At 42.7% G+C, this 144179-nt stretch overlaps 3 protein-coding genes across 8 annotated transcripts in view; 2 read left to right on the forward strand and 1 right to left on the reverse strand.

Moving 5' to 3' along the window:
- The window catches only part of LOC139751019 (uncharacterized), a 20401-nt gene extending 12326 nt beyond the window's left edge, over positions 1–8075 (forward strand). For both annotated transcript variants that reach the window (XM_071666098.1, XM_071666099.1), the window contains exons 2-5: positions 1405–1710; positions 1939–2164; positions 2295–2513; positions 5008–8075. In XM_071666098.1, the coding sequence (XP_071522199.1) occupies positions 1405–1710; positions 1939–2164; positions 2295–2513; positions 5008–5015 (759 nt within the window). In that variant the 3' untranslated portion in view covers positions 5016–8075. The remainder of the gene's footprint in view (positions 1–1404; positions 1711–1938; positions 2165–2294; positions 2514–5007) is intronic.
- A 5381-nt stretch (positions 8076–13456) lies between these two features.
- Positions 13457–109856, forward strand: SCaMC (Short Calcium-binding Mitochondrial Carrier). Of its 4 annotated transcripts, XM_071666095.1 has the most exons (8): positions 13457–13746; positions 26175–26301; positions 37952–38039; positions 96277–96388; positions 98059–98217; positions 99589–99858; positions 101617–101932; positions 102852–109856. In XM_071666095.1, the coding sequence occupies exons 1-8, from the start codon at positions 13555–13557 to the stop codon at positions 103043–103045; spliced, it is 1458 nt and encodes a 485-aa protein (XP_071522196.1). In that variant the 5' UTR covers positions 13457–13554; the 3' UTR covers positions 103046–109856. The 4 variants fall into 4 exon arrangements, with proteins under 4 accessions (XP_071522196.1, XP_071522194.1, XP_071522195.1 ...); XM_071666093.1 differs by lacking the exons at positions 13457–13746; positions 26175–26301; positions 37952–38039 and adding an exon at positions 72523–73281; XM_071666094.1 differs by lacking the exons at positions 13457–13746; positions 26175–26301; positions 37952–38039 and adding an exon at positions 88762–89776.
- A 9120-nt stretch (positions 109857–118976) lies between these two features.
- On the reverse strand, positions 118977–138996 carry LOC139751020 (transient receptor potential cation channel subfamily A member 1 homolog). Of its 2 annotated transcripts, none has more exons than XM_071666101.1 (4): positions 138855–138996; positions 123936–124188; positions 123000–123158; positions 118977–122818 (listed from the first exon to the last, which is right to left on the reverse strand). In XM_071666101.1, exons 1-4 carry the CDS (start codon positions 138875–138877, stop codon positions 119774–119776), a joined length of 3480 nt encoding a protein of 1159 aa, XP_071522202.1. In that variant the 5' UTR covers positions 138878–138996; the 3' UTR covers positions 118977–119773. The 2 variants fall into 2 exon arrangements, with proteins under 2 accessions (XP_071522202.1, XP_071522201.1); XM_071666100.1 differs by lacking the exon at positions 138855–138996 and adding an exon at positions 126245–126699.
- Between the last annotated feature and the right edge of the window lie 5183 nt (positions 138997–144179).

Genomic DNA, 144179 nt, shown 5'->3' on the forward strand with positions numbered 1-144179 from the left:
TAATGGCAGGAGCTTCGTATGTCTGATGGAGGGGTGAGGGTGAGGTGTAATGTTGGGGTGGTGTTCCTGCCCCACCGTCCCTTCCCTTCCCTTCTCCTCAACAGTGACATCGTCGACAGACGACCTCTCACTCGGCTGTCACTCACCCTCACACACACACACACCAGCTTCCTGACGACCTCACACATACACACACACACACACACACACACACACACACACACACCAGCTTCCTAAACCACTGACCCTCTTCACAGATGGTCTTCTGTCAACTTCTCTCCTATCATTCTGGAAGGAGAGAGGACATTGTCGGTGTGGGGCAAAGATGGGTTTTAATGTCTGATGGTACAGCGACTCCGACGGTGTGGTATGGATGAAGGGGCGTGGGATCTGGATGACAATAGTACGGATAATGTTGGATGTGTTGGATATGAAATGTTTGAGGACATTACGTAGTGTGAGGATGTTGGTTTGATCGAATGAGAACAATATGAGGTGGGGGCAGGGGGTTGATCGAATGAGAACAGTATGAGGTGGGGGCAGGGGGTTGATCGAATGAGAACAATATGAGGTGGGGGCTGGGGGTTGATCGAATGAGGAATAATAGGGTATGAGAAAGACGTGCGATAGTTAAGGGAGTACGTAATGAGAGAAACGAGGAGGGTGTCCTGAACTAGTATCTGGCAATTAGATAAGAGAAATGAGCGAGGTTTTCTCTCATCATTTCCCTATAGAATTTCCACTCCAGTGTACTTTTTCTACACGGCGCTCCATAATTACTTCCGTGCTAGCCTGATGTGACGGAGGGAGCGGTGGATGGGTGGGTGTGTTAGCCGTCTTCATCATCCCACCTTCATTTATACAGACGATGACTCTAGGTTACCAATTACTATCCTCAGGCAGATAACCACGTCACAAGATCATTAGGTCTCTTGTTATCACCAGGTTGTTATCACCAGGTCTCTTGTTACCACCAGGTCTCTTGTTATCACCAGGTCTCTTTTTATCACCAGGTCTCTTGTTATCGTCAGGTCTCTTGTTATCGCCAAGTCTCTTGTTATCGCCAGGTCTCTTATTATCACCAGGTCTCTTGTTATCACCAGGTCTCTTGTTACCACCAGGTCTCTTGTTGTCACCAGGTCTCTTGTTATTTGTCTTCCTCATCTTCTGTTCACATGTTGAAATATTCTTGTTCTCTGACATGAAAAAAGAAAGGACGGAGAGGGTACAGAGACAGTGACAGATCGCCATACAGACAGAGAGACACAGAGACAGAGAGAGAAACAGAGAGACACAGAGACAGAGACATAGAAAGACAGAGAGACAGATTGATAAGGGGAAGTGCGGACCATCTCCTGGCGTAGGAATGTCTCCTGTATAACTTCACGTTACTCTCTCCCGCAGGTCTTCGTGGTGTTCCTACTGGTCCTCTGTGGCCTGGCTTTGGCGGACCACCCAGCCCCCGCATCGAGCTACGGTCCGCCGCCGGAACCCCACTACGGTCCACCGCCGAAGGCCCACTACGGTCCACCGCCAAAAGCACACTATGGTCCGCCGCCGAAGGCCCACTACGGTCCACCGCCAAAAGCACACTATGGTCCGCCGCCGAAGGCCCACTACGGTCCACCTCCAAAGGCCCACTATGGTCCGCCGCCGAAGGCCCACTACGGTCCACCAATTCACTACGGCAAAGGGAAAGGCAAAGGCAAGGTAGGTTCTGTAGAACACTCACTCTTACCACATCTGCTCCAGCCTAAACTTAGCCTCACCTTTACCTGGTCTCACCTCCCCTGTCAAATGGAAATAGATTGATGATAACCATAATCAAATTATCTTTACTCTTTTGTCATATGTGTGTGTGTGTGTGTGTGTGTGTGTGTGTGTGTGTGTGTGTGTGTGTGTTCTCAAGGGCGCATGTCTCATATCTGTACATGACAGGGCTTCAACCTCGGGTCCATCTGGAAGTACAAGGTGGACGCCATCAAGAGCCTGAAGGAGAAGATCCTGAGTGGCATCGGGGCCGTCAAGGGCTCCCTCCTGGCGTGGAAGGGCGGCCTCCTCCACGCTAAGGGCAACCTGCTCGCCAACAAAGGCCAGGCTCTGATCGACCTAGGCCACGGCTACAAGAAAGGCGGCAAGGGCAAGGGTGGATATTACGTCCACGGTATGATAAGCACAATCTCTCTTATCTAATCTCATTTTCTTGATAGTGATGATATGACGTGTTACAGTTTTTTGAAAAGCCCAAGACCTAGTCGTGTGATTTAGCTGTTTGTTATTTATCTCCCGTACAGTGCCGGTGTACGCGCCTCCTCCCGTGAGCTACGGTCCTCCTCCTCCTCCTCCTCCCACCTCCTACGGCCCTCCGCCCAAGGGTGGCCACGTCGTCACGGAGTACGGCGCCCCGAAGCCGGACGACATCGTGCCGGCACCGCACGGTCACGGCCATGGTGGAGGCGGCGCTGCTCCGGTCCCCGCCCCGTCGCACAGCTACGGTCCTCCCCCAGCCACAGGTTCGCACCACCACCATCACTCGTACGGCAGAGGTCGCTATGTTCGGCCGACGCCTCGCTGGAGGCGGCCCATCCCCGTGCCCCAAGTGGTGCCAGGGACACATCAGAGACCCCATCACCCCCCATCCATAGTACACAGCGCCCCCCAGCCCTCACCAGGGGGTAAGGGCGTGTTTGTCCCTCCACCCACCCCTCATGGTCAGTTCTCTCCCCCAGGCGTTCCCCCCGCATCTCCTCCCGTCGTCCACTCCTCCTATACGTCCATCGGACCCTATGGGCGCCATCAGTTGTCCTGGCACTACCACGATGAGCCAAGCCCCTGTGTGGCGCACCATGGTGGGTCAGGTGTCAAACCCACACTTCAACCACCCACCACATTACCCACCATCACAACAACAACCCCACCTACAACCCCTGAACACGCGTTCTTTCTACCCCCTGCAACCCGCGGCTATACGCCCGTCACAACTACTCCGTTTTGGATCATTTCGTCCTACACAGATGTACCCACGACTGTCTATACCGGACTCCCGACCACAACAACGCACCGGCCTGGCACCATAGTCATCAACCCTCCTCCTCCCGTGCCTAACCCCTGTCCCCTGCCTGACTCTACAATCAGGAATGTCTTCGGCACCGCGTCCCCTTGCGTCGACCTATACCCCACCACGCCTAGCCCTATCTATACCCTTCGACCTGACGTCTCAGACGAGTCCTCCTCTACTGAAGACACGCTTTTCAACTTTATAAACAGTGGTGTTAGAGGAGGTGGTAGAGGTCAGGGTAATACCATCAGTGGAGGCGACACTGACGGACTGCCTGGGGAATCTAGGAACCCCAGAGTGGATGATTCCCCTGTGGATAACCTGAGCTTCAACTTCCCGCCTACTTACATAAGCTCTGAGGAAGGAACCAGTAGTTTCGTCGACTCTTACAGCACCCTCCCTAACTACCGCGACACCACTGATCCCAATAGCTTCGGTGACAGTGGTTGGCTGATAAGCAATTTTACAGCCGATGTATTCCCCACCACCACACCGACGCCTCCTACCACAAGTGGTAGACTAGACCTGGATTTTGGTCCTACCACCACGACACCTCCTGGTGACAGTGTGGAAACCCTGACCAGACCGCCAGGCCTCAATGTGTTCCACTCAGGTGGGTCAGACACCCCGGACCATCACGGACCCAACTTGCTATGGCAGCTACAGGGCCTGAAGAGGCATATCGCTCGCCAGGCACCACCTCCTCCTCCTCCTCCTCCTCCTCCTGCCCCGTTCTACACTGCTAACCACACTCCCAGCGTATTCCCAGACAGGCCACTCCTTCGATTTCATAGCACGACCCAAGACGCTTTCTCTGGTGGTGCGAAAGATCATATTAACAGTCGCAGGGCCTTTGAGACGATTGTCACCCACCAGAACTCCAGCACTGACCTCCCACAGCCTCCAGAGACCTTGAAGCACCTGACGGCGACGGTGCCGAAGGCACACACACCAGGTCTTGACACGTTTCTTGCGCCTGCAGGAGAGAACCAACCGAGGGAGTTGTTGGGGACGTTACCGACGTCTCCTGCTGTAGAACAGCCATCCTCACCTTCTTCCCTCTTCTCTACCTCAAATTACTCCATATACTTTAAACCTTCCGAGCTCCCTCCAACCTCCCTCCCCTCAGGTGAGGCCAAGACCTCGCCTCTGAGGCTAAACCTCAAGGCCAACCTTAATTCCGGAGTCGCAGAGTCCTCTTCAAGTTCGAGTATCGGTACCACATCCTCTGAAACCAACCAGAGTTAATGATACATCAAAGTTTTACGTGTGTGTTTTCTTTAAGAAAAAGAAAAAAAGAAAGGACTTAAAAGGCGTTGTACACTAGTCCTGCTTGTTTATAGTTATATTTCTTTATGTATTTTCTAAGATTATCTTTCACACGAGTTCTAAAAGCGAGAGGGAAGGCAGTGAACACCGAGTGACTGGCATTTGTTAATATACCTCACGGGACTACGATGAAGAGCAGGCCACAAGGGAGAGGAGGTATGACTATTTATGCTGAACGTAACGCACCGAAGACGCACACGCTCACTCTCTCACACACACGCGCGTTAGTTACCCACTTTTAGAGATCACCTTCGGCACGACGTTATCACCTAGAAACTAGACCTGTGTTATGATCTGTTAGTTAGATGTAGCATTTATTAGTCAGTAGAGAAGATGATGAAAGAATACGTGGAGTAGAAATGCATTTATGACGTGATAATGTGTCGTGCATTACTCCCATTGCCAATTATAATCTCATATTACTCCCATTGCCCATTATGATCTCATATTTCTCCCATTGCCCATTATAATCCCTTGTATGACTCCCATTATCCTTTATGATCTCTTATATCACTCCCTCTGCCCATTATCACCCATTATATTACTCCCATTACTCATTATGATCCCTTGTATTACCCACATTACCCATGATAGTCTAATCTCGTCTCTCCACTTTGCAGGTCACTAGGCCACGGAGCAGTGCAGGTGTGCGCGTGCGGCAGGAGTGAGCAAGTTTGCTCCACGAGCCAGGCAAGCAGCGGCGTCCCACCTCCGCCCTGGCGGCAGACCTCTCACGCGCCCGGGATTGCCACGGCCAAACGCTTCGGCATCACTACTCGACCAGCTCTTGTGATCATTGAAGTGGTACCAGAATTCACGTTTATTCTATGACAGTGTACAAACGTCTGTGCTCTATATATATACAGGTCTGTGCACTGTATATACAGGTCTGTGCACTGTATGTATAGGTCTGTGCCTTGTATATACAGGTCTGTGCCTTGTACATAGGTCTGTGCTTTGTATATACAGGTCTATACACTGTATATACAGGTCTGTGCTTTGTATATACAGATCTGTGCACTGTATATATAGGTCTGTGCACTTTATATCCGGATATATCACTGTATGTACGGATATATGTTCTGTATATACAGGACTGTGCCCTGTTTATACGGATATGTCACTGTATATACAGGTCTCTGCACTGTACGTATACAGGCTTGTGCACTGTCTACAGGAGTGAGTTCTCAAAGCTTTGCTTCACAACAACTGGTTATTTTTAATGTAACTCTGTACATACCCGCCGGAGAGAGACACTCACAACTCCATACGTTGGGTTGTTGCTCGCTGTTGTTGTTGTTCGCTGGGACGTCCCTCCCTCCTTTCTCCCCCGAAAGTCTGACCTTCCTGAAGAGGAAGAGGAAGACAAGAAGGAGGGCAACTCCAGAGAGGCCTGTAGGATGAGGAGGAGTGGGGACCATCACCTCCAGTGAGCTGTCGGCCCGTGAGACATTGTGTTCGCTGGAGTTCGAGAGGTCGAACGTTTCTTTGTGTGTGAGTTCGAGTCTCGGGGCCGAATCGGCTGCTCCTTCAATTTTACCTCCTTCAAGTGTTACGCCACCTAGGTCCTCCTTGAAGCCTTTTGTTCAGACCTAGAAAATATAATTGTTTTCCATGTCCTCTTGGTCCTCTTGGAGAAGACACTGGGAAAAGTATATGTATATATTATTGTTGATTTTAACTAATGCTTTTTTTTGTTTTTTGTCAATCTGTTGATGTTTAGGTTTAGGAATTACGAGAAACTGAATAGAGAAGAAATTTGTCCCCGTACTTCAAGGCTCAAAGCAATTTTATTTTTTTTTTTTTTCAAATCTCGAATCACATCCCGATAGTGAAGCTCTATTCACTTGGCATTGTTGTAGGTATAGTAGCACAACCAGTATTACATTTAAGATCTGAAACACAATTAATGCTTCTCATAACTATTTTCACACAAAACGCTGTAAATATACTTTGCCAGAACCATCACCCTCCCTTCTAAACTTGAGTCTGTTGCATCTAGTTCAAGGTGCCGTTACAAGGGATGTATTTGGAAGTGTTACTGCCGGTCAGTAGGAGAGTTTGAGCTGAATACGGGTTGACAGTTTGGACAAATGGAGAGGATGAGCGAGGAGAGATTGATTGAGAGGATCTCCGTGTGAGAAAAGGATGGAGCAAGACACAGTCTAGGAAAGAGTTTGGGTGTTAACCATTCTGTCTCTGTAGGGTCATGCAGCCCCAAGACTTTGCTACTTCCAGTAGCAGGGAAGTGTTGACCCTTTACAGTGATAAGTTCTTTGAAGGGATTGGAAGAGACAGTTAATATAAGAAGGTTGAAGGGAAGAAATTGTATGGACTGCAAGAGGAAAGAGCAAGGGTTTTCATAATGTGTAAGATCCAGTTTACCTTACTCATCCTCTGAGCATCCCCACTTGTAACAGCTGAACTACCTAGAACAACCGTCGTCGTTCGCGGCACATGACGCACTCTCCGTAACTCACATATCTGCTGTACCAAAGAGGAAATGAAAAACGGAGAATTTCATGTTTCTTCATGGACTCCCGACCCTTCAAGACTTCGCACCATGACGACCTGGGGGTCAACACACCTTGATGACCTGGGTTCACCACTCTGTGACGACCTGGGGTCAACACACTGTGACGACCTGAGGTCAACACAATGTCACGACCTGGGGTCCACACAGTGTGACGACCCGGGGTCAACACACTGTGACGACCTGTGAGTCACCACACCTTGGCGACCTGAGAGTCACCAATCCTTGACGACCTGTGAGTCGCCAATCCTTGGCGACCCGGGGTCATTCCACCTCTGCCTGGCTACTATGATGATTCCTGTCTGGCTCAGACTAAACTGTATGAACTGGCAAAGTAGATCATGAATTTCAGTTTGAAAATCTCAGGGAAAGAGCATCTGGTATCATGAGGCAGGAGATGATGTGTTGGGCCTTCCTGTTCGTCGTTAAGTAGAAGTGTTGCCTCTCTGTCTCTCTTCCCCGTACCCATCCATTGTTCCTCCTGTGATACACGCATGAAGCACAATAATCTTTATCTCCCAACACTCCTGAATGATCTCTGGTCCAAGAACTATAACTCGTATGCTCATGTGTACACGCCTCTTTCTTCTCCTCGCAATGTGTGTAAATGTTGATCCGTAGCTCAGACTCATTTTTTTTTTTCAGTAAATTAAACTTACATTTTCACCCTTCATAGAATGCACGACGTAACTCTAAATCTATTTCTAAGTAGAACAGTTATTTTTTTTTCATTTGACTTCGTCGATGTCATCTTTTGTACAGTCTCGGATAGGCTCCTAAGTCTTTGGCGACTTTGACATCATGAAGAGGACGTCAGGAAGTCGTGATGTCTCTTTCATGATGTCAGGTTGGGTTGTTTTCACGTTCTCCGCTGCACTCCAGTCAGAAGCAGGGAAGTGATGACTCTTCAGAGTGAAAAGTCCCTTACTGAGGCTGTACTCCTTTTCGCCCAGCTGGCGATGACAGTCTCCCCCAAAGGCGACTCTTCACTCTCACTTTATGCCAGTGGAGTCCTCTACTATCAAAGACAAGGTGCCCAGTTCTTCTGTAGATAATATGATTAAGTTGTACCCGCTGCTCCACCTCTGGTCTACAGTGTGGAACAGAGACCTGTCTATGTGCGCCCACTTCAGAATAAAAAAAATGTGACACTGATCATATGTAATGTTTCCCCTTCAGTGTCTACAACGTCTTAAGTTTAGGATTTCACCTAAGGTGTGTTTATGGTGTCGTGTGGCTCAAGGAACCGTTTTGATGGGGCACACAAGGTATTTGAGGAATCTTCAGCCGATGGTGATTGGTTGAGTGGCTATAACACTTACTATGAGTTGGGATGATGGAAATTTACCTTTCTGGGAAAGATCACATCATTGCCTGCTGGTGTCTAACAGTATGATGTTTTGGATTGGGAAAAATCTGGATAGTTTGAAGATTTAGATGAAGAATATTGGTGGAATTATGATCTCGAAAGACTGATCAAACAAGACAGAGGATGAGATTATGAGCAACAATTTACAAGAAGTGAGAAGAATAAATCTTAAATTTTTACTGACTACTCCCACAGTTGCAACCGTGTGTTACCACAATCCTATTACCACAATATTATTTGAATGATATACGAAGGAAAGTCGGAAAGTTTTTCCAAGTGTGAAATAAAAGTCTGACAAGCAATTTGACAAGCAATTTTAGTTCTTTTTTGGACAATATTCCTTGTAGAGGATTGGGGCATTGTCATGCAGCATTACTTTGGTCAACATTAATTTCTCTCCGTTTGTCCTTGATGACATTGCGCAATGGACGACTGAAGTCAGTGTGACAATACCTGTGGTCGTTATTGTCTCTCGTGGGGATAGAGTCGGTAAGGTGAATCTCTTTTCACATCCCAGGAAAGTCAGTGTCATTAACCTTACTTAGACGAAGGTTACCCTGTGAACTACTTGGGCCAAGATGGAGGGCCTAAGACTTTGTTTTCTCTGCATGGGTTACAACTTCGACACTGGGTCCTTGGTGACATATTCAAATTTGATCTCCATTAACCACATAGGAGAGAGAAAATTAGGTCAGTATTACCTTCAGAGAAAATTAGGTCAGTATTACCTTCATGTAGTTGAGGCAGCTCACGACTTGAAGCAAATCATCTGGTGTCGTTACAGAGAATTGAAGAGTGTCTGGCAACCCAACCTGCCGACACCTCAGACATGGCCAAATGCTTATAGATGATGGTTACAACAGTTCCACATATAAAATCTAAACTTTGGTGTTTATTTCGTCAATTTTAGTGCGACAGTCTGCCCAAATTAATTCCTCTACTTGGGCCTCAGTCGTCTCATCTGTAGCATCTTAAAAGTCCCGTCCTGACACTAGTTCTCCAGTTCCTAAAGACTCTCTCTCATCCGAGTTTTTGAAGTCTTTGACATATTTTGTTACTGTAGCATAAAATTAGGCTCAGCTATCGTGCTTGACCAGCAGACGTTGGCAGGTATACATCACAAAGACAGCCTTTGGTTAATAATTTTATGACTCAGTGACGCTCAAGTTGCGAATATTCATAATGTATAATTACGGACGAGTAACATTAAAGTTCTTAAAGAAATGCACAGAGGAGGCGAGATATTTTTACTCTGTATTTCATACAACGAATAACCCATTCCCTTGTAAATCACCTATAGATCCCTGAGTACTACTGGGAGTAAGGAAATAGAAGAGTCTCGGCGGTGGGCGTTGACATTTTCTGTCACGATACAACATAGAAAACGGCTCTTTTAGGTAGCTTCACTAAAATATCACCCGGAGGACTGTGTTAAGCGGTGAAGCTTTCGATTTAAAATACGTGATTGGATCGATAAATATGTTTAAAAAAAGATAATTGTGTATTAAAGCTGGCGAAATGACGTGTGTATTTAACAGAATTACTCGGAAGCGCGTTTAGCGGTGTCTTGTCGATTCCTTTCTGACACCTTGGGGGGTAGTCATCCCAAAAAAATATATGTACTTCCCATCCATCCCTTTGAAGCTCCCGCAGCACTCAGGAAGCTGGTTTCGTCCATCTATCGGGACCAAAGTGTTGGGATGTATGTGCGTCTGTGTACAGAGAGAGCAGGGCATCTGAGTATTCAGTGTTCGGTGTCTTCTTTATAACAGTTGCTTTATGGCTATGAAGTTTCTTGGAATATGCTGATGACATGTTTGTAATGTTTTTATTTCTCACCCAAATCTGGCCAATGAGCTCGGTTCTACCCTATCTGCAGTTATGATGAGTGATATTCTAACATTAATCTCCACCCCGATACATCTCAAATACTCGTCACCTAAGGCACAGTTCTCAACAGGGTAGATTCAAACTTTAGTTGAGTCTGTCTACCAGAGGGTCTTCTAAATGGAGTCTAAAGTCTTCTAAGTAGACTTAAGTAAATGTACAACAGTTGTTTTAAGCCGACGTCTCAAAATCATTAGAATTCACTCAACTCTTAAGAAATTGGTTCTCTAAACAAGCTGTTGATTTCTTCAGTTTTGATAGTAGAACTCAGAGTGAGATATCTAAATGTCCTCAGATATCTTTTTTTCCAGTTCTTACTGGGGAATCGACAGAAAATCTATAGTAATGTTGAATAGGATGCTGCTGATCACACCTTGTTAACGAACAGCTCCCAGCTGGGATGTTTCAGTGGGCGATGCAACCCTGAGGAGGCTAAAAGGAGTTCGGGGTAAATATTTATATCTTGGAGGCCAAACAATCATGCACCAGAGCTGAAGCTATGGAAGCAGAGGTAAAAAAAAAAATAATCTATCTTTCCATCGTCTGCTATGAGGAAACTTAACATATAAGGGATATTGAAGTAGAAATCAGGCGTAAACAAGAATATCAAATATCAATATTATATCAAATCCTCTTACCCATTGGCCGTCTGACTCTATATTTCCTCTGGGAAGATCATGGTATATCAGTTGGCAAGGTGGCGCCGTGATATCACGCCTAAGTTTATATCAATACCGATTTGACTCTGGGCAAGCAGAGTGTGCTGGAGGTAGAAGTCCACCGACGACTAAGACACTATGGCTCGGAAGGAGTAATTTCATAAGGTTTCTGTATCTCCATTAAGGAGAAACTGATGCAGGTATCACAGGTACAATTTCAGAGTCCCATTATTACGAAATCACATCTTAACTTATAAATCTCCCATCTTGAAATAGGCGTCAGATTTTACAGCAATTAATTGCTTAAGTATATAAACTATAAACTGTATAGTATGTATTTCTATATAGAATTATACAAACGTTACACAGCTCCAACTTTCTGATAATTTGAATATGAATGTGAAATATATTTAGGAATTGATGATATATTCCTAAAGAACAATAAGATATTCCGTCAATCTCAAGGGGTACAAAGTTTCTTTCGGGCCTCTTCCCTTCTCTATAAGTCATCCTGTTTTTATCCCCTGTGGTTTTATGCCATGTACTTTAAGAATATCTTAACTACGTAGGCTTACACAAAATGTGAATCCTAGTCTTCAATATATGCAAACATTTTCTGAGATCCCAGGAAATTCCCGGGCCCTCTTTTGGACCCCCGGCCCGGGTACTACGCACCTCCGTGCACCCCACCTCTCATTGACCGTGCAGGCTAAACATAACACATTTCACCTCAATTCCTCACCATCTCGTTCATCAGTTCTCTGCACCTTCGTTATTCCGTTCTCTGTGAGGATTATTATTGCTCATTTCGCTCCTATTGTAACACCTTACCGTCTGTTTCCCTTTTTCTTCCTCTCTGCTCCAATATCAATAGACGTGTATGTTTTACCTTACATTTCAATTTGTTGTTAAAATAATCTCTACATCTCTCTTTTTCTAACTTCATCCCTTGTAATGCTTTCCCTCTGACATGTGCAATAAACATTCTCACTCATGGGCGTCGCCCGACTTTACTGAAGAAATTTTAAGACATTATTCGTAATAAAACAAATAGATAGATATATTTTCTCCAAGTATGTGCTCATGTTTGAGAGTGTTTCAATCGAAACACATTTCTTATATCATTTACTTGTCAGTAATGATATAATTCGCCATATATCACTTCAAGTTTAATATTCTTTGCTTCTTCGAAATATATCGCATATTCCACTCAGTTCATATTCTCTGTTCTTTGTCCTCCATTTTATACCATCTCAAGGTCTACCTCCTTTCCTTCACTGCCACACACCTCCATGGCAGCTGCTAATAATACACCTCATCCTTCCGCTGGACTTTTCAGACTGCTTCTTGGTATGAAATATACGACAAAAATAACATTTTATCACCCACCCACACCAGACGGAGGGTGGTGGGTGGAAGCGTCGCTCCACACCGCAAATGTCATCACCCACACACACTGGACGGAGTGGATGTAGCAGTCATTCCAGAAAGCACACGTCATCACCCACCCACACAGGAGGGAGGGGTGTGCAACATTTGCCCCAGACCACACCCGTCATCACCCCACCCACCCACACTGGAGGGAGGGGTGTGCAACAGTCGCCCCAGACCACACCCGTCATCACCCCACCCACCCACACTGGAGGGAGGGGTGTGCAACAGTTGCCCCAGACCACACCCGTCATCACCCCACCCACCCACACGATTGTGGTGCAACAGTCACCCCAGACCACACCCGTCATCACCCCACCCACCCACACGATTGTGGTGCAACAGTCACCCCAGACCACACCCGTCATCACCCCACCCACCCACACGATTGTGGTGCAACAGTCACCCCAGACCACACCCGTCATCACCCCACCCACCCACACGATTGTGTTGCAACAGTCGCCCCAAACCACACCCGTTATCACCCACACCCACTGGTTCAAAGGGTGCAGCAGTCACTCTACACTGCACCCGTTATCACCCGCTCCTACTGCGTGAAGGGGTGCAACAGTCACTGTACACCGCACCCGTCATTACCCACCCCAGGTGGACGGAGATAAGTGACAGGTGCAATTGTCACTCCAGCCCAAACCTGTCATACCAACCCACACCACACGAAAAGGGTGTAGCAGGCACTCCTGACCACATCTGTCATCATTTATCCACCTTGGATGGATGTGATACAACCGTCACCCTAACAGACCACACTGTTGAATAGACGACCTAGTAATAAAAACAAGTCCTCATCCTCCCAAACCTTACTATCATCAATGCCCAGACTATCTCCAAACTCCCGGGGGTAGACGCGCTTCACCATAATTTGATAAAGTGTCCTCCATTCACTCGCATTATACCTGAAAATAGCTTGACGCGCTATTTCCACCTGATGACGAAAAGAGCGTACTCCGCAATACTCGCCCAATGAAAATAGTCAAGTTCTAATGTTAAACTAAGGTTAGACACATTGACTACAGTTTTCAACAACTTGGAAAATTGTGTCTATACAGAGAAATATAGATGTCGCGAGGATACCTAAAGGCTTTTACGTCCAGTGCTTTAGTGAGAGCAGACGATCGGGGTGGGATGAGAGAGAGATCCGAGTGCCTTAAGTCTCACGGTCTCGGGATCTATGATAACCGCTTTAGTCTGCTCTGAACAGTGGCATGGGAAGGACGTATAGATAAGAATATTGGTATTTAAACCCCCGTGGTTCAAATATCATCTCGTCATGCAAGACAACAAGGGTGGCTACTCCAGCCCCCACATTCATCATGTGTATGAGGCTCCCAGTGATGAGGAGGAGAGGCTTGGGTCGCTGTTTAATCAATTGGACCTGGATGGTGACGGAAGGATTGACGTGAACGACTTGTCAGAAGGCTTGAAGAAGTTGAATGTTCCTCAAGTTCCCGGGTATGCTGAGGTGTGTACACTCACAAAGCAGTTGTGATGGATGATTTTCTTTTTATGAAACACTTGTAGCTTTCGTCTTGCGGAGGTGGGAGGAATTAGAATGTCAATTTCCCTACTGTTAATCGTCGACGTTGTTACTTGTGTTTAAGTGTTCCAATTTGTTTAACATTAATGATCTGTAATGACTTTATGCTTTCTGAAAGGCAAATGGAAGTTAGATTCACCATCTCATGTGGATAGTTATATCATCCTTTTTATACTAGTGTATTTTAACAAAGGTTAAGCTAAGGTTATTTAGAAAATGTTGCATATTATTGATATACAGTGATTGCTATATTATATTATATATTACGTATGAACCTTTGACAATACTTCGAATTGAGGGAGAGTCAATGAAGGTAGATTTTTCAGATTTTAAAAGTTTATTCTCGAAGGAAAAGTTTCAAATAAATGAAAGGTTGTTCTGGTATGACCTCGTAACCTTGAACTTGGATCCGGGTTTGGAACTGTTTAACTATCATTGCGGCTGTTACTTGGTTATATTACAGCAGGTTGTTTGTGATTGGACTACAGGTTGGTCCTATTACAATAGGTTGTATGTAACTGGACGGCAGGTTAGATTCATTGTGATTGGAAGCAGTAGGTTTTTCAAAATTGTTTTTATATATTTATTTGAAGCAGTTGGTAAGTTTAGTGACATTTGAAAGATATTTATGGTTGTTTTACATTTTGGTTGTAAACGTTTAATTTAAACATAGATGTGAACGAGACATAACTCTAAAATTAGTATACTTATATATGTGAAACCATATGAATTGCTTCACTTTGGTTGTATGGTATAATGTAAGTGGGTAGAATGTTGAAACTGGGAAAATATGAGATAAAATCACAGTAAATAGATGAACAAACCTGACCAGGAAAGTAACATATTGAAGAGAACAAACCTGACCAGGAAAGTAACATATTGAAGAAATGTTTCCGTAAAATTTAAGGACAACATGAGTCTTAACATACAGAAGTGAAAGAAAGTCACATTGTTGAATCAGAGGGAAGTTGTGGATAAAGCTTATTTTCATTAAGCATATGAATGACAAAATGAATTCATGATCTAAGCAGAGATTAACCTTGCCCATAATATTAAACGTAAACCCAAGATGCTTACCTTTGAACTCTTACACTACATACATGATGATTTGCCAGTTTACATATGCATTGCAACTTGCTTTGGAAATTTTATTTTGTGTTTGGCAATATTTAACACATAAAGAAAATAATGGGGCATTATATGGAACATTATATTATACAGCATTTTATAGTATTCAATAAGGCTTACGTACACGTAGATGAAATACATACAAAAGATTGAGAGAACTTATGAAAACCATACTATAACCCTTCCTGTGGCTGAGATATTCATAGTTTTTCAAAGATATGGTCAAATTATTCCAGATATGCACAACTCTGGTACTGTATGGAATATTTTTTAATATACATTGGGGCTCATGCCCTCTAGGATTTTCCGCGTGTAATTAATGATACAGCTAAAGAAGATACACAAGATCCCATTAGGTCCTAGTATTGAATTCTCTTGGAGTTGGTCATTTGCTTTATGTCTTTTTCTTTTCCTTTATTATGTCAAAAGTCATTCCAACTCATTGTGAGCAGAAATTTAGGTTTTGCGTAGTACTTGCACTTTGCTTGAATATCTTCTCTCTCTGTCCTCTTTGTATTTTCTACCTCTCTCAAATGTAAAAGCTTTCCTTCATTATTCCACTGATGTCCAATCATTATATTAAAAACTGTTAGATTTCCTCTCAGTCTTCATCTAAGCAGTGAGCAAAGCTTTAGTTCTTCAACCACCCTTCATATTCTAACCTCCTATCCTGTTACCATCAGTTGCTCTTCTCAGCACTCTTTCCAGAATATCAATATAACCTCCCGCATGAGGTGACTACACATGATCTGGTCTTCATGTGGAATTTCACATACCCCGGGTATGCTTTGAGAAAATACTTTTTATTATACTTGATATTTTTTTCCTGTGTCAGCAAGGTAGCTCCAGGAAATAGACGAAGAACGATCCATCCACTCATACACATACACGCCCATACACACACATATGCATACATATCAACATATACAATATACATACATATACATACACAGCCATATACATTTATACACATGTAAATATTCATACTCGCCTGCCTTCATCCATTTCCAACACCACCCACCCCACAATAAACAGCATTGCCACCCCCTGCGTCAGGGAGGTAGCGCCAGGAAAACAGAAAAAAAAGGCCACATTCATTCACTCATTCTCTAACTATCATATGTAATGCACCGTAACCACAACACCCTATCCACATCCAGGCCTTGCAGACCTTTCCATGGTTTACCCCAGACGTTTCACATGCCCTGGTTCAGTCCATTGACAGCACAATGAACCCAGTATACCACATCGTTCCAATCCACCCTATTCCTTATACGTCTCTCACCCTCCAGCATGTTCATGCCCTGTTCGCTACAATTTGGTGTCCCGCTTCTCCATGTTCCCTCCACCTCTGACACATATATCCTATTTATCAACCTTTCCTCTCTCATTCTTTCCAGTGTCCAAACCATTTCAACACCCTCTTCTGCTCTCTCAAACACATTGTTATCACCACACATCTCTCTTACCCTTTCATTACTTATTCAATCAAACCATCTCACACCACATATTGCCCTCATACATTTCATTTCCAACATATCCACCCTCCTCAGTACAACCCCATCTGTAGCTCATGCCCTACAATCATATATTATTATTGGAATTTGCAACCATAGATTATTGTTGGAACTACTATACCTATTTTCTTTTTCTGAGATAATGTATTCTCTTTCCACACATTCTTCGTTGCTTTCAGAACCTTCGCATTTTACAAAATACTTACATGCAAATATTTAAAGCAATTTTTCAATCACTTCATGGTTCCTGTAACTTTACCAGCAGATTTCCTGCTCCAATTGGTTTATTTAAGACATTTTGATATACACACTGAGGTCTTTTTCTGTATCTGGTACTAATTCACTGAACGCCCATAATGCACATGAAGAATTTGTAAAGTTTGCTCTAACTTTACTTTTGTAAGTTCAATCTTTGTAGCTGTGTCTGGCACCAGACTGTATCACTTCTAATTAATTAGGCTGTATTAGACCATAGCTTGCAGGCCTATGTACTCACTGTAGCATTACTGATTTGTTACATTTCATTTTTAAGTTGAGTTAGTGCCCTTCTACCCTTTTCCTTTGTAAATTTACTCTTCCATGTGTATTCTCCACTCATCCTCTAGATCTCTTGACTCAGTACCCCTTATTTTATGTTGAATATGGATGCATCTATCTGTTTCTAAAGTACTAGACCATGCAGTTATTTCACCCCTTCCCCATCAATGTTTTAAGCACTGTCTTGCATAAGATTTTGCCAGTCATAGGTTTTAAGAAAGAAAATGGGCTGTCATTGTCAAGTACTGGAGATGTAGCTTTGAAGATAAGTATGATAGTAGGCTAAAATTTCAGAATAAGTAGATTGGTTTGCAAGTTTCATTTACACTTTTGCATTTATTAAAGTATTGGTGAAGAAGTATAGTACATATCTATTGTAGTTTAGCATTTACCTTTGTATTTTAATCTGAGAAGTGGTTAAGAATACCTAGCACAAAACGTTAGTAATGTAAAGAGGTTGAGACTTGTCCTTGTATGCAGGTGATATGTGATGTGGTCCCATACATATGAATATGCATTGCACGGAGCTTAATCACCTTTTACCACTTATTTGATGAAGACTGTTTCATGGTTTGGAGGTACTTCAGGAAAAAGAGAAATTGTCTTTACAAGTATCAGCAGATTGAAGAATGTATTTAGAAGCTCTTAGTATAACCCTGCAAAACATTGTTGATCATAAAAGTTTTCTGTAATTCTTTGTGAATAGAACAGACTTAGGCTATGAAAATATATCTCACAGAGCAAGCTTTGCATGTTCCACATTACCTGTCAGCAATTTTTTCTTTAGTTTAAATTTTTTTAACAATATGATAACTGTCTTATTTATTTGGTGCAGACACATCTGGATTTGTAAATCTTTCATAATATCAGTATAAGGTAAGTATATTTATCCTATACTCGTTATCTAACTTACCTTTTGACACGGTTCTTTTTATATTCATTATTTGGGATACCTTGCCAACATGCGACACCAAGATGAAAGAAAAACACCAGGAAAGGTGAATGCTTTGATGCTGTACTTTATTGTACCTGGACTAAGGGGACACTTAGATTTTATACTCTTACTCTTTATATGCATGTTGGTACAGTTGAATAATTTTAACTTGCTGTCTTTGACTCATGAGCTTCCTTTTTCCAAGCAAAACACTCATGCACTCAATTTAAAGATTTAGCTCCTCAGAATACTTTGTAGATGAGTGTATTTTGAGACCTGTTTTGTTAAGTTTATTAAGGTGCCACATTTTGTAATGCATGTATTATCAAGTAATTATTTTATTGACTTGTGATGCTTGGGATTTATCATATGGCAACAGTATTGCAGTTTCCTTCAAGGGTTAGATCATCCCATTATTCCTGTGTGAATATCTTGGATCTCCATGGGTTAGAAACCTCTTAACTCTCTACCTTTATGAGGCTAATCCCTTTTACCCCTTTGCTAACCACCTGTTTGCTTCTAGTGGCCTACTGGCTCTTTCCATCAACCAACAAACAATCTTTAAATGGCAATGATGTCCTCATCTTCAAGAGATGGTTACTGACCTGCTTCATAATTGGAGACGTATGGACGTTCTTCTGTAATAATTTGCCTGACTACAGAAATAGATTTTATAATCATCAGATAATCCCATTGTTATTCTCTCATACATTTTGGATAAGTAGGAGTCTAAGCACATATACATGTGTGTGTACTGTAGATAAGACTGGTGCAATAGAGTAGAACCGAAGCTTCTTAGTATGTTCATGGTTACTGGGATAACATTTCAGGAAAATTTGACATGTAATAAGTTTTTAAAGGCTTTAAGTCAGTATTCTTCATTACTAAAACAAGATTGAGTACAATTTACATTAAAGAACTTATGAACAGGTTATTGTTAAAAAATAGGACTGAGATACCAGAAGTTACAAAGTATTATGCCCCTTTGACATAGGACATACTTTAGTTAAGCTTCCTGAGTAGTGTTTTCATTATCTTATATGGGCAAGAGAAAGGTTTTTTGCTGCGTGAATGATTGTTGGAGGTTTATATACAGACACTACCTCTCTAATGCAGAAGTTTTTGTATCCAGGCCTTAATCTTTTCACTGCAGACATCCTGATATCCACTATACACAGTGTGTGCAGGATTTTCTCAAATGTTGTAAAAATAAAAAAGAGCTCCATAAGCTCAATATTACAGCTAAGACATATCTTTCTGGACTAAGAGACTTGTTTTGTTGGTTTTCCATGTCAGAGATAATTGTTTTTTAAAGGTATCCTCCACTGTGTCCTTTTGAAGGAACGATGAACAGTAGAGGTCTGTGGCGATCCTGGGTTTCCCATCTTTGGGGCATATGGACCCTTGTATGCCACATGATGACATTTAAGCATTAAATTGAATGTGATTATCTTTATTTTTTAATTCTTTTTCCACTCTTTTTTTTCTTCTTTTAAAAAAGTTTATCTTCAAACACTCACCATCCATGTTGGTATTCTCATTAGGCTGACATGACAGTTCAACTGTTGAAAGTGATATAAGTTTTGAACTGTGAAGAACTAATTCCTTCTAGCACAGCTTCTTGTGAGCATTAGCTCCAGTTGTTTTTACTATCCCTAAACTTCTCTTTTCCTTGATAAACCTTTCTTTGAACCAGTGATAAACACCAGTGAGTTGATGTCCAAGATCAAGAAATTATGTGGCAGGTTGTTACCAATGGCTAGTGGATTATGACATTGTTGAATGGCATTTGCCGAGTGGTTAGTGGGTAGATTCAGATCAAGCCAGTCGTAAGGAAGGATCAACTAAGTGACTAGCATATGATGAGAGGCATTTACATCAGCAGAAGGTAGGAAGTTCAGAGGTTTCCAAACCATAGGGATCCCAAAGATTCTCTCAAGGCTCACAAAATGCCCAAGAGAGAATCATTTTTTTGTGCTTCAAAACTTACATTTTTCAACATTAGCTACTTTTGTTGTACATGTAATGCAATTTATTGCTAATATAGTTTGGGAGTTAGCCTTAAAGATTTTGAAATACTTAACTGTATCAACATGAGATATTATTCTGCAACAAAGAATTTCTGTATTATTAACTTTCATTTGTCCTCTGTGAAACAAAGTTGATATGCTGGTAGTGCTTAAAACGTGGCTAGAATTTTTTTTTTTTTTTTTTTTTTTTTTTCACTGTCTCCCGCGTTTGCGAGGTAGCGCAAGGAAACAGACGAAAGAAATGGCCCAACCCACCCCCATACACATGTATATACATACGTCCACACACGCAAATATACATACCTACACAGCTTTCCATGGTTTACCCCAGACGCTTCACATGCCTTGATTCAATCCACTGACAGCACGTCAACCTCGGTATACCACATCGCTCCAATTCACTCTATTCCTTGCCCTCCTTTCACCCTCCTGCATGTTCAGGCCCCGATCACACAAAATCTTTTTCACTCCATCTTTCCACCTCCAATTTGGTCTCCCTCTTCTCCTCGTTCCCTCCACCTCCGACACATATATCCTCTTGGTCAATCTTTCCTCACTCATTCTCTCCATGTGCCCGAACCATTTCAAAACACCCTCTTCTGCTCTCTCAACCATGCTCTTTTTATTTCCACACATCTCTCTTACCCTTACGTTACTTACTCGATCAAACCACCTCACACCACACATTGTCCTCAAACATCTCATTTCCAGCACATCCATCCTCCTGCGCACAACTCTATCCATAGCCCACGCCTCGCAACCATACAACATTGTTGGAACCACTATTCTTTCAAACATACCCATTTTTGCTTTCCGAGATAATGTTCTCGACTTCCACACATTCTTCAAGGCTCCCAGAATTTTCGCCCCCTCCCCCACCCTATGATCCACTTCCGCTTCCATGGTTCCATCCGCTGCCAGATCCACTCCCAGATATCTAAAACACTTCACTTCCTCCAGTTTTTCTCCATTCAAACTCACCTCCCAATTGACTTGACCCTCAACCCTACTGTACCTAATAACCTTGCTCTTATTCACATTTACTCTCAACTTTCTTCTTTCACACACTTTACCAAACTCAGTCACCAGCTTCTGCAGTTTCTCACATGAATCAGCCACCAGCGCTGTATCATCAGCGAACAACAACTGACTCACTTCCCAAGCTCTCTCATCCCCAACAGACTTCATACTTGCCCCTCTTTCCAAAACTCTTGCATTCACCTCCTTAACAACCCCATCCATAAACAAATTAAACAACCATGGAGACAACACACACCCCTGCCGCAAACCTACATTCACTGAGAACCAATCACTTTCCTCTCTTCCTACACGTACACATGCCTTACATCCTCGATAAAAACTTTTCACTGCTTCTAACAACTTGCCTCCCACACCATATATTCTTAATACCTTCCACAGAGCATCTCTATCAACTCTATCATATGCCTTCTCCAGATCCATAAATGCTACATACAAATCCAATTGCTTTTCTAAGTATTTCTCACATACATTCTTCAAAGCAAACACCTGATCCACACATCCTCTACCACTTCTGAAACCACACTGCTCTTCCCCAATCTGATGCTCTGTACATGCCTTCACCCTCTCAATCAATATCCTCCCATATAATTTACCAGGAATACACAACAAACTTATACCTCTGTAATTTGAGCACTCACTCTTATCCCCTTTGCCTTTGTACAATGGCACTATGCACGCATTCCGCCAATCCTCAGGCACCTCACCATGAGTCATACATACATTAAATAACCTTACCAACCAGTCAACAATACAGTCACCCCCTTTTTTAATAAATTCCACTGCAATACCATCCAAACCTGCTGCCTTGCCGGCTTTCATCTTCCGCAAAGCTTTTACTACCTCTTCTCTGTTTACCAAATCATTTTCCCTAACCCTCTCACTTTGCACACCACCTCGACCAAAACACCCTATATCCTATATCTAGAAATTACTATACTCAAATGATTTCAAGACTTGACATTGATTTGTAGACCAAGATCTTTTGATTTATATATTAGGAAGACCCACATTTGTGGGCATTGGCACTTGAGTCGTAATTCAAGAAAATAATGAGGATGTACAGGTAAAAGAATTATGGCTGTAGCTTGCAGTAACTATTTTGTCTTGTTTTTGTTTTTTGACTAAAGGTATTCAAAGACCAACATTTAGTTAACTAACACAGCAAAAAATCCAACTTTCAAATAAAGTGACCAGTAAATATTAAGCTGTAATATCTTAAGAAATAAAATAAAGCTTTCTTTTTTTATACATACATTTTGCATTTTAAAATGATTTTCTGTCACTTTGCTTTTATATGTGTTCATATAGAGTAGAATAGAATAGAATAGAGTGTTTCTCCAGATCATGAGGAGTAAACTTGATACAAATGTCTCACGGCTCATCGGTGCAAGTCTTGAGGGTGGATCCGACTTCTTCCTTGTCTTCCTCCTCAGGCTGTGCTTCAGCTGTACACATTGGCTGCCACAAACTCTTCGTGGACTACAAGGTTGATTCTCAGTGTCAACAGTGTGTGGCATTCCAAGGATCACTCATATTTCTAGCATCATTGCCATTTCCTGCTTTATGCTTGTAAGGAACCAGTGGCTTCGCATCACTTACGTGTAATGCTTATGAATGTATTTGCTATAGAAATAGTGTAGGAAAGTACAAGCTGTTTTCTTTAAATTCTCCATATTTTGTAACTAGTGTTATCATAGTAACTTCTCTTTTACGCATTGTTGCATGATTTGAATTAACCAGTAACATAACATAGGTATGTGATAACATAGAATCATATGTTCTCAGTACTGTCTTCATGTCTTTGCTTCCAATATTTGAAACCTTCCAGAATGCTGTGTTAAACTTATATGGTTTAAAACTGTATTAAATGTTCATTTTTATTTATACAGTGGATTTCCATTTTTTCAGATTGCATATTATAAATCTGAAATATAGTCCTGTATGTCCCATTGACAGGCTGATTGTATGTATTATGCTGTTAAAGATTTTTGAAATGTAACTGGCATTGCTGAACCACTTTAATGTAATAATCAAAATGATTGAGGGATAGGGGGTTGACCACATTTTGTTTTTCTTATTTGGGCAAGATGTGGAATAACCACAAAGCAGACAAGATGAAATGTATGCAACATTTATGGGTATAGAAAATGCATGTTAGAAAAACTATTGAAAAGTTATAAGTCCTTTCTTGTAACTTTATATATATGTATGCAGACTCCTGAGAGAAATTATACAAGCTGATGACAGAGTGTAGGAGACTATGTTAAAGAATTTAAGAGTAAATATAAACTAGAATAAGATAGTAGGTGCAGTAGGGGGATCAGATAGGGTGGTTTGAGTGTGGATGGGGAGGACCTTGAAGAAGTGGAATACTTTAGGTATCTGGAAGTGGACATAGCGGCAGATGAGGCTGAATGAGTCACTGAGTGGGAGGGGGGCAGGTCTTTGGTGCAGTAAGGAGTGTGGAGGAGAGGTCATTGTCTGTTTGGGCAAAGATGAATATTTCTGAAGGTATAGTAGTAATGATGATGTTGTTTAGATGTGAATCATGGGAATTGATCACAAAGGAAGATGGTGGGCAACATGAAATACCTTAGGCTGATATGTGGTGTGAAGTGGGTTGATCATGTAAAGGATAAGTGTAAGAGAAAGGGATGTTTGATAAAGAAAGTTGGCCAGGCTTTGCTGAAATGGTTTTGCATATTGAGTCATTGAGCAGAGATTGAGTTAAAGCATTTACATCTCAGAAATGAAGGGGGAAAACAAATAATGAGATAGTGATTGGGGATGATGAAGGCTTTGGGGATATTAAGGTCTGAACGTTTCAGGAGGGTGAGAAGCCTTCATGGAACAATGATGTGGATGAATATGGTACATGTGGGCAAGACATGCTGTCAGTAGGCTGAACCAGGGTGTATAAAGCATTCAAGATGGAGTACTCTTTGGGGCATGGCTGTGGAGTTAGGCTCTGTTTTCAGGATGTTATACATGAAAGCTAAGGAGTGGATGTGTGCAGTTGAGGTTGTTGTTTGTTTGTTCCTAATGCTACCTCACAAAGGCAGAACAGTGGAATATAACAAGCTGCAAGCAACATCTGCATGCAATCTAGGACCAGCAGAATGAAGGAAAGCTGCCTGCAACTCCCAGCTGCGCACATCCTTGAAGTGTCCCTATTTTCACTACCAGACCACTCAAAATAATCCACTCAGAGCAGTCTCTGGCTGCTTAGCTACCACAAACACTCAACACCTGCACAGTAAAACAAACATGCTAGGCCATAAGTTCTTTTCTGCAACACTAGACCCACCACATCCAAACCTCTTTATTAATAACCACCAATCTCTGTACAGAAATAGAAAGTTTTTCCATGCCTCACGCTTCAACAACCTTTTTTGTCAGATCCCCTGACCCCCCAGCAAAAATGATACTGACAAAATGCATACACATTGAAATGACCCAACAAGCACTAAACAACCACCCTCCTCACTCAGTCATAAACACCACCCCAAGAGACATACATCCATCTCAAACGATGTTTCTTAGGCAAACATGAGTTACACTATCCCATTTAGGCTTTGGACATCACAACAAAGCAAACACCAATTCAGCATACCCCAGATTCTACAACTGCAATGAAGACACTGACACTTACTGCCCAATTTCCTAAGACTCTCCCCACATAGACACACACTCACATCACTGCACTTTATGATACTTTGCAAAGGCATTTATTTCATGAAAGCCGCCTAAATAAAAGTAATAGAGTGGCTGTTTAATTATGTAGAAGCATAGGACTGTTCAGAGAAGGGAATTTTGTATAATTGACTTACTGTGTTCCCTGAGTATACTTTATCCCTGTTTGGCATTTTTTATATTTTCATATTGCAGTCCAGTCCAATGATACATAAAGTCTTAACCCATTTCTTTCAGTGTTTTCTCCTTTTTCCCATTTTTGTCCCATGTCTTTAGCAACATTTAAGCTTGAGATTAGTGTCGGAAACATTTATAGACTTATCACTGTCCCTCCAAGATTGTATTCGTCTATGTTTGATTGTTTCCATGTAGATTTATCTTGCAGATTCTCAACATTCCCTCTGCTTCCCTTGTTATTTACCAGAAGACTTTATAAGGCAGATCTCATGTCGATTAACTTTTCCTGAATGAAAGCAAATGACAATTTTACATAATTATTTTCCATGCAGTATTTAGATCCATTGATTGGTGTTGTGCTATACATGTAACAGTACCTCTCTGGCCGATGAATGTGAGTGTGCCACATACGGTCTGTGGCATTTAAAAGTCCTGGGTGCAGTAAATTGCATAGTACCTGTAGTGAGTCAGGTGATGTCAACTCACTTGATATTTCCATATCCTTTGTCCATATTTTTTCAACTTAGCAGGTCAATATCCAACTGAATGAGGTGGAGGATAGTGCATGAATTTTGCACTCTCAGGCAGCAAATAACATGTATGTAGATAATGTATTTAGATTTTATTTGCATCATTTGCATAGATGTATATGAATAATGGGACATATGATATTGAAAAATACGACTTGGTTGCATAGTGAGACATGTATTATTATGGCATTAGGAGGGTACATTGTATGGCTGACAGTGTTGCAGTGTGAACATTTTTTCATTTGATAAGCTTGCTCGAAAGATTATGCTTGTGCCAGTAGCCACCCTACTTTGAATGCAGGAAAAAGCAACATTATGTTGTTTGATGAATATTGTGAACTGTAGGCAGGAGGATAACAAGCTTACAACAAGCTAGATAGGTTGTCCTTTTAGCCAGTCAGGAAGGTTAGGGCAGAGGACTCCTGTTCTGCAAAACTGATTCCCACATCTGTGCATATATGTATGACTCACCTCATGTAAGTGGGGTGAGTCGTAGACATTGATAGATGCTTTTATTGTCATTATCTGTTAATCAGCCTTGTTATGTTTATCATATTTGAAGATCAGGGATACTTTGTGATATTTCAGGTCAGCTGAAATTGAGATCCTAACACAAGTCAAGTTTTGAAGTTTTTTTTTTTTTTTTTTTTTTTTTTTTTTTTTTTTTTTTAAATGCCAAAGCTGCTAACTATTGCAGTAATTTTCTTGCTTATAATTGTGTCAGCAAAGAATCAGATATACAAATCTTGATTTACCCTTTCCACAGATGCTGATCCAGCGAGCAGACATCAACAAGAGTAATGACCTGTCATTTGCAGAATTTGTCAACTATGTTCAAGAACATGAGAAAAAACTCTTGTTGGTGTTTCACACCTTGGATGCTAATAGTGATGGTATGTTTACTATCAGTACATATTGACTTGGGTAATCAATTCATCTTTTATTCTTTAAAATGAGAATATGCACTTTTGATCTTTCCCTGTAACCAACAAATTTTACATAGATATGAGTTTACATAATGTGTTTGGGCATGGTTAGATACAAACAGTACATGAATTTTATTTTAATTGAGTAATGTTTCAGAACATGATTTTAGGTTGTTTTGGAGTAGATTTCTTAATGTGCTGTTGTAGACTTTCTCAAGAAGGCAAATGAGTGTTGTAGACTGCTTATTTAGGATTTTCTCTCTATGTATGGGTGATGTTAAGGTGCCTTAGGATTGATAGAATGCCTATATGGTGCGATTGTATGGAGATAAGGGGAACAAAAGTGAGCGCTTAAATTATTGAGGTATTATTTTATTGAGTATATGTGTTGCTTTGCATGGGGGAGTGGTAGCATACACTGAACAACATTCTGGGGAAAAAAAGCATGGCTAAAATGGTAGAGCATATGTAGATCAGGTGTTTGCTTTGAAGAGAATTCATATTTGATAATTATTGATACATACTTCTACAGTGAGAAGAATTTATAGGTGGCATTTTTGGATTTTGAGAAAGCATATGATAGGGGTGATAGAGATGCTTTGTGGAAGAAATTACAAATAATGGTGTGGGAGAAATATTACTAGAAACAGTGAGGAGTTTTTTATCTCAAAAGAAAGGCATTCGTGTAAGTAGGAAGAGAGCCTGATGAGTGTTTCTGAGTGAAGATAGATTGTTAACAGGGGAGTGTGATGTCACCAATGGCTGTTTAGTCCATTTATGGGTAGGGTGTTGAGGGAGGTGAATGAAAGGCTTAGCAAATCTGGAGGAGGCAAAGAAAAGAGTTAGTTACTGCTTGCTGATAACACAGCACTGGTGGCAGACTCAAATGAGAAACTAAAGAAGCTGGTTTCTGAGTTTGCAAGAGTGTGTGAAAGGAGAAAGTTAAGTGTAAATATGAATTGAAATAAGGCCATTGGGTTTTGCAGAGGAGAAAGATAAGTTACGTAAGGTATGAATTTGAATGGAGAGAACCTATAGGAAGTGCAGTGTTTAAGATACTTGTTGTGGATGTTTTGGAGTTATGAAATGCTTAGGGGAAAGTGTTTGGTTGAGTGTCCATTTATCTTCTTATCTGTATCTCTTACACCCATTCTCTTTAGAAACTTCCTCAAGGGGGGTGGCCACAGCAAAAGAGTCTCAGGAACTAGTAAAGTCCAGTGCTGCTTCTTAGCCTTTAGTTCCTCACCCATAAGAGGTTACTGGCAAAGGGCAGCTCTAGTGCAGTTTCCAGAGGCTTTAACCTAATGCCCCTACCAACCACTACTGTCTTACGTGTCTACCAAATGTTCCAACCTATTACTTCTTCCTAATATTCCCACATAATGTTCCTTCCTGCTATTCTTACCTACTGTGCTTACGTAATACTTCTATCTAATGTTCCTACCTATCACTAGGAACAGATGAAGGATAGCCTCATTTCATCGGATCCAATCTCTCTCCGCTGTGTATAGCACACGGAAACAAGAGCCCTCAGTTCACAGCCAAGTCCTCTCAGACCTCTTTGTGGTTTCCCATGACTGCATGATATACCCTGGTTTGGCCCATTGACAGTACATTGCCTAGTGTATAGCACATCACTCCAGCTCACTCTATCCCATGCATACCTGACAACCTTTTGCATATTCAGCCCCTACTATCCCAAAGCCTCTTTCACTCCATCCTTCCCTCTTCTTCTTGGTCTTTCTCTCCCCCTTCCTCCCTCCACGTGTCACCTAACCTAACCTGGACATGTAGTAGAGTCAAGCACGTGGTACTGCTCCATATGTCCCCTCTTGTTCACTTGTGGTTGTTATCTGTTCTTGTTGCATCTTTCGTTGCTGCTTTACAGAGTTAGACAGTTATATCCGTCCAGAATATGGAGGATATTTATTCTTAGGTAATTTCAAGCCTTCATCAGAATAGTCCAGATTGTGTATATATCACAAAAAAGTAAGTACAAAGTTGCAATAGACCAGGCTAGATTAGGTTTTGTTAAGACAAATTTTGACACCATCTGCTAAAAGATCACACCAAAACCATGTTAAACAACTTTTTTCACCACCGTTACTTTCCATTTGTAGATATGCATCCCAAATCTTAAGAAAATTTCATGTCTAGACTTTTGGTAGTTAATTTGTGAGTTAGCAGAATATTATAACAGTTGAGCAGTATGCACAATGATAAATGCAAGTTCCTTATCACCTTGGTATTTTCAAATATTAAGCATGCTCATGTTTTCAGTATATTTTAAACTTAAATGATCAGGGGGTCAGTGACAACTGCGTAGTGAGCCAGCATTTCACAGGTTGTTCAATCATGCTCCTTTGACCCAGGTAGCTGTCTTTTCCTTCTGCTGCATCCATATGTGGACTGCTGGCATTATGTCCATGGACATACAGTTTCTCCTTGTCAGACGTAACATTTGACAATACTTAACTCATACAGCTCATTCTTTCTAACTCTAGATTTTCCTGCATTAATTGCTATGTGCTAGCCCTGCCTTTCGGTGAAATGGTAGGAGCAATAGGTAGAAGTAATAGGTCGGAATATTAGATAAGAGCATTAGATAGAAACATTAGGTCACAGTAGTAGGTAGGAACATTAGCTAGAAGCAGTAGGTTGGAATATTGGATAGACTTATTAGATATTAGTAGTTGATGTGAACACTCAGAAAACACTGCATTAGTTTCCCTTTGCCAGTGGCCTTTGAAGGATGAGGCACTGAAGTCTAAGAAGCAGCAGTGGAGTTTATCGATTATGGAGACTTTTATTGTGGCCATCCTTTCGAAGGATTTCACAAAAGGAACAGGCATCAGAGATATGGATAGATAGATACACAATCTTTTCAAGTCCCAGTTGCCTTGCAGAGGAGAAACTACATATAAGTTTTATATATTGTTTACAGTCTGTATGATCCTTCAGTTCTGTATTTGTTTTGATTAGAATGCATTCATCGGTAGCAGACTAGTAGATATAATCTAAGTATCTCATTACAGGCAAATCTTACCACACATATAGTAATCTTCTGACATCCATATGGCTGCCAGGTGGATGACATGTCAATAAAAATCACATTTACTATCCTTTGATTCAAATGGGAAAATAGCTGAAATAGCACATTACATTACATAGTCTTATATTTGTATGTCATATACTCTTTTGTTTAGAAATAACTTTGTCTCTGTTTTCACTCAAAAAAAGTTTGTATCACCATAAGAGCAGTAAGTGTAAAGGCATGGCACAACTTGACGAGTGTGAGTTTCAACTTTCTGATATGAATTTAATGTTCGTATCTACGTGTTTCATGAAATGTGAGTGAGCCACTCAACTAGAGTAAGCTTAAAATATATAACTATTCTCCAACGAAGAATATGGTGAAGAGAGACACTTGTACATGTTGGATCCTTAGTGATCATCTGCTGTATGCTCCTCCTTGGATGCCAATCCCTGAAGGTCAGTAAGCACCATAAGATACTACTGTGTTGAATAATGTTTCTGATGTCCATATCCATGACTTTGCAGATTATCTCACAGCCATCTTTATTGGGCATATGAGAATATGAAGTGGTAATTAATGCTCATGAAAATCAAGTGATTACATTACCAATTTTACATTTTCCCATGTATGAGCATTGACATATTTGACAATGTATTAATTGGGAACCTGAGTCTATGAGTGGTAAAGTGGAAAGATAATGACTGCTGATGGAGGAAAGGTGGATAGTAGTATCCACTTACAGGGAAACTTTTTTCTTAGCTCTTGCTCTGGCTGGAATGAGAAATTTTGTTTCCAGTGCATCCATGATATATGTGTCATCCTCCTGCTTCATTGTTCTTCCTAATTTCAGTGCCACTTGTTTTTCAGCTAAATCTACCAGTGTTGATTCACCTGCCTCCGTATCTGTTTGTATCAGAAATCATCTATTTTGCAAACAGGCATTGATCCTCTATTCTCTTAATTTTTTCTGTCCTTGCATGTACTGGACCATAAATATTCATGACTGATCTGTCTCTAACAGTGCATGTTATTATCTCTACAGCTTCACATATTTCTTGTGTCTGTATGTTTCGGTTTCCTTATGTCTCTTTTTCACCAGTTTTTATGCTCTGGTGTTGTTTGAGTTTAGAAAGTGCTTACCACTCCTCACCCATTGTTACTGATAGTCTGTGTATTCTGTGTTATGGGAATTTCTTCTTATTGAATGGTCTCTAGAAGATCCAGAAAAGATACTTCTGATTTCTTTTATATTTCTTAGTGGTTATATGTCTGAATATCTTCAAAATTTGCATATGTATCTATACCCTTTGACTGTGTTTTTTACCTCTCTGGCCCCTCTAGTCTTTCCAATTTGTTGTCTAAGAATTAGATCACTTTCATTGCTGTGGATCTTTCAAAACTATGGAGATGGTTTCTGGGGTGAAAAATATATCATGCAACTGAATGTCCATTTCATACTGAATTCTACTTTGGGAAATTTCCAAAGATTACCCATAAGCAAGGTACCCAGAGATTCTGGATATCATCATTGGTGAAACGCCTCATTTTTTCTTGATATATTTGCTCCTGAACAGCACACATCTTCATTTGTGTATGAATTTATGGTATCAAATGAATTATTATGATGTGTTTTGTTTGGTATGTCACACTTATTGATAGGTGAACTATTTGTAAGCGTGTGACCCTGTTTTGTGATGCTTTTTATTTTGAATAACAACATTCAAACACGTTTCCCTGTGCACAGTACTGTAGTTATATTTATGGTTTACTGTTATAACTATATATTGTTTTTTATTTTGAGAGTGTTGATTCACTACCACGTGAATCTTGAGAATGCAGACAACACATGTTGTTTTAGGTCAGACGTTGGAATCAAGGGCATTCCCTGAGCAATTCTTGTGGTGCCACAAATGGCTGTGGTCATAACCATGGGATAGACTGTGAATATAGCTACACCTGTGTGTCTCACTGGTATAACTTCATTCACGCTGCGTGAAACTGCATGAAAGCTTTGGATGGTCACTAGAGCAGTTTGTAGTTTAATCATCTGCAATTTCCTGAGCAAAGAAGGTATTTTCTTCCTTGAAGACATCATAGAGGACCTGAGACTCTACAGAATACCAAAGTACAAAGATGTTTTTTAAAAACATAACAAGGATAAAGTTGACGATTAATCTTTTGCTGGTAGATGGAGAGGAGAAGTTGCATCCTCTTACCTTTGGATAGAAAGTTGATGACAAAATAAAGGACTACATATTGATTTACATCATTAAAGGAGAGGCATGATCTGCTGAATACTGGGACGTCTTTTATTACCATTCATTCTAAGTTTGAGAAACCAGTCAAGAGATTCAGGATGAAGAACTTTGCATCAGCTGCATTGAGAACAAAAGCTTGAACATAAACGAAGTTGGATGATGTACAAAAAACCAGAGACCTTTTTAATAAACTCATTTGTACCTTGAAGAAGATTGATCTTCAGAAAATCCTTGTATATCTACTAACACTGTTGCTTTTGTCCTGTGCTTATAACTTATAGCAGTTTGAAGCTGCACATAAATCCAAGTTAAAATGCAGGTTTGAAAACATGGTGTCTCATGACCCCGTGTTCTGCATTATCAGATAAATCTGATGTCCCCATTGTTAATGCAACTTTATCTTTGCACATAAAACAGAATCTTCCACCAACACATGGCAGCATTCCCTGGGTTCTTCTTATGTTTGATGGCATCCTGGGTGCACATTGTTTGTGACTGCTATGTTTGCCATTTGATTGAGGATTCAGAGTGACAGAGGTGGTTTCACAAGACGGGTCATACAGCATCACAGGTCATGGTCAGCATTGCCCAAAAAGATTGGCAATCGTCCTTGAGATCATCAACTTTCAAGATAGTGTTCTGTTGGTACTTGGTTGTTAAGTAGCTCAAGGACATCTAAAATGATTTGCTAGTCAGTCATAAAGAGTACCTTGACCTGAACAACAAGTGTTACTGCTTTAATGCAGATTTTGCAATCCTAGGATTAATACCTCCCCTGAATCCTGTCGTGAGGAAGCTGACACCAGGATGGTTTGTCGTCTGAGTAGTGTCATTAAGAATCAGCCAGTAGCCAACATTACCATCAGGTGTAATGATGCTAATGCTCTAGTGATATTCCTGTATTATGTGGCTGAGAGGGAAGTGAATGTCAGCATTTAGTTAGATGCAAGCCTTTGCACTAACAGCACATGATGCCTCATCATAATAAAGCACTTGTTTTATTCTTTATGTAAAGCAACTTTGGATGCCTTGTCTAGTATTCACACATGGACTTGTAGCTGTTACATGACATCTTTCCTGAACAAAGGGAAGGTGAAGCTGCAGGAGCTTACGAAAGAGGATGAGGAATACCTGACATTATTTGGAGCCGTAAGATTATTGGATTCAGTGTTTACTGAAGATATATCTGTATGTGAGAAGTTTAGGTATCATCTGTATGGAAAACGAAAGCTGGAAGGAGTTGATGATACTTGCTACTTAGTTTCATATGCATGTATATCCCCATAGCACTGGAAGATCAGCTGACTTTGATGAAAGATGTCAACCCAAGTTTCTCACCACTGTATGCGAAGGTTCTCAGAGACAAGTTCAAAATGAATAATGTTGAAACAATTTCAGAAAAAGCATCTGTGCAGAAGCCTTTTGTACCTGAACCAGAGGGAAATGAGTGCATAAAAGTAAATCATAGATACATGATCGATTGGTATGAGGGTGATCAGCTACTTACATGCATCTTCCAAAAGTACTTGGTGTAGAAAGACACTTTTTATGGAATGAGGAGGCAGAAGATAAAGAGGTAACCTTCGTTGATTCAGTGTATGGATCTGATGACTGGGAGATGGATGATGACTACCTAGATCATGCCTGAGCATAGAATGATGATGGTATATCCTACCCACATATGAACTTCCTATTGTGATGGGTAATCATAGTGCATGGTTATTGTGTTTGAACATTCCTGTCGCAGAGCTGCCAACCATTACATTTTTGCTGTTTTTATTACTTTTGTAATTTAGATTTTTCTTTGTGAAGTGCATTTTTTGAAAATCTGGTTGTATAGTCATTTATTGTACATGTATTGTTTATGTAATGTATGGCAAGATCACAGTCGTGTGTTGTTCAATATAAAGTGTACGTTCTCACAGTGCACACAGGTACTAATGCAGTGTACAAAATAACAGTTGGGCATCGGCCAATTTACGAGCATTTCGCGGAAACGACCACACAAATTGTTGGACGATTGGTCTTACCATCCGATCACAACTTTAGCTTGTGTATCCAGGCTAATCCTACTCCTAGGCGAGGCCATCCTGAAGCTTAAAAATGCACACAAAATTATCATGTATGGAAGTGGATAAGAAATTGCTAGTTCCTTTCCATCTATTGCTGTTCTTCAATGTAGTAAAATTTGATTTACTAAGATTTCCTAGCAGTGACATGATGAGTAACTGAAAATTTTACCCAAAGAATTAAATCCTCAGCACATAAGTTACATCATCACATGAGTTTATTTGGGCATCAACCATTAATTAACGGGGATTAAATGAACTAATATTTATAAACCCAATCCTTTCCTGCCAACTTTAGTGTGGCTAATCTCAAACAAACCAGTGAAAATGTTCACATTACCATTACAAGTGCCTAATCATGAATGTGTAGGACAACTTTTCCCCCAAACAGTGCTGTGTCGCAGTTAGATGATTTATCCTTTGTAGAAAGTCACCTATTTTCTTTCTGATAATCTTTTCCAGAACCTTACAATACCACATTCAACAGTGAGACTGGTTTGTAGTTCAGTGCCAGCATGTGTGATTACTGTTTATGTTCTGGGGAGAGTTTGACTCTCTTGTTGTCTCATTTCTTAACCTTGCATATGTGTACCATGTCTTTACCTGTCACACACACACACACACACACACACACACACACCAAGGATAAACAAGATACCCATTTACTGAACAGCCCCAAAAGATGAACACCTTAGTTGGGTGTGTGCCAACTGCCAAGCCCAGGATTCAAACCAATGCGAAAATGTGTCACTGTGAGTTTTATTTTTTGCTGTGTATTTGCATGAATGGATGTCCGCATGTGTAAAGTTTCTGTCTGTACTAAAATCTGAGGGAGCATGGAGAACTGTATGGTAGCAGTTCTGTATATTTGTTGTTTTGCATTTATGAGCTAGTGGCTATATAGGTATGTGGCTATGTGTAATGGTAGTTTAGGGAGGAAGGAGATAATAGGATGGTTATAGTGGGGAGGTTGGAGATCATGCGATGGTTGTAGTGGGGAGTTTTAAGAGCTGTACGTTTAAGGGTGTCGTAGTTATTGAGGGACGTGTGTATTGCACCGCGGGCTAGAGTGTGGTGGTGGGTGTGGCTTGTCGGCGGATCAATATCCCGAGTGCCCAAGATGCATCATGGTGAAATTAAGAGTAGCTTCATCCCACCTGTCTGTGTAGCAAAACTCAGTATGTCGCTTTTGCCCCAGAACTTCATATTCCATGAGCGTGTAAACATATACATATTCTTGCCCATCATCGATATCAGTAAATACATCTGTTGAACGAAAATTAGAAGTGTGTCGGTAAAGAATGTTAACCAGGGTTCGACCTGATGGTATGTGACCACCTACTTATGATTTCTAAGATGACCAGTATATATGTATTGCTGCCATTACTCAGCTGACTGGTGTGTGTGTGTGTGTGTGTGTTCGTTATTGCCATCCTGTAGCCGACGGTTATGAATTCATTTTTGCCATTTCTCAGTTGATGGTTATGTATATATTCATTATTGCCATCTTATGTCGCGCTATTTAGGGGTTTTTGTACCTTAGATATTGTGCTTCATATACGTAGTGCGAAGGTATTGTTTCGTAAGAAAAGAGATGACATGTAAAGCAGTGAAGAAAATTCCTAAATGGCAATTTTTTTCTTTCACCAGAAGTTATACGAAATGTATTATTCGTGTTAGCTGTGGATTTTACATGTTTAGAGACTTTAGTTAATGGATTCTGTATATTTTGAAACTATCTAGTGATCATTGGACCTTATAGTGTCCTTAGATTTTATCTGAAAAATAAGGGAATTTTTTTTTTTCGTTTTTCCAGGTAGAATTACTAGTTAGAAGGCACTTTCTTCCTGAACTGTTCTCTTGAACGTATGTTGTTTAGAATGTTTTAAGTATACCAGCCTGTTACGTGCACTGCCCATAGACTTTTTCTCAACCGATGGGAGGCATACCACTGATGAGAAGCGAAATTTCACAAATGATCGCAAAATTATCCAAATTAAGTTAGTTTTGCCGCGTTGAATCGTGTGTGTGTGTGGAAATTTGAATATGGCTTCTTGGTATTTTTTAACCATGGCCATGGATATGTAACTTTTGTCGGCATCTACTCTTGAAAACACAATTCTTGTAGCTGCAGTCTCATTTCTTTATTAAACGGAAGTCTCATTTCTTTATTAAACGGATTGGGATAAATTGATACGTCAAGTCCAAGTAAGTCACATCTGAAAAGAGTGAAAAAGAAAGCTAGAAATGTAATAGGTGGTTGGAAACCTTTGTTCTGTCTTTTCAACTTCAAGTGAGAAAGTTCTACAAGATTGGATTTTAGCCAGTACATGGAAATTACCGCCAGTTTAGCTTGACCATGGCAACTCATTCTAGACAAGATATTTGGTGTTGACGCAACATTGCAAATAGTCTTGTAAATAATCAGTCACCCGGGATCATAGATTGTTTGGTAAGGACCAGTGTATTAATCAACGAATCGTGAACGTTTTCGACGCTGGCGTTCACCTCCGACAAATATGCATGGATACTGTTTTGAAACGATCAACATACACAATGAAAATACAGCAGTTGCTTGTTCAGTTAAAGATTTTTGGAAGGCATAAATGAGTTCCAACGAAATGATTGAAAGTAACGCTATTAATGGCAAAACCGGAAGGATATAGTTTATATGAAGCGAGTATTACAGTAGGTGTTATTGTGTACAGACTTGAGTATTTGACATCCCCTTTGATTAAGTTTTTATAAGTGTGCTGAACCAGGCTGGCTGCGATGGATGCTCAAGGCTAGCGTGCCCTAACAGCCTGGCAGATCAGCTCGTATCATAAAGGTCCACGATGGTAAACTGCCCCACAGAGTAGTTGAAATATATTTCAAGTAATAATGAAGCTTGGGAGTATGTAGATTATACCTACAGTCATACCTTGTGGTTGTTTCTAAAAGTGTTTGTGGAACAGGATTGGATTAGGAAGATGGGGATTAGTACGAGTTTAATACTTTTTGCAATTCGTCAAGCACCATAACTGAATATATGATCAGCCGTTATATAACACGAGGGGTGGGGGAATATTTATCCGATTGCTTGAAAAAATTTTATGGAGAATGATAAATTTGACGGTACCGTAGCCATTACAGGATAATTGGATAAGTTAAATTGATTATTGACTGGGAACAGCTGGTGAGTGGGTGAGGTGGGACGTGCGGGAGGCCAGACACGAGCCCCGCCAGCCGCACGTGTGTGACCTTGAGTACCGCCGACTCCCGCCCACCACGACGGGTAGTCTCGCCAAAAACTTCTCCGGGCGCCATTACCGCTGTACCGCATTCCTGCAAATGTCTGGCCTAAGGAAGTTCCTGGAAATATGATCGGCTACGCTGTCTGCTCTCCTGGATACGAGTTCCAACTGCACTATAGTGTAACTAATACATCCCCCCTGGCGGTGTATGAATCATACGAAAATGCACTTGTGACATGTCGTGTTTCATTTTGTCTCGTGGTTGTCAGCAAATACTAAATCATGGGCATTGTGACCTACTGCAGCATATATATATAGTATTAGAATAATGTATGTTAGTGCTTAGTAAATTACATGGCAGAAAAGACTTTTTTCCACTCTAATGATCGCTGAGCCAACTCGACCCAGCGTGAAAGCGAAATGGTGATCTCTCACCCAAACATTTTCTCCACTTTTAAGTTTCTCTTTAAAGTGTTAAGTCTGTGGTAATTCGTAGAGACCATTTGCTATATTTCACAAGCATATACGTAAAAGTTACTATTGTAGTTTTCTTGGATAACTTTATGTAAAGCACTAAACCTTATGTAAAGCACTTTTTCGTGAAATGTATGTAAAGTTTTCATCGTATTTTGGATTTGTGTGATGGTGTTTATATGATACAGGGAAACTTAGAATTGAAAAAAAAAAAAGATGTTTTCACAAATGTGGATGAAACTCGCTGATACACCATTAGGTGCAGCCAGTCAACGTGTCTTGTGTACTCTAACGCTTATGATATTGCAGGTTTTCAGGTCAATTTTGTGAGAATGTAATGCTTCACTTTCACCCAGGGATCACTCATGTCTACCCCACTTTCAACTAGCCTGTGGACTCCCATTAGTGCCGCAGCCCGTCCTTTCTCGATTTCTACACCACTGGTGCTGCCCCTTACACCCGTATCCAGATCTAGCATTGCCATCTTAGGGACACGGCTTCCCTTCCATGTTCTCATACCGCTTTTCCGCTTCCTCTCCGCAGGCCGCGTGGATGAGCGGGAGCTGAGGACCTCTTTCAAGCGGTTGGGCATCCATATTGACGACGTCGAAGCCAAGCGGCTCCTCAAACGGTCAGTACCCGTGTTTTCTCCCTCCCGGCCATTGTAGTTGATGATGATGATCGCCATTGATGTACCTGGTGGTGGGGGTTGAGTTGATGATCAGACAGGCCTCCTCTGCCCTACTGACTGCACTGGTTCCCCAACCGGTGGCTACGCGTAGTCATAATGGTGCGCCAGAGCCGTCCAAACAAAAGGATTGTGAATATTTTTATTTTGATAAAAAGTTGGACAATATTTTTTTTTTACACGTGTAAGTGTTGATGTAAGGATGAGACTTATTCAGATTTCGAGAGTACCTATGTTGTGAAACTGTGGCTTACTTAGTAGGAGCTGTGCAAGAAACGAAGGGAAGACTTGTTAATGGAAAGTCTGGTTTAGTGATATACGACTTAAATAGGGCTGGGTACCGGTGTTCTGTAGTATTTGAATGATTACGAACTTTGGTCTGTCTCTAATCATTATTATTAATTATGGTAATTTGTACCTGCAACCTTCGTTTGTGCTCCGAGTGCACGGGAGTGCACACATCCGTTCGGGCTAGGAGTGCACGGGAGTGCACACAACCGTTCGGGCTAGAAATGCACGTCTCAGCTCGGCTAGGGCGGGCCAGCGCGTGTGGCTGTTGGTTGATTGTGACTTGTCCTGGAACGGAGAGGGTTTTAGTCCTCCTCCACTGACGAGCCTTTGTGAAAAAAGAGAGTGTGCATTCCCGTCATTCCTTCAGGTGTTGGCATCTTTCTTGTGGTAATTCGTTCCTCGTTTCTTGTTCCCCCCGAGACGTCTTGGTTTATATAAGACCGGCTGGAGATTTTCCTGCCCTCAGTTATGGGTTCCAGCGTTAGATGTTTTTGTATTATTGTCTCTAATCTCCATAAAGATCCAACATAATGTAAGACAAGTTTTGATATCTATATACAACTGTTTCACTCACGAGGCTGTTTGGATTCCAACACACAAATAACGGTCTCATCATTTGCATACTTCAGCTGTTATGTCTAGTAATGCACCGAAACCAGAGGTCGCTATCTGTAACCAAACCTCACACACTGTTCTAATCATTGGCCTTGACCGCTTTCGCATGCCTTGGTTCGGGGTCATTAAGAGCACGCTGACCCTCCTATGCAACATCGATCCAATGTATTCCATCTCTTGCACTTGATTGTTCGTTCATGCCTCTATAAAGCCTTTCTTTACCCCCCCCCCCCCATCCTTCTTTGGTATTTCCTTCCTTCTTCCTTCTCTCCCTCCACTCCAGACACACGGGTCCTCTTTTATCTTTCTTATCTCATTCAACAGAATTTTTTTCTCTCTCTTTTCAAGGAAGTTTAGTTTTACTGTTATGACCCTGAGTTACAGCGGTGATGGCTTCGCGCTGACGACTTCCTGTTCCAGCGTACAAGAGCACACGCTCAGGAAGAGGACGTACCTCCCTTACGTTTTCTTTTGTGTTAGAAAATGTACGTTGGTAGTGGTTATTACCGACGCGCTGTGCCGGTGCATTCGGTAATGGCGTCCATTTTCGCATTGTAGATTTCTTTTTTTTTTTTAATCGTAGTCGAAGGTGCTGAGATTGGTGATGTTAATGTCTGCCGGTTGTGTAAGCCGGTGCCTCAGCAACAGTGTTTGGTACCTGGACGCAATGCCGGTCGTAGAGCTAGGCCGTGGCAGCCCTTGTTGATGTGTGGTGTGACCAGCAACGTCACACGCACACACACACACACACACACACACGCGCGCGCGCGCGCGCGCCTTCAAGGGCCGCCTGTTGTGCATTGAGGCCTGTCCCCTGGGACGGACAGATAGAGGGACGTTGGGGGGGGGTGCTCCTGTGTGGGGCTAGGCTTGGCTTCAAGACGATGTACCACATCGGATCCCTGGCCCTGGGCGGTTGACAGCAGCAACAGTGTGGCAAAGGTCAGATCCTGCCTGCCAGCCAGCTTGCCTGACTACTCCATGACCTCTGTTCAGTCTCCCTCGTTTGAACAGGTTCAATCTGTGACCAACCACCCAGGCTTCCAGTCGTTATTCTTTTGTCTTGTTGCCTAGAGTCGAGTTGCATTCCATTTTCCACCTGATGCGTTACGTTTTGAACTCATGCATCCTCGCCCACTGGGCTTTCCATTCGGTCCGTTCCTCCTGCCCCCGAACCTCATGGATTTACAGTACTCTCCTTTGTTGACGTTTCCTGGCACAGTCATCTCGGCTGATGACTTCAAGAATTCGGTGATGATGTATGTTGATGAAGCGGGCGAGGCGGGGCGGGGCGGGGCGTCTCAGGAAACTGTGTCAAGTTTCAAAATCTTACCCGCTTCCCTTTCGTCCTTTTTTTCCCCCGTTGGTGTTGACGTGTGCAAGTTTCATCCTTTTTTCTTCTTTTTTTTTTTTTTTTTTTTTTACTGCTGTGTCACGAGTAGGTCAGTATATCCTTGTTAGTTTTTTTCACGGGGTTAATCGCTGCGCGTCGGGAAAGGTCACCGCCTTGGGCAGAGGTTTATCATCGTCGTGACTAGAGGAGAAAGTGTTTGAGTTCGAAACCTCGTCTAGTTAGAACGTCTCATTTCCCCAACTGCTGGATGTAGCGCAGCAAAAAAAGAAGAAGAAAGGGGGTGGGGACTGGGGTTCCTGGAATTTATATATGGTTATATCGTGCCTGCCCTACACAGTGTGTTGGTGCTAGTGGTAATCGTCGAGGGGAAATAAAGGGAGGTGAGGGGTGTCAGCCATGATCCTCCTCCTCCTCTTTGTCTCAAAGCCGCCGTTGCCACCAGCCAACTTACCCCCTCATGCACCTGCTTTCACAGTCGGGACAGAAATACCTCTTGCGTCTCTGCCTTTAGGGGAAATGTTATAAAAGGAGCCCACGGTTTAAGCAGGGGGTTTTCCCCTGCATGTTATCACTCTTGCGCAGCAGGGAAATCTTCACATCATTGTCATAGACGTGTGTGTTACGTAAGTGTAGGTTTGGTATTATGCGAGGTTTCCCGTAATTGATGCGTCCTGTGACTGAAGCCATCATGCAAATGATGCGATCAAGGTTAAGCCACGGAAAGGTCTGTCAGGGGGCGCTGGTTGTGGATAGGGAACGTGTGTGGTTTCGGTGCAGTACACATGACAGCTAGAGAAGGTATGTGGGGCGATAAAAGCCATTTTTCGTCAGTTCTTGGCACTGCCTCGCTAAAGCAGGATATTTATTATATTTATAATTACCTCAGGACCACTTGCAAAGAGCCCTAGTGACACCCAGGGTATCTTCTAGGAGGCTTCTTCAGCAGAAGCTGCGCAAGTAGCAGTACCAGGGAAGTTTGAACACCTTTTGAGTGTGAAGTTCTTTGACGAGACTGTAATGAGTAAGGAGAGGTGGACAAAGAGGATGTATGTGTCAGAAGTGTAGGAGACGATAAGGGGTAGAATGAATTGGAAATAAGGTTGTAAGTGCCCAGGGCTGAACATGCAGGAGGGTGTAAGGCGTGCACGGTATAGAATGAATTGGAGCAATGTCGTATCTAGTGGGTGTCGTGCTGTCAGTGGGCAGAACCAGGGCATATGAAGCGTTCATGGGAAACTACAGAAAGGTCTCTAGGCCATTGATAGTGCGTCACCCCCTGTATATCACATCGCTCCATTTTATTTGTTCCATGCATGCCCTACACTGTCCTGCATGTTCAGGCTCCCAAGCTCTCAAAGACCTTTTCCGTTCCATCTTTCCTCCTTGTGACCTCCACTTTTGACATATGTATCCTCTTTGTCTAGCTCTCCATGCTCATCCCCTCCGCATGTCCAAACAATTTCAGTCCACCCGCTTTAACTCTCAGCCATACTCTTTTTACCATTCTCTCTCTCTCTCTCTCTCTCTCTCTCTCTCTCTCTCTCTCTCTCTCTCTCTCTCTCTCTCTCTCTCTCTCTCTCTCTCTCACCGTATCATTTTCTTATTCGGTCAACACCTCTCACACCGCATGTTGTCCTCAGGCATTTCATTTCCAACGCTTTCACCCTCTTCCTCACTTTGTGGACGTGGCTGGCTTCCTGAACGCTGCTGCAGATCAACCCCCCCCCCCCCCCCCCCCCCTAGGAGGATGTCCTGGGACACGATGGTGAAATTAATTTTTTCTTCTGTATCGATCAAACCTGATAACTTTGTTTTATGTATTTTATTTAGTTTTATTTCATTTTTATTTAGTTTTATTTCATTTTTATTTTCATTTAATTTTTATTTATTTATTTTTATTTTATTGAAGTGATGCATGTCAGCCTAGACCCCGTGTAATTCAAGTGTATCAGTTACCGTTCCTGACCGTGACTCATTCACGGGCCGCCCAGAGTCGAGCGCATAGGTTCGAATTATGGGTTGCGGCAGTCGGTACACAGTCAACCCATATGTTCATCCACACCTTGAGTGTTGGTCGATAAAATGGACACCTGGCTCAGGCTAGGGTATATATATATATATATATATATATATATATATATATATATATATATATATAACGGTAATGGGATGGCCTTGATTAGGGCATCAATTAACATCATAAAAATTGTGTGTGTATGTGTGTGTGTGTCAGGGTAGCGCAATGTGCCCTTGCAAGTAAGCAAGGCCCAGCGCTTGGCACAGATTTGGCTTATGTTACTCTCTATTTGTTTGTGCCTCCCCCCCCCCCCCCCTCTCTCTCTCTCTCTCTCTCTCTCTCTCTCTCTCTCTCTCTCTCCCGTCGTGTACGCCTTCCCTGGCTGGCTGGGTAGCATGGTGCTTCGTTTCCCTCCCCCCTCCCGTGTTCGTCTCCCGTTCGGCTGCTGCAAGAGCCGGGGGGTGGAACCCATCAGATGGCGGTAACGGTGCGTCTGACGTCACGGGTGGTAACGGATGACGTCACTGCCACTGGTGACGCGGGGACGTTACACGTCTTGGATCACGTAGTGTGTGTGTGTGTGTGTGTCACTGGTGTCGTGGGTGGTGGGGGGAGGGGAGGACGCGGCGCCTTCAGTTAGTCATTTTGTAACCCCACCCTTGAGTCACCCGGATACCCCCCACCCCCTTTCCACACACACACACACACACACACACACACACACACACACACACATACTTCACTCCCACCGCACCCTCCCTCTGTCACCTGGCACTCGTCCCCCTCCCTCTTCCTCCTTCCCTGAGGGTGTCTGTTGTACACACACACACACACACACACACACACACACACACACACACACACACACACACACACATACACACACGCGCGCACTTGGGTCTGGCACATGACGAGAGAGGAACATGTCAGGGAGGTCGTTTTCCTAATTTTTTTTTTAGGGGGGGATGTGTGTGTGTGTGTGTGTGTGTACAACAGACACCCTCAGGGAAGGAGGAAGAGGGAGGGGGACGAGTGCCAGGTGACAGAGGGAGGGTGCGGTGGAAGTGAAGTGTGTGTGTGTGTGTGTGTGTGTGTGTGTGTGTGATTGTATTTGCATACCCCTCACGTAGAACGCTTTCCTCCCCCTTCGACGTTTGCAAGGATATGAGATCGGCTGCTCAAGAATTATGCTCACGACCTTTTAAACACTCACTACAGACCAAACTTGTAACATAGGTTAATGATAGAGACGTTTGCCATACATGTATGAAAGATATGTGTCATGATTTTTTATTCAAAATGATGTTTTGTGCTTACTTGAACAAGTATCCCATCTCTGACCTCTGTGACTACTTCACTCTTGTGATTTTATCATTTATACACGATTCAGTCATTGTGGCACAGTGCACGGACGTGCTGTGCATCGTCCTCCTCTGCCACCGTCCACCTGGTACGAGTGTAGAACGTAAATTCGACATTTTTTGTTTCTTTTTGTGGCAAAATTCCAGAACCATCAGCACAGCCGGGGTTCCTCGGAGTCTTTCACCGCTACCCGCCCTCCTGGGCATTACCTGTTTTACAGTTTGTTTGTTTTTATTTTCAGTCCCTCGTTTTTTATTTTTCCTCCCTCTTTTTATGTGTGTGTGTGTGTGTGTGTGTCGGTAATTAATCCCTAGTGGTAGCTTGTCCCTGTCTCATCCCACTGTGACATTGTCTTTCCATCGCCTCTCATATTATATATATATATATATATATATATATATATATATATATATATATATATATATATATATATATATACTTCTCGTATCCCTGCCTACACAACATTCCCTCCCCTCTCTCTCCGACCCCCTGCCAGTGTTGGCAGCGGTGGCTGCACCGCCGGGTTTCGGGACCTTGAGACTTTTATACAAGCCGGGCCGTGAATTGCGGGTTCGCACACCACCGGTCACCACCACCTGGACCCCAACAGCCTCCTTGCGGATGAAACAAGAGCGAGCTAGCGAGTACAGCGATTTCAGGAGCGAGTATCATGGCTAACCACAGCTGGCGGCACAGCCCTGCTGATGAAAGAGAAGTGTGTTAGCGAGTATGGTGATTACAGGAGCGAGTTTCATCGTTACCAAAGCCCTGCGGGTGAGAGAGAGGGAGCGAGGGAGCGAGTATGGTATTTTTTCCCGGAGTGAGCAAGTGATCCGAGAACACATGGATCTCTGTATGAATTCGTATGATGTCTTTGTTTGCTTTTTTTATGTAATGTGTTTGTGTGTGTGTGTGCGAGCGTGCCTAAAGATAAAGAAAGGATAAGAGATCGTGACTTCTGAGTTTGGTTTATGCCTGGGGGTCTGTTTCGAGGCGAACCTGCGGTCTCTCCAAGGACATTAAATAGCAGTTAGCTAGCTAGCTAGCTGGCTGGACACACGGTCTCCAAGGACATAAGCAGGTAGCTTGCTGGCTGGCTGGACACACTGCAGAATATATATAGTTTATTGTTTTTGTTTTTTTTTGACCGTGCTTTTCCATTACAGAGTCAGGTGTGAGGCCGCGTAGATTTGAGAAACAAAAGACTAACAAGACAGACCTTCCCATTGATATATGTAAATATTTTGTATTTTGTAGTTGTGTAGAAACTTGTTGTACGAGTTGCGCTTAGAATACTTGAAATATCGACTTCAGAAGTTTAAGGTTTGGGGATGCAGGGAGAGAGGGAGGGGGTGGAAGTTAATGCAGATGCCAAATTGTTATATATATATATATATATATATATATATATATATATATATATATATATATATATATATATATATATATATATCAGCCGTCATAGGTTAACGTTGGATGTTAATGTTAACCAGGTTAGTAATATACAGAGTGACGACTGGTGTTGCCCTTGTTGTCGTTGGCTTGCCACACGCCATTCTCGAGGTCGGAGGAGCAAAGTGTGTAGCGTCTCGTGATGATGTGCTGGCCCCCTACCGACGTACCCCCGCCCGCCTCACACACACACACACACACACACACCCTCCCTCCCTCCAGCATCCTCACGTCGAGTGTTGGCAACCGTGAGAGCGTTTACTGTTCGGTACCACCACGTACCACTGCCATCATCCCCACCACCCCCAGTACATGCTTGCATTTTCACACTCCCCATCCTCCTCCCCCTCCTCGACACGCGTGTGTTTGGCACCGGGGCATCCCTCCCCCCGATCCTTGGCAGACGAGGGGGACTCTCCTGGCTGCTGCAGCCACCGCCCTTGGCCGGATGCCATGAACTTGCAGAGCTCCCGCGCCGTCCCCGCTGGGAGTTTCGTCATTGGGCATCAATGTGCGTCGAGGAGTAGAGTGGAGTTTTGCCGGATAGTATTTCTGAATGGATGGGCACCATTATATCCCACCCCCACCCACCGTTCCTCTTTCTCTGTTTGTACCCCACGTCAGTTTGCTTGCGAGGTGGTTGTGTGTTTGCATGCATGGCTGTAAACAGGGTGTCGAGGGAGAGACATTGCTTGCGTGCTGGATAGAACGCACCATAGACCCAGTGGCCTGGTAGGCACGGAGGGTCGAGGAGCGCGGTCGTGGAGGAGTGTGGGCTGTACTTTTCAAGGCTGCGTGTCTCCGGATTTCTGACCTCCAGCGTGCGGGAGATGGACCGAAAGGCTAGCCGTAACGAAGAGGGTTTATGCATCCCCCTCTCCGTGTCTCGTGCACCGAGCGTCGCCCAAGGTCGTCACCACCCATCAGGTGTCGTGGAGAGGGGTGGGCTAAGGGGGGGTCGCCGGCTCTTAGGTAGCTTGGGTGTTGGTGAGAAGTTGTGGACATCGGAGGCAAAAGAAGGAGAAAAAAAGAAAGGTGGAAAAGTGTGTTGTGAGGGTGGTTCACCAGGAATGGGGTGGGGATTGTCCTACACGGGTGGTGGGCCTAGTTGAGGAGGAGGGGGAGTGTTACCATCCTCATGCCGTGGTCACCTCATAATATTTTTCAGCTCACGTTGCCAACGCCTACCCCGTTTTTCTTGGTACATATTCCTGGTGACCTTCACCTCATCATCCCACGACCTCCAGTTTTCCCTCATTTGACTGCGGAAATCGACTTGGGAGACCGATAAAGGGGGGTAATTATCAAATTAAGTTGCAATTTCCCCCATACTTCATGGAGTTCCTTCGAATTCCTGTTATGTTTTCGTTGCACGACTCCACACTTAGTTGAGGGTGTGTTCTTTCTAGAGACGCCGAGAAAGTTACTTGGCTCACGACAGTAACTCCTATACTCTGTTTCCAAAATAATTGACCAATATCCTTGGCAAGACAGAAATTGCTGACAGCTGAGGTGATATATTTTCGGGAAGATATTATATTGAGCGTGAAGATTTTGCCGGCTGTATGGTAGGTATGAAGAAAAATGTTGGGGATGAGTGGTTATACCTCTGAACAATACCATTCCACCGTTCAGGCTGTGATGGTTGCCAGGGAGGATGTTGTCGTCAACGATGGAGGGAGTTTTAATGGTAAGGGAGGACATGGAATCGTGGAGGAAGTGTGTGGTAACCATGGAGCTGGCGGTGTCTGGAGGGAATGGTGTCTGTGTGGGAGGGTGTGGCAGCTGAGGAGGGAGGGAATGATGGTGATACGAGCTTGTTGTCGGAGCGTTTGCTCAGTGTAAGTCCTACGTAGTGTCCAGGGGTTAGTGGCCAGCCGGTCAGTGGCACCCAGCACTCCGCAGGCGCAAGCAGAAAGGGGTTCGATTGTACAAGTAAATTAAAAAGAGATATATGTTACCGAGGGACTAAAAGTCATTCATAGACTTAATGCAAGAGCTTATTTAATCAAGCGCAGCACCGGTGACTGAATCGTCCAACAGTTGCCGAGGCATATATATATATATCCATTTAGAATTTTTATGAATTAAAAGTTACATTGGTATATTTGGTACTTTAAGATTTGTTTGAATGCTTATGTGGTAGCACCCTTATCGTATATATCTTTTTGTACAATTATTATTGTTACCAGCAAGTGATCAGACCTTTGGTGTGTGTAGGGCAAACTTCAGCGAAAGTTTTGTGACTTATCATTATAGATTTGATTATCTATGTCCCGCTGCACTGTGCTTGCATGACCCTAGTCTTGTATTTTAGTTCGTTTCAAATAGGATAACTTTTAAACCCCCTGTATTATATTAAGCTTGACCTAAGCTGTCAAGTTAACTTGATAGCTTGACTTTAAATGACCTCCCCTGTTGCCTTGACATCTTTCCTTGAATGTATATGACCTCAACTGCCAAGTGGTTATCTTGACAGTATATGACTTCAAATATCAAGTTACCGTTGATATCTTAGCTTGAATGTATATGATAACTGTCAGGTTGAAGATTACACCACTGAATCTTGATGCCCTAAATGTATAGAATGGTTTTGAGAACATGGGGGTGATCTAGGTTAGATTAAATTGATTTCAGGCAACATACGTAAGGTGTTAGTTGCTGAAACAGGTGAACACTATTGTCGCCAATATTGATACACAAAGGTTCCCCCTCTTAAACCACACATACGATGTCATTATTGACCTCAAACAACCTTTTGTGTTAAGGTTGACTTAATAGTATTTTAACATTAAAAGTAAATGAGTCTGAATACTTAGGTTTTCTGTTCTGCAAGCCTCGGAGAAGCATTCACATAACCTAAATTACTTTTATGTAAATTTAGTAAGGGATTTCGTTCTATTTTTCTTCTTCAAGTGTCCAGTTTGAAAAAAGGAGAAATTGGGGCTTTGAATTTATTTGCCGTTGATGTTTTGGTAACGAGGTTTTCCTTATAAAGTCATCAGCTTGCCATTTTCCTGGGCGAGATGGGCAGGAAATAACTCGGTAGCTGACTGGCTGGCTGGTGGCTGCCGCCGCTTGGGGCGCCTACGATTTCTCTCTATTTTAGAGAAAGTTTTGTTAATATTTGCTGCATTCGGTAATAAAGGTTTACGTGAAGGCCGAATGTGATCAGAGGAGTATGGTGTGGCCGTAGCCGCTCTCACACCTCGCTTTGTTCACAGTTGTAAATATGTTGTTACATATGCCCCGTGCGGTATCCGCAGAATGTGTCAGTTTGTGGAGGCGATGAACGAGTGGTCGGCCGGGAGGGAGGGAGGTAGCGCCAGACGCCTCCCTCATTCCCCCATTCCTCCTCCTCCTCCTCTTCATCTCTCTCTCTCCTGTAATTATCCTCCATGCAAGCAACGGTAATAGTTAATACCAGAATATCATAGTAGTGTTTTTGACGTGTTGTTTGTAATACACCTCGTCGTAAACTGTCACACTTGAAACTAACATATTAACACGAAAATGCTGTGCTCAATATTGATTCTGTGCATAACCTCGACCCAATCCGCCGCTCTGAGAAAGTAAATTATGATAAGGTGTGTGTCTGTAATATATGCGTCAACAAAAGTACAGGCGAATCCTGTATACTTGTACCTTGCCTTGGCCTTTCCAGCGCCGAAATGCATCTTCCTCGGTGTTTACAGACGCCCGCCATGTTGGATATGACAACTGCCAGGTCTAACGTAGCTGCCAGGAGTCATTAAGTCCGTCAGACGCCATGTTACATCCACCAACTCAAAGATATCTTACAACACCTTCTTCAGGTGGTAAGGATATTTCTAAGACCACTTACACCCTCACTGTGCCAGTAGCCAGTGACGGGTCACGACTCTACGGACGCAAAGCTGCAACTGTGTAACATTTGTTACAAATTGTGTTATTTGGTTGTTGTTTACAACACAGGCAGTTCCATATGATAAAAGAGAGGTTGGTAAAACAGTGATTTGTTCTATTGATGACATTATTCTTAATGTTTAGGAACACATGAATATTACTCGTCATTTCTTTATTTATAATATTAAAGTTTTAAGCTCTTTGAGAATATAACTCAACAGATTTTTGTAAAATACTCTTCTTTAAGTCCTTGACCCCAACCCACCCACCCCTACTCTGTTTATAGATCCGGGACATTTCTTAGTAAGCAGAATTGATTACTTTGGTACAGTTATCGGACAACAGAGTTAAGTAATATTTCCGGAAACAACAATGGCCACCGCTGGACACAAGAAGCATGGGTCTTCAGAGTGTCTTAATTAGTATCCCCTCGCTCACTCTCGCTTGGAATTCTTCAGAATTTTTTACAGAAAACTAGACCAGTTATTATTCTGTTAGCTGTATTGCGTCACAGAAGAATCCTCTTACACTCTCCTTGTCCTCTTCCTTAACTTTCATGGAAACGGAGATTTAGGGTTAGTTGGTTGATTAAAGATGGTATTTAGGCCAGCTCAACTGCCAGGGTAATTAAGATCGTCAGCGCATGTTTATAACTACAAACTTGAGGTCGTTTATAGCATCATCAGGTGTTTAAAGATAATTCCAACACCAAATACTCTTTCACTGTGCAAGTATTTGGCCCTTGCCAAGAGTTAGTCACATCTTTCCTCAATGCTTTATGCTCCTGTTCTCTTATAGGCTCCCCTATTGCAAAACAGAGGGGCAATATATTGGTCTTGCCTCCTTGCGTGAGGTGCAGGCGGGCGGGCACGCACACACACACACGAACGACCCGCACATATGTAGACGACGTCTCGAGAAGTACTGAGGGATGATTGCCTCACGGACCAGTCCTGTACCGCGGACGCCCGCCGCGCACCAAGTTCTGCACCCGATGAAGTTTTCGCAGCTGGATGATCAAAGGTCAACAGGGGTTACTCTAAACAGTTGTAGCTTCTGACTGGGAGATGGTTTTTAAGGCCAAGCTTGTGCCATAGGAAAACTGCATCCATTACTCTACGCCTGATTATATTTTCAAGGTCGAGGGGTTATAGGTCAAGGTCATAAAAGTTATGTTAATGAAACCGGTATTAGACACTTGTTTACAAATTTTGAGTGACTGGATGGGAATCAGACAAGCTTGAGCGTGGAGGTCGGGGGTCAAAAGTCTGCTGCAAACAGGGTTAAACAAAAATGTATCTGATTAATGATGTACACCATAGCTTTTAACTGTGTGATTAGATATTGACCACAATTCTCGTAAGCTCTAGATCTGATCAGGTTTTCGAGGTCAAAAATCAAGGTCACAAGGTCATGTGTACACGGTGGTTGAACATCTGCTTGTATAAATGTCGCTTGTTCTTTTTAACAGCATGAAAACAGGTTTTATTGAAAGTAATTAGAATTTAATACTCAGGGACTGAGTAATACTTGTATTAGAGTGAGGTGTGGGAACCTACAGTGTGTGGGAAGAGAAGGCAGGCAGGCGTGTGGGGTTTTGATTGTCAGGTTAAAACTGGGAGTCAGCGGATTTGAGTTTACCCCAAAATAGAAGGAAGATGAAAGAGAAAGAGGCTAGAGTAAATACTTTAAAGCATTTAGAAGGATTAGGAGAAGCGGTGCGCGGGGTCACAGGTCAAAGTTCACCGGATTACCTTTTGCGAAATGCTACTGTTTTATATGTACACAGTATCTGAAGACTTTGTGGATGGATATGAATAAGAAATGCACCATAGATGCTACCTCAAACTGTGTGTGTCATCATAAAGTTAAGGGTCAAAGATTAAGGTCATGTGTGTTACAGTGCAACTAAATATTTGTGTACACGAGTTTTTTTAATGAGTGGGTTTAAGACACGTAGACCAAAAAATGTACGTGCCATACTCTGTAAAGTTCTGCGTATCCCCTAAGCGTTTGGCGTCGCGGCGGTCAAAGGTTATAGGTCGTGTACTGGAATACCAACAGATACTCATGCATGGTGTCTCCTAGGATCGGGGTGTTTCTCGGTGAAGTTCGGGGTCGCTGTATATTTTTAAGTAGCTTTCAGAACGGCCGAAATGTACCCCCAACAGAAATATGTCCTCTGGGGTAAATTGGATTCTCTTCCGCCTCTGTTTCAGTCATATTTGGCTGAGATATTTTTGCGAACTATATATATATATATATATATATATATATATATATATATATATATATATGTGTGTGTGTGTGTGTGTGTATTTATGTATATTTATATACGGCTTTTTTCTATATTGTATTCAGAAGATTTTGTCTCGTTGTTGTTGTTGCTGTAATCCTGCTCACTTCTGAGCACGACGATACGACCCTTGAGCAGAGTAGGACGACCCAGGGGAAGAGGGGGGACGACCATCCTAGAAGGGGGGAGGAGGTGGTCGTATGCCGTCGTGCTTAAAGGTTAGAGTCAGGAAGTGACAGGAGTCGCATGACACAGCAGCAGCGGCGGCGGCGGAACCTTGGGCTGGCATTGATCGCGAGGGTTAGGCTGGAGGTGCGATGTTCGCTTGATAGTGATTCTAGCACAGAGACCCCCCTCCCATCCTCCTCCTCCTCCTCCTCCTCCTCCTCCTCCTCCCACGGATGCACTGACGCTCCCTTGGTGCTGTGAATGGGGCGAGGAATGGCGCTCACGCTCTCCCTATGTCGATGGACGAGGAATGACATACTCTCCCTCTTTGCCGAGGAACCCAAGCTTAATGAGAGTTATGGTTATTCAAACGAGACGTAGCGATTAAAAGCCTGTGAAAATAGCATGTCGGTGAAGCGCAGGAAATCGCCCCTGTTTTCATTAGCCAATTATCGGACGATTATCATGTCATGCATGGACGGTCAGGGAGTGGCTATCCTCCCAGGGCGAAGGCGTCCCGTGCTGTAGTGAAGTTAACAGTCACGTGACGACCATCGTTCCCAGGGTGTATTTGTGCCTTGTGGTGGTGAAGGTAACGGTCACGGGACGGCTACCGTCTCAGGGTGCAGGTGTCTAGCGTGGTGGTGAAGATAACGGTCACGGAACGGCTATCGCCCTATGGGTATAGGCGTCCATTGCGGTGGTGAAGATAACGGTCACGGAACGGCTATCGCCCTATGGGTATAGGCGTCCATTGCGTGGTGAAGTTAACGGTCACGGGACGGCTATCGCCTCAGGATGTAGGTGTCCAGTGCGGTGGTGAAGTTAACGGTCACGGGACGGCTATCGTTCCCAGGGTACAGGTGCTATCGTCCTAAGGGAGCGCAGTCTCTCCAGAAGGCTAATTGTGTGTATCTTCAAGACCCAGCAGTATTTATACATTAAGTGTATACGATATTCGTATTTGTATTCAACCCAGGCTCCCATGGTAGTCGTAATTCCTTCTTTATGTCACAAGTAAGAGAGAAGCTTGCGTCATTATTGTGGTCGCCGAACCCTTCATCAAGGCTAGCAGGTCTGCTGCAAAGGGGTGGATGGAGCGGCCCTGCTGTCCTTTACCCACTTGCTGTGGCTCAAGTGGGATCCGGGTCTTGAAACATTTATTCCACCAAAATGCCAGGTAGCGCACTTGGTTGTAGGTGATTTGATTACATCATATAGCAAGACGTTTTTCTTTGATGCAGGCGCTTGAGACGTGTGTGTGTGTGTGTGTGTGTGTGTATATATATATATATATATATATATATATATATATATATATATATATATATATTTTTCTTTTCTTTTAAACTAGTCGCCATTTCCCGCGTTAGCGAGGTAGCGTTAAGAACAGGACTGGGCCTTTTTTGGAATATCCTCACCTGGCCCCCTCTGTTTCTTCTTTTGGAAAATTTAAAAAAAAAAAAAAAAAAAACGAGAGGGGAGGATTTCCAGCCCCCCGCTCCCTCCCCTTTTAGTCGCCTTCAACGACACGCAGGGAATACGTGGGAAGTATTCTTAATCCCCTATCCCCAGGGATAATATATATATATATATCGGTGTCACCGAACTTTGCCTTCTCGAGGTTACATAGGGAGTGAAAAATCTCCTTTGTTGAGGCTGTATCATTAGTCTCTCATCAGAGAACGTCTCGCTCCAAAGGAGTTTGGATTTACTTGCTACAGTGCAACCTTGGGCCGCAGCGACCTTTAGAAAGAAAAGGTCGTGTGCAACACCTCGATTCTTTCATGAAGATTTAGGCCCGGGGTAATATTTGCAAATAAACGAAATGTGAGAGTATATATTTACATGTGTGCTTCACACACACACATGCCAATTAACACAGCCAAAAGAAAGTTGGCATGGGAGGATGTTTTTTTCATGTGGCCAGAGATCTTCAACCCAACCTCGGGTCCGAGACCCGCCAACACCACTATCAGCTCTGCTACCACCAGGGACACATCAAGTGTACCCGTGTATTTAGGTGGTGGTAAAACCGTCGGCATGGGCTTCCGTGATAAGAATTGATATCGTAAATATTTATAGTCTGAATTGACTTTACAGTTGTACAAATTAAGGACTGCAGAAAGATATGAAATGTAGCGAAGAAACGCACAAAAGGACGATATATATATATATATATATATATATATATATATATATATATATATATATATATATATATATATATCATCATCAGGAAAGTAGTATGGAATTTCAGACATGTCTCAGAATGCTCAAGACGCAACTGTAGGACGAAAGAATCACCACCAGGGGGTAGAACAGACGTCTCATTTGCCTCCTCCCCCAGAATCGTGCCTCCGTTGGGGTGTGGGCGAAGCCAGCTCGTCATAGATATCAGATATATACGTATCGACTTCATGTAATTGAGCCACAGATGATATATTTTTCATCAGGATTTACTGATGAGGGGTTATTAGAAGCAAACGTGAATTGATTATAGGTTTTAGTTCGCATTACTTTCCTGTTAAGGTGACTCACTGGTGTCATTAATGTGGTGGAATACTTTTTCTCTTTCGTGGAATTGCAAGTATTGCTTGGTGAGACGCGAGGTTGAGCAAGTGCTGTCTGGTAAGACAGTGGGTTTAAGTACAAGTGTTGGCAGGTAGAGTCACTGGGTTGTTTAAGCAAGCGTCGGATAGAGAGAAAGCGTCAGACAGGGTTGGTAGGTGAGACTGTGGGTTGAGGAAGTAGTTGTTGGCATGTTAAGCCCAGTGTTGTCCAAGGGTTGGCAGGCGAGACATTGGTTTGACGACGAGGCGTGGCGTGGACTACAGACACTGTTTGGCGGTCGACCTTGAGCACTTGTGTAACGGACTCCGCTCGGACCGCCGAAAGAATATCATATGTTAGTAGTTATGACGGAAAGAATGCCCCTTCAAGGTTTATTCCCGAGAGGCATCATTCCTTGAGAAATTAATTTTAGGTTTGGACACTCGATTGTTTCGTGAAGGATTTTGCTGTAGGAAAGACTAGCATGTATGTGGTTGGGTTAGGGTAGGTCGTCCACTTGCTTGCGATGTCGTAGCCTAGTATTATTGCTTCTGACCGAAAAGCATTCTAATGTGCGGGAATTATCCTGCATTAGCGACTGAATGGACTAGAGCATCATTACTTATGTAAGTTTAATGTCGCCGCGGAAGGTTGTTGTTGACATCTTGATTTTTTATTGTATTGAGATGAAATGTCGCTATACTTAACAAATTCAACGTCAGGTTCAATACCTTTCGTCTCTTTCATCAGCGTGTACAAAAATAAGTCATTTCCACGATGCGTCCCGTAGTTATAATTACTTGCGGATGTATTTTCTCTAAAGTGTGGTGTGTGTGTGTGTATGTTTAAGCTGGTTGTGTATATCAAAGCTCGTCTGGTTTCTAGTTATGAGCGCATACTCCGGAAGCTTAAGCGAGCTATCAGCTGCAGGCGTCCATATGTCTGTGTGGCTGCCTGCCCATGGCCGACATGGCTGTCTGCATTATCCTTGGTGCTTATTCCGAAATTGGTCAAGGAGGTCTATTCAGGCCACATTTTATTTATTTTTTGTTACACTCTATGAAGGCCTTATGATGATAGTTTACGTTTTTGGGTCCTGTTTTAAAGGAGGTAACGTTGAATGTTATGGTATGAGTCCTTTGCCACGAGCCATTCTTGTATAACCCTAGGATCCACTGCTACAGTAGACGCCAAATCCTGGCCCTAGGATCCTGGATTTAAACTTTAGGCGAGGAGTTGAATCGTTAAGACTTAATTATGTTCGTGTGTGTCTGTGTGTACCAGTTGGTGGGCAAAGCCGACACTAACAGTTTCCTGTTACTCGTCTTGTCTCCTGGTCCAGAACTCGTCAACTTGGTGCAAGGCCATTCAGTATCGTCTTTCGTCCAGCTCCCACACTGACGTCTAACGGGAGAACGTTGCTGACTATGGCATTAGTTAGACTAAGTCTAGTTAGGAGTAGAGACGCTTTTAACATTGACCTTTATGTCCAGCATATGATGGTATTAATAGGGAGTACCACGATGGTCATTCTAGGCCTTCCAGAGGAATGATTAGTGGAAGGAACAGCTATCACGTTTGCTGGGCTTTCCCACTACAGAAAATTTTAAAAGCTCAGGCTAGGCTTCCTCGGGCTAGGAATGATCAGTGGAAGGAACAGCCATCTCGTAGGAGGGCATTCCCACTACAGAACATTGTAGGAGCTCATTTGGAGACGAGAGGATGGATCCCATGATCTATTGAGTTGAACTGTGTAGTATCATTGTCGTGAGAGTGAAGTACATTACGGTTCATAATGGTTGGATCTCGCCCAATTGCTGTATTCTGTTCATTTATATATGATAATTGTGTTTTTTCTGTAGTGAATGAGCAGGTTGATGTTACTAACAGGTGATATATATATATATATATATATATATTACTCCAACACCAAGGATTCGAACCAGGACCTTTTGCGTGGTAGCTGGGAACACTAACCGCTCGGCTATGCTACCATGCAAAATGTTCGGGTATAATGTTATATGAAAAGTGCGCGTTCATATGCACTATATTCGTGTGTGTGTGTGTAAGGGGAGCTGATGCTGGACATGTTGTTGGGCACTCTGTCAGCTTGTCCACACATGAGTTCTCGAAGAACACGAGGACTGACCTGGCCAGTATGGCAATATACAGAGTGAGCGTTGAGACACATGATGTTGCAGGATCACCGGTAAAGCTACGTGCGGCCGGCAGCTTAGGCCGGGTGTCGGGAAGGCATCGCTGCCGGGCGAACGATACAGGCTTGAGGCGAGGTGGTGCCATGATGTGACAGCCGGGAGGCCGAACTCCTACACCCGCATACCGGAAACAAACTCCCCTCCTCCGCCTGTGGCGGGAAAGGGTGACGAGTCGCGGACATCGGTGTGCAATCGATATTTGTGTATATATGGTGAGTGAGATAACCGGGGAACGCTTTTCGCGTAGGCTCTTTTTAGTAGTGCTTCCTATGCAAGAGATAAGATTTAAGCTACTCACATATATGCTTGGTAAAGCTGTTACGTTTCCAGAGGCAAGAACAGATTGTTCCTTTTAGCGGCAAGAATGCATTTTTTATAGCTGCCTTTGTAGAGTGTGTCTGTAGATGCTTATATCTGTAGATGGCAGGTGCTGCTTAGCTTATGGCGTAAAAATGATAGCTCATTGTAAGACAAATTGTTTTCGTATATATATTTGTTTTTTTTTTTTGGAGATTGAAGGCTTTCGGTGACGTACATTAACAGGCATTTTGGTAATAAGGGTGACTCGGTCCCGTCATTTGGTTCAGTTTCACTCAGATAGAGAAATTTGGTAGAGTTTATGTTAGTTGGTTTCAAACTATCATCAGTAAAGCGACACACGAAGGACACTTCCAGCCAAAATTATGACGATGATGCGCTCCATATAGAGCCAGATTGGTGGTGATTTCCAGATAAGTCAAAGTGACTAAAACTAACCGACGATGTAACAGGAAATTCGTGTACCCAAAATAACTCCGACGCATGATTTAGCAGGAAATGCACGTACCCAAAGTAAGCAGACTCGAAGTGGAGCAGAAATGGAAGATTGTCCACCCGTACGTTGTTATGCAGGACGGTACGATAACTTTTGGTGCGCTACCCTTGCTCATCCATGGAATCTACTCCATTTGGATTTACTTATTTCTTACGCTTAGTTTGCAGGTAACAGCCAGGTCTACTCGTAGCCAGGGATCACCAGATCTCTTAATGTGTGTGCAGCTGTATCGAGTCATTTTATCCCACCTGTATATCTTAACTACCTCAACGAAATCTTATCAGACATATTGAAGGAGGGGAAAAAATACAGATAGGAATCCTGATTACCAGGTATTATAACCTGGTATAGCAACAGTGATTGTTCTGTCAGATGTTACTGGGAATCGAGTGATGTGTGGACAGAAAGGATATAAAATGGACCGGAAGAGCCAGCCACGCGTTTACACCTCTCCGCTCCCTGCAGCGCAGCGCACTGGTTCGAATCGGTCTATCGGAAAGAGACGTGTTCGAATCGGTCTATCGGAAAGAGACGTTATATGCTCGGGAACGCTCGGTATTCTATCGGGAATGCCTTACATCTATCGGTGGTGAGCACGATTTTTTTTTCTTTTTTTTTTAAACCATAAGACCATGGCTCACGTCACGACGGCGTCGCGCTTTGGCGTGGCAACACAAAGCGTGGGGCTCTGCTGGTGACAACCCCCCCCCCAAGGAATGTCTGTGTCTTGATAGGGTTTACATAGAACTGGGTTAGGGTGGGGTGGGCTGGATGTTGCCGTGGTCGTTGTTCGCCACAGACGTCACGTCACCTGTCCGTTGACGAGTGTGGTGGCCAGCTTTCCATTCCTCCGACAGGTGTGATGGCCAGCTTTCTCTCTCTCTCTCTCTCTCTCTCTCTCTCTCTCTCTCTCTCTCTCTCTCTCTCTCTCTCTCTCTCTCTCTCTCTCCCCGACAGGTCCTGGGTTCTGGAGGTATCTCCACCCTCGGGCCGAGACGCCGCAAGCGGCAGCGGCGACGGCATCAGCAGAGAGGACGATCCTGAAGTCTTGATATATATATATATATATATATATATATATATATATATATATATATATATATATATATATATATATATATTTCTTGGTGCTTGATACAGACGCTGAGAGACTGAGGTCCGTGGTGGCTGGCCGAAGCGGTACATGACGCCATGCTTGTGCTTGGGTAGCAGACCTCTTCGACTCCCATTCCTAGAGTGTGAGGCAGCGCCAGGAATGTCATCATAGATTCTGTAATAATGGCCGCTTGGCCCGTAATCGGAAGCGAGACTCTTGTCACGTCACTCCCTTACGACCGATCCAGAAGGTCGTAGACTATTCGGAGTTTAACTCCATCGGTACGACTCCGGAGTACGACTGTACGACCCCTTAGTTGTGATACCATTTGGCATTAAGGGTCAAGGGGAATAGCCACCGTAAGATGTAAACACGCGCACATGGGTCACCACCTTGGTTACAAGAGGCAAGCAGAGCAGCAGGAGGAGGAGCAGAATCTACTGCACCTCCTCATCTTAAAGTGTTCGCCAGCCACCCACCACTTGAGGGTGTCATTGTGATAAGAAAGGTTATCATTGGAACCTCGTGGTGGGGAGGTCCAGTGTGATCAGTGTTAGACCCCTCACACTGACCATCTTGCCACCAGGGGTCTTTCAGCTGTAGTATACTGAGTGTGGAAGATTTTCTTCCAAGATGAATGTCTCTTCGTGACATTTGTCAAAATTTGGGAGAAAAAAAAAGGTGGCACGTAGTTCAGTGTTTTAGTCTTTCCCATGAAATAACTGCTGGAGTTTTAGTAGTTGTGAGGAGTAGGCAGTTACAGGTGCCAATGCTGAGTATGAACAAGTCTTTCAATATGTTGTTACAGGGACCGCTGTTGAGTGTGACCAAGTCTGTTCAGTGAGTTGTTACAGGGACCACTGTTATGAACAAGTCTGTTCAGTGGGTTGTTATAGGTGCCACTGTTGAGTATGAACAAGTCTGTTCAGTGGGTTGTTATAGGTGCCACTGTTGAGCATGAACACGTCTGTTCAGTGGGCTGTTATAGGTGCCACTGTTGAGCATGAACAAGTCTGTTCAGTGGTTTGTTACAGGGACCACTGTTGAGTATGACCAAGTCTGTTCAGTGGGCTGTTATAGGTGCCACTGTTGAACATGAGCAAGTCTCTTCAGTCCTGAACGTCCTTGTGTTAGTGTAGCAGGAGGGACCCTCAAGCTCTTTTCATGTGGACTTTGTATTCCACACCAGTGCCTCGTATCTTTTGCGTCGCCCACCTACTACGCCCGCCAGTTAGGCTGACTGACCGACCGTACGAAAGCGTCCGGCCCACCGTACAAGTATTTATCTCTTCCATGACGTATATATATTTATATACGTCTCTCCCCTTCCGTCGTAACGTCGTAGTCTCAGCACCGTCGTGGGAACTCACGGGGCGATGTCTTGCAGAATGCGACACTCTATTCCCGAGTCTGTGACGTGTTTATTTAGTCGAACTCTCGTCATCACACGGGTTTTCCCCCCCATACAGTATATTATGAGGGGTACGGATCCATGCATGGAACGTAGGGGTGTGTGTGGTAGGGGGGATGGTTGGGGTGTTTATATATTTAGGGAAGACCCAGCGCGTGGGTGGGGTGGCGGGTGGGAGAGATTTGGACGTGCGCACGTGCAGACAGGTCCGAAAGAGACTGCGCGTTCAGCAGGCGGACCATACTCTACATCTCCGGAATTAGACTTAGCGGATGATGGTGAGGTTAGGTTCAAGACGATGCGGTTTTGCAGCGTTCGAACGCGTTCCCATTAAGTTTTGTTTCGTGAACGATTACAGTTGATACTGCGTTATCAAGTGTGTATTAAGACCCGTCTTGTTATCAGAGCTATGTATGTCGTCCTGTCTTATCATATATATGTACCAGCCCGTCTATATTGAATGAAATGGGATCTGTGGGTCAGAGGAACTAGTCTCAAATATCAGATTTTTTTCCGGAAAGTGACGGAGTCCCTGTATATTTGGGTCTTGAAGTTGTGTTTGTGTGTCCCCAGGTTGTATGTACGTAGTTGTATGTGTGTGATCTCTGGTTGTATGTATGTCTCTTAGTTGTATGTATGTGTCCTAGTTGAATGTATGTGTTCTCTGGTTGTATGTATGTCCTTTGTTGTGTAGTCCTTTGCTATGTAGTTGTATATGTATGTATCCTGTAGTTGTACATTCGTGTACAGTAGTTGTATATATGGGTGTCATGTAGTTGTATGTATGTGTCCTGTTGTCGTTTCTTTTTTCCCCATCCACGCCCACGTCTTCCTCGACCCACAGCTGATCCGCTGGTGTGTAGGTTTCCTCTCCACTCGGCTGTCTGGTCTGCGACCAGACCGTACACACTCGGTCTGTGTAGAAGAGGTCCCGTCTGTTCTGTGTGTGTGTGTGTGTGTGTGTGTGTGTGTGTGTGTCGCGCCATGTCTCGGTCTGTATATATTATGACGGACTCGACTGCATGGCTTAAAGATCCCGTTTTTAGATAGTGAGAGTATTTTACTCCCGCAGCGGTGAGGTGGATAGAGTCGTCCCCCCCTTCCCTTCCTAGATTGTGCCCACGGCAGAGTCTGGGGAGGCATAAATTTCCTCTATTACCCATGCACTTCATGGATACACCAAGCCGCCGTGTGACGAGAACGCGATTTCCCGTCTAGATTTGAGTGGTAATGGCGCAAGGCGGAGGAGGAAGGGGGGAAATTTACCCGCGCGAGGGCAACGCGTTCGATTCCCTCAATCCCCCCGCTCTCTCTCTCTCTCTCTCTCTCTCTCTCTCTCTCTCTCTCTCTCTCTCTCTCTCTCCCCTCCCACGCGCATGCCACGGCTTATGGAGAAGTCGAGGAATTTATTCCATCGAGGTTGATGAGGCGGGAAGGCGCGCGCGCGTGTGCAGGTTGTGTGAGAGAGGGGCGGCGAGGGCGTGGGCCAGGAATGTGTGAGTGTGAGGTTATTGGTATGAGGATTGCCTCAATTGGCGCCTGCAGATGTATCCTGCCCCTGTGTGTGTGTGTGTGTGTGTGTGTGTGCACCCTAGGGAATGCGAGGGGTGGGGTGGGGGGTCAGGGTTCGATCCCTTACATATATCCCAAATGGATTTTTGTCTGAAAATTACATATATCCCAGTGGCTCTGTTCCTGAAGTCACGGACATCCCAGTGGATCTGTTGCTGAAGTCACGGACATCCCAGTGGATCTGTTCCTGAAGTCACGGACATCCCAGTGGATCTGTTGCTGAAGTCACGGACATCCCAGCGGCTCTGTTGGTGAAGTCACGGACATCCCAGTGGATCTGTTCCTGAAGTCACGGACATCCCAGTGGATCTGTTGCTGAAGTCACAGACATCCCAGTGGGTCTGTTCCTGAAGTCACAGACATCCCAGTAGATCTGTTCCTGAAGTCACAGACATCCCGTTGATCTGTTCCTGAAGTCACGGACATCCCAGTGGATCTGTTGCTGAAGTCACGGACATCCCAGCGGCTCTGTTTCTGAAGTCACAGACATCCCAGTGGCTCTGTTCCTGAAGTCACAGACATCCCACTGAATCTGTCCCTGATGTGTTATCTTGTTGTTATTTATGGCGTAGTTATCTGCTGAACTGATTAGAGTCACGGGTTAGAGGAGTGCCTGCTTTTCCCCAGAATACGTAACTCTCCAGTCACGTGATGATGATATATATGTAGAAAAAGTGTTATCTTTGTACGCTTCTGGTGGCCAAGGTCGTCGCCTCCAGCGTTATCACCAACACTAATCGCTGTTGTGGGGGAGGGGAGGTGATGGTGGTGGTGGAGGTGGTGGCTTTGTTGGAGATAGTGTTGGAGATGACCGTTCGTCAGGGGGGAATTACTCAGTCATTATGTTCTTTCTACGTTGTTGGTGTTTGTGGTTGTGGTGGTGTTGGAGACAGTGTTGGAGATGACCGTTTGTCGGGGGAACTACACAGTTGTGGTGGTGTTGGAGACAGTGTTGGAGATGACCGTTCGTCGGGGGAATTACACAGTCATTATATTCCTTCTACATTGTTGGTGTTGTTGGTGGTTGTGGTAGTGTTGGAGACAAGTGTTGGAGATGACCGTTCGTCGGGGGGAGTTACACAGTCAATATATAGTTTTGACCTGCTCATGTGACGGGAGTGTTGGGTGTTACCGGGCTCCGCCTGCTCGTGTAAGGTTGCGACGCGGTTGATTAGACTCGCCTTCAGCGTGGCTCCTGTTTCTCGTCAGGAGGACGAGCGATCTCGTAGTAGAACTTATCACTCCCTAAGGAGTCTGTCCTTTCCCTGCTACTGATTGTGGCTCAGCCTCTATGCTGTGGCAGCCCCCTGTATAGGGGGTCCTGGGGCTTGATAATGATAATGATAATATTAATGATTGTATCAGTATTTTTATTGTATTGATTACTATATACTATATTATTAATAGTAATGATGATAATTATGATAATTATGATAATGGTAATGATAATAAATGATTTTAGTAAAACTATAATAGTGATAATGATAGTGATAATTAGAATGGTAATGATGATAAATGATAATAGTAAACTAATAATGATAAATGATAATAGTTAACAATAATGATAATAAATAATGATAATAATAATGATAATGAAAGTGTAACATTTATTTAAACAACCGTCAAACTTCTTGTTTTTGTTGACAGTAGCGTGATAGATAGATAGATAGATAGATGGATCACACAGGCGTCTGTACGCGTCCGTGTGTACAGTACGTCCGTGTGTAGTGTACGGCCTTGGGTGTCGTCCACTTCCTGGCCTCCACATACACGGCTGAACTCGGTGCTGGAGGTTTTTTTGTAACCGGCCTTGAAATACCGGCCTCGTGTAGACTTTGCTTTTTGTTTTATTTTTTCAGTTGTTCATTGCTAATTATATATATATATATATATATATATATATATATATATATATATATATATATATAGAGAGAGAGAGAGAGAGAGAGAGAGAGAGAGAGAGAGAGAGGCGAATTGATCTGAAAATTCGTGTTTTTTTTGTGTGTGTATCTTCGTCCAGAACGCTGTAACGTTTTCTGTGTGTTTGTTTCATGCATCATTTATTACTATATCAAAATATTCGCTATTTCCCGCATTTATGAGGTAGCGCTAAGAAGAGAGGACTGAGCCTTTGAGGGAATATCCTCACTTGGCCACCTTCTCTGTTACTTTTTTTTTTTTCTTTGGAAAAAAAATAACGAGAGGGTTTGGAGCGGGAGGGCTGGAAATCCTCCCCTCCTGTATTTTACTTTTCCAAGAAAAGGAACAGAGAAGGCGGCCAAGTAAAGATTTTCCCTCTAAGGCTCAGTCCTCTGTTCTTGACGCTGCCTCGTTAATGCGGTAAATGGCGAGTATTTAGAAATAATATGTATGTGTATATGTATGTATATATGTATGTATGTGTCTGTATGTATTCTTTGCTTGTGTGGCGAAGGATGGAAGTGTCCCAACCATAGTCGTGTTTGTGTGCGTCGCCTACGCCGCCCAGAACCGGAGTTCGAGCGTCGGGCACAGGTGGTCCTGGGGGCCAACGCGACGTTGTGACCAACCCCCGGGGGGAGGAAGGGCGGGGCTGAGGAGGAGTGGTTCTGCCGTGACCCCAGAGAGAGAGAGAGAGAGAGAGAGAGAGAGAGAGAGAGAGAGAGAGAGGCGTCTTCAGTTGCATGACAGAGGGGGCAGGTGTCGACTGGGCTGGCCTCCTTGACCTATATACCCCGGGCGGGCTTCCCCCCCCCCCCCTCTCTCTCTCTCTCTCTCTCTCTCTCTCTCTCTCTCTCTCATAGGGCAACACACCTGCTCCGTCCGTTACGCCCACTTTCAAGCGCGGCGAGATGGTGCTGGTCATTGAGCACGACGGTACCATCATTTGAACCCTGACGGTACGACCCAGCTACAATAACCATCCGAAACTGTGTTAGCCTGACCTTTGACCTGAACCCTTGAAGAGTCGGGTCAGAAGCCACACGCCATCACGCGTAAGGCTCGGACCATCATAAGAAAGAAGAGAGAAGGGGGCAAGTGAGGACATTCCCTCAAAAGGCCCAGTCCTCTGTTCTTGGCGCTACCTCGCTAACGCGAGAAATGGCGAATAGTATGAAAAAAAAGAAATCATATACACACACACACACACACACATATATATATATATATATATATATATATATATATATATATATATATATATATATCGGTGACGCCGACATAGGTTAATTTGCCAAGGAAGAGAATTACATATACACATTAATGGAAAATGGGACACGTGTTATTTGAAGCTTGATCAAGATTCGCCTCTGACTTAGCGCCTGAGTTGGAGTGCGTGCCAGGGGGTCATCCTTCACCCCGGCGCATCTTAGCAGCAGATTACACCTTCGTGTATGATCGGTAAATGATTCTGCGGGGAGTGGGCGTAACCCACTTTCAGGAACGCATTTTCTCTCTTTTCTTTTTTGTCTTGTGGGGTTTGGGGGAGGTAGGCAGTCACGAGCCAGATATTCAGTGGGACGTATAAGTTGTAGACTCTTTATCAGTGGTTGTGGTGCAGTATTCAGTGGGAAGTGTACCGGTTTTGTGCACACACACGCACACACGCCCCTCTGATTGATGCTGTCACAGCTTAAGATAACCTTACAGCAGGAGGCAATATCTTTTTTGGGGGGTGGGGGCAAACGTTAAATCATTGACATGTTTATTTCTATTGGGTTCCCCTGCATTCCTCCAGCCCGAACCTGACACTTTTGAGGCCAATCAGCGCGGCAAACAGGGTCAAGGTGAGGTGAGGCTTCGCCGGAATCTGTGTCGTGTGTCAGCGGGGGATTTTCGTCGACTTAATGTAAGGCGTCATGTGAGGTGAGGGGTCGTTTGACGCTCTCCACTTCCATGGGAAGAGAGGATTTCCAGCATCGCCGGTACCCGTGTGGTCACGGCGTACGCAAGGACACCACCGAGTGACAGATCCTTTCCATCCTGCAGCCTAGAGCCACAGGAGGTGGGCCAGATGGTCCGCCTGCACCGGTCTAACCACAGGTGGAGACGGATGGTCCGCGTGCACTGGTATAACCACAGTGCTATCACACTTGGGTAATACTCCTGTAGCAATGTTGCCCCCCCCCCCCCCCCCCTAAGAACAGAACAAGGTCGTCTACATCATTTTTTTTTTTTTTTCATACCTTGTTCTCGAGGCCAGCGTTGTGGTTGCGGAGGGTGAACAGAGCCAGCAGGCAAAGGGAAGGGGTGGTGTTGGAGTGGTTGGGTGGAGGTCATCCCCCTCCTGCTTCTCTGCTGACCCAGGAGAGCTGTGTGAGTCACAGCGCCTAGTACTAGGGACTCAGACGGTGAGGAGGAGGGGACTAGGGAGGTGTGATGACCCCCCTGAGGCCGCCGCCATGCACCCTAAGACCATCAGGTCTGCATCTCCGTGGATGGACCACCCCAGTCTGGACAGGTCTTCTCTTGGACTCTGGGACGGGCTAAGGGATAATGAGTACCGACCGTTCATCCTCCTCACATTGTGTAGATGGACGCTACTGGGGAGAAGATCTGACCTCATCGGCCATATTAATCTACTTCGTCGTTGCTCTTCGTGTCGTATTCCCGTCCATTCATCAAGCCCCCTGGTAAGTCTGGACATTTAGCGACCTCTGCTTCATGGACACCCCTCCGTCCGTCGGTAATTTGGTGTCGGACGTAGAGGGCCAGGCTTCATGGACACCGCTCCGTCCGTCGGTAATTTGGTGTCGGACGTAGTGTTACGGTCTTTTATTACGTTCACGACCTCGGGCAAGACTGTGGCGGCCCCTCTTTTGAAAGGTGGCTGCCCCGACCTTACCCACCAGGGCCAAAGCCGTACCCAGATCACACACACACACACACACACACACACACACACGCAAAGACAAAGGGAAAATATTTCCCCTTCACAAATTGGTTGGTACACACAAGCCTCATTTGCATACACACAAGCTTCATTTGCATACATCCACTTTGCAGCTGTCTTGCACAATGCGCGGATACCAAAGCTCCCCCTCCCCCCATAAGCATAGCCAAGTTCCCTGCTACTGGAAGTAGCGCAGCCATGAGCTGAAGGAGCCTCTGGAAAGGTCGTGGGTTACAACCAGGACTCTTAGAAAAGACGTCCTTGGGGGATAATCGTACATGAATTAGTAAACATGGGGCATGTGCGTGTATGGCTGTCGTTAGCATGGCACGGTATTGGATTTCTGATGAGTCTCTTGCTTACCCCATATCCTCACCTCCAGGTTTGGCTCTGCTTGAACTGGCGGAGTAAGGCGTGATGCAAGGAGAGAGAGAGAGGGAGGTGGAGATGTAGGTAATCAGTCCAAGGTTTACAGAAAGTTGGAGCCAGTGTTCGAGGCCTGTGTGTGCAGGATTGCTCACTGAAGTCCTGGCGCCGTAGTTCGTCTCTCTCTCTCTCTCTCTCTCTCTCTCTCTCTCTCTCTCTCTCTCTCTCTCTCTCTCTCTCTCTCTCTGTAGCAGTAGAACTCCCGTACTTTCAGTGACTTCAGGTGAACTTAGGGAGCGGGAGGGAAGCTCCAAGCGTCTTATGTCTCCGTTGGTGTGCATGTATTGCGTAATGAGAGGTTTATGTGGCGTAACGAGGAAGGTCTGTTATGTAGCGCAGTTGATGGTGGTTGCCGTGAGCAGAGCGGCCGTGGTTGGTATTTTATATAGAGGCCCTAATCAAGGCATTGTGTATACAAAACTTCATGTACTAGGCCTGTCGCTCCTACAGCGTAATGAATTGATAAAAACAAAATTCCATTAACGATTAGCGATATATATTAATATATATATATATATATATATATATATATATATATATATATATATATATCCCTGGGGATAGGGGAGCAAGAATACTTCCCACGTATTCCCTGCGTGTCGTAGAAGGCGACTAAAAGGGGAGGGAGCGGGGGGCTGGAAATCCTCCCCTCTCGTTTTTTTTTTTAATTTTCCAAAAGAAGGAACAGAGAATTGGGCCAGGTGAGGGTAGTCCCTCAAAGGCTCAGTTCTCTGTTCTTAACGCTACCTCGCTAATGCGGGAAATGGCGAATAGTTTGAAAGAAAGAAGAAAAGATATATATATATATATATATATATATATATATATATATATATATATATATATATATATATATATATATATATATATATATATATCCTAGGCTGAGCCAAGTACTCATTTTATCGACCAACCCCCAGAGGTGGATGAACAGCTGGGTCGACTGTGGACCTACTTCCGTAACCAGGATTCGAACCTATGCGCTCGACCCTGGGCGGCCCGTGAATGCGTCAGGGTCCGCAACGCTAACCGCTATATGCCACTCCCACCACCATCACCACAGTGGGTGGGATGGCTGAACCTAGCTGTCTGCAAGGTCAGAGTGGCGAGGGGAAGAATGAGGACCCTATATTGTACTTTTATCTCCTCGTGTATTGGTGGGGTGTCACCCCCCAATGTCTTGTCTTATAGTCACGCTCTGTGGTACTTATTTGACTGTTGGGCAGTCAACCCAGAGGCCTTGTGGTACGGTGTGGTCCATACCGTTGCGGTGTAGGAAGCTTGAGTCAGACCCGCGTCCACGTCACGTGCTTTGACCTCCTGACCTTCAACGCCAGAATGTGCGTCACAGTAGCACTCCTCCCTGGCTCTATCCAGGTACCTCCCCGGCCCCACACATTCCTCCCCATCCAACAAGCGCGCGCGCGCCTCCACCGCCACTACAGCGTAACAGTACCGTCATTTTGTTGCGTATGTGTATATCTTTCGTACCTTTGATTATTCAGATGCACTTGCGAGAGGAAGTTGGCAAGCAGTACTTCGGGAGAGGAGAATAAATAGTTTGGATGTCTGAGAGTAGTGTGTGGCGCGACAGGTCTTGGTAGAGGGTTCAGTGATTGGTGGAGGAGAGGGCAGCGGGCCACGAGTGGCGGAGGGGAGGTTAGCCTGGCCGTGATTGGCCGGTGCGGGAGGTGTGGCGAGGGAGCGGCCCGCTCCGGGGGCTAGTCTTCTACGCCGTCTGGATCCCGCCTGGCTGATAGGCTTCCAATGTTCTACGTCACACCATGACGTCAGTGTATGTACTCTCGCTCGTGCCTGAGATGTTGTTTGACGTCGTAGCTGGTGTGCGTGTGGAGGAAACTGGTTTTTAAAGTTTTTATTTTCTCTTTCCTGTAAAAGTTTTCCCCTGACTTGTCAGACAATCGTCCCTGACTGCTTTGCTTGAGGTGTCTCGCCCATGACGCCGACCATCAACAGCATCAAGGTTACTCCTCCTCCTCCACTGCCAAGACCAGTCTGTTACTCAACCTGCCCCAGCTGACGTCTCCTTTCCCACCATAAGCCTACGACGTCAGTAGATCACTGACCCCGTGCTTGCCTCACCTTGGTGTGCCTTAGCCAGTAAAGCATTGTTGTTGCTGATGTTTGGCGTGTTTCCACGTCCCTCTCTCTCTGTTAAACCACTCCACCAACAGTTAACTGTCCTCAGGAACCGGGGTAGTCTGACCGTCCTCATGAACCGGGGTAGTCTGACCGTCCTCAGTAACTGGGGTAGTCTGACCGTCCTCAGGAACCGGGGTAGTCTGACCGTCCTCAGGAACCGGGGTAGTCTGACCGTCCTCAGTAACTGGGGTAGTCTGACCGTCCTCAGTAACTGGGGTAGTCTGACCGTCCTCAGTAACTGGGGTAGTCTGACCGTCCTCAGGAACCGGGGTAGTCTGACCGTCCTCATGAACCGGGGTAGTCTGACCGTCCTCAGTAACTGGGGTAGTCTGACCGTCCTCAGGAACTGGGGTAGTCTGACCGTCCTCAGCAACTGGGGTAGTCTGACCGTCCTCAGGAACCGGGGTAGTCTGACCGTCTTCAGTAACTGGGGTAGTCTGACCGGGGTAGTCTGACCGTCCTCAGTAACTGGGGTAGTCTGACCCTCCTCAGGAACTGGGGTAGTCTGACCGTCCTCAGGAACTGGGGTAGTCTGACCCTCCTCAGGAACTGGGGTAGTCTGACCCTCCTCAGCAACTGGGGTAGTCTGACCGTCCTCAGCAACTGGGGTAGTCTGACCGTCCTCGGGGACTTGGGTAAGTTAGCGCTTAAAACTAGCGATGAACGGTGGCAAAAAGTAGCACACAAACTGTTAAAAACAGTTTAATGCGTTTGATAATTAGATTATGAATCATTAAAAAAAAGAAATTAGTAATATCTCTGTACAGGGAGGAACGTGATGTATATTACCTGCTGTACAGGGGGGAAGCTTTTAACGTATGATTAAGACGGGAGTGATTGCGGAGGCGGTGTGAAAATGTGGGTAACTTATGATATGGAGGGGGCGTGGAGCCGTCAGCGACGTATAGAGCTTTCCACAGATACAGAGGGCGCGTGGAGTCTGCGAATTCTAGAACTTTCCATAACGCTGGGTGCCAAGTGTGGGCGGTTTTGGGGGAGGTTGTTTTGGTTGATTTGTGTGTGGTTTTTGCACATGGGGTGTGGTTGCGTTACAGTCGTGTTGTGGAGTGGGTCGTTGGTGACGTGAGGGGGTTGCATCATTCTTGGGGGGGGGGATGTTGTTGTTAGGGGAGTAATCACGAAAGAATCTTGTTGATGAGGTGTGGTTTGAATTAGGGCAAGGGTGCGTCGTACGGTTGTGAGGTGATGTAGTTTGGTTCATTGTAGGGCGTGTGTGTGTGTGTGTGTGGTGATGTTTAGTGCTTCAGGTTGTTTGGTATTAGTGTATGGTGTAATTGGTGATGATTTATGGTGTATTTAGCGGTGTGGTTGTGAGATGGTAGTGTATGTGAGTGTGTCTGTCAGTCTGTCTGTGTAGGATGTGGTAGGAGCGGGCGGTGTGTGGTGTATGTTATCATGGTATCAGTTTGATAGTGTATGTAAGGTACGGTGGTAGGAGTGGGTTGGTGACGGGCATGGGGAAAGGGGTTATTATGATGACAGTCAACCCCTCCTCCCCCTTTCCCATCACCTGACTTCTTGCTTGCACAACACCCTTACCGGTATTGGTCTGGGGTCATCTTTGAGTCCTCTCTCTCTCTCTCTCTCTCTCTCTCTCTCTCTCTCTCTCTCTCTCTCTCTCTCTCTCTCTCTCTCTCTCTCTCTCAGAGAGAGAGAGAGAGAGAGAGAGAGAAGCTGACGTTCGTAGCCTTATGGTAGCGTGGTGGTAGTTGTTGTTGTCGTTGTGTGTTGGCTGTGGAGGTGTAGGGCCTCCCCACCCTCCACCTGCTGGCCTTGAAGGCTGCAGCAAGGGACCGACCCTCCGCGTCTCTTCGAACTCTTCGGGCCCCGCCGTGGATGGGTGGTCAAACCAACTGTTCCCACGACTAGGAGAGGAAAAAAAAATATTATCATAGGTCTTGTTAGTATGGAGCGCTTGGGGAGGGAGAGAAGTGGTTTTAGACCTAGAGATTGTAGATTACACCCATGTGTTAACCAGGTGATCCGTCAGCTGAGTGTGGAGAAGGGGTTGGATAGGGTGTTCTGCTGCTCACATTGTGAGCAGCTGCGAGGGGACGAGATTCCAGCAGTATGATGGCCAAGTCTTCAAGGTAGTATGCCACTGGTATAGCATCTTAATTGTATGCATCGCCATGGTAGACTACGAAATATGATCTGTATCTCGGTCCTTTACCAACTGTCATGGTAGAATTTCCGCCTCATCTACTCATTAAGATGAACTGTATGTCTGTTTTTTCCTCTCCACTGCCCCTAGGAAGTATTACTCTCTTACCTCAGTATTGGTAATGTCTGTCCTCTCCTATAAGTGAGCCGAACCTGTCTCGCTGGATATCACCTCCCCACACCACGCCCCGTTTCATGTGCCCCCTCCTCCTCCTCCCCTCCTCCCTTCGCTCCCTCTCCTCCTCCATGACCCACCACCCCTCCCTCTCCTCCTCCACCTATCTGATCCCGACTCGCCACGTATAACTGGATGAATCATCGTCGTGTGTACCACACCCGGGAGGGTTACGTTTCTGGGGTACTCTTTTGGGAGGGGGGTATTGATTGTGAGGTGGATACTTGCTAACAGGAAAATTAGGGATGGTCCGACTTATGCCTGAGAAGTGTAAATAGGAGAAAAAAAATGTATAATTCATTTACAAGACATTGTACGAAAGGGAACTAACTTTTCAGGTTTACCTGAGAACTGTAAATAGGCAGAAAAATGTGTCACTCATTTGCTAGACTTTACCGGAAAGTAATTGATTATTTACATATACACTTTCCTCTGTTGGTAATATAGGTTTAACGTGTCGGTACGCGTCGTGTTTGCACAAGCACGAGTATAGTCTTGCGAGACCGCGGGGAAAATATATATGACCTGGTGGCATGATTTGAGAAATTGCAATTAAAAGATGTGTGTGAATGAGGTTGGGAGAAAATGTGTACCGTTAATGAAAATGCTGTGGCAGGGAGAGAGGAGAGGGGAGTGTTATTTACTGTTAAAGGGAGGAAATTGCTTAACGAAGGGAGATTAATGTGGCCGAGACGGTAGTGTGGTGTTGGTAACCCAGCACCCTAGGCAACGGTGCACCAATATCGGAAAGGTAACAGGCGTTACGCCGGAGTCCCTCTGTTGTGACACACACACACACACACACACACACACACACACACACACACACACACACACATGTAAGTAACATTTACTTTTGTGTCGTCAAGGTAACACAAGGGTTGGTGCTACCACTCCCCATATTGAATCACATCAACAATCTTGAGACTTTATACTGGTGCAGGGGGTCACATTTCGTAACCCTGGGTGATGATATTCCAGATAAACGAAGAGAGAGATAATATGGCATGTTTACCTGCTGATATCAGTGGTCCGATAATAATGTTAGCGAGAGAACAATGGGCTTTTAAGAATATGATTAGTATTTGCTGAACGGGTTTGGGGGAAAGCTCCGTCTTTATAGAAAGATTATGACGGTGGTTGTATCTGAGTGAACTGTTCAGCTTTAGAAGTGAAGGAATTGGAATTCCCGCTATTGGACCCGGCTCGGCTTGGCGTGTTGGGGTTGCGTCATGCATGTGATGCAGACAGCTGATCTGTGACGTCCCCCAAGTGGCCAGCTCGTCGCTCCATGTCTTAACATTCACGCGATTTTTGCAGCTTCCAGTGAGGACCTGTGACCTCCCTCTTCGCTACACACCCTCGTCTCGTTTCATAGCCATTTCACTTAATATATGTATACCTATATCCAGTGGTAGAATCTTTATGAAAGGGTCTTGAAAGATGTCTAATGTATAAAGAAACAGCTGGCAACCGCCGAGCGCGCAGACTCACTTCTGAGAACGCACCGGCGAGCAGTGCGGGTTGAACACTGGAAGGAGGTGGCCGTACGTGGCTTGGTAGATGTGGGTCGTTCGTCGTTGTGGTAGATGTGGGTCGTTCGTCGCTGTGATATTTGTGATAACACCCGGTGTAAGGAACAAAGGCCTCATAATACATTTGTAAGTCTGACAATCCCCGCGTGGAGTCATCCGCTAATACGAGTGAAAAGTTAGAAAGGAAAATATATTTATAATTTAGTGAAATAGTTGAAAGTTCGCAGTGTTAAGTTTCTAAGCAGAGCCCCAGCGAGAGCATGAAGTTCCGCGAGGACATGACACCAGAGAGACATCACCATGAAATGGGCTTTCCCGACCCACTCCGCACCCACGGCACCACCACCACCACCACCACCCACGCCCACACTCACCAAATGATGGGTGGTGACAGCACCCACGTCGGCAGGTTCCCTCACAGGGACCGCGCCGACCAGATGAGTTCGCTGAGCGATGCCGGAGCCCATCACTGCAGCAGGATCCCTACCCCACACGGCCGGCCGGATACCCCGATGGGCGGGATGGGTGACGGTGCTGGAGCCCAGCACAGCGTGGGGACGGCGACGCGCGCGCTGTCGGGCATGGGCGGGCGTTCGGCCCTGGGCACTATGGTGATGGTGTATGGGTCGGCCGAAGTGTGCGCTAGGACAGAGTGCGGCCTCGTGTTTGTTCCCCATAAATCGCCCAACAGTAGCCCCCACCAGCAGCAGCAGCAGCAACAGCTGAGGTCAGTATATAGATATAAACACATTACATTCACCATGAAGCGCTCGGGACTCGAACTCGGGTGACGGAATCGCCCGCTGGATGTCATGTCTTCGGCACGGGTTCGAGTCCCGGGCGGACAACAGAGGGTGAAATGATAAGCAACGGAGGCCATAACTCAACGGTCATCTCCTAAGGTGTAAAACGTATCGTAAGTTTGTGCTTGTGTGATTGTCCATGTCGTCTCCGCTCCATGGTATAAATGATACGGTTGAAGGCTGGTTGATGGCAGTTTTGATTCCTGGGTAGTTATTGTGGTATGGGTATAACAGGTGGGTCCAGGAGGGTGCTAAATGACTGGAAAGTTTGAATGAAAGGGTTTGGGGGGGGTTATGTTTAAGAGATTAGAGGTTACCAGTGGATTGGCCAAGCGGGTTGAAGTCTTGTTCCAGATGAACGATAAGGATTGTTATCAAGAGTGGAATATTTTACCGGTTACGTTAAGATTTGGCAGCTTCCTGCTTGTATGCTTTTGACTCGGGATGTTGCAATGCAGATCTGACTGGGCAGCTAGCAAATGCATGGCTTAGCACATCCTGATCATGGTGAACGCGTTGGGCATAAGTAGTATGTACATTGGGTAATCATGGACCCCCCCCCCCCCCCACATGAACTTCAGGCCATGTGATTGAAGTGGAAATAGATTGGGTGTGTGGCTTAACATCATCAGCTGAATAGAGGATTTTAGTCTGAAAGGATATAATGGCTTCGTATCTTGGCAAGAGCTAACGTTGATCTGAGACTATTTACACTGAATTTTTCGCTCGGAAGATTCCTAGTGACTTTTAGCGCCCTTGTAGCAAGTGTGTTTTTAGTCAAGAGACGCTCATAAAATTACCTTTTTTTTTTTTTCTTTCTTTCTCGTTGCTCGCGCCTCTTAATTGGTGGAGATACTGTGCCTCTCCCTGAAGATGGGTATTTTGCCTGAGGGAGTTATGCAGATAATCATGAGTACATATCCGCTAACCGATTGAACAAGAATGTTGCCAGTTAGTCCTCCGCCCCGTAATTGATCGACGTTTTCTGCTTTTGCGAGGTAACGCCAGGAAAGGACGAATAAAAGACTGTATCGTCTCGTATCTATTCTCTTAGCTGTCGTGTGTAATGCACCGAAACCACAGCTCCCTGTGCACAGCCAGGCACCACAGACCTCTCCATCCATGGTTCACTCTGGGGGCTTCACATGCCCTGCTTCAGACCATTGACAGCTCTTAGACCCGATTATGCCACATAGTCCCAGTTCGCTTTATCCAGTGCACGCCTTTCACTCTCCTGCATGTTCATTACCCCGATCTCCCCAAATCATTTTTCACTCCATCCTTCCATCTCCACTCTGTTTTCCTTGTTTCCTTCACTGCTGATTATATATATATCTTTGTCAATCTTTTGCTTACTCATTCACTCCATATGTCCATACCATTTCAGTACACAATCTTCAGCTCTGTCAGCCACTCTTATTAGTAAGTCGGATGGTGGTACTATTCACGGGTTGTCTTCCAGAGGCGGCCTCCACCGTTGAAATTGCTACGGTGGACGACTTAAATGACATCTTTCTTCAAGCAGATTCTGGAAAGTTGAAACTGCTGGAAGTTGTTCATGGTGATGTTGTGTGTGTGTGTGTGTTTGCTGGAGATGTAAAGATGCAAGAATGACCCAGCAACGGGAAAGTGAAAGCGCGCGAGCACCTCTCTCTCTCTCTCTCTCTCTCTCTCTCTCTCTCTCTCTCTCTCTCTCTCTCTCTCTCTCTCTCTCTCTCCTACTTTCACCCTTGTCCACATATTTTGGGATCATTCATGGCGAGTGCTGCTGAATAGGAAATTTATTTTTTTTTGACGGGAGTTCAAGCTTTTGTTGGGCTGGTATTTAGGGTGTTTATAACAAACATTTTTTTTAATGAATTAGTTTTTCATGACGGTTTACATTATGCTGATGTAGTTCGCATATCCTTTCATAAACTGCAAACGTGATTGTTGTCGGATAAGCGGGTTATTTATCATTAATGTTAAGCATAAAGGATTAGAGAAAAAAATACTGGAACCCAAGACATTCAACTCTGCATTACCTTGAATTTCCTCATTGTGGAGTTGAATGTGAAGGTATTCTTGTATCCGTGTGAGTTAACGGTGTACCTGAGGTTGCATAATACCAGCGATATATATATATATATATATATATATATATATATATATATATATATATATATATATATATAGATAGATAGATAGATAGATAGATAGATAGATATTGTGTAATACACCATTCTCGTATCAGTACATAGCTTTGAGGCTTATTTTGCAAGGTTTCTCCTGACGGATATGGACAGGGATTTGAAGCACATGGAAAATATGCAGCTAATTGAGTAAAAAAAAAAAAAAATGCGAGCTCCATAATAACCAGAAACCCACCAGCATTCCTAGCCGGAAGCGTAGTCTACCTTCTGGACCCTAAGCTGGCCCAGTTGTAGACACCGTAAAACACCTAAATACTTAAACGAAGAAACCATATATCTTTATGCTACGAGTACAAAATTTTCAGGCCTTGAGCCCACAGTTACATTTGACTAGGTTATGGGTAAACAAAAAGTCTCCCCCCCCCCCCCACCAAACGGTCATCGTGTTTAGAAATTGGTTACAGTTGTATCGGTTAAGGGATGGCTGGGGGATGGAAGGCGCTTCGAAGAACAAAGGGTTTGCTCCTGGGTAGTGCGTGCGTGCGTGCCTGGCGACTTATGAACAGCAGCAGCAAGCCAGGGCTGGTTGTTGTTGTTGTTCACCGTGATTCGGCCAGCTTCTTGAGGAGTGACCGAAGCTCCGCTGGAGACGTAGCAAGGAACTACTAGCTCCACCGCGCGTGGGTAACGAGGCGTTTGAAATATCTGTATTCACATGTGAGCAGCGTCGAGTTTCCGCGTCAGCGATATATATATATATATATATATATATATATATATATATATATATATATATATATATATATATATATATTGAATCAAGGCATGTGTAGCGTCTGGGGTAAACCATGGAAAGCTGTATAGGTATGTATATTTGCGTGCGTGGACGTATGTATATACATGTGTATGGGGGGGAGGTTGGGCCATTTCTTTCGTCTGTTTCCTTGCGCTACCTCGCAAACGCGGGAGACAGCGACAAAGTATAATAATAATAATAAAATATATATATATATATATATATATATATATATATATATATATATATATATATATATATAATGGTTAAATGAACGTTTCGTAAGATCGTTCTTTTAAAAGCAGTAGTAGAAACTAAATTGTTATTGGGGAGATTTTTCTTGGACTTCCCGTTAAGGTGGCAGCAGTTAAAGAGAGCGTTTATATCCACTTGTTTTTCACCGGGACCGCGATAGCGACCTCGATTTTCCATCAGGGGCGCTAATGATGAAATGACGGTTTTTATCGTCATTGATCGTGTTTAGCTGTTACATATGATGATTAATGGCATACACAGACGTAAGAGTACACATCTCATTGTATAGAATCATTTTGTCGACCAAGACGAGCGCAAACTCCTTGATGACAGCAGTATGCTGGAGAACAAGTGAGGTTATTCTGTCCAGTGTGGCTAGATGAGGAATAGTTTATTGAAATTGAAGTCGTGGCTAGGTTGGTACTACCGTTTTGAGGCGGCGAAGAGTGCTGAGTGAGCATCTCCCACTATTGGCATGGGAAACCGACATTGTCAGCACTGTGAAGGAATAACAGCACCATTAACTCGCTCGACGCTGGCCAGTGGCCAATGATGGCGTAGACGGAGTCGGTTGGGACAGATGGGCTTTTGGGGGCGGGAGGGGGAATTGATGCGTCCCTTTAATCCCACTAGATTTTTTTATTCTTTCTTTTTAGAACTGTGTCGGCTGATGGGAGATGGGGGCCCAGTATTCTTCTATAATGTGTCTGATGTTGATATGTCACTGAAATGAGGATGTACTGAGTAATACAGTCAGTCATCGAGTTCAGTGATGGTGGTGGGTAGAGACTTGAGTATGTGGCAGTCAGGGTTGGTTCTCTCCGTTATTAGGCTTCGTCTTGCCTCAGGGCGTAAGGCAGTTCGCTTAAAATTGCTGATAACGGGCTAGCTAGGTAGGTAGTGCATTAACGATAGATAAAGGGGGCAAGTGTGCCTTTTGAGTCCCCGGTATATACTTGGGTGGGAGACTGTGTGTGTATACACTCAAAAATTCACCTCGTACCCAGAAAGAATTGTTTACAGGTATGCGTGGGTTTAGTTATAACTGGAATGATTATCATCTTCAGTGTAAAGTCACCGATATTTCGATGGGCATAGAAAAAAAAAAAATAGTGCATCCTTATAATGCGTGTGATTACCTGTTGATTTTAACAGGAAGAAGTGTTTCTTATATCCTTTATAAATGTTGCCTCCAATAAAGAATTGCCTCATGCTTTTCGTGTGTGCTGCAAGCACAGCACGTTTTCTGATTACACACAGATGTTGTATACAGGTGGCAGTCGCTGCATGCTGATTTTCCTGTTTGGTCTGGAAATATTACTGGATGATTTATGTTTAATTTTGTTTTTGTTTTTTTTTTCATTGCGGTAAAGTCGGGGGAAAGGGGGTGATGAGTGGGGGCCTGTGGGAGGTGGGGAAAGGAATGTTAGTGACGGGTAGGGGGGGGGATTAACCATAGGCCTAGTGGATGGTGAAGTAGGGTCAGAGGAGGAGGATGGGTGAGAGGGGGATGTTGCTAGGCGGTGGATGTTAAGCCTAGCATATGTGAGGATGGGTCCGATGAGGTGAACGGTATTTGGTAGGTGAAGGGTTAAAGAGAACATCGTAAGGTTTAGTGTGAGAGCGGTGGCAGAAACTTTATTGCTTTGAGGCGAGTGAAAGTGAAGGCTTGGGAGATGGTGTGTTGTCAGTGTTTGGGGGGTGGTTTGATGTTGTGTCCTGGTGTTACATCATGTGGCTCTGAGTGTGTGTGTGTGTGTGTGTGTGTGTGTGTGTGTGTGTGAGAGAGAGTTTTGGCAGGCTTTCAAACGTCCCGTGATGGTGGTGTAATACTCAAACCTCCGCCTGACTAGGGTGTCTGTTGTCTTGTACCACCACCCCCCCCACCATTCACGTCTTCCTATTGCACCTACTGAGATTATATGGACAGATGATGCGCCTGGACATTTGCAAGAACAGTTCTGTGCCACCGTCCCTTCCTTTGCTTTGGCAGTAATGGCGGATTTTGCTCCTGGCTCAAGAATAATGTGAATATATGAATTTCACTTACGAGTCAGTTGTTTAAAAGAGTTTGATGATATTATATAGAAATGCCCACATTTTTATTGCTTGTCTGAGACTTAATCAACTAGAACTGACAATAGTTTGGCCAGGTGTTCTTCAGACATCATAGTTTGGCCAGATGTTCTTCAACTGACATCATAGTTTGGCCAGATATTCTTCAAGAAACTACATAGTTTCGTTAGATGTTCTTCAACTGACATCATAGTTTGGCCAGATGTTCTTCAACTGATTTGGCCAGATGTTCTTCAACTGACATCATAGTTTGGCCAGATGTTCTTCAACAGACTACGTAGTTTCGTTTGATGTTCTTCAACTGACTACATAGTTTTGCCAGATGTTCTTTAACTGACTTCATATTTTGACATGGTATTGAACTGACTTCATAGTTTAGACATGTTCTCGAACTGCCTTCGTGGTTTGGATAGGTGTTATTGAATTGACTTCATAGCCAGATTTTCTTGGATTATATCTCCTTTTTCACCCTTGAAATTCTAAAAAATTTCTTTCCCATAAAAGCTTGTGCGAAATAGGCCTTTTTTAATATATGTGAATATAAATGTACTTGAAAAATACATGACTGAGGTGTCAGTAGAAAAATCTACTTTGTTAGATTTGGATAGATTTTTTGTCTGTTTGTTTGTGAAGGAGTTATGGCGTTGCTTAGCACACACATACACACACACACAACACACACACACACACACACACACACACACACACACACACACACACACACACCCGAAGCTCCCTTTGCCCAGGGTTGCGCTGCTTCCAGTAGCTGAGATGCGTAGACTCCTGTGGAGTGTGAAGTTCTTTGACGTGACTGTACCACAGGTTGGGCCGCCTCGCCACAAGATGGCTTTTTCAACTCGCTGTGTAACCCTCGAGCGGGCGGAGTTCGGTAGCGTATACATGGAAATTGTATCCGTAATTTAGTTTTTTCTTTGTTTTCGTAACGTATCGAATCAGCTGTATTTCCTGTATGTGTTGGACTGCATTTCCCAATAGCGGATGCTGCGTGTAACAAGTAAGGTATTATATAGCCTTGACGTATTCCTATAAAGTTTAGAACTTCACACACGATGTTAACAGTGCTGTTTGACGTATTTTTTTCTTATAAAGTTCAGAACTTTATCTATAATGTAACATTGCAGTTGAAATAGGTTTTAGAGTTCACAAGTTCACACACGCTGTAACATTGCTGCCTGACCTATATTTATGAAGTTCAAAGTTCACACACACTGTAACGTTTCGGTTTCCCACGTTTATAGAAAGTTCAAAAGTTCACACGAGCTGTAACATTGCTGTACCTATCATTACTTCGTTTCTTTTTCTTTCCTTGTTTCTCTTTTCCCATTGAATATGTAGTTTTTGCAGCTACTTTTTTTTCTATCCACATTTGTTGTTGTTTTTTTTTTTTATCAAGTGATGATAGCAGATAGGAACCTCCTTGCTAATGGGGCAAGCCAACAAAGGGACCTCTTTGACACCGGCTGGCGTATTGATCTGTTGTCCTGATCGTGTGTGTGTGTGTGGAGGGTAAAAAAAAATTTTTGTTTTTTTGTTTTTTGTACTTGCTGAATATACATTGGTACAGCTGAATTATTTATGCCACGTCGTCCACCAGACGAGGCATGTGATGCCATACAAGTTCTACAGTGGAGTGTCTCCCGAGCGTTCCTGGGCATATCGGATCTGGGAAGACTATTCTGACACTCTCTCTCTCTCTCTCTCTCTCTCTCTCTCTCTCTCTCTCTCTCTCTCTCTCTCTCTCTCTCAGGATACCAGCGATGATTGTGAAACGTATAGGTCCTGATGGCATCCATCATCCCCCTTGTCTTTCGCAGTAGTGTTGCTTCACAACTTGCACCACTTCTCCTCGCTCTTCTGTGTTGAAAAATAAGAATAAAAAGTTTTCATTCTCGGAAGCTTACAGTATGTTCGTACAGAGCGTTCCAGAGAAGGGTGGCCATTTTTTTTTTCTTTTTTCATCCATCCATGTTATTTCTTTTCTTCATAACGTGTTGAATCTCACGGCTTTATTTCTCTGATTATTTTCAATATGGCGCTCGTGATGCCGCAGATATTATCCTTTCTTATCTCACCGTTGTTTGGCCATCATCTCTCTTCGGAGACTTTGGAGGGGTTAATGACGCCGACCCACCCTCGATACATCGACAGCTTTTCACCTGTTATGGCCATGGGGTCTCGTCTCCAAGAGTTCCTGTTTTGCCTCTCCCTCCTCACTTTGCATCCTCCTCTCTCGCTTCCTGTCCGATCGACCGGTGACCCATCTCCGTAGTAGTCTGCGACTCAGCCAACACTCCGTCAGCAGCGATGTCCCACAGGGCTCTCTCCTGTCTCCTACACTTTTTGTTTTTTCTGAATGGTTTCCTTTCTTGCACAGATGAGATGTGCTCGTTTGATAATGACTCGACACAGCATTCATTTCCTTCAATTCCGCTTCATTTTATCTTGATATGTATATTGGCACGTCACATATATTGTGACATCTATAATTTTATTTCATCTTCAGTACAGTTCTTCAGAATCTATAAAGGATTGAACCGACCCCGTATGGTGTGTTTCTATCACGTCTGGGGAGGTTCCAGACCTGCTTACTGGACGGAGTTGTGTTAAAAGCCATCCGACTCACCAACTCTCCCCGTCTGACCTCGAGACTTGACCCACTTTACCCCCGGCCCGCACGCAGTGTTTGTCCATTTCGTAGACATTACTTTGGCTTCTCCAGAGAGCTGGTTGCTTGTGTGTGTGTGTATGTGTGTGTGTGTGTGTGTTTGTGTGTGTTACCCCTTTCCTCTCTTTCCCCATCATGCTATTAACTAGACCACTTGATACAAGGGTGATGTACTGCGTCACATGATTACCTTATGGGGCCGGTGCGACATCTGTTTCTTCCCCTGCACCACTTAGCTTTTGGAACTCATCCCTCCCTCCTCTTCCTCCTCCTCCTCCTCCTCCTCCTCCTCTCGTATCTTTCCTGAATACTTGTGAAATACACCTCATTCCCCATCTTCCCCTATTTTATCCATTTTTTTTCATTTCATATGAGGCATAGCTTCGATATGGACATCTGTCTGTGACTGAAGCCTCCAGCATGAAACTGTGGACTTCTGCCAGTAACTCAAGCCTCCATCATTAGCTAGTATAACCCATTAGCATGGAGAGGAGGCAGTTCCAGATATGTTTGCATGTTCAGTTGCACAATCAAGAATCATGGAGTCTCAGTGTCGTGCATGAATTATCCGATAACATTGGAAGAACTAAATGTAATGGACATACAGTTGACCGATGCTTTGGCAAAGTGGACTGATGACTAATATAAGAAGGGTCGCTGAAGTAGATGCTTTAGAAATATTTTTTTAAAGTTTTCAGATAATCTGTTTTTATGCCATAAAAACTGTGAATAACCATTAGGTTCTACAGTGCCTTATAAAACATTATGTGTATTCATAGGAGTAATACGCAGTCAGACCAGAATGGAGGATCAGTAGCGGACGTCATATGCAGTGAACTTGAATGAGCTGAATGCAACTTGATTGTTGCTGGGCGCCATCATGTTCTCCCCCATGAATTTCTACTCTTCTGTCATCGTAGGCGCATGTCATGGCACGCCGTGTGCCGCTGTCACATCGGTAGAGTGCTGGGGCCCATGGTAGAAAGCACAATGTGTGTGTGTGTGTGTGTGTGTGTGTGTGTGATTAGCTTAGTTCGGAATGGGTCAGAAATAACGCCCATTGACATCTTGTGTCACCAGCCAAGTTCCATGTAGTACGATGGACATTTTTAACTTCGAACCCTCCTCGCCCCACCCGGTCGTAAGGTTACTCAAAACCTTGTGATGTTGAGGGTGAGGGAGGATGGCTCAAGTCATGCGCCGATTTGTTGTTGATATGCATTTGGCGATGGGTAGGGTCGTAGGGCCGTTAATGTCACCCGTTTGTCAGGGACATTCGTAGGCGCGGTGGGTTGTCATTGTGTTACATGGTTTTGATTGAAGGGCATCCTTGTTTTAATCCGACCACTGGTAAGTTTACAGTGGTCTTGTTTATATATAACTGGCCGAGGCTCAGGTGGGACACAAAGTGTGTGTGTGTGTGTGTGTGTTTGGGGGGGAGGGGAGTAGTGTCAGGTCTTGGCCGCCAGCCGGCCAGCCAGCCAGCCCCCCAGCCCCACGCCAAGTCACAAGGTTGGGTACCTGCGCAAAGATCGCATTACCCGCATTTTAACTGGCCTGATGCTGCTGAGTAGACGATTGGTTTCCGGTCGAGGTACAGGATGCTTTCTCGTACCTGCGGTGTGTGTGTTTGTGTGTTGTCGGGTTTTGCGGCCAGCGGCCTATGAGGAAGGTCGTTAGGCCTGCAAAACCCTATTTAGTATGTGGGTGATTGCGCATGCGTTTTTTTTTTTTTTCTCATCTTTCTCTTATGTCCCTCTCTTCATTATCGGGAGTTGCACTTTTAAGAAAACCCAGCATCTTTAATGATGTTGATCACAACTTGAAAAGTATGATAGGTTTGTGTGGCGTATGATATGTGTAGCTTTTGGATTTTGCCCTAAGTTAACAGAGTCCCTTAACATTTTGGTATCATAACTGGTATTAGGGAGAGCCCATTAGCTTGGCCAAGTCAGGGTCGTAGAATCGGTCGCATAAACTCCTTTCGCCCCGTGAGTCAGTAAAGCGAATCGTACCCTGTGTTGTAGAACACAGAGGTTGTGGCGAACGTACCGTTCGTTCTCTAGATATAGTCGCTGGTCTCGGTTGTACTACGCTCAGGTGTTTGGGCGGGAGCTTACCGCCTTTTTGCCGATGTGCTCATCCACGGGGAAGCGTAGCACTTGCCCGGCGTGCGCTACAGGACAAGGCGTACGTAGCGGAAAACAAAGCTCCGGTCAAGATCAATAATATGCGCATGTTTGCGCCGGGTTGTCCTCCTTAGGTGACGCTTTTTTCGGTTGCTGCGATATTGGAAGGGCAAGTAGGTCACGCACGGGGGAGGGCACGCACGGGGGAGGGGATAATGATGATGAGGAGGAGGAGGGAGGAGGAGGAGGAGGGTTCAGCGTTCGTTTCAGCGTGCCAGGAGTGACGCAACTTTTAGCTGTAGGTTATGTAAGGGGCTGTTTTGGCCCGCGTCACTGCACCTCCCTCCCTCTCCCTCCCATGCCCCCCCGCCCCTCTTACTCCAAGCCCACCTCAAGACTCGATTTGGGTCTGATTCTTACCTTTCACACACACACACACACACACACACACACACACACACACACACACACACACACACACAGCTTCATAAAAGGTAAGTGTACACTACCTAACTACGTTATATCACCCATCGCAGCGTTTGACGGCACTTGGTGCATTCTTACGTAACCCAATTGGAGATTTAGCGTGTTTTTTTTTCTTTTTTCTACGAACGAATTCGTGCAGATTTGTCTTTACGTAGAGCAAGGCTGTACTCAAGGACATTCCCCAAATGTGTTCGACTCCTTGTAGCTGTTACGAACAACTACTTTCTTAAATCACGAATAAATTTGAATTCAATTTCAGTGCATTTCATTACTCCTTGGTAGAGGAACGGGATCCTAGTGCTGTATTCAGTTATTTATAACAGCATCGGAGGGACTTGGCAGTAGGCACATGAAACACGCCACAGCTATGAGAGGAATGTCATACATGGTCCACTGAAGTATAAATAAGAAACAAGTCCCTGTGTTTTAACAGTGTGGCGCGTGACTTGGCGTCGACACTGGTTATGAATTGACATTATTAGTATTAAAGTTTATCGGACAAAAACTGATACAGTGGTAGACCATGTACATGGTACATTATATCAGCCCAACCAAACAGAATTAAGGCACTTATTAGTATTAAAGTTTATCGGACAAAAATTGATACAGTGTTAGATCACGCACATGGTACATTATATCAGCCCAACCAACCTGACCCCTATGACGTACTCTCCTTCCCACCCCAAATTAAGCAACCCTCACCCATCTCTTACGACAGTGTTTGGCCGACGAGGAGTTGCCTTTTATTGATGGAAAGCGAAACTTGGCCAAGGTAGAGGGAGGTTAGCCTAGCCCCGAGATAAGTGACCGTCAGATGTTGGAATGACGAAATTGAAATGTAGATACAGACATTCGTTAGGTTAGAGAAAAAACAAATGTGTATCGTGGAAGGCCTTGTATTTGATTCTTTTCCCTACTAACTGCACGTTGTGGGAAATATTCTTCATCAATATTACTCTAGTTTTAACCTATCCCTGAACTTGCATTGCGACACCGTGTGTGTATGTTGCAGGCCCAGCCATCTAAGGGTCGTGCGAGAGAACACCCGACATCCTACCGAAGGTCACCATCGTGTTCAAGGGTACTGAAATGGACGGGAGCAGTTTTACTGTAATTCATTTGTGAAATATACTTCTGTAGTCTCGCTCTAATCACTAAAGGGATTGCGGCAGATGATATAATTGTATTTTGATGTATCCAGTCAAGAATACCTGCTTGTATCATCGTCGTTGTAAGCTTGATGTGTTGATTTCCGAACGAGATGAAAGGAGCGTGTGGGTTCAGTCCAAGATGGACGTGTGGGCTGGTGTAAACAAAGAATAACAATGGCGCTCGTGAATGACGTCATGGAATGGATGGATGTTGGTGGTTTTCTGGTATTGGTAGCATCACGTACCCTCTGTGGCGTTGTTGACTAATAATCAACTGGTCTGGATTCGATATCCAGCCCGGGAAGACGGCACACAGTTCACCCAGATCATCCTTGCTCTGGTCGTTTGGTAGATGGGTACCGGCTTCGGTTAGGGGTAAAGCAGACCACCTGTGACTGGGCCTAGCCATCCGACGGCTTGCTTGCTGGTAAACCCGGCGGGAGTTAAACCCAGGGATATCCATGTCATGGGGCAGGAGTAAGTTAGAATAATGATGGGGGAGTCGACGGTGTCCATGTGGACAGCTGGTGGATGGTGAACAGACAGCTTAACCGACGCTTGCCACCTCCACCCCTTCCCTGAGCAGTGTAGCCATATTGTTGCACTCTTTGTATCCCTGGGGCACTCCCTATCGGTTAGATTTGTGTTTGTGTTATATCGTAAACAGTGGACAGGGTAAGGCTTTGTTTTATGAGGCTGGTGTTGAATTTACGACATCATGGGCTCTAGTATTGGTAGAAAATCATTACACAGATTGTAAGTGACTGATTTAATGGATTGGAATTGTATCGAGGTCCTAATTTTTAGCTAAGGATTGGAGAGAAATCAAAACAAGCCGTTATTTTTTTTTTCACATACGAAAGAAACATTACATGGATGATTGGAAAATATTCTACACAGCAGTTGGCCACTAGGGGATAGACAGCACGCCACGAAGGACGAGCTTCCAAAGCATCACACGGACAGCAGGGATGAGCAGTAAGACGGGAGCCCGTGATAACGGGGTTGGACATGATTGCATCAGCCTTCGCCCGTTGGGATTGGGGGGGTGGGGGAGTCGAGAGCGAAGTCCTCAGTGTCTAGTCTAGCCACCTCACCATTGACTGTGAGGTTACCAGTTAGTTGTTATTAATTACTTAATCCATGTTACTGGGGGAGTTTTACGTACATGTTGGTTGCGATCTCTTAGCCTTGTATGTATGTACTTTGTAGTTAGTACACACGCACGCACACGCACCAGCGCCTGAGCCAGGTACCAATTTATCGACCGTCCCTGAGGGTAGAATGAACAGCTGTTTTGGCTGTGGGCCGACAATCGCGCCCAGGATTCGAACCCATGAGTGATTCATGGTGTGCAGTCTGTGTCTGTGTGTACAGTATACTTATGCATGGTGTGACTGGCAGTCAGTGACAGTGTGGCCAGTATCGTCGGGGTGTGACAACTCGGTGTCTGGTGGCTTGCGTCTAAGGTCGGGTCACAGGGGGAAATGATAGTATATACAACGCACGATTCGTCTCGATAAGAGGAGTAAGCTTGGCTGGCTTTGTCTTTGTGTCAATAACGTACCCCTTTCCAGAGAGGATAGGAGGGCGTTCGAAGGGAGGGAGTGGAATAGGTTGGCTGAGAGAGACGGGTGGGAGAAGCAAGCAGTATTGTGTGCTGCGCTGGGCAGCGAGCGAGAACCTAGAGCAGCTGATGCAGTAAACAGTTAATTAAGGACAGTCATTTGCACGGATATAATTAATTTTTTGTCGACACTTCCAGGCGTTGATGTGTTGTTATGGTGGCCCCAGTTTTTTATGTTTGAATTGGAACGGATTATTACTTTATGATTTATCTGTTGATACTTCAGTGAAGAAAAATGTATATTTAATATAAGTACAAATGTATGCCATCATTAGATATCGGGTTAGTGTGGTGACCATGTTGGCCTTGGGTCGGGAACAGTCTTCTCTGCTGACGAGTGCTAGGTTGGCAGAGGCGCTGGTGAAGCCTGATAGTTCAGTGGGTTACGATAATTTGGCCTTGGCTGAGGACTTCCCCGGACTTCTCTATGCCCACCACCCTCATTTGTGTCACCCTCAACACCTGAAAACCTTTACCTGTGGCACAGACACCCGAACCCGTTATTTTCTGGCTTGGAGTGAGATTGATTTGGTTTTGATTTTTTTCCCTCAGCCTAAGGTCTTTGTACTATCCCTTATGGTAGTCAGTTGCTGTTAAAATGTTCATTTATGTGTTTCTGTTATCTCTCATCTTGCGTTGTAAAAGAAATATAATTTGTGCTGTGGAACCAACACTTTCTCTGACCATCCGCATCATACATCGGCCCGAAAGAGCAGCCGGAATAAGAAACCGGTGCATATTTAAAGAACGATGGGATTACTGGAGGGAGCCGGGGAAACGCTTGAAAAAAAAATAGCCAAAGAGTAGAGTGTAAATATCAGAAAACAAAGTGTATTTACAAATAACCGAATGTGCAGATGAAATAAGCTATATAAATGATAAGATTGAATGAGAAGCATCATTCAGGGTAAAATTACAATTAGGAAAAGAAATTAAATGAAGGACCTTCAAAAGTGATGGGTTGGTGGGCTGCCAACCCGAACACGTAGCTACGCCAGACATTAATACTGCTCCAATAGACCCAACACAAAAGTTTCCACAATAGTCCTCATTGGATGGAAAACATAAACGCCACAATGATGACCTGATATATATATATATATATATATATATATATATATATATATATATATATATATATATATATGTGTGTGTGTGTGTGTGTGTGTATAAATCATGTGCTATGTGTAGCATGCATAAAAGACTTTAGTAGTAATATATGACTGCCCGTAATTAGAGATAGAAGTAGAGGAAGAGTTTAAGTAGCCGGGTTACCCGGCTGTTTAACGTTAGAACTTCTGTGGCCGGTTCTCCTGGTATTGCCCAAAACGATAGTTGAAATATATACCATTACATTCGTGTTCTCCCCTTAACCTAACCTTGGTGAGATTAATAAACCCAACAGTTTACCTTGTTTTCCAAGGTTAGTTTCGCTGCTGAGGAAAAATATAGATATACCTGAAATATGATGTACCTTGTTTGCATAAGTTATTTACGTAAGGACAGAGAAGAAAATTGATATGGTTTCGCGCGTTTTACCGTACGTCACCCGTCTGTAAAAAGGACGGATATAGCGCGATCGAGACATTTTTCCGTAAGGCATCAAAACCTAACCTTGAAAAGGCTAGCCTAACCAAACCTAAACTTAGGGTTATGAAAGGAAATCCACATCCCGCTAGTACGGGACTGTAACCTCTTAAAAGGAAAGAGCTGCATTTACTAGGTTATATATATTGACACGTTTATATTTTTTGAAAGCTTGATGTTCATCCAGTAGTGGAATATCATCCTTTTTGTATGGCAAGTGCTTTAAAGGGAGGCTCGGAAATCTCGAGTTGTATTTTGATTCTCCGCTCTCTTTGTAGACTTGTCTCCACCTGACGCTGAGACCTGCCATGGTGTCGTGAATTAGAAGTGGATTAAGTAGCCTTGTTGTTTGGTGAAAAGAGTGGGAGGGGAAAGGAGGTGCGTGAGCGGTGGCCGTCGGTAAGTGCTGGGCGCATGCCGGGCCACGGCCGCGCTCCTCCGGCAGTCGCGCGTCACAACCGGCTGCAGGCTGTCCGGTATCTCTCTGCCCTCCAACCTGCACGCGGCACCTGCCCTCACGCCGCCATCCGCCCACTCTAGACATAGTTTTTAACTGTAGGACGCCGGTGATGATGATAAGGAAGATCATCATGTCGACCTGAACTCGTATACCGTTCGCATACTGTCCTGGAGGAGGAAAAGTCCGCCTCTCGCTTCGCCGTCACTTGTTACATCAGAAGTAGAACTTGACGAGGGGGCCACAGCATTGCCTCCGGGGACTACCTTCTACAGGGTCCTTACACAACTGGAGTACCTCCATTGGTCATATATTAGGAAAGACTGCTTTAGGTTGAGTAAGGTGCGCCTCTTCGCCGTGCAGTTGCTACAATGGCTGTGCTTGTACTGAGGGAGTAACGTCAAAGTGTCAGGGTGTTTGGTGCCTCACTGAACTGCATACGATAATAATTCTACTTTACTAGTTGTTGTTGTTCTTGACTGTCCGTCGTACGCCCTGGTAGTTTGGCGAACGCTGTGTTTAAGTAACCGACTGTGATCCAGCAAGTGCCGCGTATACCGTAAGCCCTGAGATTGTGTAGACTTTGTTTCAAGACTCCATCTCTTCTCTCCGCTTATGGCAAAATGTGTTCCATCCACACCCACCACCACCAGCCGCTCCTCGCCACCTTCCCTACACAACCACTTTACGGATACCATCTCAACTTCAGGGCTACGCAATGGCGATCCTTTCCCCGAGGAAGAAACAGAGATGCCCCCCGACTGTTCCTCGTTGGATCTCCACGACATATGCCCGGAAGACGAAGTGTCTCTGACGCCCATTTTGCAGGACCTAAACAACGGTGGCGGAGAGGAAGACGACGTGATCGTTGTGGACACGACGGTGGACGTCATCTCGGATGTGGCGGCAGAACTGATGGCTGACACCATAGACTCCTTCATCGAGCTCTCCAACTCCCTCGTTCACTTCATCTCGGAACCAGAGGACGAGAAGCCGTGTATCTGTACTAAGTACGTGGTACGTGAGGGTGAGGATGGGTAAGTGCATGCAGCTGTCCCGAGATCCATGGATGTTCCCTTCTGGAAAAGTGAGGTGGTGTCGATCAGTGCACGTGTGTGGTGATGTGGCGCCTGCTTGAGTGTGCATGGTCCATGTGTTCAGTGTGTGGCAACCCAGCAGGAGTGGCGGGGTCTGGAACTGTAGAATCAGATTGAGACTGTGCAGTGTAAACAGACCGTTGGCAAGTGTTATTCGTGGTCGGTTCTGTTTTCTAGCGTACTAAAACGTTTTATTCCATCATTAGATAAATATGAAGGTCGCCAGTTATTACCACACCTAGATTTTCACTGCCTACCAGTCGCTATTGCTGTTTGAAGAAGTAAAAAACTTACAAGTAGTTGTAACTGGTAAAACCTAGTAATGTAGTAGCTTGTACAGTGCAAAGTGTAGGCTTCATTACAAACCAGGGCCAGAGATGTAAAGTTGACGTATACAGACATTTATTTTTCAGTCTGTACTGGTTCGGAATAAGATTTTTCCTTTTGTAGTTTTAGTGTTGCTGTTTTATGGCTATGATCAGGATTTGGGGGCTTAGGGTCTGAGGTGGAGCTTTCGGGGCATGAACTTAAGAAGTGAGTTACTGTGGTCAAATGATATTATAGAGGTTTGTTTCAGCCGTGGACTTCACATTAACTCATCCTGCCTCGTATAGTGTTGGTGCCTTATTGCACATTTCTTTGGCCTACTTACGATACCACAGGAGCATGGCATATTTCCTCTCCTGCATGAGCATAATGGTGTCTTCGTCGAAGTTGGCAGCGTGTAGAATTTGGCTACCTTTATCCATTGGTTATTGGTGGCCTTAGAGACAAAAGGGCAGGAGGAGAGACGAGGGCCGGCACTTCTCATATCCCTCCTGGTAACCTACTTACTTCCCATGGCCAAGTTGGTGCAGCAGCGTGAGCGGTATCGTGGCCTTGCTGCTGCTGCTGCCGCTGCTGTATTGACCCGACAGCAGCGGTGGGGGCTCCCCGCCCGGCCCCCATCCCGCGCCGTGTTGCACCAGGACCTTGTCTATCGCCTGCATGGTTCTGGGGGCGTCGACCTCTACAGCCTCCCTCAGTTGGCCCTCCAGCCGGTAATTTATGACCACGTGGACAGAGATCAGATGGTTACTGAGGATAGAAGACATGGATGCAAACCAGGAGCTTGGAATGCTTAATGACATATTGATTAAAACATGTGATATTGACATCAAATAAATACTTTAAGGTACTGTCGTTACTTTTTCGTACTGGTCTATGGATGAGCTACCACGTAGTGCATTTTCTCTGAATAAACCTGTAGACTGCGGGCACATGGTTGGTTTGGTATGGATGTTTCATGATTGGTCGAAGCACTTCAGTCGTGAAATACTGTTAACGTTACCCATCCCACGATTAAGGTTTGGAGAAATCGCGGTGTTATCGTTTCTGACATTCTGCGGAATTTTAGGTTGTTTGGTTTGCTTTGATTGAAATTGCTTTTCAGTGGCTTTCGATGTCTTTTGAACGACTCTGACCTTCATTTCTGTCGAAAACCACAACTCTTCATAATTTGGTCCCACTGAGGGGTCCCAAATTATCGTTAGATAGAGAGGGAGGGATGTCTCGAATGGTAGTGATTCACAGGAGAAATTAAGGTCAGAATCGTGCAAAACACATCAAAAACAATTTCAACGTCCAAACAGGTGAATGTCCGAAGCTGTAATTTTACCGAAATAGCTTAACTGGACAAGTCGATGTATTCTTTTAGACCTTATCGTTTTTGTAAAACATTTCAGTCACTGGTACTGTGTCGGGCTTCGAGATGTAACCAAAAGATGACAACGTAATCGCCTTAGAAGCCTCAGTATACTTGAAAGGTTTATCCCAAAGCAGAATGACGAATATGATTCCCTACTAGAATGACAGAATGAGGAAAGTTTGGCTTGAGTAAACATAAGGGATATTGTCATAAGTATTAGGGGCCCCACTCCTCAGAAGCCAACTGCCACGAGACTATCATGTACCTCATGAAAAGAACCCTGAATTTAGGAAGAAAATGAAGAAATAGATGACTGATGATGATCTTCGTCACAACTGCCAACCTAAGAACTAGATTAAAAGATTAATAATCAGCTTCGTCACAGATGTGGAAGCCTAGCCAATTTATTGCGAGAGCAAACCAGCTTGTTCGCAGAAACCCAGTACAATGCAGTTCTCGGAATCGACGTAAGCTTCTCATGTTGGTATTAGTTCTCGTGAGTGTACGCATTACTGAAATTCGTGATGTTCGATAACCGTACATGTCTAGATTTTCGTAAGACCTACTACTAATACTGTGCCTGGATGAACACAAAGAATAACACATTCCATTAAAAAATGAAAATTAAAGAAATTACGTTGTGAACTCAAATCCATGACGGGGCTAGGCTTTCCAAGTATCCCATCATACAAGGATTAGTAGGACTAAGGACTACAATAGTTATGTAATCCTGCTTGTGGACAGTTAAGGCCAGTCCACTGGCGCTAACTACAGCTGAGATTCTGTGCACTCCTGGGGTGCCCATCTCCTGAGCTTTATCTGCATCAAGCAGCTTTCTAAATTATCTATATGGCTTCAGTATTCACAGCATATTTTCGAACTGAGCTGTGGTTGTTCGATCTGTACACGTTCGAGTAACTCACTCTCATCATCAGACTATAAAATTGGTTAATCAGGTCTCATCTATCATGGGTAACTTGAATAGCCTGTTTCTTGTTTTGCTTTGCTTTCTTAATTCTGGTATCATATATGTTGCCTTCTTGTGGACTTTCGGTACTAGTTTTCTCTGCTTATTAAAGTTCGGTGACCAAACTTGATGAGCAGCATATTTTAATCTGATAAACGCTGTGAACAGTTTCTTGAATATTTACATTCGTTCATAGCTTTATTCTAAATTAATGATAATTATTGTATTTAGTAATTACTGCATAATATCACCAACTGAGTTGGCTGTGGTGTCTCTTCAACCTTCCTTCTGTCTCTTTGAGCTTCCAACACTCTGTTGAAAGTTGTTACTTTGCCATACATACATACATGACTCCAAGCATGGCGCGCCGTGACAGATCTGGCTATGCATATCAGTCAATCTTGTTTAGTTTGTCAGTTTTTGTCCTGATGATGGTAGCGACACAGTCATTGTACATTTTGTTAATCATGCAGGGTAAGTTGTCAATGGGAAAATGATACGACGTCCGTTGATCCCCCATATCAGCTAGGCACTTTCGCTTCTATCTTTATTAAAGCTGATCTCGCTTCTACAATGATGCTGCAGGATTCGAATAGTATGTACCTATGACTCTATCCTTGGTGGTGGCGATGTGCTGGCTTAAGGTTTTATTAAAGGGGAGTGTGACTGTGTTTTTAGGTAGAATGAACTCGTGAATGCTTATAAAGTTAGGGCGGTGCGTCAGCAATGTGGCTGGCAGAGTCAGGCAGGAGCATGACTGGCGGGGCCGTGTGGGCGCGAGGGTGCAAGGCGCTGGTCTCATTGGCTGTTAAGGGCAACGGCGGGGAAGCTTGCGTCATGGTTGCAGGTCCCTGAAAGAAAAAATCGCTAGAGAGGTCTTATATATATATATATATATATATATATATATATATATATATATATATATATATATATATATATATATATATATCCCGTTGCATGATTTCTATTTGAAATATGAATCTTTTTTTTTTTTTTTTAACTATTCGCCATTTCCCGCGTTAACGAGGTAGCGTTAAGAACAGAGGACTGGGCCTTTTTTTGGAATATCCTCACCTGGCCCCCTCTGTTCCTTCTTTTGGAAAATTAAAAAAAAAAAAAAAAAAACGAGAGGGGAGGATTTCCAGCCCCCCGCTCCCTCCCCTTTTAGTCGCCTTCTATCATTGAAATGATATGAATCTACAGTAGGAAAAAAATGCAAAGGGAGAAAAGTGGGTTTAAGCTCGTTGGATGGATGTATATGTTCTTATTGCCTCCCATGTTTTACGGTGTTCAAGTCGGTGTCAGCATATTTCACCAGGATTTAGAATTTGGTCATGTATGTATTTGGATCAGATTCATGAAATGGTATACTCGTTCCCCCCATTGTATGAAGAATTGAGTAGCAGAAGAACCACAACTGGATCGAGTGTGAGTTGTGTCTCTTATTGATAAAAGGGTTGAACCAGGAACTTAATCTGGCTCATAACTTTGAAGAAAATTTCACTTCTGGCCATGATACTTAATATAGTATGTATATATATATATATATATATATATATATATATATATATATATATATATATATATATATATATATATAGCACTACCCATCCTTTCTGATTTCAGATTGAATAACTTGCACAACAGACAACACCAGTGTTCCATGGAACACCTTTCTGATGCTCCTCTTCCCCCCATGTAACACTACTCAGGACCCTTACACTTTCCCACATCACCACGCATGTGCTAGTCTTTCCCTTTCAGTAGTTCTGATGATCTAGGTCCTTCGTCTTTGTCTTCAGAGAAATCTATGCGGATCATTGTCTTCTCCATGAATGCTCCTACTACATTAACTCCAATATTATCCCTATCATTCGTGTTCATCCCTCTCCCCCCCCCACCCCAGAACGCTTTCACCTTAATACGCAAGCCCTGCTTTTCTGGCTAAAGTTTTTTGTAGGTCTCTCTCTCTCTCTCTCTCTCTCGTATACGGAAAGATAGTTTCTCTCGTTGCTCCCATCCCTCCCACAGTCCTTCCTCCTCCTCTGTATCAATCTTTCTGTCTTCCCTTACACATGGAAGAACTTCTCTACTAAAATAGGGTGTAATGTTAACTGTTGGAGTGTGGTGTGAATTTGCTTGAGTATGTTGGGACTGATAGATCACACTTTTTAGTGTGCAAAAACCTTGCATGCCTCCCCACACATTTTTTTAAGGCGAAGTTTCACATTTTAGTACTTTGTCAACACTCCTTTGCTTTATTTCCTTATGTAGACGTCTGTGCATCTATATTTTGAGTCCATAGGGTCTTGATCTAAGTGAGGCGAGGCACTGATGAGATGCTGTAGGAAGCAGCCGCCTGATCCTACATTTTAAGCGCCTAGTACGCCTAGAAGTTCCACACGTGTATCCTTATTTTTTGTTTCCAAGCGAAATTTCAGTCTTTCTCTGCCTTAAGAAAGTAAGAGCCAACCATTCTGAAGTGCAGTGAAAGAAATACAGTGCATAGAAGTAAAGTTCCCAAAAATGAGGTGGCAGTCATTAAGAGTAAGGCCCCCCCCCACATCTTTCCCTCAAGATAGCCTGAGGCACACTGTGGCGGGTTGCTAGTGCTTACAAAGTTAGAAACTCTAATCTCAGTGACCAGATTTACGATTATTCCACCCAAAGAGCATCTTAAGCTTGTACCCACAATACCTTTAATTGTGTCATTTTTGAAAATATATTGGGTTTGGATAATTTTTTTGTTGACGCTGTAAAATGTTCTTTATATTCAGCAAGGATTATCTGATAATTTAGTACTAATTGTGTCTGTAGTTATGTGGCTGGTCTTGCATGTTGTGTCCTTTTTGGTTGTTGTAATTCTGATCGTCTCGTTAATTTTGGAAAATTAGGTTCATGACTTTTTGGCTTTCTGTTAAGTATGTAATCTGACATTTTACATGAACTTTTTCCTGCAATTTGTGCTATTGTTCACATGTCTTTACTAACATTGCCTATTTTTTTTCTACTTGGGTTACAGAATAGTGTAAGTGTACGGCTTGGGGATAAGCAGTGATGGTGGCCTGAAGTTGGAGGAAACGGGAGGAGGAGATAGAGGCAGTATATGTAACTTAGGCACACCCTTTTTGTTACTGTAGTGGACATCGTGTTGTAGCTGGTGCTTGACTGTGTCCCATACTTCCCTTGTCCCGTAAAGGGTCAGAGAGTAAAATGCACAAACCTGCTGAGTTTTGGCACATTTAAGTCTTTAATGGATGTGAGTGATATGCTTGTGAGTTATTGCAAGGTGAGTAGCGAAGTTAGCTGTGGTGTATTTGTGTGCAGCCTCTCGTATGGTTCTTGCTGTGTGGGGAAGAGTTGAGTGAACCTGCTGATTTAGCCTCCTTTTAGTGATCCCCTCTACAGATGATGTACACTTACATTTTTCCCCCACAACAAGAAACCTTTGGTGTTATCTGTGTGATGCATCCCCTTCACACTAGTCAGCAGTTGGATTTTATGTAGTTAGAGATTGAGACATTTAGAAGTTAGTTACGAAGCATATTTTTAGTGGTTAAAACACCTTTCATATTCATTAAAAAATTACCCAGTAACCATTTTAGATTCCTTGTGAGTTATATCATAGACAGGTTATCTTCATGTACTGTTACTGTTAAAGATATCGAATAGTGTATGATAAAACCCGTTGATATTCTATGATAGGTTTAATTGGATATGTTAGATTATTCTGTGGAAGCTGATCATAATTTAAGGTTTTTCCTTTTGTTTTTCCTTATGCAGAATGGATAAAGATGGCACTTTAGACATCAGCTTTGATGAATGGCGAGACTACCTGTTGTTCCATCCTTCAGCAAATCTCCACGATATCATCTTGTACTGGAGACATGCTACAGTAAGTGTTCTATCAATCATCAGTTTAGGTACTACTGCTACACATGAATGTGTAAGATGATAGTCATGAAGCCTGATCTAACCATGAATGACCATGTCCTAAAAATTGCAACATCTCAAAAATCCTTTGTTCTTTCCTGCATCTTTTTAATCTTTTTTTCTATAACTGATAGTAGGCCTTGTCAGCTTTTCAACATAACCTAATTACAGTTCATGAAATATTTTTCATTTCTTTTTTTCTTTACAGTGATTAATACATATAGACTGATGCTGCTTTACCAAAATTTTAATTCATATGTTTTTACCTCATTGAAGTAGTAAGGTGATGGAGATGTAGCAAATGAGTTAGGATTGATTTACTAGGAACAGCTGCATTAGTTATTAATAAGAGGTTAAAGTAATTCACATGCTATCACCAATTTACATAGCATGTTTCCTTTGGCTGCTCTCTGATGCCCATAGCATTATTCAAGTTGCTTTTGTATATAAGAAATTAGTTTGACTCATTGTAGTTTTTGAAAGGAATTTCCTTTATTGAAAGTTGAATGAAGAAAGCAGGTAGATCTGGAAAATATTATATCTATTTTCAATGATAAGTGATTGCTAAAGTACTGTAATACCAGTTGAGAGTACTAAAATAATGCAGACATCTGAATGTAAAGGTTTAGTTTTTTCTAAGATAGTCAGCATCTGTTCAACTGTCCAGTTAGAGGAAACTGCTGAACTTATTTTTATCAGTCACTGGCTGCATAGCAACCACTTAGTACATATGCAATGAAACAAAGATGCTCTCAGTACAGTCACACTTCAACATGGATTGCACTCGCTTCTTTTCAGCAGCACTAGACTCTTCTCATCCAAGCCATTCCATAACTAATCTCCATCCCACAGATAGGAATAGAAACGTTTACTTGTCTCACACTTCAGCATTCTTTACCCACAGATCACAACCTTCCTCAACAGGCACAGCACTGTCACAACTTAAACACCCCAGAAGTACTTAGTAAATAACATACAATTAATTACCATCCCAACTCACTCTTAGATGTCATCCTACCACCCATCTGAAACCACACCCCTCAGACATTCACAGGTTACACTTTCTCATCTATGCCCAGGGCAATACCCATCCCTACAGCACTCCAAACACCAATTCAGCATATCTCAAGACCTTTCATGCCCATGTTCTAACTACAGCAATGAAGACACCAATCACACACTTCTCAGTGTCCTTGCACTTTCAGAATGTAGATACACTTGCAGTATTAATGCTTTAAGACACTTTATACCATGGGTTAGTACAGCTTCAAGGCTACCCTGTAATCAGTTGCAGGGAAAGTATGGACTTCTCTGGAGTGAGAAGTTGTTGGACATGATTATTGCTTTGATAATAGGACTTCCTCAAAGGTGACTTTTCACACATTGTGTAAATGAAATCTGGGTTGTGTAATGTCTCATGGCTGTTTAATCATTTGATGGATGGGGTGGTGAGGAGGTGTCTTGGAGAGATGGGCAGGTCTGCAGTCTATTAGAGGTAGATGAGGCCTAAGAGGTGAGCCAGTTACTGTTTGCTGGTGACACAGGAGGGACATCATCTGATCCATATGTCCTAACTTGTTCCCAAATATAGTTTGTAGGTACATTGCCTCATAATTTTAACCTTTCTTTCAGAACCTTGATGTTGGTGAGGATCTTTCAATACCAGATGATTTCTCTCTCGAGGAATGGTTATCAGGCAAATGGTGGAGACACCTTGTCGCTGGTGGTGTGGCTGGCATGGTTTCAAGAACTTGTACGGCACCACTTGATCGACTCAAAGTCTTCCTTCAGGTGAGTTTGTCGAGAGTATGGTACTATGGTTGTATACAGAACTTTAGCTATATTACATTTTATTATGAACTGTATTCACAGTTATCAAACTTTTCATGGTGTATGGTAAAATATTTTAGTTGTCTAAATACAACCCCTTTAGAGTTCATATAAGTGTTAAACCATTGGAACTTATGTTTTGCAGTTGAAAGCTGATCATTGCCTGTAACTTTCACTTTGAGATTTTTATTTTCTACCGCTGTGTATGTTTCAGAATTAAAATGGTTAGAATCATTGTAAGAATATATTATTATCATTGAATATCATTACATAGCTAAGAAAGAAGGGAGAGGAATGATTACCCCATTGCCATCCTCTTGGATTCATTCCTGATATAATCTGTTAACCAACATTCAAGTGTTATATAAGAGTACCCTTTAAGGAGACAGAAGTGTAGGCCATGAAGTAACAATTTCCATGTATAAAACATGATTATTTATTTTTCAAGAATCTTTCTTCATTTTGCTCATGACATTTTAAAACCTAAAATTAATTAATACTAGTTTTTCCATAACAGTTGCAACCTACTTTCAGGGTGGTTTCCCTAAATATTAACATGCATATAAGAATGTATTCATTACATTCATGTTATCTTGCCACTAGAAAAATCACTACAGTCAAGTTTGAAAGGGGTATAATGAAGGGTACACAAGTTATTGAATCATTGTACGTTTCATTTAAGAATATACAACTGTACACCGGAGAAGTGTTATATAAGAGTACCCTTTAAGGAGACAGAAGTGTAGGCCATGAAGTAACAATTTCCATATATAAAACATGATTATTTATTTTTCAAGAATCTTTCTTCATTTTGCTCATGACATTTTAAAACCTAAAATTAATTAATACTAGTTTTTCCATAACAGTTGCAACCTACTTTCAGGGTGGTGTCCCTAAATATTAACATGCATATAAGAATGTATTCATTACATTCAGGTTATCTTGCCTCTAGAAAAATCACTACAGTCAAGTTTGAAAGGGGTATAATGAAGGGTACACAAGTTATTGAATCATTGTACGTTTCATTTAAGAATATACAACTGTACACCGGAGAAATGCATAAAAGTAAAAGAAATAGTAAAATTTCTGTCCATTTGTTGCATTGCCATCTGATTCCGGAATCCTCTAGATGAGTTTGCTAATCTCAAGAGTCAGAAAATCTGTGTGGATACAAGAACACAGCACAGTGGGTCACAATTTGTGCAAATCCACTTTGTATTCCGGTAGGTTTATCAAATGAAATAGTTTAGGATATTCCAAAGTTTTTTGAAGCATTGCTTTGTATGTCATGTATAGGAGTATATTTGTTTGATTTCCATTTTTAATTTTCAGGTTCATGGAGGGAAGCAGTTTCAAGGCTTAGCCAGTTGTTTTAAGTATATGTTAAAGGAAGGTGGTAGTAAGTCTCTGTGGAGGGGTAATGGTATCAACGTACTGAAGATTGCACCAGAATCAGCATTGAAATTTGCAGCATATGAACAAGCCAAACGGATTATAATGCAGTTTGGTGGTAGTAAAGACAGAGAATTGACAATATATGAGCGGTTTGTGGCGGGCTCTTTCGCTGGAGGATTTTCACAAACTGTTATTTACCCTCTTGAGGTAAGTTTCCAGAACGTTGGTATTATATTTTTTCAGTAGTTGTAGTTATGTTTGTAGAGATATAGACTTGTGACCAACAGCATGAGAAAATAGGTGTCATAGGATTGTTTCTGTGTTAGAGAAGTTTGTACAGATAGACAAGAATGTTTAGAATAAGTTATATTTGATACAACCTGATATTCAGCAAGAATTTTACATTTAATATAGATGAAGAAATATTTGTAAACATTTAGATGATTTCATGAAAACGGTGGATGGTCTTCCATGGTGAGGATTTGTTGCTTTGTGAAATTTGGATGTAGGCAGAGATTCAGCAAATTTCAGCGGATAGAAAAGTTTTCCGCGTATAAGATTTACTCTCCACAAGAATGTACATTCAGAATTGTTCACTATGCCCTTTTTTTTTCACTGAGACATTTTGCACTGCACTGTGAGGGAGCAAATGCTTATTGAATTGTTTACTGGTCTCTGTGCTGCCCAATTGTCTACAAGTCTCAAAAAGAATATACATGTACTTTAGATACAATAAGGTTAATGTAAGCAGCAGCAGATGTATTACTGTAGAGGAATACCCACTTGGGATTCCCTTTTAATTTTCATCAAATCAGGAAGTGGCCAGTCAGAAATGTAGAGTGACAAAATAAGGCTTTGTGAATCAGAGAGTGGTAGGGAGCCATACTTGAATCCATCAGTGCTCTAAGGGAACAGCCAGTCAAGGGAAGACCCACTTCATTTAGGGTTTCTTTTTTGGGCAGTATTTCCTGGCTAGGAGTACATATGCTGAAATGTGGCAAAGCAGCTGGAGTGCATGGGACTGTAGTGAAGCTTTTCAAGAAAGGGGTCGAAAGAGTTGTTGATTGGTTAGTTTGGCCATTGGCATATATATGACCCAACAATAGACACCTGTAGACTGGCGGAATGCATATATAGTGCCTTTGTATAATGGCATAGTGCAAAAGTGAATGTTCAAATTGCAGAGGTGTCGATTTGTTAAGTACACCTGATAACGCGTATGTGGCATTGGGGATTGAGATAATGTTGGCAAATGCAGAACCTCTGACCTGGAAGGAGTGTGGCTTCAGGTGAAGTAGAGGGCATGTAGACCATGTGTTTGCTTTTAAGAATATGAATGAGAAAATTTTGAAAAAGATATTTTTTTTATGTGGCACTAAAGGATATGGATAAACTCCTCACTAATGACATGAGCCTCAGCTTTGAACATTCTCTGATAATCTCTAGAGGGCTTATGGGTGTTTCATCTTGCTACAGGGAGATTTATAGAGAAGGCATGTCACACAGTTAATGTTGGATGACATTTTGAAAATGCTGAGGAAAACCTGTTCTCCAGTATTTGATCAGATAATTCAGGGGGTGACATAGACAACCCTAGTGCCCGTCCTTCTCCCTTCCAGTAACTCTTATAACCCCACTGCCTCAAGCCCACATCACCACATTATCTTGTAAGTTTTCTGTGCATTTCGATTTAAAGAGAGTGTGGAAAATTTTCTTAAGAGCTGGATGTGGAAATGATTTGCTCAGGAACATATGCTGCCAACCCCCAATAACTTACATAATGGGTTCAGTTGATCATTCGATGACATCTTGCTTAGAAAGGAATGTAATCCCATCACTAAGCAGGGGCTCCCATTATGTTTTAAAAGTATATTTTTTCTGTTATTATTTCTTGCAACTTATACATCTTGTATGATAAAAGGCTAATTTTTTTTTTGATTTAATCACTACTGCTTTGTTTTCCAGGTTTTAAAAACAAGATTAGCGTTAAGAAAAACAGGGCAGTATAAGAGCATAATTGACGCAGGTAAAAAGATCTATAAACAAGAAGGCTTTAGATCTTTTTATCGTGGATATATCCCAAATCTTCTGGGTATTATACCATATGCAGGAATTGACCTTGCAATATATGAAACTTTAAAGAAAACATACATGCAGCATCACACGGAAAATACCAATCCATCTGTCTTTGTCATAACGGCCTGTGGAGCATTTTCATCTTCATGTGGACAAGTTGCCTCATACCCTCTAGCTCTTGTTCGCACAAAGCTACAGGCTCAAGGTTAGTGTAATATGTTGGTCCATTTCATAATATAAAAACAGTGCTATGTGGCTTTCCTTCCCATTATAGCTTCTTGCAAGGTGTATGTCTGGTAAAAGGTAACTTTATCTTGGGAAAGCAAAAGAAACCTGCAATAGTAAAAGATGAATTATTATAGATTATATTTGCACCTGTATTGTTTATATACCTCTTTTTTTGATTAATTGCAATTAACTTTATCAAAATTTGTGCCTACAGACTTTGGTTATCTAAATTGTTCACTAACTTTTTCCTTCACCTATATTGTCTCTGTTTTAGTGCAAACACACACACGCACACACACACACACACACATATCTTGGTCACAGCAGTTGGTCCTCAGTCCTGCCAGCTATTCATCCTCCCTTAAGGGCTGACATTGGCTAGGTTGTGTGTGTGTGTATGTGCATACATACATAGGGGTAGACATAGTGTATACATATATGTACAGTGTTAAGAAGAAAGGGCAATACTAGTGTAAAACTCTTTTCCCGTAAAACACAGATAGTAATTACGCACGTGTGCTGTAGTAGTACATTTCCCTAAAACTTCCCAAAGTACTGAGGTTGGTGTCACTAGGGATCTCTTAATGCCCTACTAATATTTTTGATTTTTTGTTAAGTTACATACAAGGTAATAATGGAAAGTAGATTTTAGTAATTTTCATAACTTTTGCACATCATGAATAATTTTTCTCTTCATAATCTTTGTTATACTGCACTGAACACAAGTATAGCTTATCTATATGTACATGAAATTTGATGAGTATGGCATTATTCTTGAAAAATGTTTACATGGTGTCACAAGTAGGTTTTAGACATATTTTTATTGAATTGTACTTTGTCATTGCGATTGGAAATAAGTTTTTGTAGATAATATCAAATTTCTCTTTTTATTGCAGTAATAACACCAGGAGTGGTACATGACCAACCAGTCACTATGTCAGGACTGTTTCGTCATATCTTCACTAATGAAGGGGTAGTTGGATTATACCGTGGCATTACACCAAACTTTATGAAAGTGGCACCAGCAGTGAGCATTTCGTATGTAGTGTATGAAAAGTGTCGGCAAGCTTTGGGTGTGTCCATGACGTAATGCATACGTTGATTCCTTTTTCAGGCCAAGGCTTGAAGTAGTCATGTCTTCTCATTGTTTAAAGAAATATCTTATTTCTTTCTCTTTGCAACAAGAATTATCAGAACTTGTGAAAATTTTGATTACTGCAACTGTAGGTTATTCATCTTTCATAAATTATGGATTCTTACTGGCCTTTCATTACTAAACCAGTGGTTAAGGAGACAATATTTAGATTCATCTTTACAAAAGTCAGTGACTATCATAATATAAAGTATGTTATGCATCACACTGCATTTCATTATTTCCTATTTTTTTCCATATGAGACTGAATAGATCTGTGAACAGAAAATGTATATGAGCCATTTCGCAAGTGAACCTTTTTATTTAGCAGAATGTAACATTTCAGTTATAGCATTCTTACGTTTTCTTTATTAGTTGAAGAAACATTGTCTTCTGTTGTAAAACATCCTGGAGAAAGACATGGCTGAATTAAGAAGTGAGCTTTGCACTTGTCAATGAATGGTGGAGTTATGCTTATGACCCCTCTGAGTTCTAGGCATCTCTCTACATAGTACACATGTTCACAAAAAAAAGGGTTTCTGAGAAAATAGAACTGATTTTTTGTATTTTTTATTCTTTTCATTGTATCCAGGCAAAAGACTGTTTCACTTGGAGTTGTTGGTGGGACTTGTGTATGCAATCTTAATTCTCCAGTTATTTTTCACATCTAAAATAAGAAATGCCAATATTAAGTTTATTAACAATGCATTAGGTAGCAGATGTCAGCTAGAGCACATTACAGTTTTCCACTCTCTTGTATTAGTAGACAGTTATAGATGTTGTTAAACAATGTTGGTGAATTCTCATTAACGTAAGTGAATTGCGAAGATAATTTTCCCTGTTCATCTTTTATAATCTCTGAAAAAGTGCAAGAAAGTTCTGCTGTAGCTTCTAATGAGTGTGTGAGCAAAAGAAGGAATTTGAGTGTTGAAGCAAAGTATTCCTGTGATAAGTAAATGTGAAAAATGAAGAATTGATACATGATATACTATTTTTCAGAAATTTGGAAATATTTATACTTTATTTAATTTACTTGATATAGAGAACAAATAAGTTGAACCATATTTTAATTTGTTCAATTGAATTTATGTTGGTACTGAATTTTCCAGGAATTTGTACATGTTAGTAAAGCAGATTTATAATCATCTAGTTTTGACTCATGGGCCCATCAGCTTAAATTTATGACAGTGGTACATCATGATATTGGGTTGTGTTACAATTGAGAGTTGTGGCCTTGGATATAACCATGATACTTTATGTAGAGGATTTAATATGTTTGTGAAAGCATTCATAAGAATGCTTAAATCCATACTGCATTTGATTTTTTTTTTTTTTTTTTTTTTTTTTTTTTTTTTTGTAAGAAATGGATGATATTCTTAGTCCTGAAGCCTTCACTCTAGTTTTCTCACAGTGCTTTTTGAGTAATTTATCCAAGTATTCTTGTAACTGAGCAATCACTGTGGGCAGTATTGTATAGTATTTTCATATAACGTAGGTTTTGATTCCCAGAGGCATTGATATAAGAATTACACGTCAGAATTGTGGCAAAGCTCAAAATATGTATTTAGTTCAAGTTTTTCATTGTGATAACAAGATCCTCAAAAGGTTGTAGTCTGACAAATCCTGTTGGCCCAGAAGGACTCTACAAGAGACTATATTTTTCTGTAGTTTAGGGTAAATGGTTTTGTACTTAAATTATATCAAGTGATGTTATGGAACGCTTAGATGTTGTCAGTATGCATTCTAGGTAAGAAACTCATAAGAAATAGCTGGACTAAAGGATTAGCAAAGGTCTGTGAATGAGATGTGACATCCATTGGTTATGATGGATTTTGATGATAATTTAAAGAATGTCCTGCCAAAGTTTTGAATAAGTAATTCTTTAGCTACAAGTTACATGGAAATACATGCTGAAAAGTCTAGGTCACTTCTTTGTGACAGGAACTCTGTTATTCAAGGCCTGAAATAATGGTTTTATGACCATTTGATGTTAAATGTCATAACAAACCAGTCCCTAAAGGGCTTATCTGATGAGCCTCTGTTGTTTCTAGATTATATCATTATTATAACGGAGTCCTGTGGTAACTGGATCCTGTATAACCAAGCACCTGGTAACTGGAAAGTCAGGTCTTCTGCATCTTAGTCTTGCATAATCATGTTTTGGTAATAGGATTTTAAACAGTCCAGTTTTTTTTACCCCACACTGCAAAGTTTGTTACCCATGACTGTGCATCCTAATCTTATGAACTTGTTTCCTAACTATGAGAATTAGTTGTGAACCAAACTTGCACAGCAGATACAACATTTAAGGTTCTGTGCTAAATAAGCTTTTAAGGGGAGAGGGTCAATCATGTTCACAAGGTCTTGTATACTGAAATACAACAAGGTGCTTATGTACATATATAATGATTTTATACCATGAAAAGATGTGGAACAAACTTGTTCCCCATATATTGCATACAACACTTTACACCTGATTAAGTTTTTTAGGTCAGAGGGGGGGGTTGTAGTTCAAGGTCACAAAATCTTTTTTACTATTTTTTCTCTTACGTTCTTGTGCATGTGATATCTCATGACTGGTAGACTGAAAATGTTCCAGATTTGTTTCCTAAGTACTGCATACAAAGTTCTGATCAAGTTTTCAAGGCTGGAGGTTGTAAGCTAGTAAGTGCTTGCATACATAACCTCATATGATGGTTATTGAGTGTGAGCAAAGCTTGAACCACAGACTTTGCACACAAAACCATATACAACGTAAGTTTTTTAGATCAGGGTATTTGAAGGTCAAAGTTACATAGTGACATCATCTGGGGGTACTAGTCCACTTTTGGGAGGTATAGGTGTTTTACATGCATAGTCCTCTTTGAAATTGAGTCCAGGATAATCTCATGGTAAATTGATTGAGAAACCTTGATAATCAGGCAAATGGTAATGGTTCTGAAAAGTTCTTGGAACAGGATCCAGGATCATTAGTTTTTTAGTACCTTGGATCTGAAGTAACAAGTTTCTGGCAAGAAGGTCCTTTATTGATTTCTTGATAACTAAGTCTTGGAGAATCAAGATTCTTGCACCTTAGTCTTTCTTAATCCACTATTTTAGTGTTTGGTTCTCAGTTGATTAGATGTAGGAACTTAATCCTACATAATCCAGCTTCATTTGACTGGATCCAGGATGTTATAGCTTTTGGTGACAGGTTTCTGAATAATCATTACTTCCAATAACTAGTAAATGGGTTCTTGGTAATTAGGCTTCTTTAGCTGGATCCTGGATAATCAAGTTTCTGGTAACCAACTCTTGAATAGTCAAGCTTCCATGATTTGATGCTTACATTAGTGTGGTGTCTGAAATTGGGCCAAGAATACTTAAGTTTATGTTAACAGATCCTGGTAGTTTGTTTGGCTAAATTCTTTAGGCTTTAGGTAATTTAGAATCAAAATAAATGTTTTCATGATGTTGCCCTATGATGACTTCAAGATATGTTTATTAAAGGGATTTTTGATCAGCATGTGTAGACATGCATACATGCATGTTTTCCATCTTGTGTCAGCATAAACAAATCTTGGCAATACTGATACGTGTCATATCCAGTTACTCATGTCTATTCATATGGGGTGTTTTATTAGGTTGATGTAAGTAGTAATGCCAACCATTTCATTTACTCAAGATTACTTAATTGATACTCAGGAACCGTGTGAAGATAGCAAGAAAAGCAGCATCAAGTTCATGCAGAAATTTTAGTAAGTGGCAACATTCCAAAAATAGGATGCTTTGATTATGTTGCTGTAGAGAAAATAGAGTGAAACTTAATAAGCAAGAACCTACATGAGGTATTACCAAATACCTAAAAAGATGAAGTAAAGACTAAAAGTGTTGTTACCAAGTTGTTGGCCTGTAATTAATGAAAATTAATAATGTCTTGTAGCTAAGAGTTACTTGATATATTAATGCCTTCTGTTTTGCAAATAATCCCCTCACTTTGAGACAATAGAAAAACATAAAGATATGAGAAATTTCTTAAATTTGAAGGTCTTATATTTTCTGCAAAAATGTCATGCTATGCATTGTAATTGTTAAAACTTTTCATAAGATATATGTGCTAGTGGTAATTATTATAGTGACAGACTTTAAATTTCGACCAAAATTATTTATTCTTACAATAATAGAATAGTTATTAACATTAAAGGTATCACCAATAGTATTCCTGTTCTGTAAGATAGTATAATCATTGTCCACAAATTAATTTGGCTGATGTATGTATTTGCTCTTTATTTATACTCCATCTTTTGCTAATCAATCATTTGAACAGCACATAATAACTGATATGTCAATCCATCCATTCCAGACTTAGTAATTCAAGTGTTTGGGTTAAGATTATTTAACATGGGTGTAGGTCATCATTGTAGCTTTTCTAGCTGGACTGGAAGAGATTATTGAATAGATACATTTTTATATTGCTCTTTCCCCACTTTGTAGTTTCTTATTGTAAATTTAGATTCCATTTCCCTCCATCCATTCTTAGTTTAATAGAAATGAAAAGTATGAAACACAGAAACATCTGATGTTTTCATAAACCAGTAAAGTATGCCCATAATGAAATAATGGCATTCAAATGGAAAAACTCACATATGTTTCATTCGAATTAATTTCTTTCTAAGTTTAGATAGAATTCAATTTTCATAGAAACAGGTGAGGTATGGCAGTTTATGCTCATCTCGGCAACTTTTAAAGTGTCTTTGTTGTACCATAGAGTAATAAGCTGTATGTACCATAGAGATATAAACTTTTTCAAGGACTTTGGGTTTGAATATTATAGGATTGCATGAGTATTTTTGAGACTGGACATGCTTTGGGGGTTACAGTACATAGCCATTAACTGAATGTTCTTATTTTCCAATAAAAAGTTTTACAAGGGTTTAATTCACCAAGGTAAACAAATAGTCATTGCTAGCTTGAGCCTGGCATATTCCTTGTGTTAAGGTGCCAGCCAAATATATGGTTTGCTCTTCTTATCTTCCATAGAGAATGCTTACAGAAAGTGCATCTTATGTTTTTACTTCGGCTTTTCTGTGAAAATATTTCCAAGTTGAAAGACCATAATCCTCACAATTCTGGACTCAATACTAAGTGTTCTGAAATGTGATATTCTGTGTAATGATGTTTGACAATGCTTTGATGTATTGGTGCATTAGAACTAATTAATAAGTCTGCATTGTGCATTATTCATGGATAAGTTGTATTCATCTTTGTACTTATATGTATTACAGTGAGTCTTTTCTACCATCACTGGCTGTTTAAGGTATGAACAGATTGTGTTCATCATCTATGTGAGGAAATATGATTAGATTCCTAGGATATTCAGTGCTAACTACAGCTTCTCTTAGTCATGTCTTAAGTTAATGGTGTATATCTTACTTTTTTACAGTGTTGCACTGTTTGTGATGCTAAATGTAATAAACCATTTTGTAATGCATTTTTTTTAGTTCTGTAGTCTTTCATTCAATGGCAAAACATTGTATATAATAACCTGTCTGGATGAGTCATATTATTTTAGTTGCTTGATTCAGAAAGTCTCCTGTTATAGGAATCTGCCCTCTAAGTTTTGACTAAAGAAAATTATCCAAGCCTTTTCTCAGAACATTTTACATTATTGTAAGAAAAAGCAGGAATCCCCTATTTTGATAAATGGTAACGATGTCTCCATAGTTGGAGTAGACTATGAATTGCTGATCCTTTTTTTTTACAGTGGTTGTATCAGCTGCAGCATTTTATCTGACTAGAATTGTAGAAAGGAACCATATCTTATATTTTATCATCATAGATTCTTTGAGGGATATATCGGTGAGTGCTCTCTCTCTCTCTCTCTCTCTCTCTCTCTCTCTCTCTCTCTCTCTCTCTCTCTCTCTCTCAGAATAACATTTCAAAATTGAACATCCTTATCAGAAATAACTCAAACTGGAGATTTGTAAACCTACTTGGGATAGGTGATTATAGTGGCTACAATTACAAGTTTGAGTTCAAGTTTATAATGTGGCTATTTTTTTCTGTGTTCTCAGTAGAGATAAAACATAAGTTGGATGTTGGAGTTTCTTTGTCAGTGGTTGCAGAGTTATTAATAGAATTCATGATACAAGCTTTCTTGTAACTGAGATCTCCAGTTTTTCTTAATCATTGTGTTTCCAGCCATTTTTTTTGCTTTTTCTCCTATAAATAAGATTTAATCATCTATATTCATTTAAAGATAATTGCATATTCAGTATTTTCACCAAGTACTAAAGGTATGGTATGTGTTTATAATGTTCCTGGTCTAGACAGGAAATGTGTGAAATTTGAATGAGACTTCAGATGATTACGTAAACACTAATGTGATCAATGTATAATTTTTTTATTATAAGAAAATGTTCTTGAAATCTGTTGTGAATGAATTTTGATTTAATTTTGGTGAAATTATCCTTAAGAAGGAAGTTGACAAGGTATGTTTTGGTATTATGAAAATAACTACACTTCATATTTTGCTCCTGCCCTGAATATATACACGGAAAGTGTTTTGTAATTGAGAATACATTTTTTGCCCTCAAGGCAGGAGGCATATTTCCCATCTAAATTAATTTTTGAAATGGCCTGACAGTTTGTGTGTAATAATGTTTCTGTGAAGAGCCTCCTTTAAGTTATTGAACATGTTTATACAGTATTTATGTGTGTATATACCATTATTTTTATGACTACAAAGTGATGTTGATTCTATTATGATACAGTAAAAATATTTGCTTCTCATTGTGTTTGCTTTAAGCTGATCACTTTTGTTTTGAATAGAAGAGTGTTTTATTTTTATTTTTTTTTTGGACGGCACTGACATAACAAACCCGAATCAAGGCCATCCTGAGTGAAAGAAAAATGTTGAAGAGAAAGAAAGTAGAAATCTGGAAGGGAAGATATGTTAGATGAAGAGGGGAAAGACAAAAGAAGGAAGAGAATTCCACAGCTTAGCTGTATGAGGAAAGGAGGATGTATTATAACAACCAATACTTGCGTGGCCAGTCTCCATGCAGAAGTTGTAAAAAGCAGCAGCCAAATGTGTACCACGATTCCAAACCTTGGGGATGGGGACATATACAGACAGTTTATGAGAATACTGGGCAAAATAATACCAATAGAAGAGAGGGAGGGCAGCAAATTTACAGAGTATGGAAAGGTAAGGTTGAAGAGAGATGGTGCCAGGAGTGAATGAGATAGAAGGCTTGTGACAACTTTCTAGATAATGGAGAAGAGGAGGGTGAACCTCCTTGTATGTGTGAGCAGTATTCCATGCTTGAGCAAATAAATCCCCTGTAGACATGAAACACATTCATTAGAAAACTAAATATGGTGCCAATATAACACTCCCAGCTTTTGGAAAGCAAACACTGATGTAAATGGCATAGTGGAGAATATGGTTATGCTTGCAACTCTTATATTATAACAATGTTAAATTGTGGTGTTTTGAAACTGAACTGATAAAAACAAATGATTCTTAGAAAGATGTATAGGGAGAAATTTTGTTTTAGCACTTAAATTTTACAAGTTACCGCTTTCCCAATCTGAAATGTTGCACAAGTCAGAACTGAGAGGAAATATGGCCAGTACGAGAAAGAGTGAATATTGAAAGAGAAAAAGTGAGTTGAAGTATGTAAAGTGGAATCATCAGCTTGAGAGTGAATAGAGTTAAAAGACAGATCATTTACTGAGAGAAGAAAGAGAATAAAAGGTTTTAGTAGTTGCTTGACAACCACTGACCATGGAGGTTTATTACTGGTGCTTCTTGCCTGAGTATCTGGAGGGTTAATGACAGCTGCATTGTGGCTGTCAAGTTGCACCTCTTTGACCCAGGGAGGTGTCTGTGCCTCACCCACATATGGAGTGCTGGCATTCTGTCCAAAAACAGTCTCTTATTAACACACATTAGACAACACAACTTGTACAACTTGGTCTATGTAATGATTTTCTTTCAGAGAGTGCTATGCCTTTTGGCAAAATGATAGAAGCAATAGAGAGTAGTAGGTAGGAGCATTAGGTTGAAGTAATTGATTGGAGGATTAGGTAAAAGTAGTATGTTGTAACATTAGGAAAAAATAGTCGGTAAGAACATTAGGCAAGAGCCTCTGGAAACAGTGCTCTAGAGTTGCACTCTGCCAGTGACTCTTTGAAATATGGCTTTGCAATGATTTGAGCAGACACAAAAGCAGAGTGAGTTGCTAGGGAAGGGAAGAGTCCCATGGTTCACTATGTACCATCCCTGATGCAACAGACATCAGAACAGGAGTGATCAAACCATGACTCAGATGTGATGTAGGCCTCCATCTCGGTGAAGAATACCTTTGCTGTGTGTTCAGTAAACACAAGGCATCCTAATTAGGGAAGCTGTTCCTATCCCAGGGAAAGTCAGTAAAGAGGCTATGTAGAGATAACCACTGAGCTCTCCCAAAATGCCTTAGTTGGCATTTTGAGTGAGAGACAGTGTATGAGCTTACCCATGCATTGAAAGAATTAATACGATGGATGCATCAGATATAATTATGCTAGAAGAATGATCTTGTATTAAATGCATTTGAACCATTTTGAGTAATGTGGTTGGAGGTGTCTAAATCACTTGCATGTGTGAAGGAAAAATGGAATTAAAAGGTAAGAAGGCTTTTTACTCCACTGGCTTGGGAAGAGCTGGAAGATCTAGTACTCCATACTGGAATGGATGAGGCCCCTGCAAATATGGAAAAACTGCTCCCAAGAATGATATTTATATAAGGACATATACAACACCGCCAGCTATTAGGGAGTAAAATTTGTGACAATCACAATGTGGGATTTCCAAGATAAAGCTGAGTATGTAGTTATGCCCATGTTTGTCAGTGCAAGGTTGAATTAGTGTTCTGAAATTTGATATGAAAAATTAATCAGGAATGAATTAATAATAGTCCGTTGAATTTGACAAGGAAAGTGCCTCTCCATGCTATCTTCTGTCCTACGTGATGTCGTTGCCCTCCCCATTCTACAGGTGTTTATGCAGTTGCTGTTCTCGGCGAGGATTGTAATTGTCATTATGCCTCCCTTAAACAACAAAGCTGTATTTCTTCTTTTACTGTAACCATTTACCTTTATGTCGTCAGATCTACTCCCATCTTCCTTTCACCCGAGATGGCTAATACTTGGGCATACCTGCCCGTGCAATGTCAGTCACCACAAAGAAAAAATACGATACATATTGTAGTATATCAAGTAACAATGTGTAAGGAGGATACGTGAGCACAATTTGTGTTTTGAGGGAGCTAACATGTTTACAGTGATGATGATAACGTATACACGGTTTGTGATAAGTCAGAGTTGAAATATATCAAATACTGTGGGTCGCCTATGTAGATAATTATGCATTTATGTACCATGTGTGAAATGCATATGGATTACGACATGAAAACAACGGTGTGCATTTATCGTAATGGCTTTCCTATTTCACTTTCAACGTCATTTATTCATTGATATTTTTGCATGGCTTTTCGTATCTATCTTTGAGAAGACTGCCATTAATTACGAAGTAACGAGGTACGCCGTTACTGGCTTATAACGCAACGCCTCCCTTCAAGTTATTTTATACACGTATTAGTTTATATCTTACCTGTAAAAAAAGAAAAAATAATAATTACATGTAACGCCTGCTATGAGTCACAAAATAAATAACGAATTATTAGATAATTCAATAACTGCTGAAAACATTTTGTGGGTCATAATGAGGTTTGTTTACGTAGGTGTCGCATCCGTCGACCTCGCGAGCCGAATTGATGTTCTCTCAGTATTTTCAAGACATTTTTTGGTTTGTGATACAATTTCTCCATAGTTGACCTTCACAACAAAAAGGTGTGATTATGAGTGTGCATTCTCTCGTATCCAGTGGATACTAATTAAGTTCAGAGCACAACTGTGCGTGGGAAGCAGTTCTGAACGTACGTGGGAAGCAGTTCTGAGCTTGTTTCCGTTGTCTCAGGTGAGTTACTAACTTTTTTCCTGATTTTATATATACCTATTTATGTTTATGATTTCGTAACTAATTATACAAAAACGTTTGGGAAAAGGACTCTTAGGTTACGACGTAGAAGGGTTGGACGTGTCGATGATATGCTCATATTGATGAACTTTAAATGAATGTGGAACTTTTCCTCCCCATGTTGCCCAGATGAACTGTCCTTAGACAGTTTAGTAGCCATGGTATCATGTAATTAAACAAGGTCATGGCTATTTACGATTTAACAGAGTATAGGATTAAACTCATTTAGTATACCAGACCAAAACATTTTCCCTGAAGTTCGGGTGTTCAGTTCCACTTGACAGTCCATCCTGATGCACTTTGTCACCTGTAGCACCATTAGCCGCTCGTTCTGTCTTCTGTTTAGTAACATTGTTTAGCAGTTTTGGAATGTTACTATAGTTGGGAATGGTATATTTCCTGTATTAAGGAGGTTACTTGAAGATTTCCCAGGTTCTGTTGATTTTTTTTAATAAGTGTTTCACGGACTTTTACAGTAATCAATATTACAATTTTCTCCAGTATTCACAAGCCTCACCACTACTGCCCTTTTTTTTTTTTTGATGTCACAGAATACCAGAATTAGTTGAGTAACAAAAAAAAGTATTCAACAAGCATTCCACAAAACACGGAGGAGAGACCTCTCTCATTATCCAAAGCTATTTTGGATGAGGAATGATACATTACCATGCTATTACACTAAAGTTATATGAGAATCAAAGATTTATAATGAGCTCACATATATGTTGAAACTTCAGATTACTTTAAAGCTATATTTATACCTTTGAATAATGTTGACAGTTATAGAATTCGAAGTTTTTAAAACCCAGAACAGAAATTACCTAACGAAAGGTTAATAATACTGTTTGAGTAAAGTGGAAAGACCTCTTGGTGTTGCTTGGAATTACGGTCCCGGAAAACACTGTTGGTACCCACACAGGAGGTGGCGTGTCCGGAATTGATATGAAGTTTTTGTCTGAATACAAGAGAAATCGCTGTGTGGTACTACACTGACCTTTTACAATCATAGTTAAGATGGAAGAGCATGAATAAAGATGCTTTAGGTTTGAAAATTAATTCTTGGTGAAACATTTAATGTATATTAATGTCATGTTAGTAGGCATAGGCTATTTTTTTTTTACCACTTTTTAAGATTGTTAAATATTTTAGATTGATGGTGGTGTTTATAACCAATCATATCCATTGTGTCCGCTTGTTCTGTACATAGACGTAAACAAACTACTTACTAAATCAATACAAACATTATTATGTAGACTAACATGCGTCACTTGTGCGGGCAGAGAGGCAGCATATATTCAATACAAATATATACTAAACACATGGATAGACAGTCGAACAAGTTTCAGAGGAGGGTTATGGGTCCGTATGTATTCGATAACCAGATTTACATTTTGTAGATAGGGCCAGGACATACATATATTGATAGAAGATCAGTACGGGCGACACATCACTAAGGTTGGGCTGGCATACATGTATATATGAACACAGTAGAGTCCACCATGAGGTTCGCAGTCTTGCAAGACCAGAGTGCAGGGGTAGAACGTCCTTAAGTACATCACTTTTAAGTATTTACGGAATACTTATAACGTCAGGCCAAACAAAGTTGGTGATAAAGGGGCACTACTATTTTATCTCGTGTTGTGCTTACGGCTAGAGATTTTAGTGGCGTAATGTCAGCCATAATACGTATTATTAGAACTAATTGGTCTCTCATCGTCCCCAGCACTCTTCGAGGTCATTATGTAGAAGTATGGACTTAACAGCATTACGTGGTGTAGTTAGGTCAAGGTCTGTCACTGGCTTAAGACAGGCATGGTGAGTCATAATTTCAACATATTGAGGCAATATGTGGGTATCCAGAGGAAATGTCCGTTTAGTAATTTATTTATAGAAGCGTGAAGGAAGTTCTATATGTAGTGGCGATTCGCAAAACACTGATTCATGATGAATAAGAAGGCTGTGAGTTGATTTGAAATCAAAATTGTGTTGAACGGTTTGCGGTGTCTTTTGAATCTCGGTTAATTCTGCGTTGCGTTCACCCGATCGCTGAGGCGAACATGGTTGCTAGGACGCGACCAGCTACTCCTCTTTTATGGTTAACACAGGCACAACCAGTGCTTCCAGTGACATGTGAAGAAACCATCACAAGAGCTAGGATAGAGTTTAGAGGCACGACACTAACATGGCGTCAGAACGCTTCTCATGTTACGCTTCGAAGCTGTCGAGAACAGAAATGATCCATTCCTGTCGACTGTGAACCCGGTTATGGCAGACTTGATATTTTACCAGGGTTGGAATTTAATGAAGGAAGAGTTGCTGTAACGGGAGAGAGTTATCATAACGTTGAATTTAGTATATGATGATAAACCTTGTTTGGTAAATGTGTTTATTACCATATCAAGTACCGCGCTGGGAATGACTGTTGCTAGGTCATGCGTGATTTGGGAAGCACGTGGAAAAAAAGGTGTTGGAGATTTTTATCCGATGATGAATGTAACTTGACAATGACGGCTTTAATGACCCTGGCTGTTCATAAGCTTGAAGACCCAGACAACCGACCAAACGCATATTATGTGACTAGATTCGTTGAAATAGTGCTTGTCTTCCTTGACGATGGGGAAATTTTTCGTTGATAATCTAATGTCTAGGATTTAGATGTGATATAGTTTATAAACATCATATTGATGGGAATGAATGACGCTAAAGTACACTGGGATTGTTAGGATTGCGTTACGGCTAGGATTGTGTTCAGTTTGAACATAAGTTGTGATGTTAACTAGGATTGTGGTCACTGTGAACAAGCTGTATCAAGCTGCGTGTCTTTGCTGGGAATGACGTCAGCATGAATAAGGACTGTTTGCTAGAGAGAATGGAGATTAGCATGGCTGGGTGTGTGACGTTATATGTATGAAGATGGAAACGAAGGTCTCTCTCTCTCTCTCTCTCTCTCTCTCTCTCTCTCTCTCTCTCTCTCTCTCTCTCTCTCTCTCTCTCTCTCTTATGCAGATGAACGAGCAATTAACATAAGATAAAGTGCAAGTGGTACGCGGTGTATTATCTTGGTCTGTGGCAGGGGAATCCTCACATGATTCAGCCAGGAATCCCCGCGAGTGATCGTCTGCCACAGCAAGAGATGTGAGGGTGTGTACGTGCGATAGTGTGTGTAGGCGAGGGAAGACTGTGTGCGTGTGGCAGCCTAACCTCTTCCTCTGTATTTTATTCTTTCTTATTATCATTGTCATATTTCTGTCAATATCATTGTTCATCTTTTCCGTGGCTTTTTAAGGTTAACGTACGATGTTGTTGAAAAGTAACTGACTTTGGGATGGAAGCTAGTCTGGCATGGATTACTTTGTCGGGAAATGTTTGTTGAGAAAGTCATTGGTGTCAGAAAGGATAATACATTAAAGTAAGAAGGATCTACGTTTTTAAGAACAAGAAATGTTCGCTGTAAAGGACTGAAGGCGTTAGAAATATACGTTTTTAAGGTCTGAAGGAACATAAAATGTACATATTTATGGTATGAAAGAACATGAAATGTATTTTTTTTATGATATGAAGGAATGAGAAAGATGCTTTCCGTTGACAACTTATATTGTCGCTTTTTTGTTAATCAGAAAGTACCTAAAGCATTGTAGTTTTCCTTAATGTTGTATCGTACTTTTATGCTCTAGATAGTCGTACGTTTAATGAAAACTAGACACATTTGGACCTTCCATTAAACTTAATTTTGACAGCCATTTTCAGAATTTCTTCACCTCCGATGATCCAGGCCTCTGTGCTGGGACTATAGTTAATTTTCATAAACGTTCTTCGATATTAGTCTTTGTTGATCTCAAAAAATAAAATAGTGTTATAAATCTTTCCATTTTTTCCTAGATTTAATTTGTTTGATCTGTCCTTAGAGCGTCGCGACTCTGGGAGTATCTAATTGATTACCCCCGAATCAGCATTGCGTCGAAATTACTTTTTCATAACTTCTTCCTAAAGCACTATCCTTATCATTTTTATTTAATTTCAACTTCTCGGTCTATCACCTCCTCTCCCATTTCTCATAATGAGACACTGCATTAGATTATGGACGAGTCCAGCGTGCTTTAAGGCCGCTACATAATTCTTGGCATCTTGGCGATGCTATCATCGGCTAGGCTCCCTCCTGCCTGTCTCTGCTGTCGCACAGCAGTACATGGACCACGACCCCTCAAAATGGACCTGACTATATCCATTCAGTGCTGGGAAAGTCGCAAGTCTTGCTACTAACTCTTTATTCCTTCTCTTTCGCCTGTGTCTCTTATTCGGGATAATGCACTGAGAGTCTTACTACATTCTAGCTATCGTCCTACTGACCTAAATTCTACTATTTCCATCTGCTTCTTTGCTCAACTCCATTTCCTTAAGCGTTTTGGAACATAGTCGTCTGCTTTGTTATTAGTATAATTTTCGCAAGGCGAGGTTGTCCTCCAGAGTTATCCTTTCCTGTGTTAACTAACTTCTGGCCATTGTCTGTGGCAGACTTGGGAAAGACCTGTGTTGTAGTCCCTGATATTTCGGAAGCCTTTCGACGTTGTGTGACATCATAGTCTGATTTCCAAGCGCCACATGTTTTTTTAATCTCTCTCCCGTCTCCGTGTTTACCCGCCATCTTCGTCATTATTAATGGATTATTTTGATTTTTGTATTTGATTTGACTATCCTGTCTCCAGTGCTCCTCGTACAGTCTCTGAGCGATCTTCTTCCGTCAACGAATAATCAAAGTCATTGATGGACGAATCGGCACCCGCAATCCTTTTTTTTTTTTTTTTTTCTGTCTCCCCCACTTCTGATCCGCTCCATCTTGCTTGACCAACATTTTCGTCTTGACAGTTTCATCAGGATTCCCCAGCGGGAAGACATGACCTGGGTAGGATTTACAGCCTCTGAAACCCAGTTGTATCTCTTTTTTTTGGAACCCTTAATGACTTATTCCTAAACTCTTTTGAGGTCCTTGTAATCCAACTCCAGTAGACATACGTGGTGTCAGCTTAAGATATATTCCATCTCATAAAAGCTTTACTTTACATATAGCTAAATTTGCCTTAAAGTGAGCGCGCTATATATAGAGATGCCTAAGATCAAATTGTAAGGGTTGATTAGTCCGTGTAGAGTACTACCTTGACATTTGGGAAGGTACTAGTTCTTTATCATTGATTTGATGATACAGAAATCTTGTATATGCAGGTAGACTTATCAACGCAAGTTACATTCCTGTGTTTTGCAGTGTATCTTATGCTGAGATTATTTTGTGGAGTTCCAACCAGCTAAGCTTTGAAATGTAGTTTTGGCCTGTTTGTTCATTGTCCCACAAAGCTGGTCTTGAAAATGGATTGTTTACATTTCTGACAGTCATGTGACAAGCGCATACATATTTCTTAATTGGATTTGTACATAGAATGTTGACTGATTTTGTATGTATAGACTTAGAAACTTTGTTTTAAATAGGTTTATGGAGGCTGCATATGTGGCAGAGCTGTGCAGTGGTTTAAGTAAAGTACACCAAGTTATTTTGAGAATAAGTCCATAACCAGTGATTCATGAGGAAACTCTGGTTAAGTACAGTTTTTGATTACTGGTTTGAAAATGAATAACTTGACTTTGACAAAACTTTAGGAATTCATTGGTGTAATGGTATAACCTAGAGAGTTCAGTGGCCAGTCAGTAATATTTAGGACTTGCATAGTGTCCAGTTACTCATATGTAAGTTTCACCTGCCTCCATAAAGTCTAGTTAAGCCTACATGTGCTGGAAGTATTGTTTTTTTTTAAAGGTAAATGACAATAACTGGAATTTTTGAAATATATTTTAAGTTTATTCTATAAAAGGTGATTATAAATGTATAACAATATATGCAAAATATAGAAAATAAGCGTATATTTACTCTTAAGTATATAAATATTGGTATACTGGGTATTTGTTTATATACATATATACAAGTATATTACAAAAATATTTAGGTTAATGTTCCAGAACTGTCTGGCTAACCATTATGATAAAGTTAATTGATTAGATCTGTTGGCTACACCAGATATTCTCTCTCCCGTGAGTTTGTCAGTGTTGCACGGCTTGTGATCTGGACTGGCTTAGCCAATCTTTTGATGTCATTTGGATAAGCTTGTTTGTTTAGCCAGAGTGATATCATTGACCAACATTAGCATCATTAGGGAGGCCAAATCAATATCTTTGACTGGTATGAGCATCATTGGTTGTCTACCTCGGTCGGTACCCTGAAGCATCTTTGGTTAGCCATAGCTTTTTTTTTTTCTTCATCACTAGATAATATTATTGCATCCTTGTAATGACAACACAGTCATGGCTTTTAACAAGTTAGACGTGTTTGTTGCACCTGTTGGTCGACTGTTCACCCTTGTGTGCATCTGTCTGTGCAGCAGCTACTGCTGTGAGGAACGTCACACAACACAGCTGCTGTGCCGGAGGCTGCTGAAACTGCACCGTCCCTTGGTGCCGTAGACGGGAGATGCAGCGTTGGCTGCTGTTGCAAGGATGGATGTATCGCTGTTCCCGTACACAGAGACCCTGGCTTTTCTGAATAGTCTAATCACAAGTGGTCGGAGCGCCATCTGTCATTATACTGTTGATGCACCGACGCTTTCAACAGACTGTGGCACCGTCTGTCCTTGAACAGGATGTTGGGGTGGGGAATACCGATGAACTGACGGTTGGGGCATCGTCTGTGGGTGGACAAACTGTTGGGGTACGGAATTTAGTTGGACAGGCTGAAGGGCTATGGAATGTTGGTTAGAGTGTTGAGGTATCGGCTGCGGTTGGACATACTGTTGGGGCACTGCTTCCGTTTGAACAGACTGTTGGGACACTGTAACCGTTTGAACAGAGTGTTGTGGCACTGTTTCCGTTTGAACAGACTGTTGGGGCACTGGTTCCGTCTGAACAGACTGCTGGGGGATCATTTGTGATTGGACAGACTGCTGGAGTATCGTCTGTGTCTCAGCAGACTGCTGAGGCATCGCTAGTGGTTGCACAAACTGCTGAGGCACAGTTTGAGTTTGAACAGACTGATGGAACCACTGCTGTGTTTGGACAGACTGCTGGATCACTGACTGTTGTGGGAGAGACTGTTGGGGAGCCTGAAGCTGTTGTTGTTGGGTGTGTGGCGTGAACTGTTGATATGAGAGAGAAGACTTTCGGCTCTGATCTTGTTGTCCGACTTGCTGGTTTCGTTCCCCGACAGGTGTCGCGTACTGCTGTACTGGGGGGAGCTGCTGCTGCTGTTGGTGGTAGTGATGGTGGCCGTTGGAACTGCTTTGTTGCTGCTGCTGCATCTGCTGCACGATGAACACCAGCTGGTTCTGTATCATCTGCTGCATCTGATCGAAGCGCTCCCTCAGAATTTTATCCGTGGTGGAACTGTCCGGCAGCTGCGCCAGCCGCCGGTTTATGGCGCGACGGTCGCGTACGTACTTCATCTTGAACGACTTGAACTGCGTCAGTATGTCGTCCTCTTCGATGTTGCCGAAGTCCTCCTTAGGATCCTCGCAGTTGCCGAGCAAGATCGCCTCCTGGAGCGTCTCTGAGGGCAGGTAGTGTTGCTTGCGCATCTTGGAGTAGCTGTCCTTGTTGGGCATGAAGGTAACCACCTGGGGAATCTTGCAGCGGCTGGTCAGCAGGATGCGCAGCTGGCGGGGGAAACAGCGCAGGTTGTGGGCGATTATCATCAGCTTCTCGTACGACACCAGGTATGAGGCCTGCTTGGACAGCCGCTTGATCTTTCCCTGCCGCTGGAGGTCCGGGATGTCGTTCACAGCCAGACCGATCAGTAGGTTGGCCATGAGCACGCATACCAGGAACAGGAACAAGACCAGGAACAGGCAACTCATGACGGAACTCTTGGACATTGTTATCAGGTCTCCGTACTCGATCTCGCCAATCATCATCATCAGGGTCTTCACCAGGCTGAGGGGCAGGTTGCTGAACACGCCCTCATTGTGGTAGAGGACCATGAAGCTGACGGCGAAGCCGATGATGAGGCTGAAGAAGGCCGCTGTGAACTTGATGATGGACTGGGCAACGCGGGTGAACATGAGGACGTATGTTCCCAGGGAAGGGAAGCGGCCGAGCAGCATCATGAACTCCACCCAGCAGAAGAAGGCGGAGACAGCGGCTGCGTTCCTCACGAACTCCATGTCGTCGCCATCGTCACCGAGGCTTTCCGCAGACGACCCAACGGTCGATCCATTTCCCGGAAAGTCCGCTCGGAAAGTGTCGTCATTCGTTGCACTGCTGGTTGCCGTCCCGTCGTCGGCCGCCACCTCAGTGTCTTTTAAAGGCGAGACGAAGAAAAACACCACAATAGCCGAGCTGCCCAGGGCTATGGTCTTCGTCAGCGTCTCCCACTGCCGTAGGTATTTCCTGAAGTTGGCGAACATGATGATCAAGTCTGGGATAAGGATGAGCAGGAACATGGCAACGTGCAGAACGAGGAAGAGGGCCAGGCTGCTGCTCTCGTCGTGCCATCTCCTCGGGTCCCCACTGAAGGTCATGACGATGAAGGTCGTGTGCATTATGAGGAACAAGAGGTAGATCAGAACGCTGCAGTAGAAGAAAGGCTTGATCTTCCTCCACTTCATGAAGAGGAAGCTCTCCAGAAGCGGGTGCTTGAGGAGCGCCTCCAGTCGCGAAGCCGTGAGCTCCGAGATGAGAGAGCTTTGTATACCCTCCTTCTCCGAGTGCAACACTGTGTAGTCGAAGGTCACGCGGAAGTCCGCGTCGTGCTGTGGCCTGTTGGACAAGCGGACGTGGGCGTCGAAGAGGCGCCTGAGGAGCTGGGTGGCAGAGGGAAGGTGTTCAAGGATGAGAGAGCATCGCGAGACTCTGTCTTTATCAAGTCGCGTTAAGTGGTCGCCATTATTGAGCAGGAGCTCACAGCAGTCGATGGATCCGCTGTGTACTGCGTAGTGGAACGGGTCGCGACCATCCCTGTCCGACGTGGTTACGAGGTGACTGACGCTGTTGGTGTTTAGCAGGTGGCTCAGGCAGGTGGAACTGCCGTTCTGGCAGGCAGCGTGCAGCACAGAATGACCCCTGCGGGTCACGACAGCTGGGTCAGCCCCTTTAGATAGGAGGAATTCCACTACCTTCGGCAGCCGCTGACGAGAGGCCAGGAAAAGTGGGGACTCCCCATGTTTGTTGACGCAGTTCACGTCAGCCCCAGATAACACAAGCTCTTCTACGATACCCTGCACTGTGGACTCCTCGGCCATGTCGCAGTCCTGTAGCAGAGCCGTGTGTAGAACACTGTTTCCATCACAGTCACCCCCAGTCAGCACTTCCTTGCAGAGCTTCTCCTTCAGAAGCTGGCGAATAATTTCCAGGTTGCGAGCCAGGGCAGCCAGATGCAAGATGGAGCAGTTGTGATCGTCTTTTAGGGTTAGATCCGGCTGGTGCTGCAGGAGGAGGTTGGTGGAAGCGAGGTCCCCGCGTCGGACAGCAGCATGCAGGGGAGTCTCCCTCTGCACACCTCTGACTGTGGACGGAGGGCTGCTCATGGTGTCTGGCGAGGCTCCTCGCTGTAACAGCTCGGCTACGCCTACGTGCCAACCTTCGCTAACGGCCAAATGCAGCGCTGTGTACCCCATCCCGCTCAGTGCTTCAACCTGTCGTCCAAAAAAGAAAAAAAAAAAATGAATCTATTCCGAAAACTGAATTACAATCATAGTTATAGCAAGCAAAAGAATTCTTGAGAACAATATATGCTCTCAGAATATCTCACAAGCAACGATAGCTAATTCCAAATGTATTCAAAAGATCGTCTGACTTATTCAAGCTCATCCTTACCTTGGCGCTTCGCTTTAACAGCTCCCTAAGGGCAGACAGGTTCTTGACGTAGCAAGCCGCGTGGATCGGGAGTAAGCCACTGTACTTTGTGCTGTTGACCAATTCCGGGGTTTCCTCCAACATCATCTTCGTCGCCCAAATGTCACCCGTTTGGATAGCCTGTGGAGAGTTAACACGACCTTCAAGAACCAAGATTTACTATACCATTAACAGACTGTAAAGAGCGATGCTCATTTCATTTCCATCGCTCAAAGTGTACATTAACTTTTACGGTCACCTTGACATTAACAAACAAGTGGCTAGTTCTAAAAAATTGAATAGAAAATATAGAGAACTAACTTGGAAAAGATTTGCCATGTGTTGGTTTTCACTCCTACCAATACCCGTAATGATTTCGCCTTATCACAACATACTGGAAGAGCCTTATGAAATAATGAAGAGAAACTGCATCATGTAGTCGAAAGTGCAATAATTATATAATGATGAATAATACAAAAAAATCGTCATTGGACTGTACAGACATAATTGTTTTTCATTAGATGTGTAACAAAATTGCTCAAAAAGTATACAGTGCGGTATTAATAAACTCACTTTAGTACTCTGCCGTGCTAATGCAAAACCTTATGCCGTAATTATTGTCATCAATATTCTATTTATCGATCATCCCCTAGAGGTGGATAAAGAGCTAGGTTAACTGTGTACTGACTGCTGCAACCACGATTCGAACCTATGCGCTCGAACCTGGGCGGCCTGTGATTGCGTCGCAGTCAGGAACGCTAACCTGTACACCACGGAAGCCCATCGGCTTACTATGAAGCTTTCTTAAGTTCTTTAAGGTCCTGAGTCACGAAGAAGGAACATACAACTGGGCAGATATATTACCTGCAGTGAGTGAGGGAGGCAACAGGATAAAAACAAGAGGACGGATCTACTCACCACGAAGAGCGGAGGTACTGCTTCGGCTTCCTCCGTGAACGGGTTCATAGCGGCACTCGTCTGTTCCGTGGGACGCGAGGCCGCTACCCCGTCACTGACCAGATTTTCTCCCTCAGACACGAATCTGATGTTCCCTTCGTCCCGTCCCCTCCGCAGTATGCATTTGACCTTGCACTTGCAGCCATTGTGAGTCAGCGTCTGCTCTTCCGAATCCTCTTCGTCCTTGTCCGAGTATTCCTCTATCGAAGTTTGTCTGTCACGAGATGAAAAAAATAATAAAAGTTTTTGCACAAATATGATAGAACGGATGACTGTGCCTGTCATTGAAGGTGACTGCAATCATTTGTGTGTCACATTTCACAGTGGTAAACCCTATAAGCCATTGTGAAATATTCTGTGTACAAATAAATGGATATTTTTTTTTTTATCAAAACAGACGTCATGTAAGTTTTATGGCAGATTGTCAGTTTATGCTGCAGACAGAAAAAAAAGCATGTAATGTACTTTATAAAGATTACATATATTCAAATTAACCACAATAAGCAAAGGATGATTTGAAATATGTAGCCTATTGCGGTAATGCTAATGGAAAATACATTTCAAATAACAAGTACAGCATCACTGTATAAACACTACGTCAATGAATCAAATTCATATAAAAGAAATTTATCTCTGCTCGACTTCGTCTTAAGACATACGTTATAGCATTAATATAGAAGATATGGAAGCTGATGTTCGCATTGCCGAAAGTTCTTGTGGTAGTTGGATCCGAGGAAATATATGAAGAGTAAAGATTAGGAGAGGTACTGTGAAATTATAACGAAGGGATCAGATCATGAGCACTGCTAATTAACATGACCCACATAGACACCTGGTCCCGAAGAAGGAATGTGAGGGGGGGGACTTGCTAGGCCCGCTCTCAATAATACTTTTCTCGTAGGTCACTAGAGGAAGGGGCACTTCTAAAGATGCGTATGAGAGCAAATGTCGTGTCTGTTTAGACAAAAGGTGATTGGGAAATCGCTCTGAACTAGAGGCAATTCTCTAACAAGCGTGGATGGTAAAACACTGGAAAAGATAACCAGAAAGCAAATGAACATGTACTTGCAAAGAGGAAACTACCTAACTGAAGCCACACGCTTTAGGAGAAAGGAAGGTACGCGTTACCAGTTTTGCAGACTCTATGGTAAAGATGAACTCCATCTTAGATAAATGACCTTTCACACTGTACCCAACCCCTCTACACCCTTTTGTACCTGATGGTATAGCTTTCACCAACACTCAACACCTTGGTGTTACATACGCCTGATTGGCAACATAAAGAATATATTCAGGTGTTCATGTATCCTTTAAGTGTCTCATTAAGTAAAACAAATAATTATGGAGAAGTGTTGTACAGTCTAACCAAACGCGAACCTTAATAAGTACAAAATCTCGAAAATGCAGTCAAATATATCTAACATTTTCACGTAATCTTGCCGCAGTCCATCGTGTGTTGTAATACAGGAAGCTATATTCATGGGTAAGCGATTGTGGGCTAGAGATATTAAGGAAAAATATGTACAAATATGCATATGCATAGCACTCTTGTTTTAGTGCAGCGTATATATATATATATATATATATATATATATAGAGAGAGAGAGAGAGAGAGAGAGAGAGAGAGAGAGAGAGAGAGAATTTGTGTTGCCAGGTATCCATTTTTCAACTATTCTCGAGGGGAAGATGAACAGCTGGGTTGACTGTGGGCCGACTGCCCCCACCCAGGAGGGTCCGTGCATAAGTCATGGTCATTGACGCTAAATCAACGCGATTAATAACTGCGTGTTACGCGGAGATATTATTACGCTCGTGTTGCCCCGTCTCTTAACCTTGTATATATGTACCAAGTTTTTTACTCCTGTGTATGGAGTATGGTCAGTTATGCCCGTATGTATGTAAGCACACTTACACACACCCTAGTCTGCCAGGTACACAGGTGTGTGTGTGTGTGTTTGTTTGTTTGTGCGTGTTTGTTTGTTTGTGTGTGTGTGTGTGTGTGTGTGTGCGCCAAACCAGTTACCAGATTATAGTGGAAATGTTGATGATGTTTTGCCCGATGGATATTTCATCTCATCCTCAGCTTGCCATGTGCAATACCAAGAGGATTTTAGCGCCAGGAACACACGAAGGGAGGCCACATCCGCTCACATCCATTCTCTAATTCATTTGAATTTTCATGTGCCATCTAATTACCATTTTGTACGTCCGTTTCATTACAGTCCACATGGTCGAGCAGTCATACAGTAACATATATCTGGAGTACTAACCTTTTCCAAAAGTACGGCCATAGCTTCTTTAAAAGCCTCATTTTCCTCGCAACTGAGGCAGAAATTCCTCCGCAGGTCAAGTCAGTGTGTGCATCAGCCCCACACCCACAAAATGTATACTCTGTGGCGTCCAGCTCCCACTGTTGACACCCTACCACAGAAAACGTTCTGGGGATGTTCGCTGTGGTTTGTTCGTGAGTCACCAGTACCTTTGTTTTCCGTGTTTTTTTTTTTTTTTTACTATATTGCTTCAGCCTTGTGAAGGTGCACTCGAACACTTTGGTGTAAAATAACGAAACTGCTTAGGACATAAAGGTATCACAGAATAATTCTCAAAAACACACGGCAGTTAGTCGATAGATACACTGTACGGTAGTATGCAAATAAATATTTAGGTTGAGATATGAGATCCTTCCTCGTTTACGTCTCTACTCCCCGACGGTCTAGGTTCAACTAAGTAAGGACCCTGCTTGCCGCTGCACCGCACGCTAGCAGCGGACGTCACTTGGGTCTCTCCCTCCCTCCCTCCCGCCTCAACGGTTTTCCCCATCCTAAGCCTCGTCTCTGGGTAACTCTCGTGGAGAACACCGGAGTTATTATTAATTATTTCGCTCTTCCTTTTTATTGTGTTGCAACGGTGTTGTTGGAAGGTCTCCGCCTTTCTATTTCCCGTGAAGTAGTTAAGACAGAGCAGTCTAGCGGTCCTCTGCGTATCAAAATGCATCGTGAAATGTCTTATTTGTATAGCTGTTAGAGCAAAGCAGTGATTCATCTTTAATTTGTGATTATAATCCGTTGAAATAGTTTGTTATTGTGTACTCAGCGTTGTCTTGTGAAAAGGATGCTGAATATGAGCACAAAATGATGTCATCTTACTCAAATTACCTGTATGTTACAGTACTGCACTGTGCTAATATCCCACATCTGAGGCTCTCTGAGAAAACCTTATGAATATCATTACCAAACACCAAAAATATATTATTGAGGTCTCTAATGATATTCCATTTTTCAGTTGGTGTATTGCATGTCTGAAAGTTGTTTTCCCACATCCATAACAAAGGCTCGTACGATACTCCGAAAAATCCGAACTTGGGGCGCAACGCGCGCTCCTCCGTGGCATTTCCTCGTCTTTCTCTCAACTCCGTCACGGCTGCAACTCTTCCCCCTGGAAATCCTGGACATTTTCCTCAAGTGGGTTGAAGCTAGTACTTCACAATTGCTCATGAGTCGGTGGGAATGTGGGTTAAGGTCGATTGTAAAAGAAAGCGCAGTGTTTTACGAAAGTGATAAAGGCAGCCGCTTAAACTTAAGTGTATTGCTTTACATAAGGGGATATGATGACATAGAAACGCAATTGAAGCGTTATATGGTAATTAAGTATTTATTGGTATTAATTAAGAAGTATGGAAAGTGTCATGGCCGTCAGTGAGATGCCAAGAAACATAGGCGGGCTGCCTCCCGTGAGGGAATTTTGTACCACTTTAGTTAATTATACAGATACTCAGTCCCACTGATAGTGTTGGCGCCAACACCAGTACTGCCATTCTCCATGAGCAGGCTGCTCTACTGAAAATATTTGTTTGACCAATTCTTTTAAAATGGAACTAATAAAAATACAATTTCACCAGTTAAACATAGAAGATTTACCTTGCGATGAATGGTACCGCATGATCCTGAATTTGTTTGTGGTGATTTAATGCATGAATGAATGAACTGGAGAATCATAAGGGGTGGCTGGATGTAGGCCTTGAACCCAGCCAGATTTCGCCATGGGTTACGAAAAGGGTGACGAGTTCGGCCGCGTCAAGTCTTTTGTCGTAAACAAAGGTTTGTAGCTTGCATATAGCCTTGTCGCGGGGGTTAATGGTTGCATTATTATGATGACTTAGTGTATACTCAAGTCCTAATCATCATAACTATTTTGCAATATATATATATATATATATATATATATATATATATATATATATATTTTTTTTTTTTTTAACTATTCGCCATTTCCCGCGTTCGCGAGGTAGCGTTAAGAACAGAGGACTGGGCCTTTTTTGGAATATCCTCACCTGGCCACTCTGTTCCTTCTTTTGGAAAATTAAAAAAAAAAACGAGAGGGGAGGATTTCCCGCCCCCCGCTCCCTCCCCTTTTAGTCGCCTTCTACGACACGCAGGGAATACGTGGGAAGTATTCTTAATCCCCTATCCCCAGGGATATATATATATATATATATATATATATATATATATATACAGCTGAACTTTATGAGAAGGTACATCCATACATACTCCAAACAAAAAAATTACAAATGAAACTTAAAAAATCAATAAGAATTTTTTATGGGTACGTGTTAGATCAGTATTAATCGGACGCCGATTAATCATGAATTAAGGAATTGAATAAAAGAAATCGTATGACAGCGTCATCGCATCTGAAATTTTGGAATGTTATCTCGAAACTATGCTGGTGTAGTAGGGGGAACAACGATTTATACTACATTACAGAAAGAGTCAACAATTACATTATGTAGGCCATGAGATGAATTATCGTGCCACGTCATACCCGTGGAAGAACGAATGTACACGTGATGATAAACAGGTAGAACAGAGGAAAATGGATTGCGTCAAGGATCTGAGGACTTGAGGTGGGCGGGACCAGAGGCGGAGGACTTTGCGGAATATGACGTCAACAAATGACGTCACATGAGGGAGCGAATCCCGGTTCGGAGCTGTGGTTTTAGTGCATTACACATGACAGCTAGAGGCTGGATGTGAACTGCTGAGGACTTTCTTTGTTCCTAGCGCTTACATCACTGATGCTTGAAATTGCTCTCAGGTATAAAAAAAAAAAAAGAATGCAAGTATTAAGTAGGTTTCAAACTTTATAATCTCTCTCCGATTCGTAAGATCATTATTATTATTATTTTTATTTTTGTTATCCCTCTCGATTGTTCTGTGCAAGGGCAAAGGATCACCATTGCGACACTCGTAGGAAACTTTAGGTTTGACGATAAGTGTTGTCGTTATCCTTGATTTTAAAACGTTTACGAGTGTGTTGCAAGAATTCATTAGCGCCACCTTGGTTTAATAACGCTATTAGGCTGATGGTTACAAGAGTGAACCGGTTAAATAATGTTTCCTACGTTGACGGCCATGTGACGGTATTTCTCTCTCTCTCTCTCTCACACACACACACACGGAAATCCTGTTTTTCTCAGAAAACTCATTCCAGCACCTGCGGCTCCAAGGCTGCGCAGTTTCCAGCAGCAGGGAAATGATGGACTCCTCTGTCATGGCAAATTCTTAAACGAGACTGTACTGCAGTTGCTACAGCCTCGCCAAAGATGACTTCACACACGCGCCTTGACCCCATGCAGGCTGGGTCCGATATCCCTGCTCCAGGAGTCAATTCTGTCTTTATGAAGCTCCCGCAGCGCCCAGGAAGTCGTCCACATCCACAGGATGTTACCATAGGTCATGAAGTGGTGATATGTGTGTACTTATGCGGGGAAAATGGGGGCATTTGATATATAAGTGGGGGTGGAAGGTGCTGGAAGTGTGTTGCAATGGTGTTAGTAGTTATGTAGATGGATGCCATCCTGAGCGTAGACGGGAAAGAGTGACACGTGCCTGTATGAGGGTGTGGTTTCAGACGGCCGTATTTTTTTTTTTATTTTGTTAGCCGAGACCCATTTTACCCACCAAACCTCTAGTGGTGGATGAACAGCTGGGTTGACTGTGGACCGACTGCCGCAATCACGGTTCGAACGCATGCACTCGACCCTGGGCGGCCCAAGAATGCGTCACGGGTGGGATGGTTTTTAAGACTTGAGTTGGGAGCGCGGCTGTATAGTACTGATCAGAACATTACAGTGAGTTTAAGTTTTGTTTGTGTGGGTTTGCCGAAGGCGAGGTCATGTGTGAGTGGAGGTAAGTGAAGCGTGAGGCAAGGGTAGGCTTCTCATTTCAGCCTGGGAGTTGGTAGTTAGATAATAATAGAGTGGTTTGTGTGGGAGAGGTCAAGTCAGTGGCGTTGCACAGACTTGAGTACCGAGCATGGCGAAGTGGGACGGTATTGTGATGTTCTTAGTTTCATTATGTAAATATTGAATATTGGCGGTTGCTAAGCAGCCAGTGATTGTTTGCTTTTGTTTGTATTGCAGCGTTGTTCTGTTTACATATGAGAGCGTAGAAGACCTCAGGCGAGTCGTAATTTAGATTATTTGCTAAGGAATTCTTTTTCTTATCCCACCTTGGTGTCAGTTAATGCCCTAAGAGCATTAAGTTTTGTCTGTTGCATTTGTGTTGGTTCCCTTAGCATAGGGAGTGAATATCATGTTATATATGAATATAAATATATATATATATATATATATATATATATATATATATATATATATATATATATATATATATATATATATATATATTCCTGTTATATTTCTCTCTTGTGTCTCCCCTGATGATGTGGTTATTACACGAAAGTGCACTTGGGAACTTTTCGTGTTTCATTTTCCCCGTGGACTCATAGGAATATCTTGATCACGCGGAAAATTGTGATCCTTTCCAATATATATATATATATATATATATATATATATATATATATATATATATATTTTTTTTTTTTTTTTTCATACTATTCGCTATTTCCCGCGATAGCGAGGTAGCGTTAAGAACAGAGGACTGGGCCTTTGAGGGAATATCCTCACCTGGCCCTCTTCTCTGTTCCTTCTTTTGGAAAAAAAAAAAAAAAAAAAAAACGAGAGGGGAGGATTTCCAGCCCCCCGCTCCCTTCCCTTTTAGTCGCCTTCTACGACACGCAGGGAATACGTGGGAAGTATTCTTTCTCCCCTATCCCCAGGGAAAAATATATATATATATATATATATATATATATATATATATATATATATATATATATATATATATATTGCGTGTACATGTCTTACGCAGGTGTGGCCTTTAACACTCCAGTTGCTTACCTGATTAAGGCAAAGTTTTTTTTTTTGTCTTCCTGATTAACATAACTGAGGTGTTTAATTTTAAACCTTGTGAATTCCCTTGCTGAAGCCAGACCTTTTTAATTACATCATTTTAAACCTTGTTACGCGTCAAATATACTTCAGCGAAGTCTGTCCTGCTGGTACTCACGTTTTCTGTCTTGTTGATATTCTCCTATATGGCGTCTTGCTATATAGCGGTCGTCTTGCTCAATTACTGAAAAGCTGCTTTGACAGCCATGTCTAGTGTGTGTGTGTGTGTGTGTTCTCTCCAGTGATCTCGATGTAGGATTCAGAGGTTTCACAGTTCCCATTCACCAATTTTTTCTTACATTCCCCATTTCTCTTTAAACACATTTCAATATTCGCATTTTCATTCAGTTAAAGATACGATTTTTTTCTTTTCAACTATTTTTGATTGTTGATAATTTTAAACTGTGATGACTTAGAGATTCCACTGTTTACAGTAGTTTTTTTGTGATGAAGAATTTTGTTGGTAAATTTACAGATCAGTTATATTATATTATTCTAGTGATGATTTCAAGATGTGCGAATTATAAGGGTACATATGCAACCAATTTCTCGTAATAACATAAGCGATTGATTCGCGAGTGGCAAATATATCATTTCCATTCCTTACTATACTCAATTTTTTTCCCAAACAACTCCCCCCCCCCACCGAAGAAACTCCGTTTACCCAAATGGGAAATAGTGACTGTAATTATTGACGTTGACGTAAACAAAGAGAAGGCGAAGAGGAAGTGGGGGGATGAAGGAAGGCCCCCACGTAGGAAATTCTTTGTGGTGGAGACTTCCAGCAACTTTCCCCGTGTCGAAAATTCGCTTCCACCCTCCCCCTGGTGCGGGTGGACACAATGGATTTAATGGGAAGTACAAGAAGTGTGTAATGTGTGTCTGATCGATTGAATCGGTGTTTAAAAACGTAACTCCCCCCCCCCCTTATGAAAATTGAATCGAATACGTGGTGTAACGGTGGATTACGTCCACTCTTAAGCAGTACCGTGCGCGCGCGGAGGGAGAGTTACGTCAGCAATCTTTCCCGCTCGGACGCTCTGATGTCATACAGGGTTAGTGTCCCTTACCACTCGTGCCTTTAGAATAGATTTCTTTTTTTGTTTTTTTTTACGATATTTTTAGAGTTACGAATCTTCCGTGGGCCGCTTGGACATCGGAGTACCGCATTGTTGGTTCTGGCATCAGAGAAGGGATTGCCCTTGTCTTCAGATGTGGTAATATTGTATAAATTAAGGATGTTATGGTACCAGTGTTGGTTTACCGTTTTCCGAACTAGTTGTTGGGATGTTATGCACAGCTAAACCTTCCAAATACGCAAGAGATGAGAGGGTTCCTTTTTGTCTTTAATTCATGGGGAAGAGAAAGGTATAGACATACGGGTCAGATCTTAATTATTAATGACGAGGAAAAGGATGATGAATTTGTGTGTGTGTAGAAATGAGTCGAATTTTGGCTGTTTTAAGGGCTTGGCCGACCATAGGCGTAGGCGGTTCAGGGAATGTTGGGATACGTCGGCAAGAACGTCGTGAGGGGGGCCCGTGTTAATGTTAATAACTGTTAATGTCGAGATGCCAAGTTAAATACTGAGAGCGGGAGATTTCAGGGGTACGGACCCCATGCAACCACCCACGGACAAATTACAGGGTTCTCTGTATCTCCTGTTGGGATATATTCATTTTCCTTGCTGTAATTTAAGGACAGCTTTTGAGCTCTGCTAACCAGGGCCTTTCTTAGGGCTCCTGCAGTACGAGGCTGCGCTGCTTCCACTGGCAGGAAAATGCGGACTCCTTGGGAGTGAGAAGTGCTTTGACGAAGACTACTCGCCAAAGGGGTGAGTATTCACTCGCCTGGCGTAACCTCGAGCAGGTAACGGGGCAAAATGTACTCGTCAATGTCCGCTAGATTCATCGTCAAATGTAGCTAAAAAAAATGCTCCCGTAAGAACAAGGAGAAAGTAATCATATGTATTCAGCCACAAGCTAAGGTGCGTTGGCAATTCAGTGGTCAGACAGGATAATCACCATAATTTCAAGCAAGAGTTGTATTGTCTTTACAAACAAAAAGAACGGCTTACGTTCCCATTGTTAGAGTTGTGAATGCGGAAGACTTAGCCCGACTGGTTACTAACAACACAGTAATTAATGATTCATAAGTGGACGATTCATTCATAGATATTCACGATACTCTAGTCGGACCGAGATTTAATTTTCTAATGATGTGATTATTTTAAAGTGAAGATAGAGCACACACCTTGTGGCTTATAGCCTTATATAAGTACTAGAGTCGTATAGAAGGGGCTTCTGACACCTCACTCCGGAACCATATGCCAAGCTTACTACCTTCGTGGCAATTTGGTCGGTCATGATATATGAGAAAACGCTAAACCGGGGGTTCGAACCCAACGGTTCTGCTGGACCTTCGTTTGCGCCATTTCCCCACCCCTTCCTCCTCCTCCTCCTCCTCGTATGATTACACCAAGTCATCATGAATTTCTCTCACGCATGTAGTTATTATTGATAAACTTGTTGAAGCTAAGCTTTATCTAAGCACGTTCAAATGAAGTTATTAGTGCGTGAATTTTATCAGAATTCGGTGTAGATGAAACTTGCATTTTAGTTTTGAATTAAAAGGGTCATGTAGGAAGCCAGAAATATGAGACGTATTACAATAATGTATGAGAATAAAAAGAGTGCGAATCAGAGCACATAATTTGAACTGATAAATGGAACGAAATGTTTTTCGTAACAAAATAGATAATAGAACAAAAAAATTATACTCCACTTGGTGAATAACTGTTGGTTTGTGAGGATAGTTTGATTCCATTGACAATTTATTGAAAAAAAATGACTGAGTCGCATGGAATTGAATGAATTCAAACACTTCCTAGTAAATGAATTCATTTGCGGACCACTTGATACAGGGAACAAAAAATATGTTCAGCCACTCACATACTCGACCAACATTCCTGCTACATCCCATATAATAATTAGCATTTGCAATCTAGTAAGTAACACATAAGGCCAATTAGGCTCTGGATTATATAACCCTAATTAAAATACTTCATATATATTGGCCTTGACTTCACCACGCCCAGTCCTTCTGCTTCCTAATTACCCTAGTCTCTTGGGAACTAATTATTGTGTGGTACCACATTATGAGAAGTTCCTCAGCCGTGCGCTACCGAATAATGAAGTCCTTTTACCGTGAATTTATTAATTAAAAAAAAAGAGATGAGGAAATTTTGGTTGTATATAGTGTCGTAGAAAAGAAGGGTAAGTAAGCTAAGGGGGGAGGAAATTAAGGCGATATACAGTGCGTCAAAACATGACGATGTTCCGTCGCACTAAGCGACGGTGGCCGTTGTGGCTTGACGTCATGCGGTGTTTAGGGGAAAACTTCAGTGTTGCCACACACGAGCGCCGCGGGAACCCCGGACCACAGTCCAATTTTTGGTTCGTTTTAATTGGCTTCTCGCGAGTGAGATCACTGCTGTAGTATTATGCGCGCGTGGTAGGCCCCTTATATTGTAGTTTACTGTATTATTATTATTATCTTCCATTCCGAGACAGCCATCAAAACTAAAATTCCTCGTTGACTTTAAACTGTTTATCGCTTATCTCTCATGGATTTATTTCGTTATCACTCGATATCCGGTGGTGAATGACAATACCATCTGCGTCATGCATAGTTCCCTGAAGTTCCTTGATGTAATGACATGCACGCACGTCCACATGTTAATTAAGGTTAGGTCCATCCTACATTTACCTGCGCTATATAAACCGACAGTTTAGAAAATGCAGCTTTATTTTCTTCTAAGCTCACCGATAGTTCTAAAAAAAAAAAAAAAATGCTGATTTTGCTCTAAATTAACCGACAGTTTTAAAACATTTATTTTGCACCAGATTAACCGATAGTTTTAAAAATGCTGATTAATTTTGTGCTAAACTAATGGTAAAAAAAAATTGCTGATTTATTTCGTCTGATCGTGCTGAACATAGTACATGTGCTGAAATCACACTAGACATTTTATTCCCGAAAAATATTCATAGAGTTAACTTGAAGTTTGCAGTTGTGTTGCAATCTGAAAGGGTGAAGTTAACTTGCAATCTCTTATGGACTAATATAAGAGATGGCTACCACATTGTTTTGGTTTAAGGGTCTTTTTCAATGACCTCTTTGTAAAATATGGAGAGAGAGAGAGAGAGAGAGAGAGAGAGAGAGAGAGAGAGAGAGAGAGAGAGAGTTCTCTCATGGGGGGGGAAGGGGGGCCTCTATCTCTTGAATTTTCTTACTTTATGGTGATATTTTGTCGTCGGGTTGGGCGGGCGCGTAGTTTTCGCCGCAGGAAAATTTAAAGTTAAGAGTAAGGGTGTCGAGTGTTGGAATGGAGAGGTGTGATGGGGCCTGTGGACGAAATGCCGGCAACCCATGTTTATCCGGGCAGGAAAGACAGCAACTTGGGGCCCGGGTTGAGGGACATGACAACCAGCAGAGCGACGCGTCACTGTCACCCTGGAGACGCCGTCACTGCCCCGCCGTCACTGTCAACCTAGACACGCCGTCTCTCCACCCTACAGACGCCCGTAACTGTCACCTCAGAAACGCAGTCTCTCCACCGCTAGAGATGACCTGGCAAGGGTTCGAACTCCGTACCATTTGCGTTGTAGCTGGGTACGCTGACCTCTCGGCTATACTGACCATGGTTAGTATACCCAGCAACCAGGCAAATTTTACGAGGTTCAAATCCTTTGTAGTAGAGACCTTTATGTGTTCTACGATTTTTTTTTTTTTCAAAAAAGAAGGAACAGAGGGGGCCAGGTGAGGATATTCCAAAAAAGGCCCAGTCCTCTGTTCTTAACGCTACCTCGCTAATGCGGGAAATGGCGAATAGTTTAAAAGAAAGCACTATATATATATATATATATATATATATATATATATATATATATATATATATATATATATATATATATATATATATATATATTGGAAAGGATCACAATTTTGCGCGTGATCAAGATATTCCTATGGAATAGAGTCCACGGGGAAAATGAAACACGAAAAGTTCCCAAGTGCACTTTCGTGTAATGATCACATCATCAGGGGAGACACAAGAGAGAAATATAAGTCAGTTGATATACATCGAAGAGACGAAGCTAGGACGCCATTTGGTAAACATGTTTACCAAATGGCGTCCTAGCTTCGTCTCTTCGATGTATATCAACTGACTGTTATATTTCTCTCTTGTGTCTCCCCTGATGATGTGATCATTACACGAAAGTGCACTTGGGAACTTTTCGTGTTTCATTTTCCCCGTGGACTCATAGGAATATCTTGATCACGCGCAAAATTGTGATCCTTTCCAACATAGTTATGTATATGTGCGTGTGTGGACGTGTATGTATATACATGTGTATGTGGGTGGGTTGGGCCATTCTTTCGTCCATTTCCTTGCGCTACCTCGCTAACACGGGAGACAGCAGCGACAAAGCAAAATGAATAAATAGAATAAATAAATATATGTTTTGGTTAGTCATTTGGGCTTGAGGCCTATTGACATACATACAAAAGTAGGTCATGTTTATCCAGTTATCAAAATGTTCGTTTCGGCTGCATCCGGGGAGGAGGGAGGGAGGAGGGATTTTCCCTTGAGATTTCAGCCACGAAGAGTTGACGTCACTGGTGTGACCTAAAGTAGCCGAGAGCGACACTGAACTCCTTTGGATTTGGACTTGGTAAAGCTTTAACGAACGGCTGTCTCGGAGGGAAAATTCCTCGCTGGGCTCGCGTACTGTCGGAAGCCGTCAACGAACCCACTGCGAACGCTAACTACTACATGCTGGACTGCGAAGTGACTTGGAAGTCTCCGCGCACGAGTCCCTGACTTCAGTGAGGAAGACCAGCGGCCTCACTGCCTCACAAGACCCAAAGGAGCTAGATGGAACAACAGTGTGCACCTGCTCCCGGCCATAGGTAAATAGCCCTCCCTCCCCCTACCTCCCATATGAAAATAGCGCGCCCAGCACCATCTCCAAAAGAGGTTGCTTGTACCTATGCAAGATATTTGAACTCGCTCACACACACAAGACACCGACATATACCATGCATAAAAACCAGGGAACGCCGTGGCCGCCATCAGGCAAAGGCCCGTATCGAACCAAGCAGAGGTCCGAAGATCTTAAAAAAAGAAAAGAAAATTGGCTCGTGTCTCTGTTCCTTCTTTTGGAAAAGTAAATCAGGAGGGGAGGATTTCTAGCTCTCCTTGGTCGACTTCTACGACACATAGGGAATACGTGGGGAGTACTCTTTCTTCCCTGTCTCCTGGAATATATATATATATATATATATATATATATATATATATATATATATATATATATATATATATATATTGTGTGTGTGTGTGTATCCTTGAGCATAGATAAATTCATAGCATGATAAAAGTTTAAGGGCAAAAGTCACAGCGATATGCAGCGCTTATCCCTGTTTCCGATGCGCCTCTCTCCCATCATGACAAAGCCTAGGCAGTCTACCGTCCAGTCACACTTATGCCCCGTCGTTACCGGCGCCACACGAGAGGTAGAAGCAATAATTTTTTTTCCCTAACTTGGTAAGAAAAGAGCTGGTGCAGTAATCTCTTGGAGGGTGGTTAATTGTATATCGAGGCAAGCTGATAAGAGATAAAGATTAGAGTCGCTATCATGAGTGTTAGGTTGTTTTATGTTGTTTTGCTTTCGTGTTCCCTGCACTACCCTTATCGACCTAACCTAACCAAATGAGCAGTTACATGGCTAGGCTATAATTGGTAACTATGCATTAAGGACATTAGGTTAATATTCTAGGTGGCCGAAAACTCCTGGACAGCTGGAAAACTCTTCAATGAAACACGTCACAAACGACGCATGCAACACGTATATCATTCTAGCTGAAACTACATATGTTGACAAGCCATTAAAGTAACAGTAACGTTGGGTATCATTGTATGTTACAGAGAAACTACATCACAGCATAAACGATAGATCATATAATTCGGTCATGTGCTCTTTTTTCAGTGATTGTACAGCTCTTGTGTTCTTTTATGATGAATAGATGTGATCAGCACTTTTTCATAGATGCAGCATAAAAAAAAGTTACACCCATCTAGGAGCTATCATCCCTCATTCTGTCGCCAGAGTCCAGCAGTAGGAGACAACGCGTCTGTTGGTAAATACCAGAACAGCTTCCAAGTTTATGGATAGAGAAATGTTCAGCAAAATGTTCACATGCTACATTAGGCCCAAAACTAGATTTTGCTTCTTGGATTTGGTCAGCACACCTAAAGAAGTACAAAGAGAGTAGAGAAGGTGCAGAGGAGGGCAGCTTAAAATGCTACCAGAATAAAGAGAGGTGAGTTAGAGGGAAAGGCAATTATAGAGGCCTTTAAATTCCCCACTTCGGAAGAGTAAGGGGTTAGTTGATCACAACCTTTAAGCTTAAAAAAAAAAAAAATTGACGTTGACTGACCAGTTCTTGGAAAGGGACAGTGACCAGAAGACATGTAATTAACCAAGAATTTATAGGTAAAAAAAAACGCCACTCACCTCCATATTTCCATCGTCGTCATAACATTTACCAGGAGTTAATGTTCATCTGCTGTTCTTGTATCTGTTATTCTTGCTGTTGACGCTGGTGGATATGCTACCGCAGTGTCTATGAAACCAACTCTAGGCAAGAACTGACGGAGCCAATCATCGGTGACCACACGAAGAAATGCCGTCCGCTTTAACTTGATTTAATTTATGCGTATTTTTTCTCCGCGCTGTTAGTATCTTTACGGCTTTTTTTTATTTAAATTCCCAGAACAATGTTTGTGGAGGGAGACAAGAAGGGAAAGTCTGACGTGAATGAGACGGTCAGTAATCTGCGTACGTTAATGTAATCGGCCATGGATAGACTTCCTTCACTTGAAACTATTAGTGTGTCGTATAACTCTTACTTTCTCACGAAATAAGACTCAAAATTTCGTGACATTACTATGCTCTACGGTGACGTATCATATGGATGGTTAAGCATCATAAGGAAGCGCAAAAGACATAGTTCATGTAATATTAGATGCTATTTACCCTACTAAGTTAATTCAATCATTTGATGTTTGACTAAATGATATTAATCTGGCAGCTGATGGCATGTTTAAGACTCGCGTTGCCATAATGACATCAATGTGTTATTGATAATCGTGTGGTATACTTTATATTAGTACTTTTTCACGAACGCCAGATCCGCAGACTTCATTATTTTGCTCGAGAAATCTCAGACAATGTTGGATTATTTATAGTGTACTTTGCTGTTTGAAATAACGGCATGTGGAGGTGAAGAATCCCGCATCTTAAACTTACTATTGTCACCCCTTTAGATATTTTCTTTTACGTTAAAGAGAACGGGATGACTTCTGATATCTGTTCTGCACTTGCGCATTTGAAAGTATATATTCATTCAGCACTGGCTTCGGCCACGTACACAGTGAGGGTGTATGTGTATGGGAGGTTGTGGTACACGAGAGTATACTGATGATTATACCACAGTGGAACTAGAGTATACCTCTGAGAGGCCCTGTGCTACGAAAGAGTATAGCACTATACCACTGTGGCACTAAAAGAGTATGCCACTGGAACTAGAGAGTATATCTCCGGGAGGCCCTGTAGTACCAGAAGGTATACCACTGTGGCACTAAAGAGTATGCCACTGGAACTAGAGAGTATATCTCCGGGAGGCCCTGTAGTACCAGAGGGTATACCACTGTGGTACTAAAGAGTATACCACTGGAACTAGAGAGTATACCTCTGGGAGGCCCTGTAATACCAGAGGGTATACCACTGTGGTACTAAAGAACAGAGAAGAGTAATATCATAAACTTTTGGCCATCTGGTTCACATAGTGAGTCATCCACCACACTCAACTCCCTTTTGAAGAAACTATTACCACAGACTCATAAACCATCTCTTGATCTTCTGTACTTATTGCACCTAAATCACATCACGCCGGAGTGTACTTCTCTCTCTCACGCCAAATACAGGTATGTCAGCGGTACTGACGGAACTCCATACAAACTGTGAAAATGGATCCCATCTGACTTTAAGTATCTGCGAATACGTTAAAAGCCGATGCCTAACCCAGACTTGCACTAAATACATGAGGCTGTTGAAGGTAGGCGTTTTTAAGACCTGCTTTCAAGGAAAAGGGGCGCAGTTATGCACTGCTGTAGCAGATCCATTTTTTTTCCCAGTCATGGGGAAATGTGTGACGTGAACCGTATATTGTGAAGGGGGGTAACAAGGTCAGTAGTATGCACGATTCTGTCATTGCATGATGAAGGCCAGGTTGTTATTATTAGGTAGTTCCAGGGCTTCAGGTCCATGTGAAAAATTTGATGATGTTATCTGTAAAGGTCTGTGAGCAGAGATAAGGGCACCCACTTCAGGTCCCAGTGTTTACAGTATCCTAAGGCCTGGGGATGTGTTAGTAAGTAGGTAGTAAACCAAGTCATACCACAGATACGGCGTAGATAACATCAGATAGTTTCTGATATCACTTATCTACGTTTTCGAGAGAATATAATCTTTTTTTTTTTATAGACAGGTCAGACCTCCATTGCATGAGATAGCACAGCGCCTTAATGTTAAAGATAACTGAAAATTTCAGTATGAATCTACTTTTCGTATTTAATATATAAGTTTATGTAGAAATAATACAATTAAGCTTATGTAACTTATGTAACAGGTATGATCATCACACAAAAGTGATCTTGATAATCGTTTTGCGCGTATACAGAACGAGCTCGAATTATCGGCAAAAACATTCTTCATTCCACTGACCTGTGGCGTGGTGAAGTGTGACGTCGGTGCCCCTTGGTGATATACGGGGAGGGACGTCGGGTCCCAGCGGCGGCGGTGAGTCGGGCTGGTGTGCTCAGCGTGTGGGCGAGCCCGACTCTCCGCTTCCCTACCCTGGTTATGGTTACTGAGGTGGCGTTCGTTCCCTCTGTAGTCTTTGTCCGCAGGGCGCTGCGGCGGAGTGCTCCTCCTCCTTCAGGAGGCGGACGAGAACACGTCCGCTGCCCTGGCGTCCACGAGGGAGTTACCACCAGTCGCCCGATGTCACGTCCAGATCACGGAGTACGTAGAATGAGGCATGTAAACACTCTGTGGTGTGTTACCCTCATGGCCGTGTGATGGTGTATGTCCAGTGTATGGTGACGGGACGTTCCTTGTCGCTGTAGCTCTTGAAGTTGAGTCGAGGATCGAGGTGACCACCTTAATGTCTTTTGGGAGGCTGTCTTGCAGCGCTTGCACTGATGACTTGGAGTCCTTGTTTATGATCACGGACTTCGGGTGCGTTTTGGCTGCGTGGAGTTCCTTCGGTGTTAGCCCTGTGTAAAAGAATGCAAAATGAGATACAGACACACTAAGATCTTTAGCACCCTAATTTTATTCCTTCAGGAATGACTTTCCCTCCTATTTTCATTGTAATTAACTTCTGCATCGTTCTGGCTCGGATTGTACAGCTTTCACACATTTCATCGCTCGTAAAAAAAAAAAAAAGACATTAGGCAGTGAGAAAGGTGTTACTATTGTTCTTTAACCTCCATAAAAGAAGTTTGTATAAATAAGTAAGTTTGCCCTTTAAGTACTCTTTGCATTCAAAGAAAACTATGTACAAAGAAAACGAACTTTATGTAAGGGGCACCTAAATGAATATTACATGCGTTTACGTTTGCTGTAGATAGCTTTTACTGGGTGTTTATAGCACATGTAAAAAAGAAAAGCCATATAAACTTAAAGCATATAATACTAAGGACGAAACATGAAGACATTAGACGTTTCCTTTGTTTAACGAGATCATGAACTGACTGCTTTGTGGAGTATGTTTGATTTTGAGTGATAGAATGAGTCATATCTTGTGCAACGCACACACTTCCACCTAGAAAAAATACCTACTGCACTGACAGTCACACGGTAGTCACCCTGTGCTTCCCAAGAACACACATACCTGACTTGTATCAGTAATACCACCCCGAGGACAACAGTTCAAGTTCTGTCACAAGAACGCTCCAATAAACCCATCCCAAATTCTTCATCCCCAAAAGTTCGCCTCAGGTCAACAACTATGGTTCCATTTCATTCTTAGGTTGATTCTTTTTTTCTAGTTATCCTCGGCTCCGCTCATGTCTGTTCTGGTCAGCTTAAGGGGTTAACTTCATTATTAGGCTAAGGGGTTAACTTCATGGTGAAATTAGGGTTAAAGAATTAACTTCTTGATTAACTGAAGGTTAAGTACTTAACTTCATGATTAACTGAAGGTTAAGTACATAACTTCATGATAAATTTAAGGTTATGAAGTTAAATTTGTGATTAACTTAAGGTTAAGTAGGTAACTTCATGGTTAACTGAATGTTAAGGAATTAACTTCATGATTAACATAAGACTAAAGAGTTAACTTCGTGATTAATCTAAGATTAAAGAGTTAACTTCATGATTGACCTAAGATTAAAGTGTTAACTTCGTGATTAACTTAAGATTAAAGAGTTAACTTCATGATTAAACATTAGGATTAAGACATGGGTGGCTCCCGTATATGTTGCTTGGTTGAGGCCAGACTCCACCACACGGGCCTGACGTCCGGCGTGGCCGGTGAGGGAGCGGCACTAGGAAAAGACGTGTTCCACTTGATGTCCAGGAACCGAGTCTGTTTTTGTGGTACTCCTTGTGGTAGGAGGAGGCGGAGGAGGAGAGGCGCACACCTTGCACTACAGGTGACCCCCCAGTGTGGTGTAGGGTGAGGGATCAGCCCTGTCTGTCTGTGTCTGTCTGTCTGTCTGTCTGGCGGAGGAGGAGAGGCACACACCTTGCACCACAGGTGACCCCCCAGTGTGGTACAGGGTGAGGGGTCAGCCCTGTCTGGCCTCGCCATTCCTGAATATTACATGTTGACGTCTTACACTGTGGTGGAGTGTACGATTCGCACATGTTTAGTTCGGGTGTTTCATAATGCTTCTCCCTTGTCTGCCATTACGTTCCCCGTGTGATTTTCGAAGTTGATTATGTCCGATATTCTATCCCACGAAACTTCTGTATGGCATTTGAAATTGCTGTTATTTACGTCTATGTAGCGTAGTGTTCACTTCGTAAGACCAGCAGGTCTTCTGTCATTTGTTGTTCCCACGTGCTGCTGTCATCGTCTTCTAAAAGATGATCCTCGTCATATATATATATATATATCAACAGGTCAGTTGTTATCTGTTGTCTCTCCCTTATTCTCATAGACCGTCGGGTCATCTGTTATCTAGCTTTCCCACGTCCTCTACCTCACCTCAGTCCTCCCGCAGATGAACCTCACCATAGACCATTAGGTCGTCCTCCACCGTGTCTTGTAGTGTTACGTTGCCATCTGTGAAGCCCCTCCACTCCCCCAGCTCGCCAATGGTGTCAGCGTCCCTCTCCAGCCGTGCCCCCAACCTCCCAAGTCTCGATCCGACATCACAAACCAGTTTCTTGGATGCAAGTCGGCGCGCGACGTTCCCGTCTCCCTCAAGGCCATCTCGTACATGGTTACAGACGTAGGGGGATAAAGATGAAGCCTGTAGATGTTTTGAAGTGAAGTAAGACGACTTGTGCGGTGAGACGTGGCTTCGTGGGGACGCTATGGCTCCCCCATTAATGGTCGACATGCGGGACATTGTTCATTTCTGAAGAGGTCTGTTCCTCTAGGAGGTAATGGGGTCATGTCTGTGTTTTCCGGGAAATGTGCCTACAGGACATCAAGTGAAGCTGAGGATATAGATAACACGAACGAGAAAAATTAGTTAATTGTCTTTTTCTATTCCGTGAAGAACAGACTTAGAAGTTCGCAGACGCGTTGGGTAAGGTATG

The sequence above is a fragment of the Panulirus ornatus genome, chromosome 10, assembly GCF_036320965.1.
Source record: "Panulirus ornatus isolate Po-2019 chromosome 10, ASM3632096v1, whole genome shotgun sequence".
Taxonomy (NCBI): domain Eukaryota; kingdom Metazoa; phylum Arthropoda; class Malacostraca; order Decapoda; family Palinuridae; genus Panulirus; species Panulirus ornatus.

Bases quoted from the DNA above. Each gene is read 5' to 3' on its own strand.
- SCaMC (XM_071666093.1), top strand. From the start codon at position 72,815: ATGAAGTTCCGCGAGGACATGACACCAGAGAGACATCACCATGAAATG. The intron at 99,859-101,616 runs GTAAGTTTCCAG...TTTGTTTTCCAG, and splicing joins CTGTTATTTACCCTCTTGAG to GTTTTAAAAACAAGATTAGC. The intron at 101,933-102,851 runs GTTAGTGTAATA...TTTTTATTGCAG, and splicing joins CACAAAGCTACAGGCTCAAG to TAATAACACCAGGAGTGGTA.
- LOC139751020 (XM_071666100.1), bottom strand. From the start codon at position 126,285: ATGAGGCTTTTAAAGAAGCTATGGCCGTACTTTTGGAAAAG. The intron at 124,189-126,244 runs GTTAGTACTCCA...ATCTCGTGACAG, and splicing joins TGGCCGTACTTTTGGAAAAG to ACAAACTTCGATAGAGGAAT. The intron at 122,819-122,999 runs GTAAGGATGAGC...TTTGGACGACAG, and splicing joins TGTTAAAGCGAAGCGCCAAG to GTTGAAGCACTGAGCGGGAT.